Here is a 114,535-nt window from a genome sequence, read left to right as displayed (position 1 = left end):
ACTGCGCTTCAAATGGTCCATCCGCTTAGTCCTATTTTGGCATACTCTTTCCAATGTTTCGGCCGGTATCTCACATATAAATGCTTTAATGTTGTCTTCCAATACGTTAATAATAAGCAGGCTTGTCTGAATAGACATGAGCTTTAACATAGCCACACAAAAAATAATCTAAAGACGTTATATCGCACGATCTGGGTGGCCAATTGACAGGTCCTGAACGTGAAATAAAATGTTCACCGAACTCGCCTCTCAACGAGTCCATTGTTACGCGTGCTGTGTGGCATGTGGCACCGTCTTGCTGAAACCACATGTCATGCAAGTCAAGCTCTTGCATTTTGGGCAAAAAAAGTTGGATATCATTTCACGGTTGCGCTCACCATTCACAGTTACGTTACGATTCGCAGCATCTTTGAAGAAGTACGGTCCAATGATACCTTCCAGCCCATAAACCGCACCAAACTGTGACCTTTTCTGAATACATTGGTAGCTCTTGCAATTCTTCTGACTGATCTTCACTCCAAAATCGAAAATTCTGCTTATTTACGTACCCATTGATCCAAAAATGAGCTTCGTCGCTGAACACAATTTTTCGCTTTAAACTTTCTTAACAGAACACGTATTTTTATAATAAAATTCAATGATTTGCAAGCGTTGTTCGTTTGTAAGACGATTCATGATTAAATTATAGACCAAACGTGTCAGCTGTTTAAAGGAACTGTTTGAAAAGATAATAGCTAAAAAATAACCCTTTATGTACAACGACTAACAAATCATCAAAATGAAAGTTATTTGAATTTATTATTTATTATTTGAAATTATTTTTGCTTCTGTTCGTATGCATTGTCTACGCATGAATTATACTCTGTTTCGTGGCAAATTTCGGTTGTTAACAATGGAGTGGGGAGCTAAGGAAAACCGTATTGTAATGATTGCATTACATAAGTGTTGTTGTTCCAAACGTCTGAATTGACAGACAGAAAAAGAAGTGGTCTCCTTCACGTGGTTCGAACCAGTACCACCATAAAAGCCGTTCGAGAAAGAATTCGCAGTAATCCCCTTAGAAGAAGCAAATCATCTCCAGGGAAATGAATGTTCCTATGAGTTCTATGAATTTGAAGCGGTTACTATGGATGGCCTTAATGCAAAATTCTGTTTCTAAATTTGTAACTTCGAGGTAATAGATGCCTTAGTTTCTCTGTTAGTCTCGAAGTTTGACGAGGTGGTGGTGGTAGGTTTTTTTTTTTAAATTTAAATCCCCAAATTCATTAATTCATGAGGAAATCAACTGATTCCATCCAAATAGCCGAGAGCCGGTTAATGGACTCATGATGACCACACCTTCTGAATTATTTTCACCATGGAACGCGCCTAGTACTTAAAATTGTTGGAAGTGCCCAGTCTACACCTGCAGAGCATATGTTCAATTTGGCGAGAACAACGTCAACCATTTGTTGACGAATTCACAGAATATTTTCAGGATAAATACACCTGACTTGAGAAGAGATTTGATATGCATGCGGCAGAATGCATCTGATGCTATTGAAATCAGATCACATAACGAAACCAATCGGCTAGCTATCAACAATGCTGGCCATAAAGGTATGAGGTAGGAGCGTAATCTCCTCCATATTGATAATACTATTGGAGATAACAGGAAACTTGCAGCCCAATAAAAAGGAGCCTATATAGTTCACTAAGTCACTAAGTGTTAGCAAATTTCTCGTCTGTTATTCGTGACATTGGCAATTTCCAATTGACCCAATTGCCATGAGGGGGGTAGTTTAGGACTACCTAATAAGAAGTGATTGGACAGAACAAGCGGTGGTCCACCGAGCAGGAATACATATAACGGATCCATTTCACATTAGTTAGTTAGTTATTTATATGTATGTTGATACATATGTATGATCGAGACCGACCTATTGACCGAGCTGTAAACCCGATAAGAGCTATAAAGTATCCCTGCGCTCAGTAAATAGTTTTAAGATAATGCATTAAATACAATAAAATAAAGAGAGGAAATATTCACTACTATTAGACGTAGAACTTTTTCATACTTACTTGCGTTTAGTACGTAAAATGAACTTCAAAAGACATAGGTATGCTCAGTAGATTAATGGCAAGCATCGGTGAGCCAACACATCAGAAGAAAGCTAATTATCACGGCCACAAGCTTAGTTCTCCTGTACGGCAGCGAAGTATGGGGAATTGTGCTAAACTGAAAAGTCAAGAGCAAAGCAATGGAGGCTATGCAACGAACAGCGGCACTCAGAGTTTCCTCAGTCCACCACACTGTCTCAGGCGCGGCAATTTTCGTGATCGTCGACCTCATGGTCCGGGAACGAATGGATGCGTGAGACTCCAAAAAAAAACACATCATCACTAGCTTCTCAGAACGGAGATGCCAAACCATGCTGCTGTGGCAAAGCCGATGGGACACTGAACCGAGTGGCAGATGGTCGGCGAAACTTATTCCATCAATTGACAAATGGATCCAAAGGAACTTCGGGGAAATGAACTACATCTTAACTCAGTTGCTCTTGGGCAACGGATACTTCCGAAGATACCTATACCGCATGGGCAAGGCAACCGATTCCAAGTGCACATACTGCGAAGCGCTGAGCGATGACGCTGAACACACGTTTTTTAACAAATGGCTCGTAGAAAGAAATTCTCTGAGGGAGCAGATTGGCGACATGGCACCGAGCAACATAATCAACAAAATTCTCGAACGCGAGGACAGCTGGAATGCGGAAAAAAATATCATATATCAAGAACGTACTACGGAAAAAAAGATTGACCTCGACACAGTGCAACAAAGCAAAGCCGCACAGATAGAGACACAAGAAAATGAGCCTATAGCATGAAAGCTGGCTACAAATATGGTGGACCCAGACGTGGGGGAATAGAATTGGTCCTTTATGGATACCGTTCTGGGCCCTCCCGAAATAATATAGAAATCAGTTCCGGGAAAAGTGTCTCCCCAGAAGCATAGGAGGGATCGCAATGGAAATAGATCATTTATAAACAGCTAGACAATATGAGTTTTGTGGTCCAAGCAATGGTCGGCGTAAATTTTCAACAAATCAACAAACAATTTAAATTCACTACACTTGATTAGTACAGACTCAACAACTTAATTATTTGGCATAAATAAATTACCTCAATATAAAAAAACAACTAACACCAAATAATTATCTATAATAAATTCTATATTATCTATATAATAATAATAGAACCAACATTAACTGAATGATGACCATTCTTTCCCAAATTGAAGATATTCATGACCATATTCCCATTTTGGATAAGATTAAGATTTAAGATACAAACTATTTTAACAGATGATAAAATTAGAAAATGTTTGTTAGTTCTTTTGACTTATAAAATAATCTAGAAGAAATTTTGGAAGCATACAAATTTCCAGGTTAAATAGGTAAATTTCATATTGCCACTTACTATGTTGCTCGAAAATAAGATGGAACATTGGGAGTTACATTTTTTTGAAAACTACTTATTGCATGCATAGAAACCAGCGGTATATAAGTAGCTTAATTAATAATTAACTACACCCATTGTTTGGCGAAAATTTCATGCTTCAATTGTACATATTTAGTATGTGTATACATATTTATTATATAAAGAGCCATTTGTATAGTATTTGAAATGTGACTGCCAAATAACGGAACTAACAATGTAAAATATTTTATTTCGATTTCATTAACTTTTTATCATCATCAATATACACTCCCTATATCATTGGAATGCTCCATACGAAACTTCCATTTTTCGAAACAGTGCTGTAAATATGCTTTTGTTGCTACTAATACTACTTTAAGAAGCGTGCCGTCACAGGATCACAGCTTTAATAGACTCAAATATTGCTCCTTTCACATTTTATTTCAGAAAACAAAATAGAATTAGCACCAATAAGGTGGATAGTTTCTCACCGTGATATATATGTAGGTGGCACCATCCACAGTACCCCTAATTTGTTCTTAGCGATATGACAGAATCAGCTGTTTAGATGAGGTCACAGAAAATAAACAAACCTTTGTGTATAAGTTACTTGCTTGTGAGTATTGTAATTTTTATTTCAAAAATAATGGTATAAATAAAGTGCAGCGTGTTGTACTGCGAAACGTCCAAATGCAGTTTTTTGTTTTACGTACCGTGACAAGAAATTGGGTACAGTTCTGTCGGCAAACTGCTTCATTGCAGTTTACGGAAAACGTTGATAGTCATTAATACAATAATAAGTAATAATAATTCATTTATTATAATTTTAGAAACAAATACCACAGCCATTGCAAGAGATCACAACCAATAATGCAAATTTATTGCGAACAAATGGAAAGATTAGAAGCTCAATTGTTTGGCAGTATCCACTTGCTTTTGTACATTTATACATATGTTGGATGTATATGGACGTCAAGAATGATAGAATACAAGATAGCACCTTCCCAAAGCCCGTGAGGCCAATACAGAAAATAAACAAATGAAAAAAGGGGAACACTAATCTAAGTATTTGGAAACCCGAGAGTGATGAAATAATGGTTGGTGTGTGATTACAATTCGGAAGTGCGCAGGTTTGAATCTCTGTGCGGGAAATACCAAATAATAGAACAAGTCGGCAGGCAATGGCAAACCTCCGAGTGTATTTCCACCATGAAAAATCTCCTCATAAAAGAAACAATCTGCTGTTCGGGGTCGGCTTAAAACTATAGGTCCCTCCATTTATTTATCAACAACAAGACGTACGTCACAAATAGGAGAAGGAGCTCGGCCAAACACTCAAAAAGGGTGTAAGGGCCATTTATATATACATATATGAGTATATTCATAAAAAATACTAAAATCTAAAGCGGTTCAACTCATATTATTTTTTAATTAAAAATATGTACATATATGATTATGTATAAAATTATGTCATATTATAATTGAATAATGAAAGAATATTTTTGTTAAATAGCCATTTTTGAAGTTATTTTTAACAAAAAACAAAAATTAGAGAAATATTCAGCAAACAAATTTTCTTTCTTTCTGAAATTAACGCAAAACTGTCCCTCTCGTGCTAAAGATGCATATTATTCTAAAGAAGAAACGAGAGATCGAAATACGTGAGTACAAGTTTGAGATGCTAATGCCCTGTAAGAATAAAAACGGTGACTAACGCCCAGAGCATATTTAAGCTATGGAGGGAACACTTCTCGCACCTGTCGAATGAGCATAAGACTGGATGCCACAGAGAAAATAAAGACCTCGATCTTTCTAACCATAACGAGGAACAAAAAGCAATAACTCTGCCAAAGAACAACAAAACCGTGAGTCCCTACGAACCATTTTCTGAACTATAGCGAGGAGCTGCATCAGCCTGTCGGTTGGAATTTAAACGTGCTCTATCTAATCCATAAGAATCAATTTTCAAAACATCGCATACAACGTCCTATCGCGGGTATTGTGCGAAAGACTGAAGCCTACACCCTGTTAGTTTCGATCTTATAAGTGTGGCTTTAGACCTAGAAAGTTAACCACTTTCAAAGGTCCAAAGGTCAATTTATATATATTGGAATTTGAGTTCAATCCCGCTTTAAACGAATATATTTCCAAATAACCGTGGGGTATTTCTTTAAGTTCGGTTTCAAATCTGCGAATATATTGATTATATAGAAACTTATCAAGAACATTGAACTGATTTATATGTTACATTGAGCTTTATATAATTTATAGTACTTAGTTCTTTAATTTTTTTTTTTTAATTTTTGAAATTTCAATTATATCATGGTATTCGTGAATATTAGGCGGAAAGACTGATAGGTTCTTAGGAAAAACATCACGTATTTTGCAAAAAAAAAAGTTTAAAACAATCTGCTAAATCACTTGAATTAAATCCGGTAAGGCAGCTTAATTTGTATTGCGAAAATTAAAGTAAGTGCATTTATCATTACCAATAACAGCGGCACTATAAAATTCTACCGTTATGATAAAAGACACATGCGCAAGAAAACGATGTGTTATGCATGATATATTGATAAAGGGTTTTAGACTGGGAGCCGCCATTGCTTAAAGTGACAGCAATCGGTCCACACAGCGGGCATTAAACATCTTAGACGGAGAAAACTTTTGTGCTTAGAGCACTCATAAAGGTAAAGGTTGCATAGTTGAGATCAGCAATCGCCGTGCTTTCATTGCGTCTAACTGTTTGTGCCGAGGATACTATAGATATTATCCAGCCACGAATCACCTCTAACTATTTTCCTGAGGAGGGGTAAAACTTAAAAGGTCTTTATTTATTCTGATACATTAATTTATATTAAATTTAAATAACAAATTCTGTGAGATATTGTATATAGGTATAATACCAGAAACTTTTCTATGTATGGTATACTTATATTTGGTATAATTGTTTTCAGTGAAGCAAAACTTATTTTTTTTTAAACACAAGGGACAACGATTGATTTTTATCAGAATTAGTTAATTTTACTCTTAATTAATTACTTGACGCAGAAATTAACGAAACAGGCAGAAAGTTTTTAAGAATCAGTTTTTTAATGCAAGCTTAACTCTGTTTGCAGCTAAACTAAGTTCAATTCAGTTTAAAAATTCACTACTGTTAAACTTAGTTTAGTGCCCAATTTTGCAGGTATAAACTCGGTTAAAAAAAATCATAGTTAAAATAGCACTGAAAAACCGGCATTAAGGATTCAATTTGGGGTACCTGTGGGACAAGAGCAAAACAAGCACCAGAAATCAGTAAGGAAAGTTTTTATTAGCCTTTGACCAGACCTTTTTCTAGAAATGTTGTCTTCGATCCAAAAAGCCCTTTTCTCAGTACCAAAGGCGATATAAGACAATTCTTATCTAGGGAGTTAAGGTACTATATTCTCTATTCAAAAAAACATTAAGAGTTAGGCAAAATATTTTTCCCAACTCTCAGGTAATTTGTGGATGCCGCGCCAAAAAAATTAGCCGTCTTTGGCCGCAAACCAATCATCGAGCCATTTTTTGGCTTCTTCGTGAGAATTGAAACGCTGCTCGGAAAGTGCGTGGCCCATCGATGCAAAGAAATGATAATCGGAGGGCGCTAAGTCTGGTGAGTAAACCACATGCACCAGCGATTCCCAATCGTACGCCTCCACCAATTTCCGGGTCGCTCTTGTTCGATGTGGCGGTGCATTGTGACACCGATCGGCATATTGTGGGCGTTTTCGGTGTATAGCGCTGTTCAAATCCGCCAATTTTCGTTGGTAGCGTGCACCGTCAACTGTTTCACCTGGTTTTAATAGCTCGTACCAAATCATACCACGCTAATCCCAGAAAACAGGCAGCATTGCCTTGTGGCCGAAGCGATTTGGTTTGGCCGTTGTTTTTGACTTGTGGCCGGTCGGACCATACAATCGTTTACGCTTGGGATTGGAGAAATACACCCATTTTTCATCACCCGTACCGATTCGATGCAAAAAAGACTTCCTTTTGAACCGGGAGAGCAGCATTTCACAAGTGGTTTCACGATGTCCGCAAATCGCTGTTTGAAAGCTCGAAATTCGACATTTTTAAGAGCGACAAAAATGCATTGTTGTATAAAATGTAACAAACGTAACTGAATATTGTTGATAGATGGCAGACGAAAAAAACAAGACATTTTTAAAAATACTCCTAGCGACATCTATGGACTAATAGCTGAAAGTCTCACTTCATAGGTATACACCTGGTACTTACCCTGACAAATCTATATACGTATGTTAAATAAAAGAAGAACGATGGCACTATTGGGATAGCTTGGAACAATTTCAATCGACCTATGTACATATGTCATATTATATGTATGTAGCAATCGCAACTGCCAATTTGTTCATAGTGATGTAAATATGTATATATGTATGTAAGTGCACGGCTCCGGCGGAGAACGGAAATACCATATATGGAAAAGCATTTAATTTTATTTCGAATTTTTATACCACAATAACTACATATATTAGGGTTGAAGGTCATGAATACAAACAAAAATAGTACACTATGCCATATTAATTTCATCTTCATTTCAAGAATTGGCTAATCGCAAGCTTGTATAGTATTATGCTATAAGTGCCATAAATAGAAATGCTAACGTACGACTGAATATGGGTATTCAAATCAAATTTGTATACATTGAATTACGTTTCATTTACGAGTTCATTTTCTTCCACTAAAAAATAAAATTTGTTTGCTAATTTAGTTAGAATATATTATATAGGGTGGGCCATGTAAAATTTGCTTTTTGAATCGGCTATAAAAAAAACTAATAATATTTTTTCAAACTTTTTTTTTATTTTTAATGAAAAATAATATTATAATATATATATAATAATATTAAGAATGAAAAATAATATCGTTCAAATGACAGCCACGACTGGCTTTACAGTAGGCCATTCAATCAACCCAATTTTTAAGCACATTTTCGATTGTTTGGGCTCCAATTTCATGAATGGCAACTTCGATTTCGTGTTTTAAAGCATCAATCGTCTCTGAATGGTTCGCATAGCATTTGTCCTTAACTTAAATTCGTTGCAGTTGGTGCGAATTATTGGTGGGATTATTGAATAAAGTCCCCTAGAACAGGATTATGAAATTGGGAAAGCTGAGCGAACTTAAGATTCAGCATTTTAAGAAAGAGTTGGAACAGTGCGGCTTGTTAACTCCTGGAAACAAGGCGGAGTTACATGCAGGGCTGCACAATAACGAACACTATAAAAGAAACTTTGACAAAATCGTCTTTGAAACCAAGATTCGATGGGCGGTTAATAAATAAATGAATGAGGTTTGCACTTCGACCTAATGGTCTTTTGTGCCCTCTATGTATTCATCACGGTACCTCATCTAAGCCCAGTTCCCCTATTAAACTCGGGATAGAGCTGGGTTGAATTGAACGTATGCGCCTTTCCTCTAGCTGCAGTTTGCCAATATGTCTCAACCTTCTCCGCGCTATAGGGCTGCATTCCAGAAGAAGGAGCCTTAGAGTCTCCTAGGACTGATCGCAGAAATGGCAAGAGTCCGTAGACCAAATCCCGATCATGTGCAGATGACTTCGCAGCGGCCTGTGAGGATGCCCTTGAGCATTCTCAGATCATCTTTGGGGAGGGTTATGAGTTGTTTAAACCTCTTTTGGTTGTACCCTCCCAGTAAGGAGTTCGATTTGGTAACAGCAAACCTTCCTTAAGCCTAGCTCTTCACTTTTGAAGTTCTCCTTGATGGTGCGTTGTCCCAAGACCTCGTGTCCTCGCGGCCTCTCTCGCCAATGCATCGGCTATTTCGTTCCCAGTTATACTCTTGTGTTCTGGGACCCAAATTAGCAGGATGCAATTGTGTGTTGGACGATAGAACAATGAGTGTCGCGTGACTGTCACTCAGAATGGCAATTCACTCATTCCGGATATTTCGGTCTAAGTTTACCTCTGCACAGAGGCTGATAGCATACATCTCCGCCTGGAAGATGTTTTGGAAAACTGCCCATCAGCACAGAGCGATTGGATCTGGTGCCGTTAATTCCAGCGCTTATGCCTTCTGGGGTCCTCGAGCCATCTGTGTACCAGTGCAGGGTACACTCCTGGAATTTCTTTTCAGGTCTGCTCCAGCTCATCTTATTGTTCAGTTCAATTCCCAGCTTATTTTCGAATTTGATCACCTTAGTGATATCATCTCTGGGTAGCTGGGTGAGTGGGAGCTGCAGCTTTAGCACTTCCATGTTTTTAGATGACTTCCTCTCCCGAAGCCTTTCCTGGTTATATTCAGCAGGGGTTGCTTGGCTAATTGCTGAATGACCATATTTTTTGTTTTGTTTTTTTCCCCCTTTTATTAATTACACCTGTCGTATGACATTAAGTAATTCTTTCTACAGCTTGGATTTCATAACATTAATCATTATCAATATTACATTTTGGTTAAGTTTTTGTGTGAGTTTACAAGTGTATGGACATAGCTGTAAATTATTCTTTGTCAGCTGAGTTGGGGTTGAGCCGCCTGGAGCTTGCCCTTTCTGCTGATGGGAGTTTTCGCATGTCAGTACTTGTATGGTTCTTTAAACGGACAATATGATTTGTGCTGTGTTTGCGATTGATTTCTGCTACTGTATCGATGTTGAGGTCGCGATGAATATCTTCGTTTGGGACGTACCAAGGTGCATTGGTTATAGTTCTGAGTATTTTTGATTGTAGTCGTTGAATAATGTTAATGTTACTATTACTTGCAGTTCCCCAGATTTCTATGCCGTATGCCCAGATTGGCACAATCACAGTTTTGTATATAAGGGTTTTATTCAGCAATGACAGTTTCGAGCGCCTGCCAAGTAGCCAGTATAGTTGTCGGAGTTTGTTTTTACCTCATTTCTTTTTAACGTGATATGTTTTTTTCAGAGGAGTTTAGAGTCAATAGTCATTCCAAGGTATCTTGCTTTGGTGTCTATCGCGATTTGTGAATTGTTTATTGTTAGATTCTTGTGTCCTACTTTCTTGTTGGAATAAACTACATAAATTGTTTTGCCACTATTGACTTGTATACCCCAAGCATTAAACCATGTTAGTGTTTTGTTCAAAATCTGTTGTAACTTATTTGTTGCTGCTTCTAAGGTTTTATGAGTTGCCAATAGGACGATGTCATCTGCAAAAGTTGCTATCATGTCCATACTTGCAGGCAAGGGAATATCAGCTGGCCCTAGTACACTGCACTGAGGTACACCGGCTTCCATGAGTTGAATGTTAGAATATTTGCCTCTATATTTCACATAAAAGTATCTGTTTGCTAAATAGCTTTTCATTAACAAATAGTAGTCGAGTGGAAGATACTGTTTAAGTTTAAATATTAAACCCTTGTGCCACACGCTGTCGAAAGCTTTCACTACATCAAGATACACAGCAACGCAATTTCTGACAATATTTTATTTGTTACTCTATGTAATTGTTGAATGCTTTTTACGAAATACGAATTGGTGTGAAGGAAATAAGTTTCGCGCCTGTAGTATGGGGTCAAGGCGGTCGAGTATAAACTGCTCAAAAAGTTTGGATAATGATGGTAATAAACTAATTGGTCTCTATGAAGAAGCTTCAGAGGCGTCTTTATTAGGTTTGGGTGTTGCGATGATTTCAGCAACCTTCCAAGGCAGTGGAAAATACTTCATTCGTAATGCTGAGTTAAATATATTTCTTAAGTAGAGAGTGGCTTTGTCAGGTAACTCCTTTGGAATCCTTCCTGTGATTCCGTCATATCCTGGGGATTTATTTACTTCAATTTTTGTCTCAATTGCTATTCGTATTTCTTTCGAAGTTATTTTTTTGATTGGTATATTTATGTTATTTGTGAGGTGAGCATGAAATTTAGAGTTGTCAATGTCTTGGTTATTATGTTGATTTGTAAATGTTTTTTTAAAATGATCAGCGAGTATTTTTGCTTTTTCTTTTGGTGTTTTCGCCCAAGAAATTGTCCTAGTCCTTAGAGGTGGTTGGTGCATAACTGTGTTGTCGATCTTTTTGCAGGCCTTCCATAGTGTATAGTTTGTAGCTCTAGTAGCTCCCAGTGATGCGATATATTTTTAAAATTTTTCGTCCTTTTCCACTTTTAATATATCTTTAATTTCTTTTGTTGCTATATTCAGCCTTTTTTTAATATCTGGGGAACGTGTAAATGGCCATTGTTGCCTTAGTTTTCGCTTTTCTCTGATTTTTTCCAAGATTTTATGGGATAATTTGTATTTGTTTTTACTCATCTTGAATATAGGTGTGGAAATTGTTGTTGCATACACTATACTGTCATTGAAGTATGCGATTCTGGAGTCTATTTCTTTTTCGCTCTTTAGGGGGACTTTAATGTGACTATATGGAGCGGAGTCATCTCGAGCATCACATCCATCGAAGTTTTAGGACAGGCCCGCATCGCTCCCATAATTCACACGCTTGCTAACCGCTGAAGCTTAATAAGCACTGCTCGCACTGTCGAGAAAGTGACTCCCGACGCCGAAGTGGCCGCTCCGTATGTCACCATTGGTCTTATTATCATGATGTACATTCATCTCAGGCTTCTTCGGTTACACGATTTTCCTGCTAGACGTTGCAGATCATGAGAGCCTTTGTTGTCTTGAACAGGGTTGCGTCAGCATGCCTTTTCCAGTTAACCATCCATTCATGGCCAAGATACTTAACGTCGCTGACCAAATCAATAGCAACCCCGCTATGCTGATCTCTTTCATTTCTGGTAAGGCTGTTTTCCTGGTGAAACCCCAGTCCAACCCCAGCACTATCTTTTTGTAAGGTTTAAAGCTCTTTGCAGTAAATCGCAAATAGTGTTCTCGAACCTCTCGAGCCTCTCGCTATAATTACATTATCGATCATCTTCTCTATTGCTTTTAATACAAAGAAGGTGAGACTGATTGGTTTGAAGGCTTAGCCAGTGAATAGTCCCTTCTGCCTACTTTTGGTATGAAAATCACTTGTGCTTTTCTCCACCCTATTGGCGCAAGACTGTATCGCATTACCCCAACTAGGTGTGGTATTATTAGCTCCTCGCCTTACTATATTACTACCGAGTGGATTCCATCGGCCCGCGGGGTCTTATATGGCTTGAAGGAGCTAAATATTTGTTTAGCCAGCTTTAAGTCCGATTGATGGCCTCGAAAACTTGGTATAGGACCTCAGGATTTGAGTTACATCACATCTATATGTGCCATCTATCTTTTTGATGCCTAGTTTATTATCCACTTTCTTCTTAGCCATAGTTTTATGGAGCGTAGCTGCAACCAGGGTTGAGGTTATTTCCTCGCAGAACTTTCTGAAACTGCCGTTCTTGGCTTTCCTAATTTCCTTAGAAGGGTAGCGTATTCGTCCCAGCACCCGATACGTATGGCTTTATTAAATTGCCTTTGCACGGCCTTCCGAATTGCTGAGAGTTCCTACGACCACCAACGTGTTGGTTTTGTTTTTTGTTTTAGACTCAGGACAGCTACATTCAACGGCAGTAGAAATGGAGTCGTTAAGACTATCTATCTTTGCTTCCAGCATCATATCCCATCATTATCCCACGCACAGTATGCTGATGCCGTTACGGTTTCTTTGCGGGCAGTGCCTGGATGGCAGGCCTTACCTTTTTGTTGCTGTTGTTGAGGCCCCTAATCTGGCCTCTGCAGGCCCACGTCACTCGAGCCAGTATTATGCCCAGATCTCCCAGGGTAGACTATCGTGACGGCTGATGCCGCTACCGCAAGATGGAGATTGATCTGGGCTATTTTCAAAATTTTTGGGGTCATTCTTTTTGGGTTTCCTCTGGCTCATCCTCATCTGAGAACTTCAACCGCTCTCGCTCCTTTTGTCCAGCTCGAACTTACTTAAGTCTAGCCCATCGAGGAGTTCTTGGCTGGTCCAATAACTTGCCCGGGCTGTGTCGGCCCAGTGAATTGGCTAGGTTCCCTTTCAGGAGGGACCTCTACCATAGTTGGTATGTAAGGCGTAGGGACCATTTTTGCTGAAGGATCACTACCCTCACCCGTAACCACATGTTCCGGCTGGGCTTCCTTATCTCCGGCCAACCATGGAGACAGAAGGTTTCATGGTGACAGAGCTGAATCGGTAATTCAATCGGTAACCCGTCCTTTTTACGGTTACGTACGAGTCCTCGTCAATGCTCAGGTTAAGCCTGAGCCCTGCATCCTCGACGTAGCTGCTCAGAATACTTTATGCTTCAATTTTCAAGCCGCTGTTCTGAGCTTTCAGCAGCCCTCGGCAGGTACTCGGTGGGGTACATCGTCCCCACTTTACGAGTCAAGGTGCGAGCCTTTGCACGCCGCAAGATTGGGTGCCACGCCTACTAACCACTCCGCGGTCCTGTAGTAGACCCTAGTAGACCCTGCCGGAAATACACCCCGCAGAAGACCAGCGGGCGAGTCCATCCATTAATGACCTCATCCAAATTGGCCTCCTGAAGCACAGTTAAGTCTTCCTAACCTAGCGTCTTCGCAGGATAGTTTTTGCGCAGCACTTCCAAGCGGATGCCTTCGAGAGCATCCGAGTAGCTTATCTGCTGTCCATTGTTATTCAACGGGGCTGCCGGGGGAGGAATCCGGAGTCTTCAAATTTTTTGGGGATCTCAAAAGACCGCTGAGCCAGCGCTCCTTGCTGCGGTTATGTTACAGTTACTCCTCAATTAGGTCCGGTGTTGAGGAGGCGCCGTAAAATACAGACGAATTTTTCTCGTGGCTGCAATAATCCAAAGGGCACGGTGACGCATAACACCCTAGATTAAGAGGTGGCAGCTTTTGACCATCGTTCTCAAGTGGTACCAGACATCGGGGTGAGTTATCGTTTGCACGACGATTCCTCCTGTTGTTTGTATCCGATACTGACGATATCGCTCCAGTAGCCCTGGTCGTTTTTAAAAGCTGCCTCAGGCTGTCATATATTCCCGGTAAATGGAGAGATATCAACGTGGTTTTTATTCCCAAATCTGGAAAGATTTCGCGCGTTCTTCCGAAGGTCTTCAGACCAATCAACGTGTCATGGTTCCTTTTAAAAACTCTGGAACGTTTGATCGATCTTCACATAAAATGTTGCCTTGCCCACTTGTGGGAACTATTGAGAAATCTTTCTCGGTTAAATATTATACTTTAACAGCCTCTATATATATTGAAGGTTCATTTAATAATATCGCTCCAGAGAAAATACTCTCGGCCCTTTGTAAGGTTGGAGTTGATATGTCAATTAAGCAACTAGAACGTAACCTGCTGGTTAGTCGGAAAATAATTTCCAAATTAGGTGCCTCTTGCACCGCTCGCACAGACTGTAGAGGAACTCCTCAAGAAGGCGTTCTCTCTCCTCTTCTGTGGAACCTGGTCAACGACATGCTTTTGATGCTCGGGGCTGTAGAGCAATTGCTTATGCAGACGACGTACTTGTTGTCACGTGTGGCAAATATCTTTCAACTCTGAACGATCTAATGCGGACTGCTCGTAATAAGCTATCTAGATGGGCTCTCAATAGTGGTTTGAGTTAATATAGAATCCTCCAAAAACAGAATTAGTGCTGTTTTCGAAGAAATACAAAATTCCACAATTTGTGAAGCCAACATTAAATGGTGTAAGGCTTAAAATAGGAGATAGCGCCAAATATTTAGGTGCAATTCGAGACAAGAAACTAAACCGGAACATGAATGTAGAGGACAGAGTAAAGAAAGCTACTTGTTGGGATGAGCACCGGATTTGCAGGATATATTGTAGTTTAATTATAAATTAATTGTGTAGTTTAATTTCATAGTTTAGTATTATAGTTCAATTTACTATATAATATTCTAATATTTTTACTTCTACATCTGGTCACCTTAATTCTTGTACTTGTACTTGCATTATATTAATACACATTATCACATATTTGCCATTTTCAAATATTCGTATCGACTTGCATTCTCACGCACATATATATATATATAATATAATCAGAGCTAAGTAAATATTTCGACACTCGAATTCCGACATCAGCTGGGATCGGTGAACTTGGTAAATTGTAAAGTAACAAACACAGGACCACTTATTTTTTAACCTATGAAATAAATTGTAAAGTTTTTCGAAAACAAAAATGCTTTAAATTGAACGATGCGTTGGCCGGAAGCAGTTATCATGGTTACGAAATATAAGGCATTGGACGGGCATATGCCTTGTTGCAGAACTATGGGATCAGCTAAAAATAGAGATATTTATAAAAAAATTTTAAATAATATAAATTAATATGTTTTGAATAGTGTAGTTAATAAACAAAAGGATATAAATATTGTATGATCGCTATAGATTCGTAAACGAATAAGCAATACAGAAGAAGAAGAATTAATATTAAAAGTAAAAGACAAATTTTACAAACAAATAACTTAAAAACTATTATTAACTGAACAGTGTTGGTGCTGGCTTTAGCAAAATAAGCACTAAATAAACATCTTCTCTGAGTTTCATTGAAAATTCGTAATATTTCTCACAAAACAAGCGAACGGTCAATCGTAAAAACCTAGCTGTAATAGCTGCCAAAAAGCTTGGTGGCCGAACACTACTATAGCTCTATTTTTATGCAAAAAGGCAATAGGACCCAGGTGGGGTCTTTCTCCTAGGAGCACTGACTGACTGTATATGATCGTTATCAGAGCTACCCTCCTTTACGGGATTATAGTCTGGTGGACGGCTCTCGACAAGACAACGTTTAGAAACAGGCTTCAGAGGGTTCAACGTATGGCGCGTATATGTATCAGCAGCGCTCTTAGAACTACACTCTCTGATGTTCTGAATACTCTTTTCTTCTTGCCTCCCCTAGATTTAGTTGGTAAACAGAATACAGGTAACACTGCTGCTCGGCTTGTCGCAACTAATCAATGGCGCAATTTGGGGGTTGGGCATTTGGATATAACACTGGATCTGGAACCTTATTGACTATTGTTTGAATGAATCATACTTTAAAAGGTTATTTAGTACTAGATTTCCAGCAAAATGTAAGTGGATTGAAAATATACCTGGATGGCTCAAAGCTTGACCATAAAGTTGGATTTGGTCTCTACTGTAAAAAGCCAAGAGTAAGCGATTCGTCCCGTTTTCCCAATCACTGAAGAGTATTTCAGTCTGAAATTCTAGCCATTAATGAGAGTTGTACGGTTAGGAAAAAATGTGACTGCCTTCCGAAAAATGTATATTTACTCCGAATGTCAGGCGGCGATTAAATCTCTTGGTGGGGTTGACACTAATTCCGTCATTTCTCATAAATGCCGAGCGTCGCTTATAGAGGTGGCGAAATATTTCCTCAACCTTTTGATATGGGTGCCAGGGCAACGTGACATACAGTAAGTCAAAAAAGTATTGGCACACTCGAAAAATCAAAATTCTCAGTAACTATAACTCATAACTTTTCTTCTAATGAAAGTGTAAAAAAATAGAAAACGTAAATGTATTTATATATTACATATCTGAATAAAAACAAAAATTAATATCGACATAGATTTATAAGCTCAACCTTGAAATGTAAAATAAAGCACAAACTCACATCAATAAAGTATTGGCATTTTCTTTATGTTAGGTTATGCTTTTGGCGTAGTAATTCTAAACTCCCGTTTTTTTCACTCTTGCTTTTTACTTATCCGTACGTTTTAGGAATTGCATACGGCCGCAATGACTTTTAATCGCGATTTCATTTGACATAGACCAAAATGGGCCGTGGTGCTGAAATTTCCCTAGAACTACGTCAATTATTGATAAAACTGTATTTGGAAAAAAAATCCTACCGCGAAAATGGCAAACTTGTCGATATATCATGGTCCGGCGTTCGAATCATCGTTATGCATTATTGCAATATTGGCAAAATAACTCCGGAGAGCAGATCTGGCCGCCCAAAAAAATTAACCGAACGGTAATTGTGGTGTCCACGGTGGTACAAAATCCAAACACTTCGGCTGTAAAATTGTGCGAGACCCTGTAAAATTCATTTGAAATCAAATCAGGACCCCCAAACTGTTCGGAATACCCTATATAAGGCTGGGTATAGTGGCCAACGCAAACCCTTCAATTCGAAGGTAAATAAGAAAAAGAGGCTAGAATTTGCTAAACAGAAGGACCACAAAATATTTGGCGAAAGCCGAATAAAGAGCTTCAAAAGAACAACGTGCTGAAAACAGTTAAACACGATGAAGGAAATGTTATGGTTTGGGGGTATTTCGTGGCATATGGTGTCGCGGAGTACAGCTGTGTGTTGGAGAGGAAACCAATCCGCGAGTGAACCTGTAACAAAAACAATGACCTTTGAAACTGAGAACACTCCGGCAATTACGCGCGCGAACTCAATGCAAAAGAAAGCAAATGAAATAAAGACAGCCCTCTCTATTAACTCTACAGGATTACCGCAAAGCGTAGAGAGCGTCAACCTTCATGCTTAGCCGTTCAATGGCGGTCTCACAGCGTGCGGGAGCACAAACGGAATGCCAACAACAACCACAACCAACTCATCATCAACAACAACATAAATTTTGTACACTGCAACAACAACCGTATCAAACAAACCTTTGCTTGCCATCTCCCCACCTTTTAGTGTACAACCTCACGCTTTAAATGAGCAATTGAACACACCGCAGCCTCTCATAAAGAGATCACGAAACTCACCCATAAAGTACTCAACTTTGTCAACTACCAATAAAAAACAAAAACAAAAATAGACTTGAGCCAAAGCAAATTACCAAACTACGTAGTTGGATCCTCTACGATTTGGATCTTAAGGTAGATCCACCCCTACCGTATCGAAATCCTTTAAGAACCAATTGGAAGAGGTTCAAAAATGCAGTAAACAAGAGGATAGGAGGGACTCCTATCCCTCAAATCACTCTCACGGAAAGCCTTGAGAGTAGGGTCATAACACTGGAAAAGGCATTTAGTAGGGCCTACAAAACGTCCTGCCCCATAAAATTTAGCAAAAAAACTCACCCTCCTTGGTGGACTAGTGAGCTCTTAAAACTAAGGGAAAAATCTAGATCAACGTTTAACCTCAGCTACTCGACGGGAAATTGGGAATTGTACAGAGAAAGTCGGAGACAGTACAAGAAGGCAATCAGGGTCGCCAAAAAAGAGAGCTGGAGGGAATTTTGTTCGTCAATCGAATCCACTAGGGATTCCGCTAGACTTAGCCGGGTTCTTTCCAAAGACCACTCTATGGCTTCTTGGGTCAAGAAACCTGATGGAACTTGGACTGCTGCAGCAGAAGAATCGCTAGAGCTTCTGCTAAACACGCATTTTCCGGGATGCAGCGCTTACGAAAGTGAGAGGGGAAACATTAGGCGGAGCCAATATAATCCACAGCATCTTGCAAATGAAATTATTACCAAAGAAAAAGTTGCATGGGCAATCAAATCTTTCTCGCCCTTTAAATCTCCGGTGCCAGATGGGATCATTCCAAAGATGTTACACGAAACCTTGGACTGCATCCTACCATGGCTAGAGGAAATTTTTAAAGCGTGTTTAAACTTAGGCCATATTCCAGACAGCTGGAAACTAGTCAAGGTCGTCTTCATACCAAAAGTAGGTAGAAAAGGACATGAATCAGCGAAAGACTTCAGGCCAATCAGTCTTTCGTCTTTCCTGTTAAAAACTTTTGAAAGACTTTTGGATACGCACCTCAGAAGCTCTTTGGAGAGCTCTGGTATATCAACTGCACAACACGCATACCTTAAAGGCAAATCTACGGAGACGGCGCTTCACGAGGTTATCGGAACAATAGAGGGCTCTCTAGAGAGCAAACATTATACCATGGCGGCATTCTTGGATATCGAAGGCGCCTTTAACAATGTTAGCACAGATGCCATCCAACGGGCGTTGATAGACCTGGAGGTGGACAGTTGCATTAGTAACTGGGTCATCTCCATGCTAGAAACGAGGATCATCAAAGCTAATATGGGTAATATCAACATAACCAAGAAGGTCCACGGGGGCACTCCACAAGGGGGAGTATTATCTCCACTTCTTTGGCTATGTGTGATCAGCAAAATCTTAACAAAACTTGACGGAGGTGGGGTAAAAGTGGTGGCGTACGCTGATGATTTGGTGTTAATGGTGTCAGGACTGTGTCCAAATACGATCAGTGGGATCATCCAAAGGGCGTTAGGCTAGCTTAACTCTTGGGCCACAGGATGTGGGCTAAGTTTAAACCCGCGTAAAACGGAACTTATGCTTTTTACCACCAGATACAAGGTACCAACTTTTACCCTACCAAATATCAACGGACAAACTCTGGCTTTATCAACCAGTGCAAAGTACTTAGGGGTAATTTTGGGCTCCAAACTTAGCTGGAAGTTAAACGTCGAAGAACGGGTAAGGAAAGCAGAAATTGCTTTATATACCTGCAAACGTATGCTTGGAAGAAGTTGGGGTCTTCAACCTAAGCATACATTATGGCTGTATAAGGCGGTTATACGACCCATTTCATCGTATGGTTCGGTAGTTTGGTGGAAAGCTCTGGGGAGAGAGTACAATACCAAATTACTCGGCAGAATACAAAGATCAGCCTGTGCAATAACGGTCGGTGCAATCAGATCATGTCCTAGAGAGGCTCTCAATGCACTGACACACGTTATTCCAATAGACCTACATATAAAGAAGACGGCAACCATGAGTGCATTTAGGTTAAATGAAGCGGGTCGCTGGAAAAGAAAAACTTATGGTCACGCTAGTCTATTATTGCGACAAACTCAGTTAACCTCGGTGAGGACTGACTACATCGTCCCGATGGTAACGTTCAATAGGAATTTTGCCACACTCTTTCCATCTAAAAAAGAATGGAATAAGGGATTCTCTCTAAACAACTTCGATACCACAGTCTATATAGACGGCAGTAAAATGGACTGTGGTGTTGGAGCTGGTATATATTCTCATAGACTTGGAATTGAAAAATCTGTGCGTCTCCCCAATACCAGCAGCGTCTTCCAAGCGGAAGTACTAGCAATTGGGAAAGCCTGTAGGTTACTAATCGCAGATTTCTCTTTTAAGGGCAATATCGCTATTCTTTCGGATAGCCAAGCCGCAATCCAGGCGCTGGACGCGACTATAACAACCTCTAAAGTGGTGGAGCAAAGTAGGAATAGCCTCACCAACTTGAGTGAAAACCATAGAGTAACCTTGATTTGGGTCCCGGGACACCGGAACATAGAAGGTAACGAAAAAGCTGATGAACTGGCAAGAGGGGGATCTGCCATGAATAGCGCTCTTGCAGTACCAGTATTCACTCCACTAGGTGCGGTCAAGAATGCAATTTCCCTAAAATACCTTCGAATTGCAGATTGTAGATGGAGAGACCAGACGAAATGCAAAATCAGCAGAACGTTATGGCCCACCTACAACCTCAAGCAATCGTTGACATTAATAAACATGAAACGACGGGACACCTGCAGACTTACGGCAGTCATAACTGGCTTCTGGTCTATCGGAGAACAAGCCGCCAAAATGGGCATCCCTCACAACACATACTGTCATAGTTGTCAACAACCGGAGGAAAAAGAAACAATCTTCCATTTCCTCTGTGAATGCCCTGCCCTATGGAAGGACAGAATGTTAACCCTGGACAAACCGTTGTTCGAGAGTCTCGAGCAACTGTCTGGCGTAGACGTCAACAACCTAATAAGGTTCCTAAACCGCACAGACTGGATACAGTCCTGCTGCAAATAACTGTTAAACAATTTGGTATCGAGGATGTGGCAACAAAATGGTGCGGAAGCGCTAGTTGGATTCTGGATGAATCACCACTCTCACCAACCAACTGGCTAAGCGGCGATACAAAGTCCACAAATTTGCATCTCTTGCTATTGATGACGAAACTGAAAACAACGAAACAAATACACAAACGAACAGTGGGCAGAACACTGTTACTAATGCTCAAAATTTAAATAGCGAAAAAAATTAAAATATTAATAATAAACCACCACCAATATATGGGCAGGGTGTGGAATGCAGACACTAAAAAATTATTTAAGTGCAATAGCAAATAGCAAATTTGTTCAAGCAAATGACTTAGGAACGTACACTCAAATATATCAAATGCTAAAACAAAACTGCATACTTTCAAACAAAAAAATAGAGGGGGTTCAAAGTAGTATTACGCATCCTTCTGTCGACCAAGAAGAAATAAAGAGTGAATTAAGAGAAAAAGGTCATAAAGATATAAATATATTTAATATAACACAAAGAACAACAAAAAAACCGTTACCACTATTTTGTATTGAACTGGAAACCAATACTAATAGGACTATCAATAAGTTCGTGCGGTTTTTTTTCGAAATTTGAAACTTTATTGACGTAAAATGGTTACAAATTTAATATTCAAAATATTGTCCATCGCTTACTACTACTTTTTCCCATCTTTCTGGCAATTCACGGATTCCCTTTGTGAAAAATTCGGTCGGTTTTGCCGCAATCCACGAATCGATCCATTTTTTGACTTCATCGTAATTACGGAAGTGCTGGTCAGCCAGGCCATGTTGCATCGATCGGAAGAGATAGTAATCGGATGGCGCAAGGTCTGGACTATACGGCGGGTGGGGTAGGACATCCCATTTGAGCGTTTCTAAGTATGTTTTGACCACTTGTGCAACATGTGGCCGAGCATTGTCATGTTGCAAAATAACTTTGTCGTGTCTATCGGCGTATTGCGGCCGTTTTTCTCGCAGTGCTCGGCTCAAACGCATCAATTGTCGTCGGTAGACATCCCCCGTAATCGTTTCATTCGGTTTCAGTAGCTCATAATACACAACACCCAGCTGGTCCCACCAGATACACAGCATAACCTTCAGGCCATGAATATTCTGCGCCGACGTCGATGTTGAAGCATGGCCAGGGTATCCATACGTTGCCCGACGTTTTGGATTGTCGTAATGGACCCACTTTTCATCGCCAGTCACAATTCGATGCAAAAAACCCTTTCTTTTGTGCCGTTGAAGCAGTTGTTCGCATGCCATAAAACGGCGTTCAACGTCTCTTGGCTTCAATTCATACGGCACCCAATGGTCTACCTTTCGGATCATTCCCATGGCTTTTAAACGTTTGGAAATGGTTGATTGATCAACTCCCAAAGTTTTTGCAACCTCTTCTTGCGTTTGAGCCGGATCTTGATCGAGCAATTCCTCCAATTCGGTATCCATGAACTTTGGCGGCGCACCCTCGCGTTCTTCGTCTTCCAAGCCAAAATCACCACTTTTAAAGCGTGCAAACCACTTCTGGCACGTTCGCTCAGATAGAGCATGCTCACCATAAACTTCCACCAAGATACGATGACTTTCGGCTGCTTTTTTCTTCATATTAAAATAATGAAGAAGAATTCCCCGCAAAAACACATTATTTGGCACGAAATTCGACATTTTCAAGTGTGGTAAAAATATTGTTGTTTACGCTTCAAATAAAAAACTTATACTGACGTTTGTGCCTTACGACAGTAGCTCTCCAATGAATGTTTGGAAATGTGGATCGATGGAATAATAATCAAGTTACGCCATCTGTTGTAAAACCGCACGAACTTATTGATAGTCCTATTAATATCAAAACATTTACAACATAGACAAACTAATGTACTGCATCGCATCGTTTGAGGCGCCACATCATAAAAGGATAATTGCACACTGCACGAAATGTCAGAAGTATGGGCATACAAACAATTATTGCACAAGATACTCAGTATGTGTAAAATGTGCAGGAAAACATTTAACAAGCGATTGCAACAATCCGACCATTCAAGTGAAATGCGCACTATGTGGAGGTAATCATACCGCCAATTACAAACGCTGCGAAATATATAAAGCCATAAAAATTCAACGATTCCCACCTTTACGCAAAAAGGAAGTCATAACAAACCAAAACACAAACATCACAAAATCAAGAGTAAGTATAGGGTATAAATTATGCTGATGCAATAGTCTCATCAAATCCACAGATAATAGAACCAGAACTAACTATCAAACCTCAAAACAACAAAGATATTGATGAACTCAAAGGCATGATAAAAACTTTAATCACCCAAATGACTAATGTGATGAACATAATTACAATGTTAATGAATAGCTCGAATGGACGAAAGTAATAACACAAAAATTCTTATCTGGAATGCAAATGGACTAACTGGGCAATATTTAGAGCTGAAGCAGTTTTTAATTGACAGAAAACTTGATATTGCGTTAATTGTAGAAACACATTTCACAGACAAAGGTTATTTAACATTTCCTGGATATAAATTATCACCCTGACGGAAAAGCTCATGGAGGAACAGCCATTATCATCAAAACAAACATAAAGCATTTTTTTTTGTCGGGACAACTAGCAGAGTACACTGTCTGAAATTCCCACCCTTTCCATGCACTCCCTTCTGCTTAATGACACGACAGTTTTCAGTTTCGCTCATCTGCAGCCTCCCGCAGCCTGCCAAGCTCATTTGTGGGTTGTAGTAACCCATTTGCTAACCGTGACTTTGATGGCCGCAGAAGAGAGTAGCAAAACGGGCTCTGGGCCAAAGAAGTTGGCCTCAGAGCCCATCTTAGCTAAGGAGTCAGAGTCAGAGACTCATTTCCCACGATACCCACGTGTCCCGGAACCCATGTTAGCATCAGGCTGTTATATCTACCGACATAGTTCAGCTCAGATTTACAGGCCTCGACTACCCTTGACTTGGTTTGGGGGCTGTCTAAGCCCGGTTTTCCACAACAAAATTCATCGCTTCTTGAACTGCATACACCTCCGCTTGAAACACAGATGCATGCATTCCAAAAGCGAAGTGCCGTTTTGTCCTGCTAGATTCCACTTAGACCCCAGAGCCGGAGCCAAGCTCGGTCCTGGAGCCATCCGTGAAAATACGAAAACAGTGTTTGCCGGACTCATTTTCAGAGTTTGGCCACGACTGAGCCTCTGGCAGCACTACACTGTATCTCTTTTCAAGTTCGACTCTTGATGGCATGGAGTCAAGGGGCATTGAGAGAATCGTTTGATCGAAGTCCATGCCTTCTCAGTTTTCCAATGCCAGACAGGAGCCATACCAGTTCCCATTGTGTTTCAGCTTGCAGATGGCTTTCAAGGCCCCTCTTTGGATGAAAGCATCAAGTGGTGGCAAACCAATCAGAGCATCTAATGCCGGACCTGGAGTAGTCGGAAAAGCTCCGATGCAACAGATGACCACAGTGGGTTGTAGTCTCGATAAGGTCCTTCTGACTCCCACGAGAGAGAGTCTACTCATCCAGACCACCGATGCATAAGTGATAATAGGTCTTATCATAGCCGTATAGATCCATAGGACCTTGCTAGGAGAAAGACTCCACGTTTTCCAGAAACTGTCAGTGCTTTGAATGCCTTTGTTTCAACGTGTGACTTTCAAAGAAGTTTACTATCGAGGATTACTCCAAGATATTTGATTTCTTTGGATAGCTGGATTGTGACTCCTTTTAGCTTTTAGTGAACGCCTGTTAGCGGAGTTGTCGTCGCAGATAAATTATCAGCTGAAAAAACAGGATACACGACCCAACAGAGGACTCATATAACGTCGCTATTGGAAACGATTGAGGCTGAGATAGATGCAGTGAAGACTCGCCTTTATGAACTGCTATTGAATCGTCCGAATATGTAAATCAGTGGTCCCAATTTTTTTTTTCATTTAAGAATATGTATTTCATTTTTAAAATATTTACCGCAATCGTTTATTCGTTTAAATCAGTTCTTATTGAATTATTCTTCAGCAAGAAGCTCCCTCATCGTCGAATTTGTGTCCGTCAGAAGTCCGGAACTACGAACGCCTTGAATGTGCTCCTGCAATGGACAAAGATAGTAATTGGGGAACACTGCACGATGACATTGATGAATTACACCATCATGTGAGGCAACACACCTAGCTAATGAATAACAAAATTAATGATCGATTTGGTCGTGCTATGAACTTCGAAGGATTTAAACAAAGCTGTTGCAACCGCAAAGCTTCGAGAACCGACTGGTAAGAATAGCGAACAAGAGGCCAAAACAAAAACATGAATTAGCCTTGATGGCGACTGCAGATAGCGAGACAGTGCATACTCTAGCTAGATGTGTTAGACGAAGACAATATGTGACTAGTAAACTGCTGCTGCAACAGAACTCGCTAGAAGATACGAGCTGCCAGATCTACAAACTACGACGGTTATTAAACACATGTATATAAGCAGAGGTGCATGCGCATGGGATATTCTTTTAAGGTACTAGTCTGGTCAAATATTAATTTTTTATAGATATTTTTTAGACATTTTTTTTAAGAAAGTAAAATGCGATCGTTTTGATTTTATAGTAAGTTATTATTGACATCAAATAATATACACAAACACCTTTAAAGTGAAACTTCTTAGGCGTCGGTGGACGAGCGAGAATGGAGAGTAAAATTTCAAAGATATGCAACGTTTTCGTTCCGCGAGAGAGAAAAAAGACATAACCTAGAAGAAAAGGAGAGAGAGAGCTATAGCTTATATATCTTATCTTAGATACACTTTAGGCTATTTTCCCTGAGTTTTTCCTTGTGGTTGCTAATTTATAATGAGAAATAACACTGCTTATTTTTTGGCACTTGTTTATTGGTGCAAACTTGTAGAAAATATATTTTTGGTGCCTACTTTTTGGCGTTATATTTCCTTGGTGCCTACTTGGGACGTTTGGGGCGTTTTTTGGTCCCAAGTGTTTTGGCGTTTGTACGTATTACCTATCAAAAACGAGAAAAATTGTTTACGTAGCGTAGGCGTCCTACAGGTATATAGACAATTCACTTTCACAAAATACTTGCGCTGCGATTCGTATGAGTGTCCTGTGTCATCAGTCGTTTTACTAGAGGGAAAATTGGACGGCGTCAAAAAAGTTATGTGTTGGCCGGCTTAATAGTCGATTTTTTATCGTGGTTGATAGGTTTTATGTATTTCTAGTGCAGAAAAGATTTGTAGTGGCTTTGCATTTGGTGTTAGATTTGTCAATACAAAAATGTGACTTGGGTGTAATACTTATGAAGTCAATTAATATGACGCGATGTGTTGTTTTTAAACCATGCGATGTACTGCTTTCTTTCGCGAACAGGGAAATTGACATAAGATTATGCATGCCTCACTTGTAAAGTGGTATACATTTGGAGGAATCGATAAAAAATAATACAATTGCAACTAAAAATGTGTAATTATTAACTGTGCTAAATATTTGGTGTGACGTACAGGTGGAAATTGTGGCTATTTGATTGGACGCGTAGCTGGTTGGAATAATACGAAATGGTTTCGAAAATAATATATTTGATGTTTCTTATATTGGCATCTTACACAAGTAAGTTTATTTTTGGTACTGAAGACCTGTAAAAATGGGGGAAAAAAGAAAAAATCGTATCTTGCAGTAAGATCAGTATCCCTGAATATTGATACATATGTATATATGTATATACTTCGTTAATTCTATTGAAAATTGATATCTTGTTTATTAATGTGCGAACGTCAGAGAAAGGATATTGAATTTTCCATGGGTTGCTACAAATTTTGTATATATGTATGCATGTGTATGTACACACATGTATAAGAATAATGAGAGTTGAGTTTTGATAGCGAAAAATAAGTAGATTTCAATAAAAAAAGTAAGCTAGAGATTCGGCTAAATTTTTCGTTACTACCACAATCAATTTGATTGGTGGACGGAAGGAGAGAGGACTTGGCACCAGAAAGAGCAAGGCCCCCCTTCTACATATGAAAGTCCCAACCTCATAGAATCACTATAGAACCCCAGGAAAGGCGTAAAAATCAATTTTTCACGGCCCTATTGACTTTTTTCGGAAACAGGAGAGAACGTAGGTTCGAATCTCGGTGAAACACCAAAACAAAGAACAAATTTTTCCTAATAGGTAATGGCGAACCTCCGAGTGTATTGTTGCCATGAAAAAGCTCCTAATGTTGTTGTTGTTGTAGCAGCATAAACATTGCCCATATATATATGAGGAATGCTGTTGAAGTGATAGTCCTTGGCCGGATATAAATCCGGGTATTTACGGTAACGTAGAACCGACTGTCGTGGGAACCGACTCCTAATAGAAAATGTCTCCCATTCGGAGCCGGCTTAAAACTGTAGGTCCCTCCATTTGAGGAAGAAGAAGCGCCATTTATATATGTCTATACAGTGTGCCACTTAAGTCACCGTACTCTTGCTATATTTGCACAAATCACCCTGTAACTTGCCCAAATTTTTGCTAAATTTAAACTTTGATGTAGGCTATTAAAACAATATATTTTCTTCTAAGTTACAAAAGAAAAACAATTACTTTTAATTTTAGTCTTATATTATACCAACGAATCTAAACATACTCAAATACTTGCGTCAACAAAAGTCTACGTACTCTTAATTTCTTACGCTGTCTGGCGCCAGCGTTCTTCTTAGGTGATTTTTGAAAAATGTGTGTAGTAATGAGTAAATTCATTATAGTTGGCGTGTTTTGCTTGAGCTGGACAAAATATTCGATTTTTATAGACAAAATGCCTCGAAAAGAGTTGTCACTCGATGATCGTGGAAAGATGCTGCATCTCTACACAAAAGAGCAAACATCTTATGCAGAGATAGCTAAGATTATGGGTAGAAGCAAATCCACTATTCAGACTGTCATTGGGCGATTCAAATACGAAGGGCGCATTAAAAATAACAAAAGATCCGGCCGGCCACCTGCACTTTCCGAACGTGACAGCCGCACAATAAAGCATCTGGTGGACAAGGATCTGTTTTGTAGCCTAGTGCAGATTGCGTCAGAGCTAGGTCGCAACATTGAGAAGGAGGTGCGCTCGAAATCAGTCCGTAGAGCGATAAAAACATATAACTTTAGGCCCTACACTCTTCACAGGAAGCCGGACTTAAATTTATTTAATAGGAGGAAGCGCTTAGAGGTTTGCCAAAGCGTATGTGGACAAACCAATTGACTTCTTGCGGAAGGTCATCTTTTCAGATGAGTTGAAGTACAATATTTTTGGTTCAGACGGGCGTCTCCGCGTATGGAGGAGACCAGGAAAAGCTCTAAATCCAAAAAATCCCATAAAAACAGTTGTTGTTGTTGTTGTTGTTGTTGTTGTAGCAGCGTAAACATTCCTCATATTTAAATACGTGGAATGCTGCTGGAGTCATAGTCCTTGGCCGGATATAAATCCGGGTCGTTTCGGTAACGTAGAACCGACTGTCGTGGAAACGGTTTTATTGTAGCAGCATAAACATTCCCCATATTTACATACGTAAAACACGGCGGCGGAGGTATTATGGTTTGGGGCTGCATAGCTGCATCAGGAATTGGAAGTTTGGAATTTATCGACGGAGTGATGGACCAATACGTGTATATTGATATTTTGACAAAACAAAAATATGAAGAGCAGCGCCGAGAAATTCCGAATAGGTTCCGATTCCTATTTTCAACAAAACAACGACCCTAAACACAAAGCACTGAACACCAGGCTGTACCTCGCGTACAACACCCCACACCTTTTGGAGGCGCCACCACAGTCGTTCCCACGACAGTCGGATCTTCGTAACTGGAACGACCCGGATTTATATCCGGCCAAGGACTGTCACTTCTGCAGCATTCCTCGTATATGCACGGAGAATGTTTATGCTGCTACAACAACAGCCCGGATATCAATCCGATTGAGCACGCGTGGAATATGCTGGAAAAAAAAAAAGAAAACACCTCATAAGCAATAAAAACCCCCTGCGAGAGGCATCGTACCAAGAGTGGTGCGCAATGGATCCCAATTACATTGAAAAACTGGTGATGTCAATGCCAAATCGCCTCAGAGGGTTGATTTAGATGAAGGGTTATCCCACTAGATACTAAGTTAAAAGTTGTAATGAAAATAATGTTCCTTATAGTTAATAAGTTCATATTAGTTTGTAAGAGTACGTAGATTTTTGTTGACGCAGATATAAAGTTTCTTTTGTTTTTAATTAATAATATTACATTAAATTTGAAATCTAAATACTTTTATTACATTATTTAAAAGAAAATATATTGTTTTGTTAGCCTGCATCAAAGTTTTTTTAAATTTAATAAAAATTTGGCAAAGTTACAGGGTCATTTGTGCAAATATAACAAGAGTACGGTGACTTAAGTGGCACACTGTATATACTGTGAGCGTCAAAATGTGTACAAAGCATTTTGTTATAATATGGATTTTATTTAAGTCTTTTATAACAAAACAATATATTTTAATTTCATGTTTTTTAAATTAGTATTTGATTCTCTACTAATTACTAGAAAACAACAAAAAAATAAATTACAACAAGAAAAGTTGTAAGACAAAAACAAAAATTAGTACATATTTTACGCGTCAAAATAAAGTGTACAGCGTACATCAGTGGCATTTTAACAATGTTGTACGGTAAAAAATACCGTTATATTTGGTTGTTTACTTCCTTTTTCGATGCATTGAAACATTTTTCCAATTGTATTTTAATTGGTTGCGATCGGCAGAGTGAAAAGTTTTTGTCTACAGTAAATTAAATTTATTATTTATTTTTTTTTAAAATGGGTAAACAAACTTCGATTGATGTTAGAGAACTGGTACTAAAGCTTCGCAATGAAGATAACACCTTTCGTGAAATTGGCTCTATTGTCAACAGAAGCCATAATACTGTGAAAAAACTAGTTGGCAAATACAAAAAGTTCAGGAAAGTAGAAAATCGCCCAGGTGCAGGCCGTCCAAAAATTTTAAATGAGACTGAAGTAAGGTCTATGGTGCGTGATGTGAAGAAAAATCCCTTTAAAAGTGCGGTCAAAATATCACAAGAAGTTTCAACTGCATCAGATACTAGCATAAGTGCCAGTACAATACGTCGAGCGTTGCACGCAAATGGGTTGCATGGACGTCTCCCACGAGAAAAGCCGCTAATATCGACAGTTAATCAAAAAAAACGTCTTGATTATGCAAACAAATACGAAAATCGGGATGTTTCTTTCTGGAATAATGTCCTGTTTAGCGATGAAAGTAAGTTCGCGGTATTTGGGCAGAAAAAGCCGGTTAAAGTCTGGAGAACCAAAAATAAAGAGTATGCCGACCAAAATTTGATAACCACAGTTAAGCTCGGTGGGGGTTCGGTGATGGTGTGGGGATCTATGGCGGCAAGCGGAGTTGGCAATTGGTTTTTATTGAAAGTACCATGAACAAAACATTATCTGAATATTTTACAAAATAATTTACTAACCAGTGTGCAGAAATTATACTTGCAGGGATCTTGGATCTTTCAACAAGATAATGATCCCAAGAACACAGCAAAAATAGTAAAAGAATGGCTGCTTTATCGTACTCCCAAGACATTGGATCATTCTCCACAGTCACCGGACTTAAACCCTATTGAACATTTGTGGGAGCATTTATACCACCAAATCCGGAAAAGGACAATCACCAATATGGATATGCTGAAACTCGCTATAAAGTAAGAGTGGGATAAAATTTCATCTGACGTGAAAAAAAACTAGTTGAGTCGATGCCCCGAAGACTGTCTTCCGTTATCAAAGCAAAAGGGAAATCAACAAAATACTAAATGGATATCATTTTTGTAAAATATATCTCTGTACACTTTATTTTGACGCGTAAATTATGCACTAAATTGTAATTTACAACTTTTGTTGTTGTAATTTATTTTTTTGTTGTTTTCTAGTAATTATATTAGTAGAGAATCAAATACTAAATATATTGCTTTGTTATAAAAGACTGAAATAAAATCCATATTATAACAAAATGCTTTGTACACTTTATTTTGACGCTCACAGTACATATATAATATTGGCTTATTGTACTGAAATATCGTTGAAGAGAAGTTAATAACGCAATTCGTAACCTAGCAAGTATTTCACTAAGGTTTCTTACGTCATAGTATTTACGAAAATCTTGTTTATATATTTATAAAATATCACAAATTTATTAATATAAAAAAGCGCTGCAGACGAAACTTTGCACTAAAAACTCCCCCGATTTTTAATAATTTTAATTTGATTAGCTTACATCTAGCAGTATATGATGGGATTGGGTTCATAGAATTCACATGTCGGAGAACTAAGCGAACCAATACCTTTTGGGTATTTAAATGAGGGCCGCGTATTCAAGTTTGGACCGACTTGGGTCGTATATGTATAACAGATTCAGGGTATACGGATCACTAAAATCAGAGCTAAAAAGGTAAAGGAATGCTAGCAATGCATAGGATTTGGCAATGCTACAATTAATGTGACTTAGGAATATGAATAACAACTTTGAGTCACAAATAACATAAAGGTCGACCCCACGACTGTAGGATCTACGTAACCGGAATGACCCGGATTTATATCTGGCCAAGGACTCTCACTTCAGCAGCATGTATGTATGTATGGGGAATGTTTATGCTGATACACCAACAGGAAAATCTTCACTGCATGCCTGGCACTGGCCCATATACCACGCTCTTGGAGGATGGCGAAGGTCACCTTCATCCCTAAGGTTAGAAGATATAACTACACCAGCCCCAAAAGCTTTAGACTCATCAGCATGACTTCTTTCATGCTGAAAAGACTCGAACGACTAATGGAATTGCGTATACGTCAAAAGTCGCTGAAGGTTCACCCTCTTTCTCCACTTCAGCATACCTATCAAAGTGGAAAATCCTGCGAGTTGGCACTGCAAAATCTTTTTGCTAGGGTAGAGGTAGCCATCGTGAGGAGGGACTACGCTAGGTTATCTTTTTAGATATAGAGGAGACGTTTGATAATGCCACTTTGATAGTATGTATATGCAGCTCTGCTAGTAGGCGCGGGGTATACCGGGTGCTAGTGAATTGGATTCGTTCGATGTTGGCCCAAAGAATCGTCACGGTGCGTGCAGAGGAAGGTCTGCTGCTGTCATCCGGGGTTAATAGAGGCTGTCCCAGAGGCGGGGTGCTGTTTCTATTGCTCTGGTGCATAGTGCTCGATCATCTACTCAACACCTTAAATGTTGCGCGAGTCTACGCAAAAGCATATGCGGACGACGTTGCCTGTTTGGTGATAGGCTCTTCGCTTTTGAACATCTGTAGAATAGTGCAGAAAACTAAGGATATAATTGACACATGGGATGTGCGAATGCGCTAGACTGGTATTGTCCTCTTTACAAGAAGGAGGAAGCTTGATGGGCTCGTTCTGCCAAAGCTAAAATCAGTCGCAATCCAGCTATCCAAAAAAATCGAATATCTTGAGTAATTCTCGATAGTAAACTCCTTTGAAAGTCACACGTTGAAACAAAGATATCCAAAGCACTGACAGCCTTCTGGCAGTGCCATCGTGTCTTTGGGAAAACGTGGCGGTTTTCTCTAAGCAAGATCCTATGGATCTACACGGCTTTGATAAGTCCTATTATTACCTAAGCATCTGTTGCACCGGAGCTTTTCCGACTACTTCAGGCCCGGCATTAGATGCTCTGATTGGTTTGCCACCACTTGATGCTTTCATCCAAGGAGACGCCTTGAAAGCCATCTGCAGGCTGTAACGCAATGAAAATTGGTACGACCACTGCCCGGCATTGGACAACAGAGTAGGCATGGACTTCGATCCAACGATTCTCTCCATGCCCCTTGACTCCAGGCCATCAAGAGTCGTACAGTGTGGTGCTGCCAGAGGCTCAATTGTGGTCAAACTCTGTAAATAAGCCCGACAAACACTATTCTCGGATTTTCATGGATGGCTCCAGGACCCATGCTTCGTTCCGGCTCTGGTGTCTACATGGAATCCAGCGGGAAAAACTTAACTTTGCTCTTGGAATGCACGCATCTGTGTTTTAGCGGAAGTGTGGGCTGTTCAAGAAACGATAAACTTTATTGTGGAAAACAGATGGTGAGGTAGATCTGTATATATCTGCAGCGATAGCTCAGCTGCGCTCATGGCCTTAGGCAGACCCTCAACCACATCAAGGGTAGTCGAGTCCTGTAAATCTGGGCTGAACTATGTCGGTAGCCGGTCTGCCGGAGCCTGTTCTGCCATTCCCTACTGCAGCTATCAAAGCCACGTTTAGCAATCGGGTTACTGTAACCCACAAACGAGCTTGGCAGGCTGTGAAAGGCTGCAGATGGACAAAACATATGTTACCTGTTATGTCCGACCGACTGTCGCAGATCCTCCTGTCATTAAGCAGAAAGGACTGCAGGCAGCTGGTTTGACTGATGACGTTTCCACGGCAGTCGGTTCTACGTTACCGAATCGACCCGGATATATATCCGGTCAAGGATTGCCACTCCAGCAGCATTCCCCGTAAGTAAGTGGAGAATGTTTATGCTGCTACAACAACATCAACTGCTCTAGTTGTAGTTTTAAATGCTCAATTTCTTTTTCCGAGAGCCGTAGTTTACCGGTCTCATTCGAAGAAGTTGTAAATATAGCCGTGTCACTAAGTTCGCACACTTTTTCATGTCTCTTTACTTGCTGATCAAATCTTCCATTTTACATGTACATTACGTCGTTGCTTTCTTGTACAAGTTCGCGTTGCTCTTTACCGTTGGCGTAGCTTTCTTCGCATCATTGTTTGCTTTATTACCATTATCCTCACCTTTGCCGTTGTACGCATATATACCGCTATTGGCATCTATTACATGGGCTGAAAAATCCCGGGCTTAAAACATAGATGGCACTAAGTTTATTGCATTCACCTCTTGTTCATTTAGTACTAACCGTAAAAAGACGGCTGTTAAAATTTCATGATATAATATTCATTAATTCGTCCGCGTACAATTGTTAGCGTATGCCAATGATATTAACATCATGGGCCTTAACAACCGCGCTGTTAGGTATGTCGTTTCCAAACTGGATAAAGAAGCAAATCAAATTGGGCTGGTTGTGAAGGAGGACAAAACGAAGTACCTTCTGTCATCAAACAAACAGTCGGCGCTGTTGACAGTCGTTCCCACGACAGTCGGTTCTACGTTACCGGAACGACCCGGATTTATATCCGGCCAAGGACTGTCACTTCAGCAGCATTCCTCATATATATATGGGGAATGTTTATGCTGCTACAACAACAACAACAACAGTGATTATTTCGAGGTTGTAAAAGACTTCGTTTATTTAGGAACCAGCATTAACACCGATAATAATGTCAGCCTGGAAATCCAACGTAGAATCTTTCTTGTCAACAAGTGCTACTTTGGACTAAGTAGGCCGTCCTAATGTATGGCGCAGAGGCTTTTACGATGACAATAACCCATGAGGTGTGGCTTGGTTTGAGAGAAAGATTTTGCGGAGAATTTTTGAACATTTGCACGACGAATATCGCAGGCGATGGAACGATGAACTATATGAGCTTTACCACGGCATAGACATAGCGCAGCGAATAAAGATTCAACAGCTACGCTGGCTGAGTCATGTTGTCCGAATGGATACAAACGCTCCCGCTATGAAAGTATTTGAAGTGGCAACAGCTGGTGGCAGCAGAGGAAGAGGAAGGCCTCTGCATTGGAAAGATCAGATAGAGAAGGACTTGGATTCACTTGGTGTGTCCAACTGGCGTCGGTTAGTACAAGTGAGAAACGACTGGCGCGCTTTGTGAAATTCGGCCAAAATCGAGTAAGCGATTACCGCGCCAATTAAGAAGTAGAAGTTCGTGAGTTATTGTGCTAAGAGTGCAGCTGCTTTTGTTATTTTTGAAGCAATGGCTTGAAAAGTGTTATGGAAACTCCGGACCATCAGAAACAATAAAGCAATGGTTTGCTGACTTCGAACGTGGTCGTAGAGACAACGCAGGTTAGAAAGATCGCTGAAATTAAGGACACGAATTCCTATTTCCACTAATCAATGGATTAAATCTGTGTCTGCATAAGTTGTCAACATAGTTTTTAATAATTTAAATGCCAATAATTTATGTGTGCTAGGTGATTTCAACTTATCTACTTAAATTGGGCATATGGGCGTTTTCCAAACGTATTATTACGAATTTTCATTACGTTAAAATTCAAATAAATCTCTCACAAAAATTCCTCTGAGTTCGATCATTGGATTGTCAAATAAGGCATAAATCAATGACACCACAACTTGCTTTACTTTTTTTCCAACACTTAACAGCTTTACTTTACCTTCACCTTACGACTGAATTACTCATTACCTTTCGTTCACTCGCTTACACGTCTAACTTACGACTGAATTCCCTATGCGCATACATCTCTGCTTATATACATGTGTTTAATAACTTTCGTAATTTCTAGATCTGACAGCTCGTATCTTCGAATACATTTCATCAGTAAAATATAGATACTTTGTAAAGTTATGTTTTGCAACCCTGTAGACGTTTTGGAACATTTTTACTGCTTTGATATTATGATTAGAATATTAAAAATGAAATATTAAATACAAAATATTACAAACTTACTATTTTCGTTTTCCGCAACTTTTTTTCTACATGTAGACTGTAGACTAGGGTGGCCGTTATTCATATGGAAAAAAAAGAACACCTTTATTTTTTGCGGGACACCCTATAGAAAAGTAAGGTTACCTAAAAAACTGCAAAGTCTTAAGCCAATCGGAAGAAATTTAGAGGTTCCGACTAGAGCCTAAAGTTGAAAAATGGGTATTTTTTTAAATTAATCTCAAGTTAGGTAGGTAAGATGGCAAGAGTACCCCAGGTACGCTACAAGTAGCACTTACGTGCTGTTTTGATACCATAAAGTGGACCAGTACCTGTGAAAGGATTAAGGGAGGAGATAAGACCGTCTACAGCCATCCAGTGCTGTTGATGTAGCGGAGGAGAGAAAAAGGATCTAGGCTGGAGAATTCCATCAAGTCATCGCCAAAGGGGACGCTGAGGAATCTCAAGCGCCTAGCCGCCAAAGCCGGACAACCGCAGAGAAAGTGTTCCACAGTCTCTTTCTCTGTAGGATCCCCACAGCTTCTGCAGTGGGGGTTGTACGGAATTCCAAGCTTCTCCGCGTGAGTGCCGATCACCCAGTGGCCAGTGATCACCGCAATGAGTTTGGAAATTGAATGGCGGGGGGTTCCCATCACCTTAAGTGTTCTGCTTAAATCATATTGAGGCCATAGTGCTTTAGAAATGGCACACGATGAGACAGACCTCGATCTGTCTTGCGCTTTTCTTAGAAAGAAGTTGTGTAGTTTCCCTTTAACGACGGCCAAGGGGATACCGATGTCTGAGAAGAGGCCATCTGGATTCGGTTCTGCCGCCCCCTTCCTGGCAAGCTCATCGGCAATTTCATTTCCCTCTATATTCCTGTGCCCAGGCACCCAGATGAGGGAAATGTTTCCTGCACGTTCGAGGCGTTTAAGTTCCTCCTTACAGGAGTTTACGAGAAGAGAGCTGCAATACGGCGACGACAGTGCCTTGATTGCAGCTTGGCTATCGGAAAAAATATTAATGTCTCCCTCCCAACAGCGATCCCGAAGCATTTTGCATGCCTGCAGGATCGCGAAGACCTCTGCTTGAAAGACGCTGCTTGTCCCCGGCAGTTTATAGGAGACCGAAATGCTGGCTGATTTAGAGTAGACCCCCGCTCCCACTCCAGACTCCATTTTAGATCCGTCAGTGAAAACAGAGGCATCTATATCCGCAATAACTCTCCCCTCTTTCCAGTCTTGTCTGCTCGGAAAGATAGCCCTAGCACAACCCTCAAAGCACAGTTTGCGGATGGAGAGGTCGGTGCGAATATCAGAGAAGGAAGGGGAGATCTGCTTCAAGATGCTGCTATGCCCCACAGGGAGTTGCCTCCAAAGGCCAAACTCCTTCAGTCTAATTGCACTCTGAGCAGCAATGGATTTAACCTGCAGATCCACAGGAATTAAGTGGAGAATAACGTTGAGCGCAGCGGTGGGACATGTTCTACAGGCACCAGTGATGCCCACACATGCAGTTCTCTGCACTCTCTCTAGTTTAGTGCAGTTGTAGCCCTTCTGAAGAGCTAACCAGCAAACTAGGCAACCGTATGTCAAAATTGGCAGAACCACTAAGTTGTACATCCAGAGTACGACACGTGGCTTGAGGCCCCATTTTTTGCCGAACATAGATTTACAGGCATAGAAGGCTATATTAGCCTTCTTAACTCGATTTTCTATGTGCAGCTTCCAGTGGAGCTTGGGGTCAAGTATTACACCAAGATACTTGACTTCCGATGAAAGTGTAAGACACTGGTTGTTAAGTCTAGGAAGCTTAAAAGGTGGAGGCTTGTATTTTCTGGTGAATAGCATCAACTCCGTTTTGTCAGAGTTGACTCTGAGACCGCTACTGGCGGCCCATCTGCTGAGTGTAGCCAGTGCACCTTCCAAAATTTCAGCCATTACTGATGGGAAGGGACCTGAGACCATCAGGACCAGGTCATCGGCATAAGCTACCACCACCTGAACCTCATCACCGGAGAAAGCAAGTGGCGCACTGTCGTTCGTCAGTTTGTGCTGCCTCCTAGTAGCACGACGCTTGGTTCTGTCGGCCGGAGGATGCAGTATAAAAAGTCGGCTGAAGTAGCTCGCGCATCTCTTTGGGTCCGACGAAGTGCAGCCTTTGAAGGGGATGGCCACCTTGTCGTTGTGCTTCGTCGAGTTCAACTGGAACCTAACGGTGGACCAAAATTTAATCACCACAGTGTAAGGTTGCAGGGCTTCAAGTGCTCAACCTATTTAGTCCGCTTGTGTTGATCTACCAGTTGTCGGATCTCCAAATTGAGATCCCTTATGCGGGGATCCCCGAGACCGACCTGGCATAGGTGATCACACTCGTTTGCTTATCTCGCTGCTTCGGCTGGGAAATGAGGACGAATGTCCTTGAACCTTTGAGCAGGTATGAAGCGAGTCGCAGCAACTGTGCGCACCTTGCATAATGCGCGTTTGCCTGTGCGCACATAGGTGGGGATGGGAAGAGCGGCGAAGGTGTCTTCAGTGAATTCCGCGAAACCGGCCCAATTAGCTTTTTTAAAGTTACAATAGGATCGGTGAGTCGCGGAAACAAAGTCGGCAGGTCTCTCAATCAAGACGATAATGGGGAAGTGGTCTGATGCAAGTTATAGCATAGGTCGCCACGTTATGGTATTTATCAGACCCGCACTAGCTATTGTTATGTCAGGCGAGCTGCTGCAATTGACAACTACCCTGGTGGGGGCTTCGTCGTTCACAGTGCTGAATGTCGAATCGTCTATTGCTGTCCCCTACGATCGTTTGGCAGGCTTGATTGCCAAAGATCGTGATGCGGGGATGGGCTAAGTCGGGGGAGTTGTGTTGCTCCGATAGGCTCCTTACCGTGGAGGTATGGGTTGTGGTGGCGGTTGGTGGTGCCGGCTTATCAGGAGGGTAGTAGCTGTGGAGGCATCAGACGCGTGCTGGCGGGAGCAGCACGTGGCCACATACCGTGTGGACCACTCCCTATGGGCCTGAAGGCCTGAACAGGTCTTAAGGTGGCTCCACCCGTTGCACTTATTGCAGCTAACCGAGGTGGAGTTCGGGTGGAGCCGTTTATGGCAGACGCAGCAATATAATACTTCTGGCCCAGGGTTGGATTCAATTCCAGCCCTGATGAGAAGCATTTGGTGGAGCAAGGTTGCTGTAAAGAGTTGCTCCTGTGACGTAAGGGGTGTGGTGATATGCTGTTCAGTAGACAGGTCTACTTTACTGGGGCCGCAGCCCTTGGTCGGGGAAAACCCAAGTCATTCCGGTAACGTAGAACCGGCTGTCATGGGAAACAAAGTAAACATGCTATATTGCTGAAACCGTGAACATATCTTCGATACGAACGTATATTACCACCATAAAAAATAATAATCGAAAGTAGAATGCATGTAGTCCGCGTAATTTGAAAATTCGCCTAATTTTTTGAACAAACCTCGTACATCGTCAAGGGTATCGGAATTGCGTTTAGGAACATGCTGCTTTGATTGAGCACAAAGCAACCGACGTTTTGGCAAACGGCCTATCTCTAAATATACTCTCATACCAAATATTGTTTCTGCAAATCATGAATTATATTTTATTGATAATACTCTTAATCCTTCTTCTTCTTAAATAGCGCGATAACTGCTTACGCGATTTTGGCCGGGTTTAACACATCGAACACATTTCATAGCCGGAGCGTTTGTATCCATTCGGACGACATGACCCAGCCAACGTAGCCGCTGGATCTTTGTTCACTGCGCTATGTCTATGTCGACGTAAAGCTCATATAGTTCATCGTTCCATCACCTGTGTTATTCACCATTGCCAACGTGCAAAGGTCCAAAAATCTTGCGTAGAATCTTTCTCTCAAACACTCTAAGCGTCGCTTCATAGGATATTGTCATCGTCCACGCTTCTGCGCCATACGTTAGGAGTCGTAAAGTGTTAGTTTTATTCGTCGAGAGAGGACTTTACTGCTCAGTTGCCTACTTAATCAAAAGTAGCACTTGTTGGCAAGAGAGATTCTACGTTGGATTTCCAGGCTGACATTGTTATAAACGAAGTCTTTAACAACGCCGACTGTTTGTTTGAATACAGGTACTTCGTTTTGTCCTCGTTCACCAACAGACCCATTCGCTTTGCCTCTTTACTCTTAATCCTAATTTATTTCAAATTACCGATTTTTTATATTCTGCGAATAGAACCTTTGATGTTATACATATTTGTAAATGATAACATAAACTACAAGATCAGTGGATGGTTTTATCCCACAACTCCTTAAGATAAGATTCATTTAGCCTTAGATGTCAAACTCGATTTCTAATGTTTTCTTCTGTTCTCTTTGATGCCAGGTTATCATTTAATTAGTCATTATGCGATTTTGCTAACTTCAAAGACCTGCTACTCTATATTAATTGGGATAATGTATTTACAGACCCATCTAACAATTTTTCCACCTCTAAGTCCATTTTGTCTAAACTCTGCTTGGATAACATTCCGCTCAGAAAGAAAGAAGACCTTATAAACTCTAAGGGTATTTTTGAAAAAGCTTGAAAATCTTAAGAATAATTATTTCAGGAAATTTGAATCTACTGAGAAAACCATCTGTGTTTTGTTAAATATACTTATACTTGTAGTATAAATAAACGTTAAAAGATTTCAACTATTTAAATAAATTTCTCTATAATAACTATATTCATAACATGGAGTTGAACATTAAATCAAATCCGAAAACCTTCTCGAATTACATAAAATCTAGAAGGAGTAGTGCATTTTTTTAGATAACAATCAACCACGAAGCTCAAGTGCAGCGGCAAATTTATTTGCTGAATTTTTTAAATATATTTTTGTTGATGAAGAACTTGATCATCCGTGTTACTTTTCCTCTGACCTAGATTACTCCTTGAAGTTTGGAGCTCTATGTGTTTCTCCTGCGGATATTTGTAATGCTTTACTTAAACCATCCTCTCAAAGTGATGCTCATGGACGTTCAGCAGTATTCCCTGAAACTAATTATCAATAAATTTTTATTATTGGGGAGTTTCATTGGCACACGAAAGTTCTCCTTCATTACGCACTTCTTTGAGAGTGGGGAAATAGTATTGTATGTTCGAAATGATAAACCTATTTTAAAGCTATCGACTATCTCTAAAATTTTTGACCCCCCGGTTAATTCAGAATTCAGGGATTCTTCTCAATATGCAGTGGCATATTCACAACACAATAACGTTTCAATTTTAGTTTGTAAATGATTTTGCTGTGACTGCATTATTTTGGAGTGATTTTAAAGTTTTTGTGTACAAGAAATAGCGATGGCCTTCAAAACTAAGGAAATTTGTGTTGACGAGAGAAAAATTATCCTGAAACTTAGAAATGAAGGGAAATCTTTCCGCGAAATTGGGCAAATCTTAGGAAGAAATCGCTCCGCTCCTCTGTGCAGTATATCGCGCAAACATACAATAAAACTGGTTCAATTGTGTCAAATCCACGTTCTGATCGATCTAACAAGCTGACCGTACGTGAGAAACGAACCATATTGCAATCAGTGAAAAATAATCCTCCAATTACGGTTTCTCAAATATATAAAAAAATTTCAAATTCCTTTGGCAAGCATGTGCTCGACGATACTGTACGTAAGATACCTTTTTTAAGTATGCACAGTTAGTAACATAAATAAGTATTCAGGAGCCTGATTTATGGATTTGTTTGACGCTAACGCTTTCCTTAATATGTAATCAAAATATTTTACACATGATAATTGTGTACTGGGATAAGCTTTCATATGCGCCTTAATTTAGCTGTAAATTTTAGGTACCGTTATCCACGCTTTGCTTTGTCTTTGATGCCAGCGAAATTTATGTCACAAAAGTTGGTATACAGCAAAGGATTGTTCAGTTAGCATAACATTTATTTTTACGTATTGATTAAAAAAGCTAAAGCTGTTAAGAGGAAATAGTTAAAGTGAGTATAAAAATTTAGGGAAGTACGTTTCGTATTAATTTTTCCGACATTTTTAGTAATGGCATCCGATTAGAAATAAGGAACAACTGAAAAACGTCCTTCAAGAGGAATGGAATAAAATACCACCAGCTGTAACTGAAAACTTTGGTGAAATCAATGCCAACACGACTTAAAGCGATTGTAAAGTCTAATGATCTACCAAATACTAGGATTTGATTTTAATTATGTTTTTGGTTTCACAAATTAATAATATGATGACTGTATAGTATACTTACTTTTGAGACATGAATTCTTATAAAGTTTAATATTATATAAAAAGCTATAATTTTGCTCCTTTTTAAAATTATGTCATTATTTGGATTAAATATAATTTTTGTATTTCATTCATGCAAATAAAACACAATTTTGTTATAACTTAGGTTGTTTGAAGGAATCGATTGGGGGAAAATTGAAAACGTATCCGGGGTATACTTACTTCTGTTACTAACTGTATGTGTATCGCGGACGTGTAGCTTGTAGAAAATCGTACATCCCCGAAATCAACAGAAAAAAACGAATAGATTTTGCAAACGAATATGTCAACAAGCCTACAGAATTTTGGGAACGTGTTTTTTTCGAATGAAAGCAAGTATATGGCCGCACAAAGATTTGTCAAAATTGTTTTTATAGAGTCCACAATGGATAAATTTTCTTATTTAACCCTAGAAGGGTACTGTGAGTAAAATTTACTCACATAAGGAATAGATTTGTTCGTAAATCTGCAGGTTGGCCACACTGAAAGTCAAGTCACTAGCAGTGCTTGGCCCACTCTGTCATTAGTCGGCTGCCGCAAGCATTGAATGGTGTTGTTTGCTTTATCATCGCGCTTGTGGACAATTTAAAAAAAGTTTGTGAGTAAAATTTACTCATCGGTACCCTTTAGGTACTAAATTGTGTGAGTCAAATTTATTTATCAGTAACTTACTACGTGTCTAAAAAATATATTTTATGCTGAATTATGACAATTAGGTTTATGTTTTGTATTATGTTACCGTAAAGAAAAGATAATCACTTGGCAACACATATGATGTTTGACACTACCTACTGTGGGGAAAGGTACAAGGCAACCATGCCTGAGAGAAGGTTCAAATTTATCCTAAATTGCCTAAGCAAGAACTGCTAGAATATAAATGACCAAACTATCTCCAGTTTCTTCTATCTGGGACAAACTTCTAAACAATTGCAGAGTGAACTATAAGCCTGGAAGCTATATAACCATTGATGAGCAACTAGTTGGATTTAGAGGCAAATGTCCATTTAGGATGTATATTCCCTCTAAACCCAACAAGTATGGCATCAAAATTGTCATATCTTGTGATAGCGGAACAAAGTATATGTTGGATGCCATTGTTTACCTTGGAGAAGGAAGTGTTCCTCCTGCAATGGCTGCTGGTGAATATTATGTTCTTGAACTGCTGAAAAATGTAAAGGGCACCAATCGAAATGTCACGATAGACAATTGGTTTACGAGTGTACCACTCATTCAACGTCTCCGTCATGAATACAAAATAACAACTGATGGCGCAATAAAAAAAAATAAACCACAATTGCCTATTGAAGCTACAGATATAAAGTTTCAAAAACGAACCGCATCCACTTCATTGTTTATATTTCATGAGGATTTGACAGTTGTACCATACAAGCCCAATAATAATAAACTTGTATTATATTATTGGCGTCTAGTATGCACAGTACGGGTAGTATTCATGAGACCACTGGAAAACCAGAAATAGTGCATGTGTACAACTCAACAAAAGGAGGAGTTGACAGTTTTGACCAGATGTGCCAAGACATTAACCATGGCAGGAAAACCAGAAGGTGCCCTCTAGCATTTTTCCAAAATATGATGAACATAGCTGCAATAAACGCATACATCATTTACGCGCACAACATGTTTAGCCGTGAATCCTGACTTAATTTTATGTTATCTCTACACAAGGAGTTAACGGAAGGATTTCAAAGTAAAAGATTTGCAACTAATACAAACATGAGCCTGGCGTTGAAAAAAATCCATTCAGAATATTGTAGGCGCAAGCCAAGAGGCCCATAGTGCCGGAGAAGACCAAAAGGCAACAAGAAAGAACTGTAATTTTTGTAGTTATACCGAACGTAGATACACCACCACTTATTGCAATTGTGGATTAGCTATTTGCGGTGAACATGCACAAAAAAAGTGCCCTGAATGTGCTTGAAAAACAATTTTTATGTATTCATAATCGTCAAAAATCAATAATAAAGTATTATTTTTGCTTATTTTACATATTATATTATAATAAAAAATTACACTTATATTATATGCTGGCTTTAAATTTTTTTCATTTAAAACTACTATTTTACAAAATAAATCAGATAATAACGTAAAAATTCTGAAGTGAGTAAAATTTACTCATCGGTAGCTATAAGCGCCTACAATGTAACCGTACCCTTCTATGGTTAAATATTTTAAAGAGTAGCATGATGCAAAGTGTTCAACAGTGGGAGCTTGGTGATGATTTGTGGTTTCAGAATGATAATGATCCCGAGCATTCGGTATATTTGTATAATGTTAAGCTCTGGTTGCTGTATAACACAAATCACCAATTGACAATTCGACTTTCGGAGGTCCTCAAGGGGACCTCATATTTTTAATTATGAATACTTTAACCGTATATTGCAATGTACGAATACTTTTTCTGCTTTGTTGAAGTGAAGTTTTTCATATTGCGAAATTTAATTTTTACAGATGTACTTAGGAAAAAATTTAGTGAAATTGTAGAACATTTCTGATAAAAGTTTAATTTGTTTTCGTTTTTTGTACAATGGATTTCTTAATATGTTGCTTTCATTTCTTTGTGTACAGATACTTTTTCTGGCATGTGTATATTAGGAAAACGGCAAATATTAAAGAATACCACCAAAAGACGTCTTACTGGAGTGACATGAACACTTAAACACTTTTCTTAATACCAAAAAATAAAAGCTATCATGGTTTGGCCATCTTATAAGTTTATATTTTTTGAAATAAGGTTTTATTTTTTAATTTAAAACCACTAATAAGCAGCACTTTTATGATTTATTTGATAGAAGATGCAGCCGATTTATTTATCGGTTTCTTTTCATGTATGATGACATTATTGAAGGGATAATAAATGTTACAATCTCATGCAGAATTTCGTCGTGATTTGAAAGATGATTCAATTTACACGGATTTGTCTAAAGCCTTTAATTAGATTTCACAAAAAACTCTTACTACTAAGCTAGCTTTGAGTTCGTTTATTTCTACTTTCTTACTAACTGTTTAAGCAAATTTAAGGATTTGGGTGAATTTCGACAATAATGTCACCACTGACAGATCAGGATAACCAACTTTATTGACATCACTCTACCTACTGTCTTTTCATTTACATAAAATGAGCTCATATCCAGACAAAAGAATGAGCTGTGTGAAAAATAGCATGTACAATGAATAGTAAACAAATAATGTAAACTTAATCTAGAGAGATGTCAAATATATAGAATTAGTGATGACAATAAGTTTACCTTTGCTATCCATTTTACGTATTCTTTAAACATTAGTCTTGATGGTAAAAAAATGTCTTCAAGTGGGATTTGATAATTTTTACTTAAATTGAAACATTCTCTTGTCAGTTAGTCCCCCATACTCACCGGAATGACTACGGCTTTTCCCGTCCCAGACCGTCAGTAAACTAACCCTATGAATGCTGGTGCGGTGAATTTCACCCTTCGTTTCCCTTCACTAGAATAACCCTATAGAGCTAGGCGAGGGAGAGCGTGGTGGTGGAATAGCGTGTATAGTAAACAATACTTTGCAATATAGTCTTATCCATGAAGACATCGAGCGCAGGGACAACACCTAAGAATTTCAATGTATTGCTGTTCAGTCAGGCGATGTCCAGCTCAAAATAATTAGTTGATGCAGGATTATATTGTCAGATCAGATAGACGACAAACAACGACGCCTCTTCTAGTAAGTGCAGCAGCTCGCCTGACCAAACGATTGCTAATGCTGGTTGTGTAGCATCATGGCTACCTATGCTATCTCTTGCATCAGTACATTTGCCCATTATGGCCTTGATCTAGAAACCCACCGATTTTGTTTTCGCGATTCACCGCTTCTATTGAGTTGGGGAATAAGTTCATTGGGTTTTTATATTTTCTTTTACTTTACAACGATTTATTTGCTGTTGGGCGAAGCGTAAATAGAGAAGGTGTCAAAAGCGAATCTACAGCACGGAACTGGTTTGCAAAGTTCAAAAATGGCTACATGTACAAACCATACTCCTTCACGACAACGTCAGGCCCATGTCGCAAAAGTCGTCAAAACCACACTCCAAGAGCTCGAATGGGAGGACTTTCAGCATCTATTTCGCTCTCTGTCAAACCATATGAAGGGCGTTACCTTCTATAACAAAGAGGTCCTTAAAAAATGGTTAAACAACTTCGTTGACACCAAATTTTTGGCGGAACGGCATCAACAAATTGGTCAAGAGGTGGGAAGAGATTGTAAACAGCAACGCGAATACATAATTGGTTAACTTATTGATATAATTATTGTTTCTTGTTTAAGGTTAAAAAGTTCTTCTGTAAAAAAGCTGTGAACTTATTCCCCGACCTAATATATTAACTTTAACAAAGCTGATTGGGCCAGAATTCATTGAGAAAATCGACCCTGTTCTTTCCAGTCCCACAGATGTGCACGTTGGCGGAAGTATAAGGTGACTTTTGCTACGGTGGGGGGGTGTAAACCTACTGGACGATTGAAACACAACCGTCCAAATTTCCCAGTAGGGGCGGCTGTTTTACCAAACGAACGTGACCACCTACCCTAGGTCTATCCCGAGGATCCTCAAATAAAGGATCTGAATTTGGAGATTCGGCAACTGGAATCTCACATACCCATGGGTTGAGCACCTAAAGTAATGAACTTCATTAGCATTAAGGCCATTGTGCAACCTAAGGAAGCAGAGTACAATCACGTTCGGTGTTTCGTCGGTGCGGAACACATGGGTGAGCCTTTTCAGCCGACAATTCATGCCGAACTCATTCACACATCAACCTGGTTTCCATTCACAGGCACAGTGCACAGCACCACAGCAGAACTTACCGCCATAAACACGCGGACCGAAATCGCCCCTGCGAGAGAATGGTCCTAGTAGCGTTGCATCTATTCATACTACTAGTTGATATTGAACAATCCACTCTCCCACAGGGATTGTGTAGTCGACACTCGTCATTAACGTTTTTGAGACCAAAATTCAAAACTGGAGAATAATGCAAGGGTTTCCGAGGGTGGTGTCCTGCCTCCCTTGCTTTTCAGCTCCTATATTTCGAAAGTTCCTCGATAATCAAAGGGAGTTTCATTGATCCCATACCCTGACGATTGTTCAATATTACCGTCCGACAATGATATCTATTGCTCGTGTTGCAGCATTTTTCGAGCTTTCACTGAAATGATTCTCCAACTTTCCCACACTGAATCCATTCTATTTACAACTTGGGCGAAGGATGTCAAATTATCACTGGAATTCGAATTCGATAATACACCAATACCAACCGTAAATATCACCAAGATATTGAGGGTCACTTTCGATAGTTTGCTGTTGTTCTCTCCGCCTACAATATACATGCAAACCACTGGACCTCCCAGAATAAAGACAAGCTATTAATGATATTCCGTGAGAGCCCCTTACCACCTTTATGAACAAGTGCTCCCTGAATATCGTTATCGGAGTCCAATTTCCACCCATTGCAGGCGAAGCTTTTCAGTCACCTTGAAACCCGCATTACTCTGGCACAGTTAGGTTACACATATTTTAGAAACGAAGCTACCACTTACCTAGTAAAATCTACGTATGACCGGCACGTGAAAACAACAGAAGCCGTCTCTTCACGTTCGCCCCTAAACCCACTCATCTATCACATCTCTCCTCTAGACCCATCCCGTCAAAACAGCGTATTTCTTAGACGTACCGTTAGATGATATAGACCACAACGACCAATAACTTCACTGTGCTTAATAGGGTTTTGTAAACTGCTACAACTAGAGCAACAACTTGAATTAATACAATTTATAATAATAAACTAGATCATTACAACTAAATTTATAAAATTTTTTAATAATAATAAAATATTGCATTTTATTAAATTTTTTAGGTATAATTACATGTGTAGAAGTCCATTTTGAGTCTGCAGAGAGTGGCTTTTTTTTTAAACATTCAAGACAGCCGCCAATTGCTCCAGAAATATCCATTCAAACGTCGTCTGTCAATCCAACTAAAACAAGGGCAACATATGATTCTGTCTTGTCAGTTGATCGTTTCACGGTTGTTCAAACAACCCAGCCTGTATCCATTAGAGCTAGCTATGGTCCATTTTCAACTAAACAAACTGTTCCAGCACGTTACATTGTTCCGGATGTGCTGGAGAATCAAAACAATAATCTCAATGTAAGTATATAAAAATTTGCTTGTTTCAGTAGTTTAAAATTTCGATAACACATTTAATATTTTGTTGTTGTATTGAACTTTTTTAACCATAACAAAACCAATCAGTTCATTTGGAGTATTTTCGTGGCCAAATTCTCTGGCGAGGATTATAATTACCTAACTAATTAAAATTTGTGAATAGAGCTATTCTTATTGAACTCAATGAGATACTTGAGACAACCCCTACTCTAATACTTAACGTTCGGGAGTCCTTTTGGTAGTTAAGAAACAAAGAGGGACGTATACTTAAACAAAAATAGGCGAGTGCGAAGAGTTTGAAATGTCGACCGTCCGAAAAACGTCTAAAGATTCTATAACTAAGTTCGACGACTTAAGAAGAACGATGACACCGTTTTGACTAATATCCATGTTTAAAAGTTGAAACGCACACATCTCCACACTCATGAAGGATGCCAGCAACGAAAATCACACATATATACACAAATACAGGGTGGGCCATATAGCGTTTGCTTTTTGAACCACCTATTTTTTTGAGAATGGTAACACAAATGACATGTCAAATGTGTTCATAATTTACTTAAAAGTTTGACATTTATGAAATGGAACGCTATACGCTTGAACAAAATTGGGAAATATTGAAAACCTATTTCCAAAGTGGAGAGTCTTCTTCTTCTTTTCTGATTTTCACATCGGTGGCTACGTCAATAAGCAAAATTGTCGGATTTGGGGCTCAGAAAATCCACACGTTACTGTAGAGAAGCAAATGCATCCACAACGAGTCACTGTTTGGTGCGGTTTTTGGTCTGGCGGCATCATCGACCATTTTTTTTTTCAAAAATGAGCGAGGACCGTGGTTACAGTAAATGGCGAGCGTTACCGTGACATGACCAACGAGTTGTTTCCAAAAATTGAAGAGGATGACATGGACGACATTTGGTTTCAACAGGACGGTGCAACTTGTCACACTGCCAAAGTTACACTCGAACTTTTGGCTACAGTTTTTGAAAACCGAATAATCAGCCGAAATTCTGATATCAATTGGCCGCCTCCGAGCTGTGATTTAAGCCCGTTGGACTATTTTTTGTGCGGAACCGTTAAGGACAAATGCTATGCGAACCACCCAGAGACGATTGATGCTTTAAAACACGAAATCGAAGTTGACATTCATGAATTTGGAGCCCATACTGTCAGTTCGGAGTTCTCGTAGAGAGCTTTGATGAGGCGGATTATCTTGGCGGGAACTCCCTTTCTACTCAGTGCCAACCATATTGCGTCTCGTTTGATACTGTCGAACGCCTTCTTAAAGTCTACGAACAGCATGTAGAGCGGGAAGCGCCACTCTTCTGTTTGTTCTACTATTGCTTCTTACATCGGGTGTCTTTTTAAGATCTGGAGAATTTAAGATTTACAATACGAAACAGAAATATTTATGTAATGAATTGCTAGCAAAGATTTTGGTAATCTATGGAATTTAATTTTTTGCTCTCAGTTTAAGTCAGAGAGTGTTGTTTGTTTGTCATGTTCCACTAGGGATAAGACCAAGTAGAAACACCGATTTTACCATTACTTGTAACATTGAACTGCTGCAGTTTGCTCTTTGTATAGTTTGCACTTCTTCTTCTTGATTGGTACCGCATCGAATACTTTCGGAGCCGGAGCGTTTGCATCTGTGGAGTATCACAACCGCAACTCTTCATGGCAACCCTTATTTAGCTTATGACATGGCAACCCTTAACTTGATCGTTCACACATATGTACATTGTACAATACAATTGAATAGTATAGAATAGAATACAAGTGAAGTAGTTTTCTAGAACTTCTACCGAGACACGTGCAAAGTGATTTAACCTAATAAAATGAAGTACACATATCATTCACACATCAATCGTGTCTTTTATTTATCCGAGACGCCATATATCGATTCGCACGATATGACCGAGCCAACCTAGCCGCTGGATCTTTATTCGCTGCACTATGTGTATGCCGTCGTAAAGCTCTTACAGCTCATTGTTCCATCGCCTGCGATACTCGCCGTCGCCAACGTGCAAAAGTCTTCCGTAGAATCTTTCTCTCGAACATTCCAAGTGACACCTCCTCCGATATTGTCATCATGCAAGCCTCTGCATCGCATGATAGGATGGGCATGATGAGAGCCTTGTAAAATGTTATACATTTGTTCGTCGATAGAGGACTTTACTACTCAATTGCCTATTTAGTCCAGGCTAACTACTAGCGGTGTATTGATGTAGTTTATGGAACTTTAATATGCTACTTTCCCAAATGCAAAAGTCGGGCATACTTCCCACGTATTTAGCACAAGACAAAATGATTACACAGTTTCGGAGAAGTATAAATAGTTATTTATCAGTATTAGTATTTCTGTATACCTATTTTGGTTTTCATGCTTACTTTTCTCAATTTTGCCACATCCAATTGTTGATTCAATTCCACACATTCCTTGTCGAGCAATTTGGATCGGATTGATGTGACGTCATTATTATCGACAATTTTCTCGATACGGGCTGATAAGTTGTGTTGTAAAGTAAAAACAAGATACTATTGTGAACGAGCTCCTGGAAAGTCCTTAGGGATACTATCTAAACGTCAAACTACTAGATACACAAATAAAACCAAAGTGCATCCGTTCTGATTCGTTTATTTTTCGCTGAATTAATAAGATTCATCAGAGAAGAGTGGGAAAAAATACCATTGGAATATGATATTCCGAAACTAATTAAATCAACTAAATAATTTCTTACCCCTTTCACATTCCATACCATTTGCAAAAAAATCGAAATGAATGAAATTCGCGGAAAATAACTGCATTTTTTGTTGTTTTCATCAGTTATGCAAAGATTTTTTTGACATTTATTAAATAGAATAAACATCTTTTTTGTTGTTGTTTTTGTAATGTGTGTGATTATTTAATAACTGTTGGCGCCTAATAGTCTTAGACAAATACAGTAATGGAATGTGTGTATAAATTTTTTGTTTGCTTTTTTATTTGTTGTTGGAATTCTCGATAAAAGCTAAAATTTTGTATTTTTCTTTATTATGCAAAGATATTCTTGACAAACTGTATATAAAAAACTTACCTTGGAGTGCTTATAGGTTTAATTTTATTATATTTGGTTTAGAACACCACAGCAGCACTAATGGAGTTGCAACAGGCTAATATGCATTTGGATATATCTGCACATTTAATAAAATCGGCGATTTCTCGAGACTCACCAGTGTTGCGGGTTCTTTTCCATGCTGGCACAGATCCTGGTGGACACCTTCAAAGGCAACGAATATGCGTCCTGCTGCATATTTCACTGGGCACTCAAATTCCGTTGAAAGGTCGTTGTATGCCTGATGGCGAAGATAACGTCTGTGTTGCTGAGGTAAATATCTCATATTTTTAATGTTATATATTACTGTACGTTATATATTTACAAATTTCACGAATATGCTAGTTTTACACATTTTTATTTATTTATTTAGTCTACTTACATTGTTATACATATATTTATCAAAAACTGAACAAATCTGATGATTGAGTAAATTTCTAATCATGTTACGCAGCAATTTAAAATGAAATGATATATGTACTCGTATACATACATAATCTCAAATGTCGGGCGATAAATATTGTTTTAACTGACACTTTAATTTTTTAATGAAACAGTTGCACTATTGTAATGAAAGATCCTGCCACTCTGAATAAATACGAGTAGTTCAGAAGATATTTCTGACACCTACGATAGACAAGGCACAAACTAATATAATTGCAGCCACTTAACATACAAATTTTGTGTAGATGACTACACATTTGCTCACATCTAAGCAGCTTTCAAAGCGTCTGTCGATGCCAGCTTGCGGCTCGATATCTTGCCACTTTCACTTTAAGTACCACTTTTAGATGTGGTGGCCACGATGATTTAGGGTTGCGATTACAATTTACCGTTCGTAAGACTTTCCGGTAGGTATTTCTGTGGTCCTGATATCTCTAAAAATCCTATTTATGGTCCGATCAAGATCAAACACGAAACATACAGTGACCGACAAAAGTCTACATACAGCCCCTATTTCCACTGGGTTGAAAGTTTGAAAAACTTTACTGAAAAATGTATTTACACAGTTTTATTTGAAAGCTTTTTCTAATCATTAAAAAAATAAATAATTGGCGCATACACCCTTTTTTGGGTGTTTGGCCGAGCTCCTCCTCCTATTTGTGGTGTGCGTCTTGATGTTGTTACCCAAATGGAGGGCCTACAGTTTCAAGCCGACTCCGAACGGCAAATATTTTTATGAGGAGCTTTTTCATGGCAGAAATACACCTGGAGGTTTGCCATTGCCTGCCGAGGGGCGACCGCTACAGCGGATTTACACACGGAGACATCTGGAAGGGAGACACTGGAAATTCTCTTTTGATGTTTCATTCGCGGCCACACGGGCAAAATTGTTTTCGGCAACATTTTGACATTTAATGCTTTAGCATCGTCTGGTTCGGATGTATTCTCGCACGCGCTTACATGTAAAGCGGAAAACGTTCGTCAACAATTTCTTAAATATATGAATGAAAAATGCAAACTGGTTAAATAATAAATAATTTGTTGTGTTTTTATTTAAATATATTTATAAATTGTTGTACTTGAATAAAAAAAAATTAAATTAAAAATACTTCATACATAAATAATTAACTTAAAATTAACTTGAGTATCTAGAAATGCGGGGAAAATTAGAATTCAACATAAACATGCCCCTAATATATTTTAAATTATACCTACTTTACTAGCAAAAATAATCGTGCATTTCCAAGCAGTGTTCGGATGTTTGTCATCTTTGTTATCTTCCGTTTGCTTGAAAACCAACACATAACTCAGAACCGTCTCCCACAAAAGAAGAAAACAAATGAAGCAACTGTCAAAAATTGCTTTAAGATTGGAAATACGAATAAGAAGAGCAAAGCGTTTCGCCAGTACAGGAGACAAATTCCCTTCTCTCTTCCGCGGTCGTCCTTCACCCCCGAACAAAATGTTTCCCTTCCAGATGTCTCCTCGTGTAAATGGGCACCTACTAGGAAAAACTTTTTCTTAATTTTGGTGTTTCACCGAGATTCGAACCTACGTTCTCTCTGTGAATTCCGAATGGTAGTCACGCACCCACCCATTCCGCTACGGCGGCCATAGGTATATTAACATAAAATAGCAAAGCTATGGCAAAAATCCTAAAACCAACGTTGACAAAAGTCTACATACAGTACACAAATATCTTACTCCAGTGTGAAAAACTTCACTTAACTCTAAGTAATATTGCTTCTTAGTATATTATTTAGTTGGTCCACTATTATCATCACTTACTGCTTGAAGCCGTCGTGGCTTCGAGGTGACTAAATTTGTTAACTCTGCAGAAGTTATATTGTTTCAAGATTCTATTAGTCGTTCTTTGAGTACTGAAGCGCTTGAAATCGGATTTCTTCTAATTTTTCGATCTAAAATTTCCCAGACATGTTGAGTAATATTCAAATCTGGGCTTTGCTGTGGTGCAAAGGAAAGAAATAGATAAATGGTAGTTTACCGTTATCACAAGCTAGGAAACCGATTCTGTATGTACACTTTTGTAAACGATGTTTTTGCGTTTTTTAGCGTAACTATGTTGTTTTATGTTAAAGAATGGATTTGTTTAGTTAAGTCGATTAGAAAAATATTTCAAATGAAATTGCATAAACACATTTTTAAGCAAAGTGCTTGTACTTTGTAAACAACGAAAGGGAGGGGTGTATATATACTTCGGTCGGCCCCTGTATATTAGCTACACGAATACAAATACCATATTTTGACTTGATAGGTCGCGTTGGAGTTGACATACACATATTATTAAGATAGGTCTCCCACATTCATATCAAATGCAAATTTTTTTAAACTAATAATAACCGATATTCAATTGTATATGGTTTTTATTTCATAGATTAATATAGCAAAATTTTATAAAAAATAATTCAAGGATCTTTTAAAACTTAATCTAGTGACAATACCAAAAAAGGAAATATGCATGTTGTCATTAAAATATGTACGAAATAGACTCTGACAGACCAGAGTATTGTTTAAAAGTGCGTGGAAGCTTTTGCCGTGTGTAAACGCGAAAAAAGAAAATCAGTAACGGATTTCAAACGTAATAATGTTATATTTGGCTGGAAAATCACAACCAGCGATTGTTCATGAGCTCGAGCACCTTAAAGTAAATAAAGTTTTTGTTTATCGTACTATAACTCGTTACACTGATATTGGTAGCATCGCGAAACTTCATGGAGGTGGTCATCAAATGACTGCAACGTCACATAAAAAGTGAAGAAGCGGATTGAGTGAAATCCCTAACGAAGTGCCAATCAAATGTCGAAAGAATTGAAAATATCTGACCGTAGCATCGCCGTATACTGAAAAATTATCACAAGACTTGACTTACAAGATCCAAAAGCGCTTGATCTCACACCAAACCAGCAACAAGTCAGACTTGAGAGAGCGAAGGAAATATTTCTCTTAGCCGAAAGTGGTCAATTTCCGAACATTGTGTTTTCTAACGAGAAAATTTTTCAAATTGAGCAATTCGTAAACCTACAAAACGACAGGGTTTATTTGACCGACCATTCATACAAGAATTTGAGTAATCGATTGGCCACCAGGAGGTAGCACCCGCCAATGGTTTGGGTCGCTGTAACAGTAGATGGGCGCTCTCCAATGATTTTCATCGAGCCTAGCGTCAAGGTAAATGCGAAATATTATCGGTAAAGTATTTTGGAGGTTGCTTTGAACCCATGGGTAGACAAACGTTTCTGTGGTAGTCCATGGGCGTTTCAACAGGTCCAGGCACCATCTCACAAAGCCCGAGTTAACCAAGGCTAAAAAACAACGTTCCGAACTTCATAACGTCCACACAATGGCTCTCAAATTCACCAGACACGAATCCGATGGATCATTCTCTTTGAGTCATTTTGGAGAGCAAGGTCCGAACTTTTTGGCCAAAAACAACACGCTAATGATGCCACAGCCACCGTATTCCCCAGATCTGGCCCCCTGTGAGTTTTCCTTATTCCCGAAACTGAAGAGGTCCATGAAAGGACGACGCTACGCTACGATTGACGAGATAAAGACGGCATCGAAGAAGAAGTTGAACAAGATAAAAAAATGATTTTGAAATGAATGAAATACTTCGAAGATTGGAAAAAACGTTGGCACAAGTGCATAATATCTTATGGGGATTACTTTGAAGGGGACAAAATAGATATTAATGAATAAATAAATAATTTTTGAAAAAACACAAAATTCGCGATACTTTTTGAACACACCTCGTAAGTCTTTCCATCATGAAACGTTAATGAATACTGAAAAAAGTATGTATTTAGTTTAACAGTAGTCACGCGCGATCTGTTAAAAACCCATATTGGAAAAAGTACCTCCAATATGATCACCCTTTACAAAGACTTACGTCATACTTTAACTGAAAAATTCGACTTTTTTAGTTTCAGATGATTCTACGACGAATGCCGATTGGCACCGCAGAGCACCTCTCGAAAAACATATCTCCAAAAAAACTCTGTCATGGGCTTATTTGTCAATATTTTATTATTAATATTTTTTAAAAACTTGTTGAAAAGATGTACATAAACATGCAACTGATTTTATTAAAGTATCTTAAGCCATATTTCTGTAAAAAATTCAAAAAAAAAGTGTTTTTTTTTTAGCGCTAAACCCTACCACCCCCTTAAAGCACTCTGCAGTTTCAATATTGCCGAAGGATACTTTCCAATTAATTTCACTTAAAGCTCCATCTAGGATCTGAAAGCGACAACTGGCAAAATTAAAGGAAGGATTTGAAAAAAAAAAAAAAAAATCCAAATCTATGTGTAAAGGAATATGGTATACCTTATTCGGCAATATTAAAGAAGCAGCCTGCGATACAACAAAACTAATGTGGTCGCTTATAAAAATCAAATATAATAAACAATTCATACCATTAGTTAATCCATTAATTTGAATTAAACCCATGCTCAGCAAATTGTCAATAAAATAAGATTCAGTAGATCTATTGATATTTAATGGCGTTAGAAAGACTAAGGTTGTTCAATAAGTTTTGCGGTTCAATACACCTTTTTTTTTTTGTATTGTAGAAACAATAAATTGTAAATATTAGACTAGCTGAAGGAAAAATTCGTGAAAAAGACCTAGTTTGCAAAAGAAAAAATTCTTTTTCATCAGGGCAATGCACCAATTACAGCAAACTGCAATCATCACACAGTCCCCTCTGCTACATCTAGTTTTAACAGCATATTTGTCTTTACGGAAAATTACTTAAAGGTTCGGAGCGAGGAACTCTTCATTTAAAAAGGAGTCTCAGGAGTCTCATAACAAAACAGTCATATGCACGTCGTCGGACTTATTTCTTAGTCCGGAAACCTTTTATATATATTAGTAAATTTGTATGTGCTTATTAGGACTTGAACGAGCGACTATTTCTGAGGATTATTTTTTAGCTTGTGTAAAAAATAAAACGGACGAATAGATAGTTTTCAGGATTTTTTTTTACAATAAAAAAATTAAAAACGATACTTAAATTTTTTAGGCTTTTTGTTTAACTTCTTTTACACACAAAAATGAAAAAAAAATTTTGTTTTTATTTTTAATTATTTTAAAAATGGCGCTGAAGTTGATCCTCCCGAAAAATTGGACCTGAACGGTGTTGTCCATTTGTATCTATGTATTAGGGTGTCCGTTATTTACCAATTTGATTATTTTTCTTGCGACGCCCCCTAAATTTTTAGTTTTCCGTCTAAGAAAAATTATCAGATCAAAATCAGCTCTCAATATTCAGAATAAACCTTGCCCCAAACGCGATATATTTCCCATTTAAATAACATGGGATTTTGTTACTTTTTGGAATAAACTTTTCTTTTCTCTAGTATGCTAATTCACAGCTATGAAAAACGCATATTCTGATGGCAATTTTAACTCTCTACAAAAAAGATCTCGTATAATTTTTCGATAAATTGACTCCTTTAAAAGTTAATCGAAGTTAAAGTTGAACTGTGTGTAAATTTCAGACTTTTTCACTTTTGCAGCAAAATTATTATTGTTGTGCTGTGAGTTGCTTCAAAACGTAAACAGACTCAATATGAGCGACAAAATTTTCGTGTGGCACGAACAAATAATACAGCTATCCAATGAGCGCGAGTGACTAAATATGTTTCGGCCTACTCCGCATATCAGCAGAGTTAGGATGGCATTTTACCCTGATTGCTAAACACCGTTTCCTGATATAAGCGTTCCTTCGGATCCTTAATCGATCAGAACGTGCACTATAACTGATCGATTTGCGATTTCGATGCACATCACTACCGAAATAGTGGCAAATAGTATGTACCTCGACCGAACACCGAACTGTGTCGAATTCGTCGCTAGAGTAGCAGAGCCTTGGTGAAGCTTCATGAATTGAAAATTGCTGGAGTAGAAGGTCTCAGTTTTTTTTTTCTGTGATGGAATTCAAGCGTAGTTGTGTGACTGCGTTATATTTGGCTGGAAAATCACAACCAGCCATTGTTCGTGAGCTCAGTCACCTCAAAGTGAATAATATTTTTGTGTGTCGCACTATAAAACGCTACAATGATATTGGTAGCATTGCAAAACGCTATGGAGGTGAAGGCTCGACTTGAACGAAATCCACGTCGAAGTGGAAGAAAAATAGCCAAAGAACTAAAAATATCGCAAGACAGCATTCGACGCATATTGAAAAATGAGCTCAAGGTCAAGGCTTACAAGTTCCAAAAAGCATATGATCTTTCACCCCAGCAAAAAAAAGTTTGGTGCGAAAGAGCAAAAAAGTTGTTGCGCAGCGTGGCTCTATAGGCGGCATCCTTTCTTTCTGCGGCAGCATGACATTCCTCGTCGTACCAATTGTTTTTTCGGGCTCGCCGGAATCCGATTTCTTCTTCGGTAGCGGTACGTAGAGAATGAGAAATGTTGCTCCATTGTTCGTGCATGCCGGTTTGTTGGGCAGAGCTCTCTGAGAGTCGAGTGGCGAATCTTCTGGCGGTCTGTTGTGATTGCAGCTTTTCGATGTTGAACATTCTTTGCGTACGCAGTTTGGCTGCAATGAGGTAATAATCGGAGTCGATATTGGGTCCTACGTACATCTAATACACTAGAAGCGTGTCTTCCATCTATCACAACATGATCGATCTGGTTTCGGGTTTTTCTCCGGGGATAGCCAGGTAGCTTGGTGGGTCTTTTTATGCTGGAATCTGGAACTGCAGACTGCCATGTTTCGGGCCCCGACTGTGGGACCAAAAATTCCCTCCTTGCCCACCCTGGCGTTGAAGTCGCCTAGTACGATTTTTATGTCGTGGCGGGGGCAGCGCTCATAGGAACGTTCCAGGCGCCCATAGAAGGAATCTTTGGTCGCATCGTCCTTCTCTTTCGTCGGGGCGTGGGCGTAAATGAACGAGATGTTAAAAAATCGCGCTTTGATGGGGATTATTGCGAGACGCTCGTCCACCGGAGTGAACGACAGTACTTGGCGACAAAGTCTCTCTCTCACAACAAATCCGACACGAAATTTGCGCTCCTTTACATGGCAGCTGTAGTAGACGTCGCAAGCTTCTATGGTTTTGTTGCCTTGTCGCGTCCATCGCATCTCTTGGATGGCAGTGATGTCAGCCTTTACTCTCACGAGGACATCAACCAGCCGGGCCCTCAAATCGTATTCCTTATTTCGTTTCATCAGTAAAGGTAGTTCTCCCGGACGTTGTGAGCTGCTTGAACCATATGCAGAAGAATCGTCCTGCCCACTCCCAAGTGAATGGCGATCAGTAACTTTCCCCACTTGTGTGGACTTCTACATATGGAACCATCCTCAGTTATTAGTGGAAAATAACATCACGATCACCACGATCACGCTTACAGGGCAATATCCTTTTCATGAAATTTTCCATTACCGAATTGCAAAGTTTCTGCCCTATGTCCTCGATAGCCCCACGAATTCCATCTTTGAGGTCTTGAATCGACCGTGGGCTGTTGACGTAAACCTTCTCTTTCACGTGGCCCCAAAGAAAAAGGTCACAAGGTGTTAAATCACAAGATCTCGGTGGTCAATTGTGATCATCTCTTCGAGAGATAACACGGTTATGGAAACTTTTCCCGTAAAAGAGCAATGTTTTCGTTGCTTGTGTGGCATGAAGCACCAGTTGAAAATAAACGTTGTCCAGATCAATACCATCCGATTCCGGCCATAAAAAATCGTTAATCATCTCTCGATAGCGCAATCCATTCCAAAATAACACCTGTTATTGGAAAAGCCTTTATTTTGCATTTACCTTGACGCCAGGCTCAATGAAAACCATTGGAGAGTGTCCATCTACTGTTACAGCGACCCAAACCATTGCCTGTGGCGAATGCTGCCACGTGGTGTCCAATCGATGACTCAAATTCGTATATGAATGGTCGGTAAAATAAACCCTATCGTTTTGGGAGTTTACGAATTGCTCAATTTGAAAAATTTTCTTGTCAGAAAACACAATGTTCGGAAATTGACCATTTTTGGCCAAGAGAAGTATTTCCTTCGCTCTCTAGTCGGACTTGTTGCTGCTATGGTGTGAGATCAAACGCCTTTTGGATCTTGTGAGACTTAACTTTCAGATAATTTTTCAGTATGCGGCGGATGCTACAGTCAAATATTTTCAGTTCTTTCGTCATTTGATTGGCACTTCGTTGGGGATTTCGCTCAATCCGCTTCTTCACTTTTGAACCATTGCACGTGACGTTGCAGTCATTTGATGGCCACCTCCATGATGTTTCGCGATGGTACCAATATCATTGTAAGGAGTAATGGTGCGATGAACAAAAGCTTTATTTATTTTAAGGTGCTCGAGCTCACGAACAATCGCTGGTTGTGGCAGCCAAATATAATGTAATCACACTATTACGTTTGAAATCCATTACTGATTTTCTTTTTTCGCGTTTACTCTCGGCAAAATGCTTCCGCGTGCTTATAGATAATACTCTGGACTACCATTTAGCCAACTAACAGACAGCTGATGCCCGTGTATCAGTTGCGCGAGCGCTCTGAAATTGGTGACACTTCTTGTGCCGGACCCTGTGTATACATATATTTGTTAACATTTTTATTTATGAATATTTTGAAGTTTTATAATCCACAATTAGCGAAGCCGCGTAAAGTTTCCATTTTGGAATTATTAAATTAAGTGTTGAAGAACAACATTATTTTCTATATGGTATTAGCTATTTATATATTTGGTTGTATTAGCCTATTTGGACGGACTAATTGATTGGGGTTCTATCGAGTGATATTCAACATCAGCTTTTATAATACGTTATTAATTTCTTGCTTAATTTATATTAATTTCTTACTTTGATGGTTTTTCCGTGCACTTTGCCAAAAAAAATTCTCACATTGTGTGCTTTGGGTTTTTTTCCTACTTTCTGCGCGTACTATCCCCGGTGATCGTAAACGTTTTGTCGTGTCGCTTTCTGCTGTAAAGTTATTTAGGAATCATATAATTTTGTATATTTTTGCAATGTGTTAAGAAAATACGTGGATGTCTGCTTTTTGCATACGAAAAACCATCTTACTCAAGCTGGTTGGGTTGTGAGGATTACTTTATGATAAACTTGCACTTTCAAATAACTGATAATGATTATTTTAATTATTTTGTATTTAATTTTAGGTTATCATTCCTTCAATATGGTGGCCAGGATATCAATCAATCAGGGGAAGCAGTAATACTTCACAGAAATTTCCACACAGAGTGATACAAGCATCATACAGCGTATTTGAGCCTTCTCCTCGCAACTTTGAGCAATGTGAGCCCAAAGTCCAAATTCAACCCTTGACAACATTTGCTCATATCCCACTTGTTGCTGCTACGATGCCATTCAAAGAAATTCGCATTGATGATCAACTGACGTTTCTTTTGCCGCAAAATGCATTGTATCCTATGTCAAAAATTTATGTGCCAGTAATTTTTCGTCAAATTTATGGATCAGATATATCTGCATTTACTGTACGAGCTCGCGTAAAATCAGGTGTAAAGATTTTGGGTGCTACGACATCTACCGATTTATGGAGTATATCAATTGAAAAGGAAAATCCCAAGCATACCACAGCTCGAGTTACAGCATTTAGAAAAGAATCAGAAGTGCCTGCTGAAATTAACAATGACATGAAAAATAGAAGTCTCGAGACCAGGTGATGAAATAATTAAAATTTTAGTAATCATTTTAACTTCATTCATATAAAAAAGTACGCGTATGGAAACATATCTGTGTACTTTGATAAAATAATTTATGTAAGTCGACTTAGTTTTTTTTTTTGTCATATCATAAATTGCTTGTTTTGCTCGAAATATTTCTTGAATTAATCATATCTAGCCGTAGCTCAAGTAACCATCTTAATAAAAGTTAAAAAAACTTTAATTTTTAATACCATATGGTAAATAAATCAGAATTTATTGGCTTTAAAGCAAAACCTCTTGAAATCACACAGTTTTGTTTTTGTCAAAAGTTCGCATATATACAGTTCGATTCTAACAAACTGCCTTTTAAGGGCTTACATACAATATGTATTATACGCAATATATTCAATAAAATGTATAGAAACCACCATTAGCTCTAATGGTTTCATAACTTCGAGTCATATTTTGTGTTAATTTTTACGCAGATTGTGGGTTGACATAAGGCGACTGTGAAGACTAATCCACCATTTCAATCCCATTTTGCTGTCTCCACTCTACACACCATCGGCTTCGATGCTTGGGATAGTTGTCTTCTTGTAAAATCCAAGGTTGGCTACAGGGTTTGATTGAAAAGTATTTTTTTTAAGGGGGTCTTCTGGTCTCGAGGCCCTGAAATGAAGGGTTTTTTTGGGGATTGATTGTGACAAATCCTGTGAATATTTAAAAAAAATTTTTTTTTTATTTTAAAGGTACATGTCTTGGCTTTTAAAAAATGGTTTTGACTTTGAAAAAAATTAACACCCGCGACCTTGAAATGGCGCTGAAGACGTCCACCTCCAAACGAAACAGGTCTCCATTTTGGTCACGGTTTTTCCACCTGGGTAATCAGAAAGCAAAAATTAGATATGCGTTGTCTTCAGAGTTGCCCTGGTTAAGTTTTCCCGTGACAGATTTTTTTTTAAACATTTTTTTCAAAAGTTATGCAACAATTTGCAAAAAAAAAATTTTTTTGCTCATTTTTTGAACTTTAAAAGGTTATAAAAAAGGAATGAAAAAAAATTTCAAAAATCGTACACGGGGAAACTTAGCGGTAAGTTTTCCGAACCTTTTAAGACCAAAACCATTGAAATCGGAGTATAACTACTATGAAAAGTGTGACCAAAATGCTTAAAAAACACGATTTTCGGGGAAACGCGTTTAAAGATAAAGTTTATGATGAAAACGGCCGGAGGAGGGTACACTTCGGTGCCCAGAAAAATGTGAAAAAATGCGATTTTCAAAAAATCCTTTCTGTGGCGTATTCTCGCATACGCATACAACAAAATTATGCAAAACAAAAAATCGATTTTTTTTTCGCTGGAGACCAGAAGACCCCCTTAAGCAGTTTTATTAAACCTTTTGAACAATTCGACAAGGAATACACCCTGCAGTTATCAGCTGTGAGCCTAGACAGAAATCGATAAAATGTATCACGATTCCACGCTGCCAACTGAAGTTGTTGCGTAAAATGAAGCACTGCATCAAGGAGCTGTTCGCTAGTAGTGATGTAGTTATATTTGTCTAATTGCTCTGGCTGAATTTGAAAATATTTCCAGTAAGTGAAAGCTTTGACTAGCTTTGTTGCCCTTTATTTTTATTCTGTATCTTGCGATATTCGTATTACGAGGTATACCAGTGCGTGATCTGAGCTCATGTCAAAATCTTCCATAAATGGACTAACTGAATGTTGTTGTAGACGAAAAAATCTATTCAATCCGAAGTTTTCTTTGTATCTGGTTTACTAGTTAAAATTGAATTATTGCACGCTGCAGATCTTTATAGAATTTTCGTCCTTTTGTCGTAATGAGCCTTGAGCCCCATGCTATTTGCTTCGAGTTTAAAGCGCCACCAATTATAAAGCGACCTTGAAAACGATTTAAAAGGGCGGTCAATAAGTCTTCAGATTTCAGCTGTTATCTGGATGGACTGTAGAGATCAATTAATGTTAGTGGCTGTTTTACAGTTTCAACGGTAACGAATGTAGCTTTCCTTTGTGCAACTTTTTTCATCTAATGAGAGCCCCATTTTTTATTAAAACAACTCTCCCATGCGCAATTTTCAGGATGTATGCTGTGGTGTAGTTTTTAAAATTCAAGTACGTTTGTTTCGTAAAATGAGGTTTAGCGATGAAGGCAATGTGGCTGTTTTCGGTATGAAGTACTACTTCCAGCTGTTCTTTGTGCTTGGCTAAACCGTTTGCATTCCATAAAATAAGTTACAGACATTTACATAATCTAAAAACTGCATGTTTTGCTCCAGGCGAAAAATACCTCTTCCTGTTTGTTTAATTTTAATAAAATCGATGCCTAGACACAGGATATTTGAGATTAAATTTTGATGATTTTACAGGGTGGGCTATATAGCGTTTGCTTTTTGAACCACCTATTTTTTGTTGTTTTCATCAATTATGCAAAGATTTTTTTGACACTTTTTAAATAGAGTAAACAAATTTTTTTGTCGTTGTTTTTGTAATGTGTGTATTTATTTAATAACTGTTGGCGCCTAATAGTCGTAGACAAGTACAGTAATGGAATGTGTGTATAATTTTTTTGTTTGCTTTTTTATTTGTTGTTGCCTTCTGTTGCTGTTTGTCTTCTACTTCATTAAGTCGATACCATCCGTGGCCGGCTGCACTTCAGTTCCTCTTATAATATACCAAAGTGAACTTGCTTTGAATATTATTTTAACCTGGAACTTCCAAAGTGTCCAGCCCTCATCATTAGCAATTTTTATATTTTCCATTTCGATAAAATATTTAAAAAAACATTTCTTTTACTGTGACTCGCTTTCCCCATAACCTGTAGAAATACGCAGAATAAAAGAACAACCGGTATCGATGAGAAAATTAGAAAGTGAGTTGATTGAACAGTTTTCTAATTCATAAGTAACGGAAAATTATATACATACCTATATATTTATTTACTAAAGAGAAACATTCTTGAAAGGTATTAAAATAACTGTGAAAACGCAGATCGAAAAAAATGGGAGAATAAGCTGATATAATAAACAGTCAGCGACTTAAACATTAGGACACCTAAAAAATAATAATCGAAAGTCGAATGTACGTAGCCCGCGAAATTTGAAACCTTCACCTTACTTTTTGAACACACCTTTACGTTACGAATATACAGTACGTCAAAAATGAGTACAACATCCCGGTGTTAGGTTATCCACCTGTTTCCTAAAGTAAAATATACAGTCTGTGCCAGAAGAAAATAACCGGTTTTTTTTTCTTGTAACTTCAAAATATATTTTGTTCTGCTTTTTGATGCGTAATAGTCCCACTCAAGGACTACGACGCCAGTGCTAACTCAGGTTAGTGTCCTTCGAAACATTTCCGTAACGTAACGCGAAGCGTTTTGATGCGGTATTTTTATGCACGCATTCGAAAGGGCCGAAATTATCTTACTGTTACACTGTTAAACACCCGGTGAAAGTGAATGTTTGGGGTTGCTTCTCCGAGGGCGGTTTCGGATTTTTGGAACTCTTCACCCAAAATTTAAACGGTCGAAACAAAAATTGTCGAAATTTACAATCGAGGACTTTTGAAGTCGGTGAAAAATATGTATCTAAGAAAAAACAATGATTGGGTCTTGCAAGAGGATAATGATCCAATAAACCCAAAGTCGACGCTGTGAGGCTTGGAAACATGAAAATGGCGTCACAGTAATGGAATGGCCTTCCCAGTCCCCAGACGCCAATCCCATTGAAAATGAATGGGGAATTATGAAAACGCACGTTCCCCTGCGTCGAGTTCGCAAAATCTGGTCCTCTTTGTCGACGAGCTACGTAGAAAATTTGGTTCAAAGCATGCCGAGAAGATGCCAGGTTATACTCGACAACGATGGAGACTACACTACTTATTGAGTAATTGCGACTCGTAGTTTTATACATACTTTCATGTAAAAACATTTTTTTTAACGGTTCCTTTTTTCTGACGCAGACTGTACATTGAAGCAACAATGTTTGAGTCCGTTTAATCGGCACTCATCCTAAAAGAGCTGACAAATGCAGCCACTGGCATTTATGCTATTAATATTTGTTTCAATGATAATGGTGCCGTGCTTTTGTGCCCGAAGTTTTGCGTTTTCATTATTTTTTCATATTTTGCTCAAAAAATGCAAGTATCGTGAGATCATTCCTCATAATTTTTACATTTATCGTTTGAGTGATAGAATTGTTGGTTCAAATAAGAAGGATGGGTATAAAATCAATTGAATTTACACTTAACTCTAAAGTTTTAATTTGATTTAATTAGCTATTAAATACTATTTTTCAATACGACATAAATTCTTACAAAAAGTTATCATGGGGAAGGAAGAAAAAACACGTGATGAAATCGCTCAGGTCCATGCGTACAAGGTTATTGGAATGATTAACATACGAATTTCCATTAAACTGAATCGGTCGGACTCAGCAATAGATAAAATCAAAAAAACTTAAGAAATAGTAAAACAAAAACCAGTAAAACAAGAAACCAAAAGTTCGGCATCAAGAACTGTAAGGGATTTCACTCACTAGTGTGGAAACGTCACATGCAAAAAAATTTAGCCTGTAGTAGTCGACAAGTTTGGAAAAAAATAGAGTCAAACCACTGTTTACGAAGTCACACAAACGTACAAGACTGTCGGCACCTTCCCACGACAGTCGGTTCTACGATACCGGAACGTCTTGGACTTATATCCGGCCAAGAATTGTCACTTCAGCAGGATTCCCCGTATATGTATTGGGAATGTTTATCCTGCTACAACAACAAGAACAACTACAATTTCCAAAACAGAATACCTATATATCTCTGTCGATCTGTGAAAAAATTCAACATCGATGGTCCTGATGCTGTTAATTACTACTGGTTTGGATATTTTGAAGCATTCCAAGCAAAATTTTGAAGGCTATTCTTTGATGGGGTGGGCTGGTTTCAGTTACTACAATAGGACACCCAAGTGCAAAATTTCCGGGCGTATAAACTCAGAATTTGACATATGTTTGTGACTTTATGGATGATCAAATTTCAGCAAGATAATGCTACCATACATGCTCGTCTTGAAATTGGCTTCAGGAATAACAAGTATGAGAGTGGCCATCGCGATCCCCGAACTTAACTCCGATCGAGTATATGTGTGGAACCCTTTCTCGTCGAGTATACGCCAGAAGACGTAATGTCTTTATGGAATATTTTTACCTATTTCCTCTCTCAGAATTCCAAAATGTCGTTCTTTCGATGCCGAAACGGAGGGTGGACTGACTATTTAATTATGTTACACACATTTCTCGACCTTTCTCCGAATAATTTGTTTGTTTTAGAAAAAGTGCCTGTAATCAAATTTTTAATTTAGATTTGACTTTTGTATTGCGTTTAAATATATAACTTCATTTGGTTGTTTTCTAATAAATATTGTTTATCTCTGTCTCTTAGCTTCACAATCTTTGGTGGCCCATAGCTTCATCGACAATTCTTCTCCAATTCAGTCTCTCTCTTGCCTTATTTCTCCAATTCTGAACTTTCATCGCTTTTAAGTCTGCTTCTACGTCATCAAGCCATCTCTTTCTTGGTCGGCCTCTCTTTCTTCCTCCAATTGGACGCAAAGTAAACAACCTTTTTTGGATTCTTTCGTTGGGCATTCTTATGATGTGGCCAATCCATCTAATCCGCTGCGCTTTAATAAAACGTATTATATTTTCACCCCCAATAAGGTTTTCAATTTCGTTGTTATAACGGATACGATACGTGCCATTTTCAAGCCGAATAGGACCGTAGATTTTTCTCATTATGGATCTTTCAAATCGCAATAGCTGGTTTATATCATTAGCTTTCAGTGTCCAGATTTCAGCGCCATAAGTAAGAACCGGATGTATCAAAGTTTTATACATCTTGATTTTCTGCATTCGTGATATAACCTTTGATCTGAACATTTTTATATTTACATATTACGTCTTAATAGCAGATTTAATTCTTTCATCTATTGCAATTGATGTGTCTTTACTCGCTGATAGAATGAATCCTAAGTATTTGAATTCATTTACACTTTCAAAAACAAAATCATCTATGGCTAGATATGATAGTTGGCATCCATATTACATGCTGAGCGAAGCATAAACTTAGTTTTTTCGTCGTTGACATTCAGTCCTATAATTATTGCTTTTGTTTCTAGCAGTTTGAATATGCGAATTAGTTTGTTTTTGTTTTTTGCCATGATGAGAACGTCGTCAGCATAAGCACATAATATAATATATTTGAAAATCTTTGTCAAATATTGTTCCGGACAAGTTAGTTTCTTTTACAACTGTGTGCAACATAAGGTTGAAAATCAGAGCGGACAATGCGTCTCTTTGTTTAACATCAGACAGGACCTGGAAGGGTTCACACTTTTCGTCTTGTACTTGCACTTTGCTAGTAGTATTCTTCAACGTGCAAAGAACCAGTTCAATCAGTTTCAACGGAACGCCAAGTTTTTGGAAACAGTGTTTGATTTGTTTTCTGTCTAGACTATCAAACGCTTGTATAAAATCAATAAATAGGCAGAATATATTAATGTTATGCTCGAATTTTTTTTTTTTTTAATTTGGTTTACCAGGAAACCTTGATCAATTGTTGATCGATTGTTTCTAACGCCACACTGGTATTCATATATTATTTTATCAGCATAAACTTTGATACCCTCGTACACAATATTTGTGAACACTTTGTAACCAATGTTCGATAATTTCGACATTCCGTCTTATTGCCCTTCTTATGTATTGGCACAATTACACTTGTTAGCCATTCATTTTGTATTTTATTATTTTCCCAAATGGTTTTTACAAGATAGTGTATTTGCTTGCGCAAGGCTTGCCCTCCATATTTTATGAGCTCCGTCTCCGTTTTATGGATTCCGTCTTCACCACCTGTTTTATTGGTTTTTAATTTATTTATTGCTGTGGTTACTTCAATTACATATGCTAGGTTCGTCATTCATTATTTCAGCTGTATGGATCTCCTCTCTTTCATTGTTATTATCATTATCATTTCTATTGAGGAGCTCGGTGAAATGTTGTTTTTTTGTTTTACAATAAATATTGTTACAGAATGTAAAACAATTAAGTTTTTTAGAATTTGTATTCAAACACTTAAGGAAAGGCAAGGTTCCTTTGATGAAATTTCGCGGAGTTTAAATTTAGTGCTTGTTACATCTTGACATCCTGCCCTAATATAAATATTGAAATATTTCAATATATAATGTAAATCTCTTTACAGCGCTCTAGAAATATTCTCTTGGCTTCTTGAACTTGGCGATGGTGCAACAGATATATTGGAAGGTGGAAAAATAGTTTGGTATGTTTCATATGTTTATAAACCAGAGAAATCGAAAAATCTGATCCCGGGAAGTACGCTCGGCGATGAATCTAAGAAGAGGGTAACAACAAAACTGGAAATTGACAAAGATGATATACAAGCAGTATTACCAATGGCGAAGGTATTAAAAATTTAAATAAATTCATTGTATTACAATATAGTCTTCTAACGAACACTATAATACTTCTAGATAACTTAGTCATTGTTTTAATTGAATTTAATTAATTACTTAAATAGGCTGATGTTAGGTTCAAACCACATTTTAGGAGGTTTTGTTACTTCAAAGCTTTTTTTCGGCTCAAAATTTTGATTGTCAGCTAGTAGTATGCCACTGCCGAAATAAGAGAGTTACTTAACGTTTGAAAAATGAACTTATTTCCAAAACTTAAAGCTGTGTTGCACAAACTGTTCGTTTAATGAAGCCGTTTGGACCGAAATGAAATACTCATAGTGCGTGCAGCAGTGCACAGCACAAAAATGTCGTGTGGCTGGATTGGTGATGGAACAACTCCCAGAGCGCCTTTTGTATGCGAGGCAAAACGATGAGAATGTGGCTGCTGTTGAAGGCGAAAATGTTCAACCCAATCTAGGAACATTGATTTCAATAACTTAACATTTCACGCACCAACCTGATTTTGTACAAAGATCTCGGATTATTTAGTTACATGATTAAGTTGACTCGGTAATGGAAGGCAATCAACTATTCACTTAGTATCGATTCACAATTTGGAGATTATACCACCTCTAATTGGATGTCGCATTTGGCAAAAAAATGTCTAACGTAGTGCGTTTTCATCTCAGCTGATACCAATGGACACAGGATATCCGCATTTGATTGTTGAGAACCTAATGCGTCCGCCAAAAATGAAGTTTGTGTGGAGTGTCGGCATTTTGGGATCCTCTTTTGAAAGCCCCCATGGAAACGCCATTTCGGTCAATGGCCAGCCCTACCATACTGTCTACATTGGAGTTGAAGATATGAATTTGAACGATCTTTAGTTTCAGCAGTAAGGGTTTCCAAACATTCGCTCGGCACGACTTTGCCCCCGGCCATCATTTGCGGTATTCGTTTCTCTCATATGAAAAAAATATATATAGGGTTTTCCGAACAGAGGTGTTATTTTGATATTCAAAGAAAAATGATGTTTAATATAAATGATCGGATGTTTATTTCATTATAAAGAGGAAGGTATGCTATTAATAGTGGAAAATAACATCAGGCAAATGACCACCATGACCCCGCTTACAGGACAATATCCTTTTTTCATTACTGAATTGCAAAGTGGCTGCCCTATGTCCTCGATAGCTTCACGAGTTCCATCTTTGAAGTCTTGAATCGACCCTGGGCTGTTGACGTAGACCTTCCCTTTCACGTGGCTCCTCCTCGAGAGATAACACGGTCCGGAAACTTTTCCCGTAAAATATCAATGTTTTCGTTGCTTGTGTGGCACGTATCGCCGTCTTGTCGAATATAAACGTTGCCCAGATCAAAACCATCCAATTCCGGCCATAAAAAATCATTAATCATCTCTCGATAGCGCAATCCATTCACCAATATCAGCTGTTATTGGAAAACCCTTTATATTTTCTGGAGAACTTTAATCTTGAACAATTCAATTACGATTCTCTGTTAGATCACTAAGCGGACATTTTTGGTTTCCACCACCAGATCTTACGTACATATAATCTTTGAGGATTTCGTATAAAATAAAAAAAAAAATTATATATTAATTGTCGACCAAACATGCACATATCAAAATATACATTGTCGTTATTTATTTCTATAAAATCTAAATAATTTTTTCTTTGGCTTAGAACTGGGAATTAATTAATACTGCTGTACTAACTGGGCGTCAGGTAGCTCAAGCTATGAAAGTCTTCATCGTATCACAAGCTGGTAAAGTAGCTGATGTGACACTGCAAAGTTCCTGTTATGCTGAAGATGAAAGTGTTATCAAGGTAATAACTGTATAAAATGTTAATACAAGTATAAATGAAATATGTAATATTATTTTTGAAGTTTAATGTAAGTAAAAGTATAGGCTGGATTTTCCCCAATTTTTTTTTTAAATCACATGTTATTCCGATACTGAAAATATTTTGCGCTCCAAAAAGTAACAGAAACTCAGTTTCATGTTTCTGCGGCATAAAATGAATTGATTTACACTTCAACAATGTTTAAAAAGAAAGTTAATTTCAACAGACAAGTTATTTCCAAAGTGGAAACAGTTCTAATTTTGAAAATAAATTTTTGTTGCGATAATGCACCTATCTCCTCTTGCTGGCGATAGTGTACGAATGAACCCAAGAACATTAACTCGCCGCTCATTTCAGCAACTCAAAATTAACCGGCATAGCTTGAGTAGAATTTCTCTTAAATGTTACGACTTTCAAGTAGCAATTTTTGAGCTTTTTTATATGAGCGATTTTTCTCTAAATACCTATTTTCGGAACAATTCATTGAAAAATATCGAAATATGCATTTTTAAAAAGGCAACATAAGAAGCTCTAAACTGATTTAAAATTGTGTAATATTCTATATATTCAGTTATTTTAAAAGCTTACCTCGTGAGTCTTTTTTTTCTATATATAAGTATTTTCTACGAACATTTAATTTTTTTACTGTTCCCGGTCGTCAATTACACTTTACCCTTAGGAAAGTATTGAAAGCACGAAATACGAAACTGATACATGGGGCGCAATTAACATTTTCAGTTCTCTTCTTCCTAATTGGCGACAACCGCTTACGCGATTTTGGCCGAGTTTAACAAAGCGCGCCAGTCGTTCCTTTCTCGTGGTAACCGAACCAACATCAGGTTAAAGAAGTCACACGACAGCGAGTTATCCTGTCTGAAACCTCGTTTGGTATCAAACGTCATCTTGCATAGTCGTATTAGTGTTGCGAGGATACCAAATTCAGACATCGCGACATACAGGTAACTCAGGTGATGGTGTGTGTCGATTCTCCTTTCATGGGTCTTTTCCAAGATTTGGTGTATTGTGAATATTTGTTCGATGGTAGAATTTCCAGGTCTAAAGCCACACTGATAAAGGCCAATCAGTTGGTTGATGGTGGTCGGGTAGCGGAATGATAGTTCCATCGTCAACGATTGGGGTATCGGGATCTTTATATGCTCTGTGACATGCGCAGCTATCAGTGTTTAATAGGTTCGAGAAGTGTTTCCTCCATAATATAAGTATGCTTGGATGTCAGTCACCAGATCGCCGTCTTTGTTCTTACAGGAAAACGCCCCGGCTTTAAAACCTCCTGTCAGCCGCCAAATTTTTGGGCGTTGTTCCTATTGGCCATTTTCTTTTTGGCTGTCTGTTGAGTTTGCAGCTTTTTGATGTTGAACAGTTTTTACTTAGGTAAATGTATGTTTTTTGCTACATAGAGGCGTGTGCGTAGTTTGGCTGCATCAAGGTAATGATCCGAGTTGATGTTGTCCAACGGGCTTAAATCACAGCTCCGAGGCGGCCAATTGATATCGGAATTTCGGCTGATTATTCGGTTTTCAAAAATGGTAGCTAAAAGTTCGAGTGTAACTTTGGCAGTGTGACAAGTTGCACCGTCCTGTTGAAACCAAATGTCACGGTAACGCTCGCCATTTACTGTAACCGCGGCTCCTCGCTCATTTTCGAAAAAAAAAATGAGCCGATGATGCCGCCAGACCAAAAACCGCTCCAAACAGTGACTCGTTGTGGATGCATTTGCTTTTCTACAGTAACGTGTGGATTTTCTGAGCCCCAAATCCGACAATTTTGCTTATTAACGTAGCCCACGATGTGAAAATCAGAAAAGAAGAAGAAGACTCACCACTTTGGAAATAGGTTTTCAATATTTCCCAGTTTTGTTCAAGCGTATTATAGCGTCCCATTTCATAAATGTCAAACTTTTAAGTAAATTATGAACACATTTGACATGTCATTTGTGTTACCATTCTCAAAAAAATAGGTGGTTCAAAAAGCAAACGCTGTTGGCCCACCCTGTATTACAAACAGATAAATGATTTTCAACAAATAATAACAAGGCAAAGCGTAAAAATGAAAGCAGTGTTGCTAACCATATAATTTGCACCAAAAGTATAATTTTTACTGCAATTTCAATTTTTTTTTATAAAATGTAAATTTGTAAGGAAGCAACATGGGAGCCGATTTGTCAAGAGAAAGAGAGAAAGCTGCTTACTTACCTAACCGTCCATAATTGAATAATGGTTTAGGCGTATATAGCAGTGATGCAAAAGTTTCAACAGCATTTTTTGTTAAACACAGCTTTGCTTAAAAGGTGATAATATTAACATTGCCCGACTTTCCTACGACTCAATTAATAAACTGGGTACAAGTTTTAACCATTGAATGTAACGGGTACCGCTCCTCTTATGCTGAAAACCGGAAAATCAATGAAAGCGTTTCATCCAAAATTAGCGTATTATCTTGCCTTGCTCCTACACCTCACACAGATTGTGAAATAATTCGTAAAACAGTTTCCACGGTTGATTAATCGATCGCAAATATTAAGAAAGTGCTTCCTATGGCTCCAGCAGTAATCACTATTTTCAAGGAGTGTGAACCTGATATGCCGCTTCCGCCAAAGTCAAATCTCACGGGTTGCAAGAAATGACAAAGCAGCTATTAACAGAGGCTGAGGACCAGCAAAATCTAGTATTAATTCAAGCCAACAATTTTTACCATATTCCTGTTAAGGAAATCAAAGCAAAATTGAAATCAGTTTTATCAAAAATCAGGAGCTTCTGTGTGCTAAAATATAGTTCAGCCGAACCAATGGATATATATATACAGAGGCGTACCTGGAGGACGTAGCGCCCATGGCAGCGAAAAATTGGTGCCATTTTGTTTTGCTGCATGTACACCAACTAAGTTGAGTGAGTGATTGTCACAGTTTAAAAACAATGCACGGCTATTTATTTCTGTCAATTTTTCATTCACGCCATTTTTGTGCCCAGCCATTACAGCAGCATTATCAAAGCACTGTGACTGACAAATTCCAAATTCTTGTCATCTTTCTTTAACTGTTCTAAAATACTATTCGCCAGTCCCTCAGCATTCTTCGCGATAATTTCGATAAAGCCAAGAAAGGTTTTCTGCACCTGTACTGTTTTTTTTTTTTTTTCAAAATCAAAGTCCACGAACCTCACGACTTCTTCAACAATATTTCACTGTATTGAGGAAAAGAGAATGAAAAACACTGAGCGAAGGTTATGTTTACACCGAAGTGCCGTGTCGTAAAATGTCCAGAAGAGGGGCGGTCCTTCGCTTCCCACCTCGGTGTTTTCTCTCGATCTCACATACTGCTTTCTCCGTCACGCTCGGCTTTGACTTTAAACAACGTGATGGGGCGCGGACAGTATACGTTTCAGTTTTTCTCGCTGGGGAGTATACAGATTACAGAGTTGACTATCCTGACTTCTTGTATCTTTATTTAAAATTGATGTTGAAAACCTGCATTGAATATACAAAGTTCAGGTAACACTTTGCGCCTATAGATTATATGCTGGATGATTATTTCTCTGGTGCCTTTGTATATTCTATCGAAATTCTTGCATTTGCATTATGAGTCTATTTATTAAAAACTCGTGCGTAACTAAAAACAGATTGCAGCTTGGCTATCCGATAGGGCGAAGGGCGATATCGCCCTTAAAAGAGAAATCTGCAATTTGTAACCCACGTGTCAGTACTTCCGCCTGGAAGTCACTGTTGGTATTACGTAGACGAACAGATTTTTCAATTTTAAGTCTATGAGAATATATACCTGCTCCAATACCACAATCCATTTTACTGCCATCTGTGTACACTGTAGTGTAGAAGTTATTTAGTGAGAATCTCCTATTCTATTCTTCCTTAGGTGTAGAAAGTGGCAAAATTCCTATTTAAGGGGTTATATACCTTGTGTTGGACTAAAAAATCGAAAATTTTTTTATGGCATATTCTAAAAGTATCTACATCATCTTAAAAATATAAATTCAAAAAATCATAAAGACCGGAGCACTAGAACGAAAGTTACAGACCGTGGAAGCGCGCAAATTATCCATAAATGAAGTGCACGCAAAACTTTAGACGCGATTATCTCGAAGTTGTGTTTTTTGAAAATTACCGTCGCGAAAATCATTATTTATCAAAAACTATTTGACCGATTTGCATAAACTTTTTTTTAAATTATTCGAATTTACAACCTCGAGAATCTGAACGGTTCACTTTTTATAAATATTTGCATAGTTCGCTGGAATTAATGTTTTTTTTTTAATTTTTCAAGCCCTCAAAACTCGTTTTTTTGGTGCAATGCGGTTTTCATATCGAGAAAAATTTTTTTTGAGTAAATAAACCGTTCAGATTCACTAAAAAACATTTTTCTATAATAATCATTTAATTTTTTTCATATCAGTTGAGCTGCTCATGCGCTACCGTGATCACCACAAACCTCTTCTAAAAAACGACGTTTCGGGGGAGGGGCGATATCAACAATAAATAATAAAATTTTTTAAAATAAAAACACCCAAATTTGTTCTTCGAGCGTTACCCTTCAGTATGATATATGCCTCATTTGAATAAAAGTTCTGAAACATATTTAAAAAAAACTATGACAATCGTCCAACCATTTGTCGAGCACAGGTTTGCCGCGGTTGGAAGTTTCGTCTACCAGCGCCATTTCAAGATGGTCCCGTGCCACCTCACTGAATTGCTCGATAGGTTTGGAGACAACCGCACCATGATCTGAGATCTTGTGCTTCTTTGTTGCCCTCTTGTTTTCGTCTTGCGATCGGTTCTGTTTTTGGCTTCTGTCTTCCGGGCAGCTTGGAATGCTAGGTATTCGTCCACCACCGTTTGACACCTTGCCTTATCAGCCTCATCTTTGGGAAGAGTTTTACCTTCGGTCTCGTCCCTACGAATCTTGCCAAGGACGCGCTTTTGTGTCATGACATTAGCGGATGTTGTCAGTTCGTTTATAGTCGTTGGCGTGTTGTGATCCACAGCTTTACCCTCAGCTGTTTCCTGGCTAGAGGCCAAGAGCTCATCCTCTGAGGAAACCCGATCCCCAGTTTGTCATGGATGGTGCTTGCCCTGTCGCTTAGTATGTGTGTCCGTTTGTCTGTCTTGTGCTGTAAATGCGATAATCTGTCTTCCCGTCACTTTTTCCATCTGTTTTTCGCCGCTATCCGAGTTCTCTTTTTGTTTATTCTCATCATCTGGTTCGTGCGGTTACCCGCCCCGCCCAGGAAGCCCGGTGACCAAAGAGGAATAAGGGGAAATAACCTGTCGACCATGGCAGCGCCCCATACCATGCCAGGCCACCGTTACAACCTGAGCCGGCCTGATATGAGAAGGGCTCCGTTCGAAGACAGCCTTATTTAGTCCCCGGCTACCAAACTCACCCAATAGGCACGGTTCGCATCACACGTTGGGTTGAGAGAGTTTTTTCTTATCGAAGTTTACGTCTTCGGCTTGTGTGGTTCGTGGGGGATCTACGCTACTGCCTTCCACATCTGGGAGATGTTCCCCTATTCACCACCTGGGGACTCGCCCTCTAGGGATGACAGGCTCCCCCGTGAGAACCCAGTGTACTTGTTTAAACTTTTCATTCGGAAATGATAATGGATTAATCGTGACATAGACTGAAGAACATTTAGTCGTGGTTTTATGCTTGCTTAAGAAAACTCATGGAGTTCATTCTGCACAGCAACTACAAAATAGGCTGAAAAATTATGCTGATACCGTCTTATAGAATTTGGCACTCTGTCAATATCAGAATCCTTATTGAATTCCTACTCGTGTTGGGCTGAAGGAACAGTCATTAAATTCATTAATACAGGCAATCTATTAAGCTCCAGACATCAGGTTTGAAACTTTATTTTCCATCGTCCTTTGTATTATTTCTGTTTTTTATACATTTTATTTGAATTAATTTTTTTTTTTATCTATTTAAATATATATTACGTTTTCTTTAGCATCATATATTTTTTAGTCAGGTAGAAGAGCTTTAGTTTATTTATTAAAAAACCGAGATTTTTCTGATTTGGATTCATATGTTGTAGTTAGATAACTTTTATCATAATAAGCCCTCGATATTCTTTAAACATGTGCAATTATATATTTAATTTTTTAATGTTTTAGGTATCTTCTTCGTGCAGCTCAGTTTATATAGACGGCTCTGAAATAAGAGGTTCCTCTAATGCTTCAGTTATTGTAAAGTACGGATCGTATACTGGATTGGCGAAGTTTACTGTGTGGATGCCAGAATTTCCATTAGAAGTCTATGTGTCGGACTTCAGGCTGTCTCAAATAAAAGGATGGAAAGTGGTTGATGAGAGCAGTATTTTGTAAGATTTTAATTTACATACAGTCCCGGACATAAATATTGGCCCAACTTATGAAAATTTTCTAAAATATTACATATGCCATAATAATTTTTTTGTGTTCTCATATTTACCCTTCTATTGACTATCGATATAAAGGAAAACATTAGTGTGAACTTTATTTATTCTATCCAAAAAAATTAAATAACTTTAAACTGACCGCTTTCATAGACGGTATTAGCACTTAATGGAATAAAAAGTAAAAATAAAAAGTGTGACAAAGTATGGGTAACGCTGTAAACAAGTCTCATGCGAACATCATGAATCATGTGCTTCGGGTAGTTGTCTTTCTGAATGGTGAATCTCTTCGCTATTTTCTGGTTTTCCATTTGTATTCTTCTTTAATATTTGAGAAAACAGTTTTGTCCATTACATCATCAATTAAAATCAACTTCCCCACCCCAGCAACAGATATGTTGGCCCATACCATCACCCTAGCCCCGTTTTTGTTTCAAACGCAGTGTTGCTCTGCCGCCATACCCTTATGCGACCGTCAGATCGAAAGATATTGCTCTTACTCTCATCCAGAAACAGTACGTGCTCCCAGTATCTAACTGGTTTGTCAGTAAATGCTTTTGCGTAAACAATCCTTTTTGCTTTATTAGCAGTCGACATAAGTGGCTTGCACCTCACACTTGTAGAACTGTTATCCTCCATAATTGTGTGGAGGTAATGTTTGGTGGGCGCCGTAGCCGAATGTGTTGGTGCGTGACTACCATTCGGAATTCACAAAGAGAACGTAGGTTCGAATCTCGGTGAAACACCAAAATTAAGAAAAACATTTTTCTAATAGCGGTCGCCCCTCGGCAGGTAATGGCAAACCTCCGAGTGTATTTCTGCTCCTCATAAAAATATCTGCCGTTCGGAGTCGGCTTAAAACTGGTCCCTCCATTTGTAGAACAACATCAAAACGCACACCACATAGAGGAGGAGGAGCTCGTCCAAACACCCAAAATGGTTTCCCCTCAACTTTTCGGATGACTTGGCTCCGTCCACGTTCTGTTAGCTTCTTTGAGTAACCAATACGCAGCTAATTTTCAAGGATGGTGAAAACGTCTTTGAAACGCTGTACAATGCTATATCCGCTTCCGCTTATCATCTTCCCAATCTCAGCATACAATTTACCTCCGTTGTGTAAGGGTAAGATAACTTTTCGTTCCGATTGATTCGTTTCTTCTTGTTTGCGACCCATGTACCATTACGGTGTGCCAGAATTTTTTTTACCTATGAATGCAAGGCGGTCAGTTTTAAGTTATTTAACTTAAATGGATAAAGTAAACAAAATTCAGAGCAGTATTTTCCTTTTTATAAATAGTTCATAAATAAGAAAATATGAGAAGAATACAAGAAAATTAATATTACATGTATCTAACCGACTTTTGACAATAATTTTTATAATACGCCAATACTTATGTCTCGTATGATATATACATATATATATATCCATGGTTCAATTATAGAAGGTTAGGTAAGTAATGACAAGGGAATTTTGACACTCCCTTATATTGGTTTGCATTTATGAAGGATTGAGGAAGAGGGAAAAAAGTTCTCCCCTTCTTGCCTAAAGGTAATAAAAAAGTACGCAAAATCGCAATTAGCAATGTAATAAAAAATTAGAAAAAAAAAACTGACCAATATAGATTCAATCTACATTCGTATTAGAACAAAAAATAATAAAATGTGCTACTTACTGAATTTTTTTGTCAGGATGACCAAATCAAGTTAACTTTTTAACAAATGTATCAAGATTATTTAATGATTAATGTTCTGAAATTTAAAATGCTAATCATTGTTTTATGTCTATTGTTATTGAAGGTATGTATCCCTGTTAGTTACTTTATTAAATTAATTACTAATAGAGTAAATTCATCATAAGAAGACTGGAAGTATTGCTCTCTCATAGTAAATTAGTACTTATTTCTATTGATAATTTTTATTAATGCAAAGATAGTTAAACTTATAACAACAGCTCCTCTTGATTAAGTTTATTTATTATTATTAGGAATAATAAATTATTACTCTGCAATTTCTCGATTTCCTTAATCTGATTACATTAGTATTTTGTCCTTAGTTTTCGACCCAACTTCAAGTATTTTTAATTCATCACTAAATTAAAAAGAGCTCTTTCAGAATTAATAGGAATTCCTTCAACAAATTGATTAATACTTACCATATATCGTATCTTTTGAGATTCACGAAAAAGCATTTAGCATTAACTTTAGCATAAATCTACAGCAGGAATTAAATCATTTAGCTTTATTTACTATTAATATATATAACTTGAGCACAACACAGATTAATAGAACGTAATCACTACTAAGTTACACAAGGATTATCTTTTACAGTAACTAGGAATTTATTTTATTATTTTGCTATCTTATGAAAAAAGCATTTACAATTGCCGACTCAATTTATGGATCTACGTATTTCAGTGCACAATTTGCTAGTATAGGTACATATATTGTGAGTGCTGCTAAGGGATAAAATACCTTTTATACTTAATGATACACTGTTGGTCTGAAATATATCTATTAGGGAGTACCACTTGACACTCCAATGCTAGGATACACTCGTTGCATGTGAATGCTACATTTATCATAGCGAATAGTTTTTTTATTGTATCACAGCAATGTTCCAATCAGTCCATATTGCCCCATGATTCCTAAAGTCTCTGAAGCTCAAGCAGGTGGACCATCGCATTAATACAGCGAGTAATGTTCTTAGGGCTGAACTCGATAGGACCACCTTCATGAAGATTGTCTTACCGAAGCATAATTGTTCAAAGGAATGGATCGTGTGATTATATCAACAATAGCCCGAAATGCAACCTAGTTTGAGTTCCACTTCAGCGTTTTTCAGTAAGAGCGCTTCAACTTTTTTTTTTGAATAAAACACAAACGGTTTGACTTTTTTAACTAATTTTTTTTTCATTACCGAGTTTGAACATATACATTTAAGTATGAAATTCGATTTCTTTTGCATGACCACCGCGTGCACGTTTTATGAAGTCCAATCGTTGAACCCAATTTTCGACCACTCTTTTGCATAAATCGGCCGAAATTCCGGCAATTTCGCGTTCAATATTGGCTCTGAGCTCACAAATCGTCGCCGGCTTGTTACTGTAGACCAATGACTTCACATAACCCCAAAGAAAATAGTCTAGAGGCGTCAAATCACACGAGCGCGGCGGCCATTCGACCGGTCCATTTCTGGAAATAATGCTCTCATCGAACTTACTCTTCAACAAATCAATTGTAGCGTGTGCTGTGTGGCTTGTGGCCCCGTCCTGTTGAAACCACATGTCGTCTAAGTCCATACCATTCAATTTTGGCCAAAAATAATCGTTTAACATGTCGCTGTATCGATTTCCATTTACAGTAACGTGGCGATCGTTCTCGTCAACGAAAAAATATGGGCCAATTACGCCGCCGGCATGTAAACCGCACCAAACAGTGATTTTTTCAGAATGCAACGGTGCCTCATGAATCACGTGTGGATTGCTTTCTGCCCAGTAACGCATATTTTGCTTGTTGACAGAGCCATTGAGCCAAAAGTGAGCTTCATCACTGAAGATGATTTTTCGACTTTAAACTTTCTTAACAGAACACGCATTTTTATAATAAAATTCAATGATTTGCAAGCGTTGCTCAAGTGTGTAGCGTTCCATGATGAAATGTATACTAATGAAGTTTACAAATGACAAGCGAAAAATAAAAAATATTGCGTCGTTCGCCCTCCCTATCGGAAAAAAGTTGAAGCGCACCTATTGAAAAACGCTATAGGAACTAGAGAGCAACTGTGAAAACAGTTCGTCAATAGTAAAAAGAAATTTGAAGTTTGGTCTATGTGGGACGTCAATGAACATTTTAGACTGCCGAAGATTTTCAAATGAACGACTTTCTTCACCAAAGTACTTTTTTAAATATTTCTTTATTTTTTCCGTTCTTTCATGGTACCCACATAATTGGAATATTGTAGTGGTTGTACCCGCCAGCTTGCTCAGTCTGTATATGTCCTCGCACGTTATTTTGAAGTTTTCCCATATATCCGAGGTGACCTTGATAACTGCTTGTCTATCCGACTATTTCAGAAGCACGACCACCATCGACCCAAATAATTAAAAACGTTATTAATTTGAAAATTAATTCGATTTTATCGTAATATGATACTTACTCAAATGTTTACAGTTTGAATGTTTACGATTTTCAACAAATAATAATAAGGCGAAGCGTCAAAATAGGAACGGTGTTGCTGACATAATAATTTACAATAAAAGTTAAAATTTTACTACACTTTAAAAGTTTTTTTATAAAACATGTACGTGTACTTGTAAAGAGCAACATGTTTTTAAATAAGGGAGCCGATTTGTCAAGAGAAAGCGAGAAAGCTGCTTACTTACCTAACCTATAATTGAATCATGTAATTGAATCATGGATATACATATATTATGATATATATCAATGAATCATGTTACATACATATATGTCGAATCCTATAAATGTCAAAATTGTTCACATCTGTATACAATTATTCGAATTTCACTTATTTGCAGACCGAGTAAACAAACTCAACGCCGTAAAAAGAGGTCCAACGGATGGAGTCAATATAAAAGTGATGTTGGGACAGATAAAATAGTTTGTAAAGCCCGATACCAACAAAGCCCTGTAGATGTTTATGCTCGATTTTTGGCCATTGATCAAGTGAGTTCAGAAAATGGTTTTTGTATGCTTTAAGAGGTAATTACTTTGATTTTGCAGAATTCTGGGCGCATAAGTTATTTTATTTCGCGGCGAACTGGCTTGCGGGTCACGGATTTGGTACAACCACTTTTACGTGTATCTGATCCGAAAATTGCTACTTTAAAAGGGAGAATTTTGCAAGGAAAATCAATGGGTCGCACAGATGTGCAGGTACAATATTTCCACTTTTTTATTAGATATATTCTAAAACTTACCATGTCCCCTTAGGTCCTATCTCCCATCACAGGCCGAGTGATAGGAACCAAAGAAATTCGTGTTGGGAGTGATAAAGTCAGTTTGAAGAAGTTAATTGTGCGTGTAATATCAGGTCTGCAATTAACTATTTCTCCAGACACTGGTATCGACAACGGATATACAGCAGAAACTTCGGTTACAAACAAGCTAACTGCTCAATATCAGGAAGGATTGTTGGATATTGATCTCGAGTTTTCAGATGGATCCAAAACTCCTTTGAGGTTCGAAAATGTTTAACTTTGATTTATATTGTCAACTGCAATTGTGTTTTTTATTGGCATTTTTATTTGTTATTTATTTATTAAACGTTTTTTGTTCAATCTACGATAATATGCAGGTGCAGGCAAAGCGAATTCATTAAAGTGGTGACACTAGACCAAGAATAATGTTTTGTACATTAAAATGCCACGACAAAAGAAAAATAGAAAGGAAAAAGGAAAGGGCGAATTACCTTGAACAGCCGACATGCAGTTGAAGGTAGAAGCGTGCGACGATGAGGCGAATGTAACGGCTTTTAGTCATTTCATTTTATGTTGATATCTTAATGTACATGGCGAGAGAAAAAAACTTTTTTTTGGTATACTTAATTACGGCGTAAATGTGGTTAAATGGCTCCCGATGAATACCTTTTATTGTCTGTCGGTAGCCCGTTGCATATAGCGGTACCCCAACCGTAGTGCTGAACCTCGTTTTTGAGCTCTACCTCTGAAAATGTCTGCAGGGTGGTCAGTGCACTAGAAACCTAACAGCAACTGTTTATATATATATACTCGTATATGAAATTGGCGCTTAGACCCGTTTTGGATGTTTGGCCGAGCTCCACCTCCAATTTTTGGTGTGTGTCTTGATGTTGTTCCACCAATGGAGGGATCTACAGTTTTAAGCCGACTCCGAACGGCATATATTTTTTTTATTAGGCCAATGGGTTGGTGCGTGACTACTATTTGAAATTCTTAGTACCTTGGTTCGAATTTCCTTGAAACATCAAAATGAAGAAAAAGTTTTTTCTAATAGCGATTGCTCCTCGGCAAGCATTATATTAGGAATGACTTTCATAAGTAGTACGAAGCGGCTATGTATGTATATAATTGGCGCGTACACCCTTTTTGGGTGTTTGGCCGAGCTCCTTCTATTTCAGGCGTGCACGCCAAAAAGGGTGTACACGCCAGTTATATATGTATATATATAGGTATATAGCCGCTTCGTATCACTTATGAAAGTCATCAGGTTTTTAATATCAAAGCCTGTTATATCAGAATTTGTGGCAAAGAGATGAGAACAAAGCTAGATGCCTGCGAAAGTAGGGAAGTGAAGGAGAAAGTGCTGAGACGATTGCACCTCATCCTTCATACAACTGACGAAAAAAAAGGACTCGTAGTCATGCCGAGTCTCTCAGCATGTGTACCACACGGCCAATATCCTGTAAGATCCCTCGAGCGCCTTCGATCCACTCGTGGCTAGAAAGTTTTCGGGACCTTACAAATTCGTGTACTTGCCCAGCGCTCGCTGAGTTGACGCAACCTCTCCAGGAGCAAATAACAGGTAATCAACCGAATCCCAATCCTCTCATTTCGCGGGGAAACTACTTCACAGGTCCCCTTCTAGCCAGCTCATCTGCGTCGCAGTTTCCTATGTCGCTATGACCAGGTACCCAGACGAGCTTTATATTTAAGAATTCGGACGAAATCGAAAGTGAAGTCAGGCATTCTCTGATTGCCACTTGGCTGTCGGAGTAGATATTTGGTATCTTAATTTCTGAACAATTTTGATGCGTACAATTTTCTAATTCAGTTGTAAGTTACCGTACATCGTCTGATAGACGAATCTTGAGCATATCGGTAACATATTTTAAAATGATTATATATTTTCCTTTTTCAGTTATATTCGAAAAAAGTTGAAAATATGTGCCAATCTTGCGCCACAAAATTATTGCAACTTCGTTTACTTTATATAACGGTAAAAATATTCAATCTCTTGTTTAGTTTTCTAATTGCATTGAATTTATTTTGTTGGAGACATTTGCTAAGCATCATTTGTGCACAGGTATTTGTTGTAACAACACGTTTTATATGAGAAATTTCATAAAGTGAGCAATGGCTAGAAACAAATTCGGTGAGGCGTTGTGCCTGCGTTATTTATATACTATAACAACGGAACTATAATAACGGAACTTCTCAAAAGGACATTTCTATAAAATATAATATTCATGGGTCGTCTATTTCAGGAATTATTTCGAGCTTTATAAAAAACAAAATTGTTACAGTGGTACATCGTGGAAGCTAAACAAAATTTACCAAAAAACTGATTCTGGGATTGTAAGAGTTACCAATCCGTTCAAGAACTGTTGCTCAACGACTGGCCGAGGCTGATTTGCGTAGTAACCGACCCCCAAGAAACCGCTGATTAGTAAACGCAACAGCTAGAATGATTGCAGTTCGCTAACGATTACATAAATAGGCCTGTAAGAAAGTGGAAAATTGTCTTTTTTAGCGACAAATCCAAATTTAATTTAGTGGGACGTAATGGCACATGCTACATCTTCATCAATATGATTTACTAATAACCAATACTGCACCGCAATCGCTAAGATCAACGTTATAGTAGAATGTCTGACCACAGGTGCATTCGTTTCATGGTAGTCGATATTACATTTTTGAAAACGGCTTTGAGCGACCAGCCGCGCTTTATGCCGGTACTTAATGCATTATACTCGGCTTTCATCGCTTTCCAACGAGAAAAAAGTATTTATTGTGTTTCACGCCATCGGTCAGAGAGAGCGTTTTTATCGCGTTATAATTCTATTAATTTAAAAGAATAATTCGCAAAATTGAAAATAAAGGCAATATAAGTTTCAGTTTTATCAAGTGATTCTTTGCTTTAATATTTTTTTTTTTTTTGAGATAAATTTTAAAAGTCTTTGCAAAGGGCTCTTATTTTAAGAAACATTCGTGTGCGAAAGAATAGTTTCTTAATTTTATTGTCACATGTAACATGGGCTGCCTTAACTTGATGTGTTTCCAAATAGTTGCCTGTAATTTGCGGCCCATCACCTTTAGCTTCGTTAAATTTATTATTATTATTAAGCAGCAGCACTAGCAGCATAGGCCATCGGCTGTCTGATAACAAAAAATGTGAATGTACTTTAAAAAAGATCCAACGTTAAGTAATTATATGAATGCGTATAATTAATATAAGCTAAAATTTTAGATCCGTCTGAACAAGTCGTTGGCTTTTAGAAATTTGCAGACAGCAAGTATAATATTAGGTGCGCAAATAAGTTCTCGCTGTTTGTCAATAGATGCCGCCAGCAGTGTGTGCTAGTCGATTCTAACATAACCTAACCCATAAACTAAGTTTAGACACATGGTAAACAAACTGCTTCAACATATTAGTGATTTTGTTTTGGTATCATATATTTTTGGTTTTGTGAGAATGTCTGATTTTGTGCCGAATAATTGTCATTGGCGGGAAGTGTTGATTTTCCTCTTTCATTCGAAAAAAACGGCGCCTGAAGCGCATCGAGAGTTACAAAAAGTTTATGGAGATGCTAGTTTAAGTGAAACAACGTGCCGAGATGGGTCTGTCGCTTCAAAGACGGTGATTTTAATGTTGACGACCGTCCGCGTGAAGGAAGGCCAAAAACGTTCGAAGACGCTGAATTGGAGGCATTGCTCAATGAGGATCCGTGTCAAACGCAAGAAGAGCTTGCTTCAGTATTCTATTCCAAGCGATTGCATGCTTTGGGAATGATTCAGAAACAGGGGACTTGGGTTCCTTATGAGTTAAAACCAAAGGATGTTGAACGTCGTTTTTTCGCCTGTGAACAACTGCTCCAGCGGCAAAAAGGAAGGGTTTTCTTCATCGCATCGTGACGGGTGATTAAAAATGGATTCATTGCAGCAATCTAAAGAAAAAAGTTATGGGGACTGCCCGGTCATGATTCTACGTCGTCGCCTCGGCCGAATATTCACACTGCGAACGTTATTCTATGTATTTGGGCCAAGTTGGTGTTTTTTTATTATGAACTGTTAAAACCAAGCAAAACCATCACTGGGGATCGGTATTGACTTCGATTGATGCGATTGAGCCGAGCACTGCGCGAGAAGCGGTCGCAATACGCGGAGAGTCATGATCAAGTGATTCTCCAGCATGACAACGCTCGGCCTCACATTGCCAAACCCGTTAAAACCTACCTGGAAACACTGAAATGGGAAATCCTACCCCACCCGTCATATTCTCCAGATATTGCGCCGTCCGATTATCACCTGTTTCGATCGATGGCACATTGTCTAGCTAACCAGCAGTTCTATTCATACGAAGATCTACCAGAAAGATGGGGAAAAGTAGTAACCAACGATGGGCAATACTTTCAATGATTCACTTGAAACCATTTTTTCAGAATAAAGTTGTATTTTCATAAAAAAAGTTGCACACCGAATACTTGCAGATGGCTCTTTAAGAAAATCAAGTGCGTTAGGGGATACAAAGAATTGTTGTCTGGAGGTGTGGAGATTTCGACAAGAATGTAGAATATGATCTAAGGTTGCGGTTTCGTCACAAAAGGGGCAATCATCTGGCTGCGTACGTTGGAGGAGGTTTGCGAGTGGGAGAATTGTGTGGCCCAAACGCAGGCGCGAGTATGGTTTGAGCACTTTTAATGGAAGGTCGGAAGGAAGTGATATTTTTGATCTAGATAGATTTATGAAAGCGTAGTTGTGGTGGTAGTTTTTCTAGTTATCTAACAGATAAATGCGCCGTTGTTTTGTAATCTCTGGAAGGATGTCATTTTTAGAGTAGCATCTATGGTAGATTAGAAACGCTTCTTGCCGCGGCATCAGCGTTTTCATTGCCGGTAATCCCTAAATGCTTGTTTGGATAGCTTATGAGTATATTTCTTATAGTTTTTATATCAGTTTGATCGTGTGTTGGACAACTGATGTGCATCAATGCCGTGCGCTTGACTGTCTGTGCATATAATTATTTTGTCCTTAATTTGTTTGGCATAAATGGAGGCTTCTAACAATGCCACTGTTTCCACTGTAAAAGCAGAGCTTATTGGGTGCAAAAAATCATGATCGGGTACTTTTTCCCCCCGGGACCGGAGTTTTCAGAGGGGCCCGGACTCGAGATTATACGTATTTATATGAATTAGACATAATTTTAAAGGGCCCGCATTGCAATTTTCCCCCGGGCCCGGATATGCTCTCTACGGCCCTGGCTTTGTAAACTGCAAAGCAGGAATAATTGGATATTGGTTTTGTTTCTTCACTTGACTTTATGGCAATAAATTTAGGATCGTCGGCTTTCGCAAAAACAATTGGAGGTAGTTCGGGGTATGATTCTCGAGTTTTGTTGGGTTTTTATGCTTGCTATGAACACCCGGGAAAGTAGGGCGAAACTATTTTCCTTAGGTGGGAATGCCCCAAGGGGCATTGTTTCGCACCTATATAATAACACTAATCCCTCGGAGATCACTCGCGTAAGCAACTATACACGGGCAATTTGTTAATGTGTTTACGTAAGTTAGCGAACAACAATGCTACTACAACTACTACACAGCGGAAGAGATAGTGACCGTACGCAACGAAATTTTTTTATTTGACCCGCAGTAAACATATTGAGGAGTTCTCCCTCAACAAGTTTTAATTCGAATTCTGCCTTTACAGGGCGTTGTTGCAGGATACGTATCTCCTTTTCTTGCTTGCCTGTGTTAGAATGCATTTATATATACCTACTTTGTTATACATGTCATTTTATATATAATATATATATAAATGTATATATGTATATAATTGGCGCGTGCACCATTTTGGGTGATTGGACGAGTTCCTCCTTCTATTTGTGGCGTGCGTCTTGATGTTGTTCCGCAAATGGAGGGGCCTTTAGTTTCAAGCCGACTCCGAACGGCAGATATTTTTTATGAGGAGCTTTTTCATGGCAGAAATACACTCGGAGGTTTGTCATTGCCTGCCGAAGGGCGACCGCTAATAGAAAAAACTTTTTCTTAATTTTGGTGTTTCACCAATTCGGTGATTCGAACCTACGTTCTCTCTGAATTCCGAATGGTAGTCACGCACCAACGCATTCGGCCCGCTGATCACCCTTTACAAGAGCTATTGTATGCGCTATATCTATGTCGTCGTAAAGCTCATACAGCTCATTCTTCCGTTGCCTGCAGTACTCACCATCATCAATGTCCAAAAAATTTTTCTCTCAAATATTCCAAGGGACGTCATTATCCAAGCTTCCACGCCATGAGTTAGGACGGGAATGATGAGAGCCTTATAGAGTGTTAGTTTTGTTCGTCGAGGGAGGACTTTATTACTCAATTGCCTACTTAGTCCAAAGTAGCACTTGTTGACAAAAGAGATTCTACGTTGGTTTTCAATGCTGGCATTGTTAATACTGGTTCCTAAATAAACGAAGACTTTTACAACCTGGAAATCATAACTGTCAACGGTGATGTGATTGACGTGGGTGCCGATAATTGTACGCTCTTATAAAAAATTGTGCCTGAGTGATTAAGTTTTGCGGCCCGGCCCGCACGATTCTTTCCAGCATCAGATTAAGAATTCACACGACAGAGAATCAATTTATCTGAAACCTCGTTTAGTATCAAACGGCTCGAAGAGGTCCTTCCCAATTTCGAGGGCGCGGCTGGTATTGAGCTAGGTCATTTTGCATGACCGTATTAGTATTTCGGGGTATCAAATTCAGATATCGCGACATATAAGTACTGCTTTGAACTCGGCGAAAAGATGGTATGTATCGATTCTCCTTCCATGGGTATTTTCCAAGATTTGGCGTATTGTGAATATCTGATAGATGGTGAACTTTTCAGGTCTAAAGCCACACTGATAAAGTCCGATCAGTTCGTTGATGGTGGGCATCAGCCTTTCCCACAATATGCTCGCTAGAACCTTATAAGCGATACTTACAACCCGCGGTAATTGGTACAGATTGTAGTATTACCCTTCTTGTGGATTGAGCAGAACACACTTAAATTCCAAACGGCAGCTTTCATCCCACCATATTTTTCATAGAAGCTGATGTATGCACCTTACCAGCTCCTCGCCGCCGTGTTTAAATAGTTTAAATGACAGTCCGTCAGCTCCCACGGCTTTGCTGTTTTCTAGCCGCGTTAACGCTATTCACACCTCGTCTTGGTCGGGTAGCGGAACAGTTCAGTTGTCAACGATTGGGGTATCGGGATCTTCACATTCTCTGTGATATGCGCAGTTGTCACTATTTAGCAGGTTTGAGAAGTATCCCCATTCAAGCACGCCCTGGATGTCAGTCACCAGATCTTTGTACGATGTTTTCCGTAAAGACCGTGACCCTGTCAAATCTGGATGTTCCAGATCTCTCATTGCTGTTCGGAGAAAGTCTCGGGCATCATTGGTAACACTTACAAATTCTGACACACTCATCGATCAGCTTTGTGTACGTGTTTATGGCTCATCTGGAACAGTTTATGTGTGTGCATCCTACATTCCGCCAAATAGGCCGGATTGTTTATACGTTGCACATGCTGGCAATGTTGTGTCATTAGCATCCAGCATAGCTGATGACATTCATTTTTGTGTCCTCGGTGATTTCAATTTATGTCGATTGAGTTGGTCCCCACTTAGAAAGTCGGCTGCTTTTATGGCTTCTAACGTAAATTCTTCAGCCGAAATTCATGGCATTGATAGTTTTTTAAGCATTGATTTATCAGAAATTAATGGTTTTTATAATAGCCTTAATAGAATCCTAAATCTAGTGTTTATTTCAAATAACATCAACTACACTTTGTCGGAAGGTATTGCTCCCATATCTTTAACCGATAAACATCATGTTCCTCCTCTTGAGTTGGAATTTTATGAATTTTCTGAGGCATTCGGTGAGCCTAACATCTAATTCAACTACAACTCATGCGACTTCTCAATTTTTAACGAAATTTTATTAAGTATTGACTGGGATAATGCCTTCCATGACAATGATGTTACCTCTTGTTTTCATTTTTTTAAGACTAAGGTTTCTGAACTGTGTTTGATTGAAGCACATTCCTATTTATCATAAGAAATTATATAAGACACCTTGGCATACCAAACGGCTTAGGCATCTAAAGAATCTAAAAAACAAATTTTCCAAACTGTATAGAAGGTCTGCTGACCCAATACATTACTAAAAATTTCAGTGCCATTTAAAGGAATTTAACTGTTTGAACAAGTTCTTATATAGAAATAAGAACTTGACGGCCTTTTGGCAATTCATCAAATCAAAAAAGTCTTGCTTAACGGTGCCAAACAATGCTTTTTATAATAATAAATATGCAAATTCTAACATAGAATCTGCCAATTTATTTGCTGACTTTTTTTGCTTTAATTTTGAACCCGACTTAGACTCCGATTCTAATTTACCCTCTAATAGTTTTTCACCTCTTAATTTTGGGACATTGTGCCTATCTGTTACTGATGTCGCTGAGCCTCTTACAATTATATTTATTATTGTAAATCGTTGTCCTCCGGTATCTTTGTTGACGACTGGAAATTAACTTCGTTACGCCTATATTTAAGAGTGGAAATAAAAACGATGTTAGCAATTACAGGCCGATTTCGAAGCTATCGTTTGTCTCAAAACTTTTTGAGATAACTAAGTTATATTTTGCTGTCAAAGGCCTAATATCTAGCAACAAACATGGTTTCGTTGCAAGTCGCTCCACTGTCACTAATTTGTCTATTTTCAATGATTACTGCATTTCAGCCTTCCAGAACAGATCTCAAATTGATACAATTTATACAGACTTCTCTAAAGCGTTTGACAAAGTATCGCACCGAATACTCTTGTCGAAGCTTACGGTATACCCATTGCCACTCCACGTTTTTGTCGTTCAATTTAATATTCCTAATAAGACACTCCGACAGTACTAAACTTTTAAAATTGGCTTCTCGATAACAAACTACGGGATGAATGCTCCGATTCCTAGGGCATGTGCAGATTTAAATATGTTTTTCAATTCTTCTTGTGCTGATTTAACATGGTCGTATGGAATCTAAGTCAACCATCTTAAATCGTTTTTTTATTAGTAATTACTAAACTATTGTACATTAGCTTAACATAGTCTGTAACAATGTATCCATTCAAAGACAAAATAAATAAGTAAATAAATTTGTTCTTACAGGAAAACGCCCCGTTCTTCAAACCTTCTGTAAGCCGCCGAACGTTCTGGTAGAATTTTCGGGTGTTTTCCTATTGTCCAGCATCTCTAGCTCATCGCACTCACGTATTCCGGCCTCTCGTTTTTTCATTCTAGTAATACGTCTATCTTCCTTTTTCAGCTCCCGGTAGTGATCCCACATGGCTTGGCTCGGAATCCGATTTCTTCTTCGTTACGTAAAGAACAAGAAATGTTGTACCATTGCTCGTGCTTGCTATATTATTGGGCAGTGTTCTCCGAGAGCAGGAGTGAGAGTCGAGCAGCGAATCTTCTGGTTGTCTGTTGCGTTTGCAGCTTTCCAAGTCGAACATTCTATATGTAGTTAGATGTGCGTTTTTTGCTGCACAGAAGCATGTGCGTCTGTTGCAACAAGGTAATGATCCGAGTCTTGGAACAACTGTTCTGAAGAGGAACTATAAATAGGAGTGTTTCGATTTGGCACATTGACTTCCTGTAAAGGGAAACTTTTTTCCGGTTGTTAGACTTCTCCCTTGTCCATAAACTGGTTAGAACCTCCTGGCTTTACTCCGTTGGGACAACGCTTGGATTTGCCAAATCCTTCAATGATATCTTAAAGATTTAAATGGAAAGGTGCTGTAAATATAAATCCTTCCCCATTTCTGCTTGAAGTCTTACTCACATCTTGCATACATTTTTGATTCTCCGAGAAGGCATAGAAACAAGTACTGTTTTTTTTATTTGCTATACAATTTGTACACTTCACTTTTAGTGAAAATACACTATATTGAATAAAATTGCAAAATAAATAACACCCTTTACGATGAAATATACTCGCAAAGTGCAAATAAAAGGTTTTGTTCACAAAATTGATTGCATGATCTCTTTTTCTTTGTTCATGATAAGGAGCTTTGACATCGCTTACATCCACGGTGTACAAAAACTAAAGATGGTGCCCTCCGGGAACCGCTACCTTATTTTTCGCGACTTTGTCAGCCAACTGACGACATCAATTGGAATAATACAAAACCAGCAAACGGAAGAGAAATTACTTGTTTGAGATTTTTAAACGGAACAAACTATTAAAAAGAAAGTGCCGCGTGTTAACTTGTGAAAGCACAAACTATAAAAATACCTCTTAATGTAGTTTTTAGGGGTTTTCGGTTGGAAATGACGCCGTGGCAAGAAAGTGTGTGTGTGCGTGTGTTTGCTAGTTTCTATTGCTTTCCTTTACTTGTTCTATTCACAAACAAGTAATTCCTCTTGCTTTTTAATTGAATATTCGGGAGCGATGAACTCTCAACGAATTCGGAAGGCGCAACCTTGTGTTGTATTCTAATTGTATTATATCATTCTGGGCTTACAACTGTTTGCATGCGCCCGGTTATGCATGTAATACCATGCATGCAATACCAATAACTTCTTCGGACTGCACTGTAACTGTACCCGTTTCCTATCTCACAACAACTGTATATGAGAGTTTTGTTATCACACGGTTCTGCTAAGTTGCTATTAAAACCTTCAGACTTACTTTTGTAGAAACAATATTCAAAAAATCTAACATCTTGTTGATTGTCTTACATCCAACATTTTTAAGTGGGAAGCATATAGTTTTCTACCGAACCAGCATTCGTATAGGTTTTGCCTTGAAGAATCTTTATGGGTGCACATACCACTTTCAACTGTTCTAGCTTACAACGTCCCACTACGGCCAATGTCATATTTGCCCTTTCAGTAATTCCATTTTGTTGACGCGTGTAAGCTTCTGACGTTTGATGGACTATTCCGCTTTGCTTCAAAAATCAATTTAATTCAGCACTTAAAGTAATCTCTACTATTGTCACTGCACAAAAAATTAATGAACGATCCTGCCTCTCTTTTGGCTTTAGGTATAAATTTTTTAAATGCATTTAATGCCTAAAATTTTTGCTTAAAAAAATATGTTGACAAATATCTGGTATAGTCGTCAATAAAAGTTATGAAATATAAAGAACTATTTTCCGAATCATTTTGCATAATTGTATTTGCCATTTTATCGACCAAACAATATAATAATAATTAATAAGCGATAAAAAATTTAATTTTGAGACCATTTGTATTGTATGAGCGAGCGTAACTCTGGGCCTATGACCAATATTAGTGAAATACATAGAGAGTTCGGGGAATAAATCACACGATTTTCTCATTTTTAATTGAGTGATTGGAATGTGTTAAATGGCAGGATGCAAGAGCAATACTTTGAGAGAACATTTTGAAACAGTTTTGTAGTATCGTTATTGTTGTGTTGGCAACACTTAATGTCATGCCATGCAAGGTGTGTACAAAGAGCAATAATATACGGTATAGTGCGAGCACTCGAAGTATTAAAATATGGGGTCAGAGCAAACGGACTCACGAAATAAAGAATAATTAATTAAAAGTGATTTATAAAACCTTAAAATGTCCAGTGAAGACGTTAAAAAGGAGGTTGAGTTACTGAAAAAGCAGGTATTAGAGTTAACGCAGCAAGTGAATGCAGCTCAAATTTCTGGAGTTGTACAGTGAAGAAGGAAAGATGGAACGTAGCAGCAAGCGTCCCGTTACCCAGCGCGCTAGAAATCATCGAAGGTGACTCAGTGGCAAACTTTAAGTTCTTCAAAAAACTTCGAATGTTCTATTGGGTTGGCAACTAAGTGATTGCAGGTTTTTTTTAGAAAACAAAGACAATTTTTTCGTGGAACTAAATACATTTATTCTGTAATGTATTGCCCATTTTGATCAGCGACCTTTTGCCATCTTTCAGGCAGCATCATAATCCCACGTTCATAAAACTTGTGGTTTTTATTAGCAGAAAACTGAATCAGGTACGATTTGACATCATTATTGAAATGTTTACTATTCAAGGAAACAAAAATTAATCAGATGGTGCAAGGACAGGACTATATGATGGATGTGGCAAAACATCCCAACCAAGCTCGAAAAATTTTTGCCGGGTAGCCAAAGATGTGTGTGGCCTTGCATTGTCATGATGGAATAAAATACTTTTTCGATTTGTCAATTCGGGTCGCTTTTTTTCAACTGCATTGTTTAATTTCGTTAGTTGTTCAATGTAGACATCAGAATTGATCGTTCGGTTGGGTGGTAAGAGTTCAAAGTAGTAAATTCCTTTGTCATCCCACGAAACTGATAAGAAAACCTTCTTCCGATGAATATCAGCTTTTGATGTTGTTTGAGTTGGTTCACCTGGCCTGCTCCACGATCTTTTCAGCTTGATATTGTTGTAAATAAGCCATTTTTCATCGCCAGTTATCAGTCGTTTTGAAAATGGATCATTTTCATTACGTTTCTTTAGCAAATCGCAGTTGTTAATGCGTTGCGTTAAATTATTAAAATTCTTTCAGTTCGGGCCATCAGCTTTCAGTCATTGCCATCATCAACTTCAACTGGACGACCAGAGCGTTTTTCATGTTTGAGTAAAAAATCACCAGAACGAAATTTGGCAAACCAATTTTGACACTGCCGTTCTTTTAAGGCTTCGTCACCATAAAAAGCACATAACTTTTTATGAGCTTGCGAAGCGGTTTTCCCTTTGCGGAAATAAAAAAGCAAAATATGACGAAAAAGTTCCTTTTGATTTTCCGTTTTTCACGCCAAACGAAAACTACGCAACCGATCAAAAAACTTTTTTTTACTTATTGACAGCTGAATTGCCAATTATCAAATAACAAAATGTGTTTAACATTTGTACTACGTCTGCAAACCTAAAAATCCCATTGAACCATCTGTAAGTGAAATCCGCAATTACTTAGTTGCCAACCCAATACAATCTGCCATTAATGGAAGAAAGCACGGCTTCTGCGAGAACATTCTAGGAAGAATCGAAAGGCACCTCACGCCAACTACAAAGAAACGCTACCAAGGCGCACTGTTCAATTTAGCAAAGTAGGAGGACGGAGAGCCGATCGACGAGTATATTAATCGGTTGCGCGGCTTGGTAAATCATTGCGGCTTTGGTGAACTTGAGAACGATCTAATGCTGGATAAAATCATTTGTTCGGTTAAATCGAATGCATTACGTGAACAGTTGTGGGAAAATGACGAAATTACATTAGAACAAGCCATAAAAAAATATAAAGCAAAGGAATTGGCAGAGACGCAAATTCAGGAAGTAGAAGACAATAAGGCAGTTGATTCACAAAATGAAGTGAACGAAATAAGGCACAAAAGGAAATCAAGCAAACATATGTCAACAAAACGAGATGAAGACGTCGACTGCAATTACTGTGGATCGTAGCATGAAAGGAACGAGAAATAATGCTCAGCGTTCGGAAAAGTCTGCGCAAAATACGGTCTTCGAAATCATTTTGAAAATTGCTGTAGAACACGGAAACAGACGCACAAGCGAGTGAACAAAATGCAAGAAGAAGAAGAAAACAGCAGTAGCAACCGCGAAAGCAGTGAAGTTTGGAAAAAAATAGCAATAAAAATTGTTTCAAGTCAAAAATGCTTATCAATGCGAGTTTACAGAGAGAGAAATACAAAGCTATAGAATGCCAGTTGGATACTGGAGAAACGATATATTTAATAGGAAAGAAATATCTGAAAGAAATTATGAATAACCGCAAACTGATTGTCAAGAGATCATCGATTCGTCTCAAAGCGTTTGGAAATATTATCGTTCCATCAATAGGGCAAATGCAGATGGACTGCAAACACAAGAAAGAAAAGCATCGATTGACGTTCGAAATCGTGGAGCATTATCACATGCAATTGTTGTTATCCGGAAAAGCGTGCGTAAAGATAGGCTCTATAAGAATGAGTATTGCAAGACGCTCATAATGAGGCTAAACGGATTGTTAAGAATTTTAATGACATTTTTCAATGTTTAGGTGAATTTGATGGTTAGGTGAAGTTGCAAATCGACGAAGACATGGCGCCGGTTATACAGAAACCACGTCGCATCGCAATGGCGCTAAATAAGGAACATAACAGAAACTAGGCGAAATGCAAAAGTTGAAAGTCAAGTCAAAGTGCAAGGGGAGAGCGAACACCTGGATCGAGTGAGTAACATTTTGTTTGTCAAAAGAAATAATAAATGTCGCATATGCCTAGCCCCTGTGAATTGAATAAAGCCTTGAAGGATGTTAAGTATCAAATCCAAACAATCGACGAAATTTTACCTGATCTAAATGATGCGAAAGTGTTCTCGGCAGTTGACGCTAAAACAGGCTTCTGGCAAGTAAAGCTAGATGAACCAAGTAGTAAGCTGTGCACATTTTTTACGCCATATGTGAGATATAGATTTTTGAGAATGCATTTTGGTATAAAACTGGCGATGGTACTTTACCAAATGACACAAAACGAAGTTGTCCGGCCTGAAAGAAGTCGCAGTAATAGCTGATGATATTTTAATCTATGGGGAAGGTGAAACAATAGAAGAAGCCTTCAAAGATCATAACGATAACTTGCAAAATCTTTTTCAAAGACAGAGAAAAACATTGTAAACTTAACAGAGAAAAAATGAACCTATGTACTCGTAAAACCGAACTCAATTTTTTCAGGTATATTCTGTTAAAAAATGGACTAAAAGCAGATAATGCAAAAATAGAAGTGATCAAAAGCATGTCTACTCCAAAGGACCCAGAAAGCCTATCCAGATTTTTGGATTAGGGTACTTATCTATCAAAATTCATACCAAATTTATCGGAGAAAGCATGTAATTTACGAAAGTTATCGCTCGATTTTCAAAGATTAAAGTCAGACATTACAAGTACTCCGGTTTTAATGTACTTCGATACCAACAAACCACTCACAATACAAGCCGATGCATCTGATCATGCACTTGGGGCATGCTTAGTACGGTTAAACTACCGGTGGCATATGCTTCTAGAGTTTTGACAAAAACACAGCGAAAGTATGCTCAAATGGAAAAAGAGCTTCTTAGCATAGTATTCGCATGGCGTAAGTTCGATCAGTATTAATGCAGCCAAAAGGATGTGGAAACCGCCAGAAACCATCAGCCCTTAATAAGAATCGTTACAAGGAGTCAACTTTCTGATATCCCAAAGCGATTGCAGGTAATGGTGCTTCTTCTTTAAAGATACAACCTAAATATTAAATATGAAAAAGGAAAAGAAATGCACATTGCAGATTTTCTCTCAAGAGCACCGGCAAACGAAAGCGAAATCGAACGCCAATATGAGATCTATCAGTTGAAGCAGAATGAAGACAATTTCTTTTTCAAACTCGACGAAATAAATCCGGTCAAAAACCTATGTGTAAGTGACTAACGTTTGGCACGCATAACAGCGGAAACAAAAAACGAAATCATCCTGACAAAGCTCATCAAAGTGATAAAAATTGGCTGGACGAGCGAACGGCATCAGCTGCCGAACGAGCTGAAGATTTTTTGGGGCAGTCGCGACGATTTATCAGTTACAGTTTGGCAAACAGTTGCAGGGAACAGTTTACTGGCCCGGCATCAATTATCAATTGTCAAATCGTATCAAAAACTCCGAAACTTGTCTAAAGTTCGCTCCCAACCAACGAAATCCACCAATGATGTCCTTTTCAACGTGTTTTATAACAACCGATCATTTCTCGGATTTCTTTGAAATAGACGGGCTGCGTGATCTTTCGTCGAACGCTGCCATCATTATTTGTAAAACAAATTTCTCTCGCCATGGGACTCCCATACAATGTGTGACGGATGGCTCAACGATGTTTACGTCAGAGGAGTTTAAAAGGTTCTGAAAGGATTGGGAATTCATTCTTACTCACTTAAGCCCAAAACACCAACAAGGCAACGGCAAAAAATATCAGCAGGTTCCAGAACAGATTTGTACAAAGCACTTCAGGAGTGGATAAATACACCAAACAAAACCAGTTTTTCAAAAGCAAAACGATTTTTCTGTCGTTCGACCCGAAGCGGCGTTCCTTGTTCACAAACTGAATACTACCCAAAAGTTCCAGACCAAGTAAGGAATAAAATAGAACAAAACAGACTCTCAGCAAAGCAACAATACGTCAAATACACGAGCAACCTGCCTGCCTTGAGGGTGGGTGACAAAATAATGACTAAAATCGATGCAAACGACGATAAATGGGTGAATGCTACCATTAAGAGCGTGGTGAAGCACCATTTTTTTATCACAACCAACAAACAAGCGCAATATCGCCGAAGCCGAGTACACCTAAAACTTATTCCAAACCCGAACACGAGTAAATGACGGTCATCAAACAGTAACTGTTGACACCGACAGAGAAGCGTCCGTGGGTGTAAGCATGGAGCAAAAAATACCAGATTCAGCAAATACTGCACCTTAGGGAGGCAGTCCACCGCGAACTACGGTACAACAACCGGCTCCAGAACATACCGTAGAAAGGCCATCTTACAACTCAAAACGTCTGCGTAAGCTACCCAGGAAATTTTATGAATGAGACGCTTATATATTATGTGCACACGTTATTTAAATATTTTTATTTTTAATATCTATCTATTACTTTCGAGCACTCGAACTATTAAAACCGTTATAATAAGGGGTTATTATAGGATAATTATATCATAACAAGAACTATGTGCAAATTAAAAAAAAAAATTTACAAGTTTTCATCAATTACATCCGGTTCTGAGTCTTACAAAACGAAAACTCAGCTAATCAATACCCGCATGTAATAATAAAATAATAAAAAAACGACCTGCTGTTTTTGTTGTTAATGAAGCATTGCTATTTGTAGAAAGTATTTTTGCATTTCGTTTCGACTCCTTTGTATAATTCAATCTGCCTAAAAATTGTATTAGTATAGGAATTTTCAAACTATTGCAAAGTAGGTTTTACTAAGTAAACTCAACAATTTGTATGTTTTATACCTACTCTTTTCAGAGACATCTCTGTGGAAGACTATTTTCTATTGGTTGAGAGTTTGGACACTGAAGTTGTTGCATTTGCACCAATGCTGGCATCACATCACCCACGAGTTATTGCTGTTGGAGAAGGGAATGGTGATCTTTTACGTGTAACATTGCTCTTGTCAGAGGATTGCCGTATGCGGCGAAGTACGGCAGCATCGAAACACATGAAGTCAAACTTTTCCCCTCTAATAAGTTCGCTAGCAGTTGTTGAAGTCGATTTCAATAATTTTGATAGTAATAGTAAACTCGAATCTATTCAAAATGATGGAATTGTTGGCAAAGAGAGAAAAAATGTCCATATCAACGGAGACCTAGCTGACATCATTGGTAAATAAATTTATTTTTAAATGTTAATTTAAGATATTAAATCATTTTTATAGTAGGTATTCCCTTGAAAAATGCGCAATACAACGATGAGTCAGTTTTGGTACAAACAAGACAACATCATGGAAGTACACAATCTTTGAAAAACTATCGAAATAGCAAGTATGCTTTCCGCAATGATATGTCATCCATGGAAATCGGAGTATACGTTCTTCTTACTGCCTTCTGTTTTGCGATTGTGGTGTTTGTCATTTCATGTGTGGTATATGCATCAAAATTCAGACCAAGAACCATTGAGACAGAATTAACCAAGGCGATCATCGCTCCCAATATTTTGACAAAAGAACTTCGCTTCCCGAAGGAATCAACAACGAACGTTCACGACTGGGTGTGGTTGGGTCGCTCTACTATGGACAGATCATCTTTAATTAACGATGCAATTACGAATAATGATCAACGGGGTAAATATAATTTAACTGATATATATATAATATACTTATATATCCTTGTGCATTTGTAATTTACATTGAATGAATTACACATGAAAGATCAAACGACTACTCCAAAGTTGAATAAATTACTAGTTTGTAATATCCTCCAAGGTTGGCGACCACTCATCGATTATGTCGATGGATCGGAGCATGCTTGCCCATATTATTTCCGAATGCCTCTTTGGACTCTTGGGAGCCTGATAAAAGCATTTGATGGACCCCCTTAGAACAATTGAGCACTGTTGATGATAAGTTCGCGAGCTATTTTTCTGTAACTAAAACGTCGGTTTATGAGCATTAATTATTTCAAAACTTGTGCAAATTGTACTCTTGAATAGCTAAATACTTCTCAGAATTATTTCGTCACTCCCTTACACAATATTTCGAACAAAAGTATTTATATTATGCATTAATTTTATTCACGTACTTTTCTAGTAATTATCCAGTAGCAGCAGTGTACGGTAAAAAGTTTTAAAAAGATTCGCGTTCAGTGCGGAGTAATTTACTCAAAGTACTTGATAAAAAATATTTATTTTTATTATTTAACTACAGAATTCTTCAACGAATATTGAGATAAAAAGTTGAAATTTTGTTTTCAGATGCACGGATTAAGATTACAAATAATCCAATCAACTTCATAAACAATTCTGTCACATCCTTTGATGGTCATGCAAAACACCCAAGCCAGCAACAACATGAAATAGCAAGGTAATTTTTAGCGCACGTGACTTATCTCACATTTCATTAAAATTATAAAATTTTTAGGCCAGAATGCAATGATTCCAATTGCTGCATAAAGGCAATCGAATATAGGCCTCCTGTGCCCCCACATCGTAATATAGGCGTTAGAGCTTTCGTAAGTTTCGTAAGTATGCTAAGTATCAGGTCAGTCCATAAGTTCGTGCGTTTTTAAAGGTGGTTTTAAAATTAATAAAAAAGTTGTTTAAAGTATTTATTAATCAAAAATATTTATTCCTTCATTATTTACAATGTCTTCCCAACGTTTAGGCAAATATATAATACCCTGCTCAAAAAATTGTTTGTCCTTGGAGCCAAAATACGCTTCGATATCCCTTTCTATAGCTTCTTTTGAGGAGTAGTTCTTGTAACTCATATGGGATTGAAGTCCACGGAAAAGGTGATAATCACAAGGTGCAATATCCGGAGAGTATGGTGGGTGCGGTATTAGCTCCCATCCAAACTCGTTCAGCTTGCCTAATGTTTGCCTTGCGGTACGAGTTCTTGCGTTGTCGTGGTGAAACAAAACTTTGCGTCTATTCACTAAAGACGGCGGATTTTTGTTAAGTGCCTCATTCAGGTGTAATAGTTTATGGGAATAATAATCAGCAGTTATCGTCTGGTTTGGTTCCAGAAGTTCATAATAAATAATACCGGTCATATCCCACCAAATAGACAAGAGAATCTTCTTGGGATGAAGGCCATTATTGTAAAGGACCCATTTTTCATCACCAGTAACGATACGGTTCAAAAAAAATTCATTTTCAACCCGTTGCAGCAACTGAGAACATAAATTCACTCTCTGCTGAAGGTTGGCGACGGAAAGTCTATGCGGAACCCATTTTCCCAACTTTGAAACCTTTCACAACTGAACCAGGTGACTGTGAACTGTTCCATGCGATGAATTTAACCTCTAAGCTATCATATCGACTGTCAAATTTGGCTCAGCTTCCACGAGTTCGAGCACGGCGTCGTAGTTAAAGACTTCAGAACGACCAGCGCGCCACGTCGCAGTTACCACTTCGGAATTTTGAAAACCACTTTTGCGCAGTCCTTACACTCACGGTATCCTCGCCGTGAACAGTGTTTATTTCTGCAGCAGCAGTTGTTGCATTTTTACCACTTTTTAAAAAAAATACAAAATATGCCTCTTATAGGCGTTCGAACATTCCTTTTTATTTTTAACCACACGTGCTTCTATCCGCGATTAAAATCACTTGTTGAATGCACAATATATTAAAGATAATATAAATAGTTTCGTTATATTCCGTGAATAATTTTTTGTATGCAAAAATCGTACAAGAGTGAAATTATGGGTAAACTACGCACGAACTTATGGACTGACCTGATAGTTCCGTTATATTCGGCGAATAATTTTTTGTATGCAAAAATCGTACAAAAGTGAAATTATGGGTAAAATACGCACGACTTATGGACTGACCTGATATACTGCTTTAAACAACCTAAGTTTTTTAGTTTTGTCTTGCTTCGAATCATATTATTGCTTAAAATTAAATTTCTTCTTCATTCTTCAAGGGAACTCATTCTTTAAAAATTGTATCAGTTATTTCGTAGTAGATGCCCGCAAGCTGTGATGATAAAAGCTTACATGTAAAAAAACGACTTGAGCGTAACATCACGCTTCAATGAGTAAACTGATTAATAATAAAGTGTACTCTCGCATAGCATGGAATCCATTCAATCCAACAGCTATTCAAGAAAAGAAATTTTATAAGATATATACTTGGCCGTAGTCAAATCTCGCGGCTTGGCTATCGGGAAAAAGTGTTAATATCTCCCTCGCCCCCACGTTCCTTAAGCATTTTGCATGCCTGCAGGATCGCAAAGACTTCTGCCAAAAAAACACTAGCAGTATTCGGCAAGTTTAAGGAAAAAGATAAATTGACTGATTTAGAGAAAACCCCTGCTCTCGAATCCATCTTGGAACCGTCAGGGGAGACAGGGGTACTAGCTTCAGTACAGACTTTCCCCTGGTTCCAATCCGGCCTACTTGGGAAGATTTCCAGGCACGACCCTCAACCTCCAGTTTGCGGATAGATAGATCTGTCTGAAGTTCAGAGAAATACGGTGTTAACTGTCGAAAATGCTACCATGCCCTTTGACAAATTGCCTCCAGAGGTCAACCTCCTTTAACCTCATTGCGCTTTGAACAGCGATGGAAATAATGTAAAAATCGATGGGAAGTAAGTACCAGCCGACATTCAGGGCAGCACTGGGTCGAATTCTATATGATCCGATGACGCCAGTGTATGTAGTAATTGGAGCTTTAATGATATTATAACCCTTCCGAAGAGCTCCCACCAAACTAGGCATCCGTACGTTAAAGTTGGCGAAAACACCACGTTGTACACCCAAAGCACGACCTGTGGCTTGAGTCCCCATTTTTTGGCGAACATTGATTTGTAGGAGTGGCAAGTGATATTGGCCTTTTTTACCCGATTTTAGCTTCCAATGGAGTTTGGAGTCTAGTATCACTCCAAGAAACCTAACTTCCGATGAAAGCGGAAGAACGTGGTTGTTTAACTTGGGAAATCTAAAGTGTAGAGGTTTATATTTTCTGTTAAATAGCACCAGCTCCGTTTCGACTCTGAGGCCGCAACTGGGGGTGTGTACCCCCATGCACGAATCTAGTGATTCTGGCACCTCGCGCCACTACATTAATTTCCCTACAGCCAAGCAGGGACGAAATCCAGAGACCGATAGGTCTCTCTGCCATGCTTTTAATCTATTTAGTGCAGGGACAATTTATTGAGCCATAACATTATTGATAGTGCCCTCTATGCCCTTCAGAATGAATGAATATAAGTATATATACTTATACTTATCCATATATACTATGGGGTTTTCCCTGGCTTTTGTATAAGGATGATTTCAGCAACTTTCCACTGAGTTGGGAAGTACTCGTGTCTAATAATCGCGTTAAATATAATGGTGAGGAATTTGTATCCACATATGGGCAGTTCTTTTAAAACCTTACTAGTTATTAGATCATAACCTGGTGCATTTTTGGTTTTAAGAGTTTTGGTTGCTGCGTATTTAACTTCTTTCCAGTTATTCCTACAGTTGGAAAATCCATTTGAAACGGAGCTGAAAGAAATTCATTAGCTTCTGCGTCCATCTCTGCACTTTGACTCGGAAATGGTAGGAAAACATTTGATAGATGTTTGGCAAACTCTATTGCTTTTTGTTTATCAGTTTTTTGCTCAACCTCCATTACACCTTTTTTACGCTGCGTTGTGAGGCGTCGGTTGTGACATATTTTTCGTTGCCTTCCACAGTGAGTAGTTAGTAACTTCCGTAGGTGACAAGTTAGATAAATATTCATGCAGTTCTGAGTTTTTTTTTTGCTTATTTAGCTTTTTTTTTTGTCGTTCCTGTTTCTGGTGCTTTGCCATATGCGTCGGAAATATTACTTGAGCATTTGATCGGATTTTTGACAGTCAACTTGTCAATAATTCATTCCGTTTTTTTTTTTTTTTTATATAATTTCTGATATCTTCATGTCACATTGTGTTTTGAATGGTATATACGGAATTTTGCAAATTTTGTTTTCCGTGATGTTAGTCGTATTCGCATCGTTGCCGTTAATATGTTATGGTCGGAAGGAAGTGGAAGTGTTTTTGCCCGTATCGTAGATGATTTAAATTTTCTTAATCAAGATGTGGCCATTTTCATTATGTTTTATGTTTCTCATCCCATCTTGTAATACGTGTTATCATTAATTAACTCTTTTTCTTGACAGAATTGCACTAGTTTCCCCTTTCATTTCAATCTCCTAGTTCGTATTTTCCAACCACATTTTGTGTTTCCTCTTGTCCTATGTTTGCGTTGATGTCTTCCATGATTATATTTATATCATATTTCTTCGTCATCATTAGAATTTTCTAAAAATGGTTTCAATCTCGTCATCAGAACAGTCGGCATTGGGAGCATACCCTATACTTGGGTAATATTATATTATATAATATCTAAATCAACTGGGTTTGACTTTAATTTTAGTATCCCCATCCTGTCGGAAGATGTGATGAATTCGCTAACCTTCCCACAGTGCCTTTTCGCGATAATAATGCCTGCTTCTTGTCCATGCCTTGAAGAATCATTCCTTGAGTAATAAAAGTATACATTTTTTTATGCAGTCGTTTGATTGCCAAAAGGTTTTGCTTACACCGAGGAAATCAAGTTTTAGTCTGTTTAATTTCTTTGTTGTCTAGTTTACCTGATTCGTACAAACTTCAAACATTCCTTGTCGCTAATTTTAAGTTCCTTGAGTGTTCCATAATATCTTTAGTTTTGTTTTTTGTATGCAATTGTCATGGGAAAGTGTACTTTCAGTGGTTTCGCACCGCTTTTTATATATAATGTTTACAATTAGGTGGGTATCTCCACGCAGACAATTTATTTTTTTTTTTTGGCATAAGTATTAATCGATTCCATGTATTTATAGGATAAAGAGAATGCAAACAAAAGTCAAAGTGCAGCAGAAGCAAAGGACGTGGACAGCCAACTTGAGCAATGCCATAAAGATGTCTCACAAATAAAAACTGGAGGCCACAATTGCCAAAAACCAAAGTCTTTTAATATGAAACAGAAGACTTTACAACACGTTGATTACGAAAAAATGCATAACGCAGAAAAATTGGTACAATTTGCTGATTATAGCAGAAAAACTGCTTTTCAATTTGATTCTCTCCCACAAAAAAATTATATTGGTAATGATACAGGTAAATCTAAAAATAAAATAGAAAAACTATAAAAGTTATACTATATATTGGATTTTTTTCTACTATATACTAAACCATTCCCTCTTGGCATTTTAGCAGAATCCTTAGTCTGCGAAACACCGGAAAATAAAGCACGAAGATCAATGGTGGGTGATCAGAATAGCACAACAAATTTATTACAACAGAATCTTGGATTAAAAGCAGGCATGAAAAAGGAAGTCAAGAGAGCTACAGTCGTTGGAAACCCAATGTTTTCTAATACAAGTGATGATCACGTAGACAGTCATGACGACCTGGTTCTTGATGGTTTTGAAATGGATTACGAACAAATTATGCATTATTTTGATAATCTAAAGGTATGACAGTTGGGGCCATGCGCCCATTTTTTCAAAGATATCCTTAGAATCATTTTAACAATTCCCTTAACTAGTGATAATTATATAATTTAAGTAAAGTATTTAAATGCATATATTTTATTGAGGTCCAGTAAAATAATTTTAAGTAATTTCTTAATTAAATTAATCGAAGGACTATTACTAGGTTGTTCAATAAGTTTTGCGGTTTGAAAACAGAGAGCGTTGGTACTAGCTAACATTTTTTTTGTTATGTTTGTAAATTCTTCATATAAACATATGTGAAGTTTCATTTCAATCTGTCAATTCATTCGTTGTTTACAAGACATTTAGTATCCATGTGTCACAGTATTTTCTACAATAGAAAAAGCAGTGATTTAATTTTTATTTTTGGAAGGTTTAAAAGTAAAAAAAAAATAGGAACGAATGTTAAAAATGTTTAAAGACTTTTCGCCATCAGTTAGTATAGCAGAAAAATTGGTTATTGAATTTAAACGTGGTACGACCAGCCTTGAAGACATTCATGTCGAGAACGCCCAAAAACATATGCTCACTTCAGGGATGGAATTAATAAAATGGAATCTCGTTGGAACAAGTGTATTGATGTTCAGGGAGACTATACTGAATAATAAAGTTTATTTGAAACCATAAAATTGTGTTTTTCGTATCGAACCACAAAACTTATTGAACGTCCTAGTATATTAGATGAAGTAGAAAGTTCTGATTCTTGTCTATTAGATGTTTTTAGACTTATGTATTGAATCGAGTTATACTATGCAGTGCTTTGAAGAGTGAAATTGCGCTTGCAACAAATATTGTGCTTGGTGAAGCCAGTAGTGTGTTACATCATTCCCTAATGAAAAACAGAGACAGTTTTATGCATTCTTCAAGATTCGAAATAAAACCAAGAAAGGCTTATAACTTCTTACTTCACCTATTAATAATGATGTGCTTATAGAATGACTTAAAGGGCGTTAGGCCAAATTTTCCTCTAATTTATGCTTTACGCTTTAATTTCTTCTCAGAAATGGATAATTACATATTTTGTATAAAGTTGTTTGTCGCCTCCAAAAGCACATAGTTTTTATGAGAATCCTTTTTCGTGAAAAAATTTGTTTAATTTGATGATTCATTATACCACAGCGACCACCTAAAACAAGCACCGTAGTTAAGAATTAGGACATTTCACTTTGCAACTATGATGTTTGATACCATTAGTATTATAACATTCGTGGCAAATTTTATTTCCGGAGTCGTCCATATAGGAGGTTCTTCTTCAAAATTTAAAAAAAAATATTTAATCTTTATTTTGTTCGGTTTATTATTTATGGAACACGATTTCATTCATGTGGCTATATCGGTTAGCTTCGCAGTAGCGTTTTCTGTTAATCCAGTTTTCCAAGGCCTAAGTGATGGTTTATAGCTCTATCTCGCGAAGCGCCGGAATCTTTAATGGATTGTTCACATAATATCGATCCTTCACTTCACCCCACAAAAAACTATCGTGGAATCCTGCTGAAACCAAATATCGTCCAAGTCCATGTTTTAAATTTTTGCCCACGAAAAAACGTTCGTCTTCTCTCTGTTGGGGTCACCGTTGGTCGAAATGGTGTTTCCAGCTGCAATTTCAAAGAAAAAATGGACCAATGATTCCACCGATCCAAACTTTCACTTTCTGAGGATGCATTGGTAAATACTTTTTTTTTTAAGAGGAGGTTTTACGTGGCTCTTCGAGGCTTACCTGAGGAAGGGCAACCGTTATTAGACGAATTCTATAATTATGTATTCCATGCCCTCGGTATGTATCGAACCTACCGAATGGTAGTCACGCATAATCCCATTCGGTTACAGCGGTATTATTGTGTGACAAGTGGAAAATATAAATCTACATAATACTATTTCTCATATAAATAAGCATTTTGTTGTCTTTTGCAGGAATCGAATGCTTAAGTATTGAATGATGGCAAAAATACGCATTACACTATATCAACTGAAGTAAATTCATAGAAAAAATATATAAATAAATTACTGACGGGATTTCCAACCCATCATTGGACATTACTGGATAATTTGGAAACAAACAATTCAGAATAAAAACATCGGCGATGGACACGATAAATAAATATACAGTGAAAGATGCATGTTATTATGTTATCTTATAAATACCCATGCGCATAATATTACGCTTACTTCGTTCATAAGTAAATATAAATAATAATGTTACTCATACATTCTACAAATCAATCACATAAAATACGCGTGTTCTAGAACAGCATAAGAAATTATAATTAAGGATAAAATTGAAGGTATTTATTTATTATTTCAAATCACCATAAGATTTCAAATTATTATTAGTTGCATAAATTCATATGTTTATTTCATGAAATAATGCATTCCATTACCAATAGATAATTTGTTTTAAATGTATGCAAGAAGCCAAATAATTAACTGTTTAAGCATAAGATTGTGCCGTCCAAGTATTTTATTTCAATGTTTAACTATTTATTCTGCTTTAATCATCATTATGGCCCCTATTATGAGCAACATTCGATCTTCGACTGTAGTCGAAAGTGCTGATCGAACGAATTTTCATTTGGTATTATGGTGCTCATTCGTTGAAGAATATGACTATTGTGAATTTCGATCGCTCGACGCATTTACAATAGATAATTTTTTCTCAGCTGATACAGCAAATCAAAATAAAAGAAAAACCGATTGTGTTGAAATTCTTTGCTAACATTATTTTTAAAAGGTAAAAAAAGTATTTTTTGTGAAAATGAGTACAACGGAGTTGTGGTTCGACGATTCATCGGACGATGAAAGATTAGTGGAACTAGCTAGAAGTAGGAAACAATTGAGGGACGCATCCAACCACCTAGAAATGGCTTCCACTGAGTAAATTTAGAGCTTTCAAAATGTGTTGACGTACTTAATATTACAGAAATTTCCTTACAGATTTTTAAAGAACTTTAGATTATCTAAAGAGCCGTTTGTGAACCTACTGTCCAGTACAGAAAACCAGTTGCAGCAGTGCACCCGAGCCATTGATTCCAAATATTTTAAAGCTAGCCACAGTTCTGCGAGTTTGTGCTCAGGGATCGTACCAATTGAGTATTGGTAATGAAGGTATGCTAGGACTTGCTCAACCCAATGTGTACGATGATGCTGAAGATATTGAAGTGGAGTCAAATAACGGAGAATTAGAAAACATAAGAAATGAAATTTTGAGAATATTATAGAAAAATCTAAAAAGTATTAAATAGAAACCTTTACACCACACTTTCTGTTTTATTTTTGTTATAAATTTTCTTTATTCAATTATTCGTCATTCGAAAAAAATATGAAAATGTATTTCTATAAACATCACAAAAAAAACCATTATTAAGCTTAATCCATTTTGCTGCCGTTCTCACTGGTGGTCCCAAGCAATTCAGCTCCGTTGTAAATTCCTCCCATTTTTTTGCTGCTTGAAGTTTGGTGCAAATCCCTTTTGCGAATTGTGGATTCGCCTTTCTAATTGTTGTTTGGTACTCACGACTTTCGCCCTGCATAATATTAACAAAATTAGTATATATTTATTATTTGGTTACTATAAAACCATAAATAATCGCAAACAACTTACACTTTAACAAGTTTTCCCACTATACGCTACACGATCGAAAGCAAAATTGCATTCGACTCTAAATTCGGTAAACAACGAAAATTTCGATAGGGTTGCACCGCTCATAATACCAAATTGACATTCGATTTTCGATCTTCGACAACCAGCGAATATCGAAGATCGAATACAACTCATAATAGGGGCCTATGTTATATATCTACATACACATACATATATATAAATATTAATATATATTATGTATATATATACAAGAAGGTGAAGTCCAAAATAAACAAGACTGAGCTAAAATAGAAACGACGGGAGCTTTGTTCTGATAACTTCGAGTTTATTTATTCAAAATAGTCTCCTCTGGCTTCGATACACGGTTTTGCGCGATCTGAAAGCTTTTCAAAAGAGCGAATACGGTGAGTATATATATATATAAATGGCGCGTACACCCTTTTTGCGTGTTTGGCCGACCTCCTCCTATTTATGGCGTGTGTCTTGATGTTCCACAAATAGGAATGTTCATTGTCATTTATGTTCACAACCATCTCTGAAACGTGTAAACCACTCATGAACTCTGGCACGAGATAGACAATCATCGGCATAAACTTGCTTTTTTCATCAGTTCAAATGTTTCGGTAAAGGTTTTACCGATTTTAAAACAAAATTTGATATTAGCTCTTTGTTCGAAAATCATTTTTATACCGATAACACACACATGCTGACACTTAAGGTGCGATAACTTCGCTTCCACTGAACCGAATATCACCAAGCTTTCACTGGAAGTAAGCTAGGGATGTTACTTCCAACGCACGAACTCATTAAAAAGATAGCGCCATCAAAAACATTTTTATGACGCCAGTCTTGTTTGGGGTTCACCTTGTATATATATATATATCTACACCTTGCATATACATATATATCTAAATATAAAAAATTTCTTAGCTGTATAGTTGTAAAATATAGGTCACACCGATTGAAGCTTCTGCGGAGCTTTTCAGCTTTTAGGAGGTGAAACTAACCTTAAATACATATACTCATCTCTTTTAGAAAGTAATGGTATCAGTTTTCACACTCATATAAATGTACAAACTGTTAAGACTCATAAAGCTTATGTTGAATATTTATTTGAAAATTTTAAGCAGTAATTTTAATTGATGTATCCTGATAGTTACTCAACCAAATATGTCGCAATATTTTCCAATTTCGCTCATGAAAATATGTGAAAACACCAAATGAATTATAACTTGTACAATTTATACACTATAAATAAATCAAGAGAAGATAAATTAATGCCTTTAAATCCTTAGATGCGAAATAAGTAACTGGATAGAATAAACCGATTATTTCCAGGTTAGTTTTAGGATAGTTCTTTCATAATCCCCGTATAAGAAGAAAAACAAACAATTAACGTCATTAATTATAATTGGTAACAAATATTTTCTCAAAATTTGGTATTTTGAATTTTAGACACACTTTCGAAAAAGGATTTTACCTTATGTCCTTCTTACTACTTTAAAAGTGTGTTTAACGCCTTCTTGTTCGAACGTTTTAACATCTCGCTTTCGAGTAGTGGTAAACATAATCATTAAAATATCTTTACATCGAAATAGACGCTTCAACGTGCTGAACACGATTTAGCATTGTTGGTTAAAACGAAAAAGAAGCAAATAAACAATATAAAAAAACGAAAAAAATAAACAAAATTAGTATGCCATTAGGGCGCACTCCACCGCGCGAAGTATAACACTAAGTAACGCGCCAACAACAAAAACAAAACCGCACTCAAATTACTCTGATAGTTTACAAAAAAGGGGAACCAAATAAATCATGGCAAAATTAAGAGAACCAACAATACTGCTATGATTGATCAATACAAAACGCCAGCAACCTTAACCCTTCAGAAGGCGCGCTATGAGCAATTTGCTCACGCAATTTCAAAATTGCCAAATTTTCAATGTTTACCGTTAGTCCTAGAATAACGGCGTTCAGTACCTCTAAGTAAATGATTTGTCTTTGTAATAAGAAGCATTCGAAGTGTGTAGTGTGCGAATAGAGATCGAAGATATTGGTTTACTTTATATGTGCGGCATTTTGCTCATTGCGCGCCTAACTACGTAAGTATTTTAATATATTGTTTTTTTGCAATAAACGCGTATAATTTCTCTTTATAATTATTTAGGTAAATTTTTTAACAAAATAATGGAAACTAATAGCAAACGTCGTCGTCTGGCAAATGACACCTCACAAATTGCATCTTGGTGGACGAAATTTTGGATGACGAGGACGACGTGGAAGAAGATTTTGAGACAACTGATTGTGAAAGTGAACACACTGATCACCAAAGTGACACAGAACAATTTTCTGATACCGACGCAGGTTTTGATCAAGATAAAAACGTCGAAATGCCGCGAGGAAGGCGGCAATTTTATTTGGGAAAAAATATGTGTACAAAATGGGCTATGGATGTACCCACTCGCAATATACGTACTAGACGCTGTAACATAGTTACACATCTTCCAGGAGTTAAGGGCACAGCGAAAGACGCTATAACCCCTGCACAATGCCTCGCACTATTTTTGAAAGATATATTACTTTACTTGAAAAATTTGTAACATACACAAATATGTACATTCAAAAAGTGACTGATTTGTACCAAAAAGACAGGGATTTGGCGGAGATGTAAGCATTTATTGGAATTTTGTAATATATATGGCTGGATTAAAAAAATTGAACCATTCAAATTTAAAGGAGCTTTGGCTAGATGATGGAACTGCTCCAGATATTTTCAGAGCAACAATGTCGATCAAGCGTTTTTTATTCCTAGTCCTAGTCCTATAATTTAATGGCTATTGTTCCGAACAATTTATTCCTGGAGAATACTGCACCATTGACGAAATGCTGGATTCTTTTCGAGGAAGGTGTAAGTTCCGAATTTATGTGCCTAATAAGCCAGCTAAGTACGGATTAAAAATCGACACATTGGTTGATTCAAGGACGTTTTACACTTATAAAATGGAAATATACTGCGGAGAACAGCCACCTGGACCTTATCAGTTAGATAATTCACCTGCTAGTATCGTCAAAAGAATTACTGCTCCAATATTAAATACAGGCAAAAATTTAACAATGGACAATTACTTTATGTCCATACCCCTGGTTCATGATCTTTACAAAAACTACAGGACGACAGCTCTTGGTACACTAAGAAAAAATAAGAAGGAAATTCCTCGTCGATTCATTTCGACAAGAGGAAGACCAGTACCTCATAACCTATTTGGTTTTGGTCAAAACAAAACTATTATCTCGCATATTCCAAAAAATAAATATAAGAAAATTGTACTTTTGTTATCTTCTTTTCATACCGACGACGGAATAGATGATGAAACGGGTGACAAAATCAAACCCGAAATTATAACATTTTATAACCACACAAAGGGTGGAGTAGATACTGTGGACCAGGTGAAGGAAACTTATTCGGTATCCAGAACTACTCGCATATGGCCCATGCGACTATTCTTTACAATTATTAATATTGCTGGTATAAACGCCCAGATTATTTATAAATGCAATACCCAAATCATGACACAGAGAAGGTTATTTTTGAAAGAAATTGCTTTGGAGCTTATAAAGCCAAATATTGTACGTCGTCACTTCCAAGCTCATTAAAAGAAATTATATCTCATTTAGTGCCAAACAATGAACATTTAGAAGCCTCTGAAAATAATGGATTTTGCGCATTGTGTCCCAGGCGAAAAAATAGACGCACCAAAAAATAATGTTTTTTGTGCAACAAATTACTCTGCACCGAGCACGCAAGAACTATATGTCCAACTTGTTTCGATTGCTCCTTTAACAAAGATCTGGCTCAATATTGAATTTTTATTAATATGTATTGCTACTAATTTAAGTTTTTTTTTGGTGCTAGTGAAAAAAAATGTATTGAGTTTTCGTTTTATCTTTTTTATGTTGTCAAAAATAGTTTCTAAGAGTTTAAAACTCAAAAATGCATTAACCTATAAAAAAAAACACTTTATCTTACTAATCTACCTAACCTAGGATCATAATATGTTTATGTGAAAGTGGTGTGAGCAAAATGATCACGTGCGCCAATTCGTGTAACTTATTAAGGCGCGCCTTCTCGAGGGTTAACAACTAATCAATCTCAAGTGGAGAGTCCGGCATTAAAGACTACTTTGTCGCTCTACAACTATCCGCAAGATACAACATTAAAATCGTCTCAGTACTCCTTCATCACCACATCAGCAACAACAACAACAACGTCCGCTTTTGCTAAGCCAGTACAATCATAAAACTCTTCATCTTTAATCCAAACCAGCAACACACGACACAAGAATACAAGCGTAAAACGAAAAAAAGACTTTGTGCAGACACAATTAAAGAGAAACCGTGATTAGCAATCACCAAACAAACTAAAACTGCCAAATAATAACAAAAAATATAGAGCTCTACACAAACAACTCTACAAGAGTAGTCGTTGAATACTCCAATTTCATCAAATAGGTTCGATCTTTTGGATGTAGATAACGAACCAAACAAGAATAAGTCAGAAACAACCCAATCGAAGAATATCAAGGCACACAGCGTGCACAAAAATCGCCACCAATATATTTACAAAATGTAGAAAATGTGTGAATTCTAACTAATGCTTTAAATTCCAAAGTTCTTAGCCGACACGAAATTAAAATTCAACCGAAAGAATCAACACATTATTCAAAAATAAGAGACGTATATATATATACATATAATTGGCGCGTACGCCCTTTTTGGGTGTTTGACCGAGCTCCTCCTCCTATGGTGTGCGTCTTGATGTTTCTCCACAAATGGACTCAGAACGGCCAATATTTTTTATGAGGAGCTTTTTGATGACAGAAATTCACTCGGAGCTCCGCCATTTCCTGCCGAGGGCGACCGCTATTACACAAAACTTTTTCTTCATTTTGGTTTTTCACC

General features: G+C 38.0%; 1 protein-coding gene and 1 long non-coding RNA gene across 7 annotated transcripts; one reads left to right on the top strand and one right to left on the bottom strand.

The window, feature by feature from the left end:
* Positions 1-15,349: 15,349 nt before the first annotated feature.
* LOC128858591 (uncharacterized) lies at positions 15,350-16,814 on the bottom strand. Its single transcript, XR_008454037.1, has 3 exons — positions 16,682-16,814; positions 16,501-16,614; positions 15,350-15,686 (listed from the first exon to the last, which is right to left on the bottom strand). It is a non-coding gene; the product is annotated as an uncharacterized LOC128858591 (long non-coding RNA).
* A 9,597-nt stretch (positions 16,815-26,411) lies between these two features.
* Positions 26,412-109,233, top strand: LOC128858589 (transmembrane protein 132C). 6 transcript variants are annotated; one of them, XR_008454036.1, is made up of 18 exons: positions 26,413-26,806; positions 48,006-48,298; positions 51,436-51,684; positions 61,017-61,537; positions 68,797-69,016; positions 70,711-70,854; positions 77,023-77,228; positions 81,817-81,964; positions 82,022-82,174; positions 82,232-82,479; positions 99,278-99,633; positions 99,687-100,091; positions 100,721-100,829; positions 100,887-100,986; positions 105,325-105,601; positions 105,698-105,957; positions 107,890-108,849; positions 108,910-109,233. XR_008454036.1 is itself a non-coding variant. In XM_054094984.1 (17 exons), exons 1-17 carry the CDS (start codon positions 26,755-26,757, stop codon positions 107,902-107,904), a joined length of 3,753 nt encoding a protein of 1,250 aa, XP_053950959.1. In that variant the 5' UTR covers positions 26,413-26,754; the 3' UTR covers positions 107,905-109,233. The 6 variants fall into 6 exon arrangements, 5 of the variants coding, with proteins under 5 accessions (XP_053950962.1, XP_053950959.1, XP_053950960.1 ...); XM_054094984.1 differs by having other exon boundaries at positions 99,690-100,091; positions 107,890-109,233; XM_054094985.1 differs by having other exon boundaries at positions 100,887-100,977; positions 107,890-109,233.
* The last annotated feature ends 5,302 nt before the right edge of the window (positions 109,234-114,535 follow it).

The sequence above is a fragment of the Anastrepha ludens genome, chromosome 3, assembly GCF_028408465.1.
Source record: "Anastrepha ludens isolate Willacy chromosome 3, idAnaLude1.1, whole genome shotgun sequence".
NCBI classification, from domain to species: domain Eukaryota; kingdom Metazoa; phylum Arthropoda; class Insecta; order Diptera; family Tephritidae; genus Anastrepha; species Anastrepha ludens.
The sequence above is the reverse complement of the archived record's forward strand: the minus strand, read 5'-3'. Positions and strand labels throughout refer to the sequence as shown.

Bases quoted from the DNA above. Each gene is read 5' to 3' on its own strand.
- LOC128858589 (XM_054094982.1), top strand. From the start codon at position 26,755: ATGGTTTCGAAAATAATATATTTGATGTTTCTTATATTGGCATCTTAC. The intron at 100,830-100,886 runs GTAATTTTTAGC...TAAAATTTTTAG, and splicing joins CAACAACATGAAATAGCAAG to GCCAGAATGCAATGATTCCA. The intron at 100,987-105,324 runs GTAAGTATGCTA...ATGTATTTATAG, and splicing joins TTAGAGCTTTCGTAAGTTTC to GATAAAGAGAATGCAAACAA.